Source organism: Lepisma saccharinum, chromosome 20, assembly GCF_977018435.1.
Source record: "Lepisma saccharinum chromosome 20, izLepSacc3.1, whole genome shotgun sequence".
Taxonomy (NCBI): Eukaryota; Metazoa; Arthropoda; class Insecta; order Zygentoma; family Lepismatidae; genus Lepisma; species Lepisma saccharinum.
The window spans coordinates 3,010,193-3,143,951 of NC_139248.1; the positions used below are offsets into that span (position 1 = coordinate 3,010,193).

The 133,759-nt window shown below is 37.5% G+C and overlaps 1 protein-coding gene across 23 annotated transcripts; it reads left to right on the forward strand.

Moving 5' to 3' along the window:
- The first annotated feature begins 32,857 nt into the window (after positions 1-32,857).
- On the forward strand, positions 32,858-110,390 carry Syp (synaptotagmin binding cytoplasmic RNA interacting protein). 23 transcript variants are annotated; one of them, XR_014443845.1, is made up of 14 exons: positions 32,858-33,000; positions 45,874-46,040; positions 52,853-53,094; positions 56,561-56,668; positions 60,002-60,178; positions 61,419-61,554; positions 61,951-62,156; positions 69,546-69,695; positions 72,236-72,381; positions 75,231-75,313; positions 88,798-88,951; positions 96,678-96,725; positions 101,004-101,080; positions 109,466-109,602. XR_014443845.1 is itself a non-coding variant. In XM_083141980.1 (14 exons), exons 1-14 carry the CDS (start codon positions 32,939-32,941, stop codon positions 109,577-109,579), a joined length of 2,016 nt encoding a protein of 671 aa, XP_082998106.1. In that variant the 5' UTR covers positions 32,860-32,938; the 3' UTR covers positions 109,580-110,390. The 23 variants fall into 23 exon arrangements, 16 of the variants coding, with proteins under 16 accessions (XP_082998106.1, XP_082998107.1, XP_082998108.1 ...); XR_014443844.1 differs by having other exon boundaries at positions 32,860-33,000; positions 75,195-75,313; XM_083141980.1 differs by lacking the exon at positions 96,678-96,725 and adding an exon at positions 82,166-82,314 and having other exon boundaries at positions 32,860-33,000; positions 75,195-75,313; positions 88,798-88,960; positions 109,466-110,390.
- The last annotated feature ends 23,369 nt before the right edge of the window (positions 110,391-133,759 follow it).

Here is a 133,759-nt window from a genome sequence, read left to right on the forward strand (position 1 = left end):
GCATTCCACTGTGTCGTCAGAACGCAAGGTTGATATCGCGTTGTGCGATAAGGATTTCTTTTCCTCATTCCAAAGAGGGTGGGTGGTTAAGCAACTCTCCGTAACCATCCCTGCAGACGCCCATAAGCTCTTACGATGAACACAATAACAAACCAACTTGAAGAGTATCGGAATCTCTCTTCCAAGAAAGAAGACATTTATTGTTATTATTACATGGACGAGAATAAAGATTATATAAGAATAAAGTTGTAACAGCTGTTACAGTATTCGTTATCTGCAGTGACGTCCCCAAAGCGGGGGGGGGGCGGTCATAACCATGGACGTCCGCAGGATTATTTCCAGGGAGGGGCAAGCAAGGTAATTTTTCTCCAGGTGGGCAAAGAACACATATTTTCCTCCAAAATAGTGATTCCCTCTCAAAAAACACTATTTCAGTCTGAAATTATCATGTTTCTTCAACGAATTTATAATAATTAACATAAATTACTGTTATTGAAATGAAATTATGAGTGAAATATATAATTTTAAATACACATTCATTTTCCAGGGGAGGGGCCGTGGCCCCCCTTGCCCACCCCCTTCCGGACGCCCATGGTCATAACTCCTCTGCCCTTGGCCCGGTATTACTAAAAAATACACCAATAGTAGGAAAAGATGGCAAAATGAAGGCTCGCTACTAAAGAAAAGTACACGTAACCCCTTCCTTTCGAAAATCCTCGGCACGCCACAGATTATATCTGTTATGTTTAGTTAACATGACCAACCAAAACGGTTGTTCTACCAAAGAAATTAATGCCATTTTTTAAAATGGATTATTTATTCAATGCCAAAAAACTTGTTAGGTGCAGAAGCATAATCCATGTTCATGATTTTTATGAGTATTATTTATATTGATAGCAGTACGCATAAATTTTCGCAGGAGGCGGAGTTGTCAGCACGCCGCGCTACGACGCGTCCGGGTTCGAATTCCGGCCTGGACATGGACATTCTGTGAGTGTCCCTGCATTAATTTCATCATATCATCACTCATTCTCACCCTCGTCATTAGTCAAAACCAAAAGTGGCAGAAAAGCGACACAAAATAGCAAAAATTAAATCAAATTAAATTAATTAAACTATTTTGCAGGCACTGTGAACGCAAAGTTTTGAACAATCTATTTCTAATATTTACGTAACTTGTGCGAAAAAATCAAATTCATATTATACGCACGACATTAACTACAATAAAGCTGAATAAATATGAATACCATACACAGCTGATTAGCAGACGAACCGAAAATTAAGGGTCCAGGGATGGAAGCGGGGGCAAAAGCCCAAACTTCCAAATTTTCCGTAATTATACAAAATTTCCGAACCCCATAATTTTAGTTTCTTTTTTCCAGTAAACAAGTACAGAGCATTCCCTGACATTCGCTACGAGACTCGAAGGCAAGCAGCCCGGCGTTAGCGCTTGTCTTTCCCGGTGAACGTGTTCGCGACAGTCGCACGCTACAGTCTTTTTTTTTTTTTTCGCTCTCCCTCCCTTCGCTCTCTTTCCCTTTCTGTTGACGTTGCAGACTGACGCCAGTATAATCCTCCCTCGGAAGTTGTGTTGTGTCGTGTCCGTGTGTTGAAGATTGTGGCTTAATATGGCACCACAAAAGTTTACATTACAGCAAAGGATTTATCTTGTCGAGTGTTACTTCGGAAAAAGGAATTGTGGAGAAGTGCGACGACGTTTTGCAATGAAATTTCCTGGTTGTTCCCGTTCCACATAGGACCACTATATTAAACGTCGTAAAAAGTTTAGAGTAACAGGGTCAGTTCTGAATAAAAGTGGAAAGAAAAATCCACGTGTACTTACTGAGGAAAAACTCTGAGATAGAACAAAGATTAGAACAGTCTCCTCGGAAATCTATCCGCCGCCTCTCACAAGAAACGGGTGTTTCAAAAACCCTCTAGGTCCCACGATTTGTCAGCCTGCGATTTGTATTTATGAGGAAATCTAAAAAATAAAATATACAAAGACAATCCGCACACCATCCGTGATTTAAAAGAGAATATTGTACAAAAATCGGGAGAATTACAGTAGACGAACTTGCACGTGTAAATGCCAATTTCCTTCGAAGATGCCAGGAATGTGTTGAAGCAGAGGGACATCATTTTCAACACCTTCTGTAGTCAAGATTAGTAGACAATTTGAAAACTGTAATTTTAATTGCCGACTCTAGCGACTGTTGCGGACCCCGTTCACCGGGAACGACAAGCCCTGACGCCGGGCCGCTTTCCGCCGAGTCTCGTAGCGAATGTCGGGGAATGCTCTGTTTTTGTTCATTTAATTTTGGACTCGGTAAGTTTTCCTGGGGAGTCGGGACGCCTGGACCCTCTCTAAATACGTCCTTCATAAAGAGGCACCCGCAACGAACATCCATGCTCATACCGGGATTCGAACCTGGGACCCTTTCATAGCGCGCTGCACTTACCACTTCACCACGGACGTCGGTTGTTGTTGCTTACTAGAGTCAACGAACTTGTGTAAAAATTATTGTCAGACAAGAATGCGTGTGAAAGTCTCCGGGATTCCAGTGCTTCAGATCGGAGAGCTAGAGAAAAACAAGTCTGTAAACACAAGATGGACTAAATTTAACATAACGAACAGCAGGGAAACATTTTCCTCGTCACTGGTTACGAGTGAAAGTTGAATCTTCCGGACGGGAATTCTTGGCAAATGGTCAGAACGTGAGTAATCGGAGAGTGACGCACCTCTGGAGGAAGATACTTCCAAATGAGACAGCGTGGTTGCGATTGCAGACATGGCACAAAGTTCACCGTCCCTTCCCCACCCCTCCCCTCGCATCAAAGTGCGAAATCCTAGGGGGGACGGGGGATGTCCCCCTACCAACAATCTTGGCTTCAAAAATCCCCCACCACCAAAAATTTTCGGGGGGGGAGTTTTTGTAACAACAAACAAAAGATAATCAATTACATTTAATTGCAAATAAACTGTACTAACACAAGAATGCAAAACAATAATATCAATAATAATAATTGATTTATATTAACATAAAGCAAAAACTAAATAACTTACACATAATAAAACCACTTCAACTATTTCATAATTTATTAACATCTTTAACCAGTTAGTAAAGAATGTAGTTTACTACTTTATAATGTCTGGTATATATAAAAGTAACAAATTTATTTCTTTTTGTGTAATTAATAATAATATATTTTTAATTTAGTAATTTATTTTTACTTATAATAACATTATATATATCTATATAGTGTATAATGTATATGTATGTGTGTTGTGAGTATTTTTTATTAAGATCTTTCCCCCCCACCAGTCTTAGCTAGTTAGCACAGCACAGCTATCACGTGTTCGAATCCCGATCTTTGTGATTGTCTCTTCACCAATGTCATCACATCGCCAGTTACTCTTATCGTTGCAATTAGTCAACAGTCAAAGAAACTTTGAGTGACGCGTAATAAGTGGATCGAATGCCATCGCCGCTGTTTTCTGGCTTTCGAGACCGGAGCCTGCTACTTCTTCTTTTCAAGTAGCTCCCCAATTGTCTTCACGACGCTGGCTCAACGCCTAAATTTTGGGGCATGACCAGGAATCGAACCTGGAACCGCTCGCACCAAAGGCGAGACATTTGGCTACGTGGGAGCCCAACAGTGATACACAAGCAACGTAAAATAACCTGATTCAATCAATGAAAATAAAAAAAAATGTTTTGCAGCGGTTCAGTCGGTAGGGTGCCTGACTGGCACTCGGGAGACCAGAGTTCGATTCCCGAAGAGGGTGATATCAGGTGAATATTTTCCCAACAATGTACCTGGATGGAGCGACTCTGGGGTTTAATCAGAATCCAATAAATTCATACCTGAAGTTAACCTTGGAGGGTAAAGCAAGTCGGAGCCAGTGGCGGATCCAGAAGATAAATTTGGTGGGGGGGTCGAATTTCAGATGGAGAAGTGCACATGTATCAATTTGAGATAAGGAATCCTGGTCCGGAAACGACTTAGTCGAAAGTTATAAGCGTAAATCGGTGTATGAAGATGTAATACTTTTATTACCTGCACAAGTTTCACAAGCAGATACATTGACAACAGTTGTTGAAAGTGACGTCCCCCAGCTTCGCTGCAGAAGATGTAATACTTTTATTACCTGCACAAGTTTCACAAGCAGATACATTGACAACAGTTGTTGAAAGTGACGTCCCCCAGCTTCGCTGCAAGCATTACGTCGTCGCACAAAGTTCTGGGGTACCAGTTGGAACAACCCCGGGTCGTTCGAACAATGTCACAGGCAGCGAGAATTCTTGCCTGGAGATCCTCTTCAGTCTACTACAGGTGTCTCGTACACAAGACTGTCTTGTCATGCCTGCAGTGAAGCTGGGGGACGCCACTTTGAACAACTGCTGTGAATGTAGCAGCTTGTGAAACTTGTGCAGGTAATAAAAGTATTACATCTTCATACACCGATTTTCGCTTATAAATTTCGACTAAGTCGTTTCCGGACCAGGATTCCTTATCTCAAATTGATACATGTGCACTTCTCCATCATCCCTGAAAGTTTGTATCATCAGCCCGGAAACACCCTGTATAGTACTGTAAACAGGAACCAACTACGTTTCTAGAGATGAGCGTTCCTTTATTTTACTCATTTTAGGGGTCAAAGATAGGGGTCAAGGGCTGGAATAGATTTTTATTATTGTATGTCGTTATTAACACAATTCCTCCCACTGTCACGGCAAACAGAACCATCAGATATGAGGAATAAAATCAATGAACAAGAAAACAAAAACATATTCTTTCAAGTGGTCTCGGGTTCGTTCCCCTTCTGAGGCATCTTGCAGAGTGGTTCGGATCCCAAATTTAAACTGTAGGTCTATATTCCAATTGGCCTACCATGAGCAAAAATTGGACTTAATCAAATATTTTAAAAAATATTCTCGAGCCTGTTAAACTTGGTAATAGACGACAAAACATTTTAGTCTTAAGGCGATGTGATACAGTTACGCACCATGTGTGCATTTATTTTAATGCCATCGGAATGGGCAATGCTACTGGAGAGAAAAGTGGGGGTACAAGAGAGTGTGAATTTCTCCACATGTGGCAGGTCGAAGCGTTTTTCAAAGTTGATTATTAAGCTACATACGACCTGTAAAAGATATGACTAATAAGAATTTTCGGAATCCCATGCATTCCTTAAGGGGAATCAACTTCAACATCAAGTTACGGCTAATCAAATGGGAGTTTCGACTTTTCTGCTGGGCAATCACTTCTTCAAAGTGCCCTCTTTCCGTTGATATCATTTTCTATTCCATCGGAAGTTTGATATTCCCAAGATAGCAAATAAAAAAAAAGCTCCCATATGCAAAATGGATTTCTCCTTGCCTCCTGGCAGTGTTGCCAAACCTGGTGCCCATAAAGAGCTAAATTTCACCTTAAACGGAGTTAAAACTGACTTTCAAGGAGCTAGATATACGAAGTGCTTCCTAGAGTAATGTTAGTTGTCAAAGGGGTGGGGCACTGCTATTAGGCTACCGTTAACTCTAAATTGATGACAATTTATTCTTAGTTTTCAGATCCGCTGGCATCACCTATCTCATGGTTGTACGAAATCGATAATAAAGGATTCCCTTGATAACAATATTATACCAATTTCACGTCAACACGGCGCTACATAAAAAAAAAAAGTAGCTGGGGATATAAGAGGGGATGGGGCGACGCAGCCAATATAACAATATCACGTCACATGCAAAATGTATAATCATGGCAAAAGGTAGTCTGTGTGGGCCGGAACCAGTGATGGTATCATAGTGAGGCACGGGGGCGGGCGCCCCAGTTCACAGGCAAACGAGTACACGAAAGAGCCAGATCTGGCTCCAAGAGAGCTAAGTTGGCAACACTGACTCGGAGGGAAAAGCCGGGCGGAGACTGTCCCGCATGCCCTTAAAAAAATATTAAGAACAATAATGTATCAAAAACCTGGCAGTTGGGAGGGGCTATCGCCCCTATCGCCTTCCCCGTGGATCCGCGCCTGGCCGGAGCGTGGTGCTGATCACATCAACTCCCCAAGACTGTGAATGTGCAGACCCTACTTCCACATCTCTCCATTTACCTACTCAGCATGTGGCAATGTACATGGCGTAGCTTTACATTTTACACACATACACAGAGAAAGAGATCAAATCATGTGACGTCATGTTTACGTGTCATCGTAGAAGCGAAATATTTTTAGAGAGAGAGATAAAGATACAATGTATGGAGAAAAACTGACCCACAAAGAGAAACATGAATGAAAGCTAGTGAATGAGAAGATAGAAGAAGGAGACGAGAGGGAGAGAGACGAAGAATTAATGTAGAGAGCAGAGGATCCCAAACTTTTTCGTGTCACGGCCCCCTTAGTGTTTCAAGATATTTCCGCGGCGCCCAAGTCAAAATCTTTCGAACACTTGCAACGCTCATTTACTGTGGTTAAGTTGCTTGCCTCGAGTCAACTAAACACACATTTCAAATCCAGAAACATTTTATGTGCAAAAAGTACTAAATAAGCACATATTTGGAACAATCATATCATTGACTATGACACGTTCTTTTAGTCAATAGAACATGATTTAACTAAATGAGCAAATAATAAGTTCACACGAAAGACTCGAAAGCATTCGCGTGATGCCTCTCAGGGTATGGGGTAATATCTCTCTGTTAGTTCGTCAAATAAAAATCAAAATTAAGTTTGCACTAAGAAAAAGGAAGTATATTTTACTTCTTTGCAAACTAAATTCTTATATGCCTAACATATAATCCATTTCACTCAAAGAAATTAAACTTCTTATAATTCAACTTGATCACTCTATTCAAAAACCGAGCCCAAACTAATCTGTGCCCGAACTTCCAAGTCAAGACAAAACACAATCGTGGTAACAGCCCTTACAAGATAAGTATACACAGGTTAGTCACTATCCTGACATTATCAGTGATAGGTAAATTACAGAAATTAAGATTAAAGAACAATAAACATTTGTACAAGAGAAAATATAATTAATAACAATAAATATTAGTGCAATGCGAAAGGACGTGTCGACTAACAATTAGGTGTCATTTCAGTGAAGATATTGGAACATTTCGGGGCGCCCCTGAGGGCCACCTACAGGACCCCAGGTCCCGAGGCCTCACTCTTTGGGAACCGCTGGTATAGAGAAAAGCAGGCAGAGAAAGCGAAACAGGCATGAAAGCAAGTGTGTGAGAGAGGAAAGAAGAAAAACGAGAGAGAAGGGTAGGAAAGAGAATAAAAGAAAAAAACAAAAGAGGACAGGTAATAGAATGCATGATTAACAAGAGAGAGAGAGAGAGAGCAAACATGAAATTACAGATACTACGGCCCACTTTAGACGAGAGCATTTTGCTTGGCATTTCTCTTATCTGCTACGATCGAATTCTATCGGGTAAAGTGAAGACATCTTGTAGCATTTTGATGCCATTGCACACTACGTGACATTTCTCAAGAATAGAATCGGTCCTATTATCGTAGCATTTTTCGTTGCATAACCAATCAGAAGCGCGCTCTAGGTCACGAGTGCAGATGTAATGACGGCCGAGTGAGACGTAAACAACGTTGCACTTCAAATTTTTAAAAGCCTATAGCTATTTAACCGATAGGAATAACGTTTCGTATAAAAATATATTAGGTACAAATAATGGAGCTGCTTAAATACATACTTTATAGCGCACACAATACACGCAGTGGCGGCGATTATGAGGGCGAGGGGGCAGTTGCCCCTTACTTTTTGCCACTTTTGCCCCCGCACTGTGCTAAACCTTATCTACCAAGGAAAATTAAAGTGTCCTTACCCTCCCCCCAGTTTTGGAACCCAATCACGGTCACTGAATACACGTATAGAAGAGTAGTGGTTGTTTCAATTGTAAACACTAGGCGGCACTGGTTCATCTCATATGCCTTTTGTGCTGTGTATAATTATCTAACGTTCTCTGAAAGCTTAGCATCGCAATCGCAAATGACAAGTGATAACTAAGTCACATTCTCCTGTTTTTACAAGAGAACAAATTCACACTTTCAAGACACTACTAGGGTATGATACCCGGTGGAGGCACATAGTGGTTCGGATCCCACTTTAAACTGTAGATCCAGTCCAGATTAGCCTTACTGTGCATAAAGTGGACTTCAAACACCAACTCAATCAACCAATTCAATCACCTTCGAGATTAGCGAAGAGTAGCATAAATGAAAACAAATCGAATGAAAATCCAAGTCTGATGAGGGAAAATGTCGGATTTGGGGAAGAATTGCATTGGACACTTATTATTTTGGTAACAGACGGACGTCCTTCGAATTTTCCCTCGCATCCAGTAATTGGATTTGATTGGAGCCTGTTCCTGTGTATCGTAATTAGATCTTAGGTGTAATAAAACGCACCAAAACAATTGCCTGTAAATTCGACCCATCGACTTCCTCTCGTAAAATCTTTACGAGCGGCAGGTGTTGTATGCTGTCGGCTTCAAACCACGAATGAGCGTTGGAATACAATTTTTGCGATCATTGTGAAGTGGTTTGAGATGTATACGAGACAAGTCTAAGTCTCCAAGTACAAGTCTCGTTTTTGTCTCGAAATTCCAGACGATTGGTTTTCTTGATTTTCGTTGCTTGTTTAAAAAAATTAAAAGTGTACTTCAACTTTGGTTAAAAGAAAAGGTCTACAATCTAGAAGAATTCGAAATCCATCCCAAAAATGATTTAATATTCTAGAATGTATTGTATTGTTTATTTCCTGTTTTATGTATTTATGTATTGTTGTTATGTATATTGCCACTGCCATATTTATATTATTTCATCATCACTAATATTATAATTGTCCTATGTCTACATACTCTCACTTTATATACGCATATACTCTCATATTGGTATCTATAACATATTGTAGTTCCATGTAATCCATCTCTATATATGTAATTATATATTTACATATATACAATAACAAATATGTACTCCCTCTGTCCCATAATTATTGTCCGGTACACCTTTGTTTGTTGTCTCATAATAATTGCCTGATATTCAAACTGTGACATTGGTGTATACAGAAGAAGAACATGAAACACAGGAATGAGTCATACAACTTTATTACTCCAGGATCAGTACAAATTGTGCTTTCCATCTGCCACTTCGACTGTCATTCCTGTACTACCATTTTGGCATACCGGACTATAATTATGGGACAGAGGGAGTAATCAATAACTGACGACATCTATTGCATTGTACAATGTCTAACGATGAATAAATGTATTGTATTGTATTTTCTGCCACTTCTGACTAATATTGTGATGATGAGGATGAGTGATGAATTGCTGAAATTCATGATGGGACACTCACAAAAAATATCCATGTCCAGTCCGGGAATGAAATTCGAGAAGAGACAACGAAACCACATCAACATGCTTTACTTTACTTCGCTTTATGTGCCACATTTGGCTAATGTGCGAAGATGGGGATGAGTGATGATATGATGAAATTGATGAATGGGTACTCACAAACATCCATGCCCAGGCTAGGATTAGAACCACAGACTCCTGGCGCCATAGCACGATGTGCTAACCACTCCGCCACGGGAGCCAGCTCCCAAGTCTTCCAGATTTAATCACAAGGTATTGTGGAATTGTGTTGTGGCGTCCGTAAGTAATATCGGTTGGAATTCCTCTACCGATACCAGCCGATACTTCTCTGGCACTTTGGTCTTTGAAGGGGTCTGCAAAAGTTCCACACCATACTTCGCGGAGTCTAATTATCATGAAAATTATGAAAATTTAGAAGTTTATTTTTATTTTGTACTGATTACATAACATGTATTTTAATATATTCTCATGTAAATGTTGAATACTTTAAAGCAAAATTCTTTGTAAATTGATGCACAAGCCTATACTTGGAATGGAATATTTAATATCGATAAATATTTTCAACAACTTTTAATTATTACAATTATTAAAATTTTCAGGCCTCCACGATAGGGATCCTGGGTTCGATACCCGATGGAGGCACATAGCGGTTCGGATATCACTTTAAACTGTCGGTCCAGTATGCCTATCGGTGCATATAGTGGACTTAAAACAATAATTCAACCAATTATTACGATTTTCAATCATCATTTTCGGTATCGGTGGAAGCTAAGAGTTTGACATCGCAATGGGTATCTGTTGAAAGTGGTATCGGCTCCTGCACCAAGTCAATCAAGATACATTTTAAATCGTGCAAATTAAATCTGTGAGATGGCAACCTTGCGTGCGTGTTACTCACTGGGAAGAAACTAGTTTCCTCAGCGGCTCCCCTCCCCTCCGACGTCTGGAGCTGTCCGATAACAGTGGTTTAGATTCAACTGCATGAATAACCGCGAGTTCCTTTCATTCCTCCGCCTACTATTACACTTACGGTTCTTCAAGTTTACGTTTTCCCCTCTCCTCCTGCCTCCGTAGTACTATTTTCGCGTGATTATCTTCCTTCACTCGGTGCAAATTTTCGTTAACGCGAATTTTACTCCAATCATGAGCCAGGACTGGTTGATCGATTGATTTCGTTTATATTACTTTCCTTTTCTGCTACTTTTGGGCATTCGCGACGATGAGTGATGATATGATGAAAGGACAATCACAAAGAGCACTCACGCCCAGGTCGGGATTCGAACCTGGTGCCTCTGGTGTCGTTATGCGCTGTGCTAACCACTCCGCCACGAAGATCGGCGCACGAGATGATGTCTCATTTGTCCCACTCCTGGCACTTGCCGACCTCCACGCGCTAGCAGGGCGGGCTCGAGCCCCACAGGCCCGTATAAGTTGGCGCCACTCATAAGTTTTATCGGGTTTTTGCATTCGTCTTTTCGGAAAACAGCCACAGCGTGACGAATCTGGCACGCTCGATCTGTTACATGCATATGTATTATCTTTGCTCACGACAATATTCAGTTCTGGTACCACTGCCATAAACTTCAATAAATGAATGGTGGAGTAGATTCTACTGTTCACTGCCATTCTCTTTATAATGCCATTAATTCTTTCGGTTAATGCTCGAGGGTAAAAAAAAAAAAAGACAAGTAAGGGGAATGATTATAACCAAGGTGTTGAGCCGGAAACCTGGTAGCCACGTGAATAGAATAAGGCTCGTACGTTGACCCGCTGTTGCCCGTTAAACAAACTCGGTGACGTAATGCAAACGACCTGCCATCTGTTATTTGGTTCGAACAAAGAGATACAGGAATTCTCAATACGCGTTCGCAGGACATGTATTGTCGGTCCGTGCGCTGCAAACATAGACGTTTTTCTTGTATTGTAGACGCAATCTATTTGTGCCAGTAAAGTGCTCGTGAGTTATTGATAAGTAGCTTGTTTTGGAAACACGGTAAGCTAATATGTGCAATATCTTCTTGCCATTCGCCATTTTGAAACAGAATCCTTACGACTCAAGATTTCTGTTCTGGGCTCGAGTCGGCCTTAGGAAGGGGTAACTGGGGTGAAATCATGGAAGACGAGGGGGGAGGGGTGTCTGTGTGTGTGTGTGTGTTATATGATATATACATCTCTATTATGCAATTAAATACGAAAGTAAATTACTAAATATTTAAATATGTATTATTATTAAATACATTAAAAAGGAATTAATTAGTTACTTTGTACATACGTGAACATACATAAGCTATTTACAAAGCAATAAAGTAATTCCTTACTAACTGGTTAAAGATGTGCAGGAGTAGACAAAACTAAAAATAATTCAGGTGCAACCCCCTTTTTCTTAAGTGCCTGTATTTTTTTGTCACGTGGTTCTAGACTATGTATAGAAATAAGTTTACCAACTCATAAGATATGAGGTTGCCAACTCATAAGAAATCAGGTTGCCAACTCATAGGAAATCAGGTTGCCAACTCATAGGAAATCAGGTTGCCAACTCATAGGAAATTCAGGTTGCCAACTCATAGGAAATTCAGGTTGCCAACTCCAGAATCACCATCATCATCTCACTGATATGAATAATTTTATTTACAATATTTGATCGATTTTTCTCCTGAATTTTATTATCTAGACTTCGGGGCTCCGAAGATAGCCTAGCTAGCCTAGAATATACGCTCCTGATTTTTAAAACATTTAATTTATTAATTAATACAAGATTGGATTAACAGTAATTAATTCTTGCAAGGAGTGGCCTTTCTAAAGAGGGTTCAACTGGCAACAGCATGAACAAACTATACGTATAAAGGCCGAATCACACGGAACTTGATTTCCAGTAGGAATGCCCTAGTTGGCGATGAACTGGCTACCCATTTGCTAGTTTTCGCCTCGCACGATACTTGTTGCCGCATTTGTCGAAGGTCTTTAGTTCGCATAAGACATTGCGCAGAGCAGACAATCTCTGTAAAGATGGACGAGCAATTTCAATAATGTTGTAGGAGAATTACTGCTTTGTGCTTTTATTAAAAATTAAAACAATAAATGTATATAGACTACAAATCGCCGCAGCCGAATTGCGCACACTTTAGATCCAGAATTGCCCACAAATCTCACTGACCTGTTTTGCGCAGAGATTTTGATCGAACGTTGCCACTTTGATAGCTTTAAAGTCTGTGCGCAAAACTGTTTTTTCTTTAGACAAGAAGAGAGAGAGAGAGATTAGAAATAAAATAGTAAATCTCTTAAGGATTAAATAAAAAATATAATTTGACCAGTAAATGTAGCAAGTCGAGATACAATTTTCATACCAATTTACATAATACAGTAAGTCACTATTGATGTTTTCAAGATACAATTTTCATACCAATTTACTCAAACTCAAAAGTTAGGTGAGGTTAGGTTAGGTTAATGACTGCACAACAAACACTTCTAATGCTACCCTTCCAGCAAAAACACGTGTAAGTCCACACACACACACAGAAACAAACACAACAGAAGTGAGAACATTTTACATCTGACAACATCGCCTCATTTATTGTGCGCAATCCTGTACATTGTGACAGCTTGTCAACGGCTTATCATATACCACTGATAAAACCGGAAAAGTGTGCGCAATCCGGCTGTAGCCCTACAAATTGGCTTAAAAAACAGTGGTAATCAATGCATACCGGACAAGCTTTTTAATGAACTCGGGTATGCATATTCAACATTCATTGATGAGATTCGCAGGATTCACACACACACAAAACATCAAATATTTAATACACTTGTAAATAATAAGTATTTTCATTTTCAGCTAATAATAACACGAATGCACTAAATGCTATCTCTCTACTATTTTTTTTTCAAATCGAGAAACGAACAAAAACAGCCAACACTCGGAAACCACAAACCAAAAACTCCTCTTTGGAAGCTCACAGATTATCTTCACATGGCCAAACTTGGCTCTGATTGGCTGTTCTACAGAATCCAGTTGAGGAAAGCCAGTAGCAATTAGAACATGTCCTATTCCTCCAAACCAGTCAAGCAGCCAGCTAGGCAGCCATCACATCCGGGCAGGTAGCCAGTTGTTACGACCTTACTTATTTTGTAACTTTGAGATTCCGTGTTAAAAGAAAATTTGATATAGTGTTACCTCAAGTCATTGTTAATGTCCGTGATAGTACATGTTGTGACGCAAATATGAACGCGCCAATCAAGGCGTTGTTGAACTAATGTATTCACCTTTCTGTAACTATCTAATGAAGACAGCTCGCTTAAGACAACGGGCATTTATTATGATGTAAATATAGATTTGCCAATCAAAGATTATCCATGTTTGATGAACTAACCTAATTGTAATTAAATAATGGCGGAACATTTAAATTTGTATATTTCCAAAATGTAAGATTTTATCAACGTTAAAGAAATAATTGTTAACTCAAATGAATATGTAAACTTTCTTTGTAAATTATTAATTGCCAAACTATGTATTTTTCAAATATCTTTCTGTTGTAATTTAGAGTATTGTAATAAGAAATTACCTAAAGACAGGTGTTCGAGGCTGGAACTTTGGGTATAAATACGAAGGAGTTTGGTCCGTAAGGAGGTCTGTTCTGGTGTCAGTCTAGGAAGAAGTGAATAGGTGCAAGCCGCTCTTCTGTAAAACCTAGACTGGCCAAATAGGAACGGTCTAATCTAGGAAGAAGTGAATAGGTGTATACCGCTCTTCTGTAAAACCTAGGTTAGCCGAATGGGATATAAGTTCCAATTTAGGAAGAAGTGAATAGGTGCAAGCCGCTCTTCTGTAAAACCTAAATTGGCAATCTCGGGTGATAACTCCAAGTCTAGGAAGAAGTGAATAGGTGTATGCCGCTCTTCTGTAAAACCTAGGTTTGGGCCACCCTAGTTTGACCTTTCCAGTAAGTTTGAAATTATCTATTAACAATTGATCTCCAAGTTCCAGTTATGAATTACCTAACCACTGGATGTAAGTATTCAAGCAGTAAATAAACATTTCATTAAAACTTCACGACGTTGGTTGGATTTGTTCTGCACCTACCCTGAAGATAGGTTTCAGTGAAGACCCTCAGAGCCTCAATGCTCCCGGCTATAGGAGTAAAGGGTGAGGAAAGTTACTAGGAACGTAACACAGTTCAGCGCCAACTAACTGAATATCCAGTTCCCTGTGATTTGACCTTAATATATTCTAATGTAAGACGACTGACTCTATCATATGGGCTAGTAACAGTGAAAAAAAAATATAATGGCAAGTTTATAATCTGATTGATTTGCTTTATTTTACATCGCCTCTTGTGCCTAATTTGTGAAGATGGGGATGAGTGATGATATGATGAAATTGATGAATGGACACTCACAAATATCCATGCCCAAGCCGGGACTTGAACCCGGGACCCCTGGCGTCGTAGCGCGATGTGATAACCACTCTGCGGCGGTTTATATTCTGATTTAATTATATACGTACATGACACATTAAACACAGAAACATTAAAAGAAAAACTCATACTGTACTCGTGGTTTAAAAAAATAGGATCATGGAAATTTCCATAAGCCAACTCGAAATATTTAAAATATATTTTTTATAGCACTGAATTTGAAAATTAAAGTGCCAGGTGAAACTTTTCAGGAACCCTGTATTTTTCTACCCCCTGAATATAACACACTTCGGTATGTAAACTGAAGCCACAATATCGTCTCCCATTGGCCACATGCACGAGTTCCAAGAAACGAATATGGAGGTCTGCAGTGAGCAAGAAACCAGAACAAGATCTAATGCAGAAAGGACATGTTATTTTGCATATTCATGGGAAGCTTTAATGGGCAGTTGTGAGGTGAATTTCTTATTCTTTGCGTAAATCTAATTGTAGTGTAGTTGCAGGTTGCATTGAATTATTCACTTAATATGTTAAGAACCTATTAATATTTCATCTCCAGTGTACTTTTATGGGAAAGTGAGGTCACGCAATTCCTAGTAATGTTGCAGACAGAAATAACTCTGAGGTGCATGGCACCGTACCAGTTCAGTGGAGTTAGGAAGAAAGGGATAGAGATGCATAGATAAGGAGAGGGAAAGAGAGAGAATTAAATAGAAACACACGCAGAAAGAAAGAAAGATCGAGATTTAGAAGAAGAGAGGGGGAGGAAAGAAAAGAGAAAGAAAAATGGCAAACAAGAGGACAGAGGAAGAAAATCAAGTGAAGCAAACAGAGATTAGTGTGTGTGTGTGAGAGAGAGAGAGAGGAATGAAGGAAGAGAGAATGAGGAAGACACGAAAATATAAACTGAGATATACATTAAATCGAGAGAAACACACACGCAAAGGGAGTGAGGAAGATACATAGAAGCAACAGGAAGAGGATGTTAAAGAAACAGTAAAAGAAAGAAGTTTTAGTTTTTAAGAAGTAGTTTGTGTCCACTTTATGTACAGATGGGCTAATCGGGTCTGGGCCTACAGTTTAAAGTGGGAACCAAACTACTGTGCAATGTGCCTCCACCGGGTATCGAACGCTAGGCCTCAGAAATTGGTAAGGCCCAAAAAAGACAGAAGCGGAAGCGAGGTAACAGCGAATGGGAAAGAGGACAGAAAGTATAGAAGAAATAGAATTGGAGAGGATTAAGATAGATTAAACTAGAGAAAAAATAGAAGAGTGTTAAAGAGAAATCCAGAGAAAGAAAATATAGAAAGGAGAGACAAGATATCGAGAGAAAAGGAACACAAGAATTGGAGGGAAGAAATCGAGACAAAGGAAAGATAGAAGAGAAGGAGAGAGAAGATCGAGGGAAAGGATACAAAAGAAAGTGTGAGAGAGAGACAGGAAAAGATAGAAGAGAGAGATAGGGAAAATCTAGAGAGAGGAAAGATGGAAGAAAGAGGCATCGAGAGAAAGGATAAAAAAGGAGGAGAGCAGATCTAGTGTGTGGAAAGATGGGAGAAAGAGAGAGACAAAAGAGTCGGAGGAAATAGAAAGAAAGGAAAGATAGAAGAGAGGAAATAGAGAAAAAGAAAACGTCGAAGGACAGAGAGAGAGAGAGTGAGAGAAAATAGAGAGAGAGAGAGAGAGATAGTGAGAGATAGTAAAACTAAGAGCAGAGATTGTCCCTGAGGAGTTGAAACCTTTCCCCTGATTTCTCGAAATTCAGTTTTAATCATTTTAAGAGTAGCCAGCGGCTCTCTTTTGGGTTTACTTCAATGGCATCGTTGCGTTGAATTGATTGATTTGATTTGCTTTACTTCGCTTTTCTGTCCCTTTTGGCTAATCGCGAAGATGACGATGATTTATGATATGAATTGTTGAAGGGACACTTACAAAAAATACCATCCACAGGCTGGGATTCGAACCCAGGACTCCTGTGATAACCCCTCCGGCGGGTATCTTTGGAAACAGGGCTCCTGCTTTTCTTCCCACATTTCTTGCCTGGTTCGCAATTATGGAAAAATACATCAAAACTGAGTGACCACATATTGTTTACAACTGTAGGTTGCAACATTGGAATTTTGCTGCACCAACCTGCCTTATTCTTGACAAAACCAACGTGGCCCCCTCCAATTTCCACTTTCCCCAGAGCTCAAGTTGTCGCGCGAGACCTATAGTATATTTTCCGACCACTATGGCAGTCCTAAACCCAAAGGTTTCCTCTTGGCCTTCCCACTGGTCTGTTACCACCAGGTTTCCCAACAATAACTCTGTAAACATTTCATCCTCTGCCGCCCGTGCTACGTGGCCTGCCCTCCTAACTAAAAAAGGTAATTTTAAAAGCGATTGAATTAAATAAGATGTTTTTACCTGCAAAGTTTGCTCAACCGGTAATAAGCTGTTTTCCGTGTATCGCCGTAAAGGCGCTGTGTTCAGAGTGCATAATAAAGCGATCATGAGACGTGGCTACTCTCAGTGTGTTTAAGGCAGTCGCGAGGACTAACAGTGGAATTGAAACGTGTCAAAGCTGGGCGTGTTTCGCGGTTTATAATATTGTTTTGAGTCACGTGACAAGAAGCGACTCTCACGCGAGGCGTACCACACGCAAAGTACTCACAGACTTTCCTGCGTTCCTCATCCATATGCATACCAGCAGTCTTGCGTACACGCACAATATTGAAGAATATTTTCACCTGCAGCATACATCGCTAAAGCAGGTTACGTTCCTTACATTGGCTTAGAGGGAAATTAATATTAATTTATATGTACGAGGGTTGTCCGAAAGTTCCGGAGCATTAGAACGCTAACGCTGCTACTTGCGCATTGCTGTACCTGCAGGTCAGAAGGTTTGATCTGAAAGAGTTCCAGACACTAGGTGTTCCATCGTCTGCTGCAAGACCTCTATCACGTGACTGCTTTCACACACTGAAAGGAACACTGGAGTCAGCACGTGCATTGCTCTCTGCCAATCAGAGCTCGCTGTTCCCTTTGCGAGAGGTGAGCACCTGCAGCAGTGTTCAGAATTCACCCGTGCGCAGGCTGGTGCATGGTTCGACTTTCCGTAATTCATCAGTGTCCACCAAATCTTTCTCCAGGTTAAACCATGACGTCTTCATTTTGCACCAGCCTGCAGAGCTGGTACGGCTGCATCGAATGATGCCGTCTGAATGCCCAGGCCGGGATTCGAACTCGGGGCCACTGGCGTCTAAGCGCGCTGCGCTAAGAACTCAGCTACGAAGGCCGGCATGTTTGTTTGTTTTTTAAATAAAGAAACGTTTTACAGAAAAGGGTAGGTAAAGAAAAGGCTTGATAATAGTGGTAGAGACTGCGAGGAATAGAAATTCAAGAAGCAAGATATAGGAAGGAGAGGAGAAGAAAGGAAGTGTGTGAGAGAGACGGAGAAACGAAGATAAGTAAAGAATCCAGAGAGAGAGAGAGAGAGAGAGAGAAGCAAAGTAAGAACGAAAAATAGAGGGAATGAACCAAGAAAAAAGAGAGAAAAGCAAAAGTAAGAACGGATAATAGAGGGAATGAACCAAGAGAGAGAGAGAGAGAAAAAGCAAAATAAGAACGGAAAATAGAGGGAATGAACCAAGAAAAAGAGTAAGAGAGAGAAAAGCAAAATAAGAACGGAAAATAGAGGCAATGAACCAAGAAAGAGAGAGAGAGAAAGCAAAGGAAGAACGGAATATAGAGGGAATAAACCAAGAAAGAAAGCAAAAAAGAGAGAGAGAGAGAAAGAAAGTGACAAAAAGATATGAAAGAGAAAGAAGCAAGACAGAGAGGGAAGAGAGAAAACAAGAATGAAAGGAAGAGAAAGAAACAAATAAGGGAGAGAGAAGGAAACGTAAAGCTGTAAGACAGAGCAAGAGATGACGAGGAATAAGAAAGATTGATAGATGGAGAAAGAGAGAAGGAAGCAAGAAAATCAACAGAAAACGGGAAGGAAAATTTAAATAAAGAAATGATCAAGATGAGAGAGAATGTAAACACAAAGAAAAGGATACCGAGGCTGAGAGAATAGGAGAGAAGCTACAAAAAATTAAACCATAATAGATACAAATAAAAGGGAGAATCACCCTGGAGGGATTGTCACGTGATCCTCCTGACGATGTATAGAACATACATATTCATATAAATTTAGAGTCACTTTCCAAGGTTGGGAATGGACATATAAAGGAAAGATGTGAAGCACAAATTGGTAAAATATCTAGCTTCCAACAATGCTCGTACAGGCCTATAGCCAAGATTTTATTTCGGTGGGGGTGGGGCTCATCCCTTATCAGCAGAGGCGTCGCCAGAAATATTTGTACAGGGGCAGGCGATTGATAAAACTTGATTAGTAGAAATAATAATGACAATAATAATTATTACCACTGTTATAATTGTCATTTTACAATAACAACTATTATAAGTTACTAAAAATAAACCATTTTTAATCCAAATGTATTGTTGTTATTATTATTATTATTATTATAAAAATGGAAGGACTTTGGTACTCGATCCACCGTATGAGTGACATTATTTTTCTTACATTTTGTACAGTTAGTGCACTGAAATTCATAGTTATTGTATTTTGTTATTAACTTTTACACATTCCGTTCAAAAAAAGACTCAAATTTTGGGGCAAATTTTACTCATAAAGTTTATGTTTTGTGACCTCTCACAAAGAAAACTATAAATTTTGGGAGCTGTGGATCCATTCATTCATTCTTGGATTAAATTGCAGAATATAAAAATATAAGTTGGTTGCTCTATTATACACTAAACTTTCTTCGATCTAATGTTTAATCTTGCTAAGGAAGTAAAATAAATTACTATTTAAATTAGATATTTGTAGGATTTCGGGGGTGGGGGGCTTCAGCCCTCTTAGTCCTCCCCCGGGCTACGTGCCTTGTAGAATATAAACATTCTATAGTTTCATGCTTCTTAAAAAGTAATGACTTGAAATTTAATGTTTGTCAGTATTTGAATTCATGTCCAAATATTAGAATACCAAATCAAGAAGACTTAGGTGGGCAGGCAATGTGGCACGAATGGGAGAGGAAAGAGGAGTTCACAGGATTCTTGTTGGGAAAGCTGATGGTAAGAGACCCGTAGAAAGGCCAAGACGAAGATGGAGGGATAACGTTGAGATGGACCTAAAGGAAATCGTTAAGGATGGAAAAGATTGGATTGATCTTGCCCAGGATAGAGGCAGAGGGTAAGGCTTGTGTCGCTGCAGCCAAAAACCTTCGGGTTTAAGACTAGAGCGTTAGTTAATTTGTATGTCATCTCAATGTTATTACTATTATTGTACATTAATTGTCTTTATGGACATAAAACACTACTAAGGTGAAAACACCGTTTATGTAGTGTTTTAACTGGAGGAGGATCACAATCATTATCCCACATTGTTAATGCTTCCTTGAGGATTGTGGCCTGTGCCCTGGATTTTACTCCCGTTGCGAGAACATACTTTGATGCCAAGGGCCTTATTTGGTGGGTACAGGGGATACTTGCCAAGTACTTACATAAATTAAATAATGAAAATATACTTATGTAACATTTGTTGCATAATATAGTGTTATATATTTCCATCGAACTTACTGGAAGGCAAATATTATACTGGGATCATACGGTTTTCAATGAGACACGATTTATGCACACTGCTACTTACAATAATACGCATAACATATTAATCAAGGACTTTACTTTTCATCAACTAGATCAAACATCCTTTTTTATTATTCAATATATTTTCAATTCTTTATCGTTTCAACATTCATTTTGACGATCCTATCTCAACGTAAGCTACATAATGAATACGTGCTGTGATATCTCTATTATTATCATTTGCGTCCGGAAGGGGGGGTAAGGGAGGCCATGGCCCCCCTGGAAAATGAATGTGTACCTAAAAATTATATAATTCACACATAGTTTCATTTCAATCACAGTAATTTATGTTAATTATTATAAATTCGTTGATGGAACATGATAATTTCAGACTGAAACAGTTTTTTTTGAGGGGGCATCACTATTTTGGAGGAAAATATATGTCCTTTGCCCCCGCCTGGAAGAAAATTACCTTGCTCGCCCCTCCCTGGAAAGAATCCTGCGGACGTCCATGATTATTATACTATCTTTTTACATATTCATGAAATCAAAATAATACAATATTAATTAATTTATTATGAATAGATCTATAAAGTATATTAACATATTAATTTAAACATACATTTATATTATTATTATTATTACGTCCCCCCGAAACTTTTTATACAAGCGCTGTTTGATACTACTTAAGGCAGTAGGCCCAGTTAAGGGCGCCCGCAGAGGGGAGCCAGAGGGGTCAAGTGCCCCCCACTCCCCAAGATATCTTGAAAGACTTCATGTAATTGAAATTTTGGATTGTAACTTGAAAACATGCACGATCGACGCCCTGAAAGACAGCAGATTATGTACCTCTGCAAATTATCCTAGTGCTGGGGGATACTTTATGATAATTTTCTTAAGAGGAGGGAAGCATGACTCTAAGTTCCTCCTACTTTCAGCACTGCTGCCCCCCCTGAGAAAAATATCCTTTGATATTGAGTCTCGATTAACCTATTTATGTATAAAGTAGAGATCCTATGCCGATACCAGTGTATCGGTTTCTGAAGGTATCGGTTGAAGTTTTATTTACCTTTTTTCTTGGCATTTTTTTCATTCACGAGCTTCTTAAAAATGGCGATCGACAGTTTTGGGAAGTCTAATTACCCTGAAAATTATACCAAAATTCAAAGTTTCTACTAATTTCGCTCCAGTTTTGTGTGAAATAACTAAATTTTGTTTTAACATGACATAACATAATGCTCTTGAATGAGAGCCTTCCTGATGACGCAGTGGTAGCGTCGTCGTTTTGCAATCAAGGCAGGCCCGTAGCTATTCAGGGCCCAACAGGGTCGCCAGCTCCCCCCTGGCACTGCCGCCAGCCCCCTTGACTTTAAATAAAACTATTTTGTATTCTCATTTGTTTGAGGTGACGAGTGAAAATGTAGACAGAATATATTATTTTGTTCACAACTTCGTTTGTTCATCTTGTTTATGAGCAGAAGTCTAAGCAGCAGCAAGTGTTTAGAAGATTCTCTAGACTTTAGAAAGTTCATTGATAGGGAGCCTTCTTTATCTGTACCTTCCCTGCCCCTCTTGCAGCCTCTCGTTTGACAGAAATCTGTGACTTTGATGTCATTATCCACATTACTTCCGCATAAAATGTCAACACATCCCTAGTTTTATTGCTTTGGCCGGGGGTGGAATGTACGGTAGGCAGTGACGTGCGGTGACGTCGACACTTGGGGTAGCAGTCAGTGGCGTGCTCAAGGGGGGGGGTTGGTGTGAGTCACACCCCTCCTCCCTTTAGGGCCAGTATTCCTTCAAAAAAGAAGAATGTCAATAACAGGAAAATATTGCAAAATTATGAATGAGTACTAGAAAAAAGTACACGTAACCCCCAACCACATTCGAAAATAAAAAACTATTTGATTTGACTCTAAGCCAGAGATCCTGGGTTCGAATCTCGGATTGGCCATTTGTGTTCTTTGTGTGTGTTCCTTCATTCTGTTGTACCAAAGGTGGCGGAAAAGCGAAGTAAAATAAACCAATTTGAGCAATCAATCAATGATTTGATTTCATTTTTGTTACTTAGCGTCGCTTTTTTGTCACATTTGGTTAATTGTGAAGATGATACGATGAAACTGATTAAGGGACGAGCACAGGGAACACCCATGCCAGGGTCGGGGTTCGAACCCGGAACGCCTGGTGTCTTAGCGCGCTGTGATAACCACTCCCCCGCGCTTGGTTGATTTGGTGACAGGAAACAAAACACAACACACTTTTTTGTAGTTTCTTCAATGATATTCATTTGACTTTTTGAGTTCTGAGATACATTTTTCATTCCAAATTATTTCATTATTCACTGCAACACATAGGACAAGAATGCGCACTCATCACGGGTTCGAATCCTGGTCTGGATTGTTCATATGAGGTCCCTTCGCCAATTTCATCATATCATCACTCAATCCTCATTTTCGCGATAACCAAATGTGGCAGAAAAGCGAAGTAAAATAAACCAAACCAACAACAATATGAACACGCGTTCTCTTGCCCAAATAAATACATCCGTATTTATGACTGTTACAGGCCAATATATTAGTATATTTAAATAAAACACTACTAAAACGAGAGTCAGAGAGAGCCTGAGCACATATTTGTAATTTAATCATTATATATTCCATATTTGAAAAAGAAAAAAAGAAAGAAAGCATAACATTATTGTCTGCACATAACACGTTCCTATTTTATAAATAATAAAACTACATCCCATATTATACATACACACATATTGTACAACGTGTAAAAGGTTGTGTAAATACAGAGCACATAAGTACTGCAGAAAATTTTACCCTGTGTTCTTTAGAGGATTTACAAAAAAATTATGAGAAACCAATCCCCTATCTGTCCTATAGGAGATAGACTGGGGGACCTGAAAGCCTGGGCTTTCAACCATTGCAGCGGGGGGCGTGGGGGCAAGGGAACTAGAGGTAGAAATCTTCCTTTTCCTTGGGCCGGCCGTTTCTACCTGGAAACTGGCCTGGCTGAAGAAGAGCGAGCTAGGGTATCCAGCCTGCTTTGCCCGCGGAGAACACCGATGGACGAGAAGTGCGTGGAAAAGAAGGTGTTGCATATGAGCTGTGGTGGCTTTAACAAGACAATAAATATTGTGATTTGAATATAATTCGAGATGTGAGATTGATTGATCTATCTCTGCTAGACTAGCTACTCCTCAGTGCACGTCACTGACGGTAGGCACTATGATTGAAGTGAATATTGTACATTTTAACATAGTGTCAGTAGCAGTCAATATCACTTCAAGAGCTATTTTAGAAGATATAGAAAAAACTAGTGTTTGTATCATATTTCTAAATTATATATTTTAAATTAACTTAATGATCCCTGACACACACGATTTACCTTCATTTAATACTATTAAACTTTTGCAAAATGGACTTGGTTTACAAAGCCCCCCCTGATAACCCATGAGCCCTCCCTGGAGGTCGGTTCTAGCTACGGGCCTGAATCAAGGGGTCCCGGGTTCCATACTCCGGTGGAGGCACATAGTGATTTGGGTCCCACTTTAAACTGTAGGTCCAGTCCCGATTAGCCTTACTGTGCATAAAGTGGACTTAAAACACCAAATCAATCAATCAATCATTCTACAATATTTAAAAGCACAAATCTTTGTAAATTGATGGAATACTTAAACGCAAATGTTCACCAGTATGTTGAACATTTTTAATTTAAAATTTTCAAGCATCTGCACCGGTTAGAATATCGTTATCGGTTGAAATTGGTATCGGCTCAGTCCTAGTGTAAACTTCACTTAAACCTTGAGAAAGACGTACAGTCGGAGAAAGAATTACCTGGGCCACGGTACCTAGAATTTCGTAACGTCTTAAAGCCTGTTGTTTATGCAACCCAAATAACAAATTATTCGCTTAAGTTTGTCTGGTGGATCTGAGTTCTCGGGAACGATTGAGCATTGATAGCATGAGTCACATGACTCATGCCCCAGCAACAACAAACAACAGCTGGGTGCTACGTGGCCTCAAGAAGAACATTTCAGCAACTGGTTTCTTAACAAGATCTACTCGTAAGAAAATATATTTTTCGAGTGATACTAGTCATTGTCAAGAAGGTTCACTGAAATTATGGTTCTCATCACAGGCCACATGCCACACGCTAATGGTTTAAGTCCAGTTTATGCACTGGACCTACAGATTAAAGTGGGATCCGAACCAAATGTTCCTCTATCTGGTATTGAATTCGGAAGCCTTTGATTACATGTCAAAGACGTTACCACTACGCCATCGGAGAGGCAATGGAACGCCTTGAGAAAGAGACGAGTGAAACCATATTTGGCGTAAATTTTAAAAATAAGACAATATTTTGTGGTCACAGTTTCGAACCGTGGGAGAGGCATATATATTTTTTTGTCCCATCGTCCATTTCACGAGTTTATAATTCTTCCTCACCGACACGATTAACGCCAGTGGGAGAAGAAAAGCGAAGTAAAATAACTGAAACAGAAATAAAAGGAAAAAGCGAAACAAATTTTATCCATAATATTCTGCGGTCACTTCAGTTGTATTCAAGGAATCCTACATTTAAAGAGAGCCGTGGTATCTAACTTGTCTTTTCCACTTCCTTTGTGCTCTCGATTCCCTCTGTCACGATTGGTCTAAAACTAATTAATGCGACGTTAATTAAACAATCCAAACAACGAAACAATGCACAATCAACTGCACAAAACAACATTCCATTTGTTTTCGAACCGGAAAACAATTGACATGCTGTAAAATGAAGCAAGAAGCAGTAATAAACTGGGAATTTGGTACGGTATAGAATTAAATCGGTGAAGATGTTCCATTTGATTGGATTTTTGTTATTTAGTGTCGCTATTCTTTCACTTTTGGCAAATAGCGACGATGAAGATGATATGATGACATTGATTCACGGACACTCACCAAGAACACCCATGGCCAAGCCGAGATTCGAACCAGGGGCCCATGCTGTCGTAGCGCGCTGTGCTAACCACTACGCCACGGAGTTTGGTTAGGAGTGGACATTATACCATATTTTGTGTACGCAATTGGGATCAATCAATCGAATGACTAGGCATATTATATTATTAATATATTCATATCATAATATCACGTCATATTATTCGGCACGAAGTAACATCATAGACATTCAATCTTGCATGATTGCCTTTCAACTATTTCTTCGACTTCAGGTTAATAACATCAATAAGATAAATTATGAAACAAATGATAATGAATGTGGGATATTGACAGTTATTTCGAATTACCTGACACAAGCAACATTAAGCAGACTCGGTGGGCAAGCTCATTAAGTGGTCAACCTTCGATCTCGTCACCAAAGTTCCCGGATTTGAGTACCGTCCTTGTCACAGGTGTTTGAGTATTTCGTCATTAATTTCATGTAATGGTCACTCGTCCGCGACTAGGAAGAAAAGTGATGTTACGTAACAAAACTAATAAAAATAAACATGATCGAAGAGTACTTATTTCATCTCTCACGAAATCTCCTATAAAACCGGGATATATGAAATATATGTATCTTCACATACTATTTCGATTTCTATATTTAACTAGCCGAGACCGAGAACGGGAGAGCAATTTTCAGTTCGAGAAACCGAGAGACGGAGACACTGTAAAGTCTTGTTTCTTTCTTGACATCTGCCTCTGTTCGTTATTGGCTTTGTATTGGCAATTATTGTCATTATTCCTCCCCTGGAAGTAAACCATAACGACGATTTATGATTAAATACATTAGAGCAGATAAAAGGGCAAGAACAAGAGAGTCATGCCTGCCCTGGACTTCAACCCAGAACCTTACGTAACGAGATTTGAAATTCTGGAGAAGGCATCTGTGTTTCGCTTGGCTTTCTCTTTCCTCAACTTCTGTTATTTTATCATGCACGTATAATTAAAATGGATCTGAGAAAATACGTTGCGATCCATAATTGTGTTGGTTAGATGCTATAAATGTGAACTCCAACATGGAATAAATTATTCCCTTTTGTATGTGGTTGAACATGAAATTTTCTTACACTGTGACAATTTCTTTTTTTAGTTTTTCTGCACAGATAAGCTAATCTGGACTGGACCTTCAGTTTAAAATGACATACGAACTAATACGTGCATCCACTGTGTATCGAACCCGGGATCCCTTGATTATAAGGTGACGACGTTATCATTACGCCATCGAGGAGGCCCCGTGAGAAAATATTATTCACTCGATCTATGCAATAATTTATTTAAACATTTACATTTTCGTTTTCTTCTTTCTTTTTTATTAACTACTCTTCTAGGACTCTTTTTTGTCTTGAAATTTCTTCTTGTTTCAGGAAAAAAAATAATACATGCAGGCTGTATACCCCCAACCCCCATACAAATAGATAGAAAGAACTAATTTATAAATAACGTAACCATTAGGAAACAATTCGAACGTTAACTGATATAACTGCAGATGAAACAATACTTACAGACGCTAACGAAATATATATTCCTGTATAAGCTCACAGGCAACAGGTATCTGGTGAGTCATTCACTCTTGCTAACTACGAGCGAAGGTCACGGAACCAAAGGGTGGCGAACAGACATCTGCTCTACGAAACTAGGGTTTGCAGACGAGGCCGTGTTCCTGTTATCAATGACGTACGAAATAAGGAGGAACACAGCTTTCATATCAAACTAGACCCGTGTTTTGGTCCCGTCATTGCATGTAAAACACTTTTTCGTCGTGGCCTTGAAGCCCTACCTAAAGGCTTCTCTGCAAGAAAGAAATCTTACCATTGAGGGGAGGAAAAGTGTGTGTGTCTATCGAGGTCTTTCAACTTACGTATTCTTCTTCATTTTAGAACGCGTGCTGTATCGTCGTTTGTGTTGGGTAATTTCACATTGTCTTCCTGCTTATGTTATTCGCGACGAAGCTTCTGGTTTCGATAATCTGGACGATAACGGGATTCTGAAGGTTGGTTGATTTGGTGTCTTAAGTCCACTTTATGCACAGTAAGACTAATCGGGAATGCACCTACAGTTTAAAGTGGTATCCGAACCACTATGTGCCTACACATTACTTTGCTGCTAGATATTTGCATGCTAAGATGTAGGAAATGCTACATTTTCAGTGTGTGGAATTGAGAGTTATTTCGGATACGAAGAATTGGAGAATGGAGTACTGAGAAAAGTATCACCTCACATGTTTGAATTATAGCCCCCCCCCCCACACACACACACAGGATATAGGCCGTGGTTTTTATAACGAAATATAACATGAATGAATTGTGTCAAGAAAAACTGGAGCCTATTCACATCCCTACGAAGCTTGGAAGAAAGTCCACATAGAAATTAGAAAGTTCTGTTCCGACAAAATCAAGACGTATAGTAAATGAAAGAGCAAAGTGCTACCTTTGTACCAAGCCATGAAGGCGTGTAGGGGGTGCGGAGTTAGGGTTGCACACTTTCTTGTTACGGCCGAAGGTGGGGATAATGTGATCATCACCACGCCCCTGGCCGCCTTTACCCCCCCCCCCCACAAGTTTCCTAGAGGTACCCACTTTATACGACGCTGGGTGGGCGCCGGAGCCACTTGAACAGGTGGACAAAATTCCAATCCTCCCCAGTCGGAGATCGAACTCAGAACTCTCGCATAGTAATCAAACTCCCTAACGACCGAGCTACCGCGGCACATATAGTATAGTAGCCTTTGTAATTAAGGCAAGAATTATTTTAGCGTTTCGTTCAACGGTTTTAGGGGAATCATTTTCGAACATAGGCTATAACTCTTGTCGGTTCTGCGACCTGGCTTGAGAAAAGGCGATTTTATGACGAACAACATTCCACCTGATGTCACGTGACTTTCCTACATTTCCTGCGTCTGTTGGCTATTGCATAAAAGACGAGTTGGTCCTTGAGACAGACAGAATCACCCGATCACCTAAAGGTGCAATGTGTGTTGCCTACCTTTCCGGCATTATTTACTGCCATTAAAGTCTTATGGGGAAGAACTTTTTTCCACCACTGTACCCGAATGCTTATTTATCTAATCTGAAGCTGACAACACTGTATCAAACTGTCTTCATTTGCTGTTCATTGTTGTTTGCATGTTGGTAGAGCGAGCGAGATATGATAATAATCAGAGTTGTTCATGGAAGTAAGCGTACACCAAATGACGTTAAGCTTTCTTTCTTTATGTCTACCAGCCACAGTCTTTTCTTAGCCCTATCGCACGTGCACATAAATTGGGTTTCAAACCGTTTACGAATCCAATGAGACACGAATAATGAAAAAACCGAGTACGAAAGCAGACCTTGAATACTGAGCAAGCATTTTTCATCTTGGTTGAAATGTTTTGAAACTTGAAATATTTGATTGCAGTAAGCAGTACTCGATTGATTGATTGAATTATTTTTTCTACGTAGCTTTTCTTCCACTTTTGGATAATCGCGACGATGAGGATTACTTGTGACATGAAATTGATGACGGAACAGTCACAAAGAACACCAATGCCGAGGATTCGATCTAGGGACCCTTGGCGTCGAAGCGCGGTGTGTTAACCATTCCGTACGGAATGACCTCTAGACCTCGGATTTAGGTTTTTAACCTATTTTTTCCATTACAGGTATGTAAGAAATAATAAATTATGTCAACTTTCGTTAAAATACGCAACAACTGTTGAAGTTTTATACTGCCTAAAAAACCTATTTTGATTGTTGGAACCTATTTTAGGTTTATGCGCCTAAATCAAGCCTTTTTTTAGGTTTTTGTATATTGTTTAAGGTTTTACAGGATTTTTATGTCGCACAGAGGCATTTGCTTTGTTTGGTCACGAAAGAATTCAACGACAAATGTGTTTGAAACGTACTCTCTGTCGATTTCCTTTCCTCCAGGTCCATGGTTATTTATCAAAGCTCTAAACAAAGCAAAATGTCTGGTGCCACTGTTACCTGTGCAATCCAAAATGGTCTGATCTGTGTGGTCTTGCTCACTTTCGCGTCACTTCCGTGCTTTGTGGCATTCACGCATTGCTAACTAACATTTCAGCATTGAAGTTTGCACCACTCACTATGTTTCTGTTGAAAGATTATTTTCAGCATATAAGATGATCCTCGCAGACAAAAGTGCTGAGTTCGACTGTGGATAACATGAAAAAAAGATTGTTGCCTAACTAAACTGTGAAGAGTGGATTTTAATAGCAAATTTCCAATGATAAGTTCTGTCATCGCCGTAGGGCATAACGTTATGCAAGGTAGTGCATATTTCAGGATAAAGGTGTCCCATTTTCATTGCCGGTGACTATACCTAATCAGCATTTTTCAAGAATTTTGAACTATTTTTAAGTTTTTTTGAACCTACTTCATGATTTTTCGAGCCTAACTTAAGATTATTAGGACCTAATTTAGGATTTTTAGAACGTATTTAAAGGTTTTTAGAACCTATTTTAGGATTTTAGAGCCTATTTTTGGAACCTAAAAGCACACTTTTTAGAACCTAAAAATCCAAGGTCTACTTATGACCTAGCCAAGAAAAAGTAATTTCAAATCTGGTAATTACAATAACAAAAGGAACAAATTGTTAATATTTAAGACACATTTATATTTTTAAAATACAAATATTGTAAAAGTATAACTCGAATTTTGAAGGCGTTTCTATTCATCTGCTATTTTACATGTCATTAGTACTCTCGTTGATGTAAAGAAAGAAAACGTCTTCAATTCATTGTTAACACATTACAAGAAGAATCGCTGTGACATTAATATTTTAAAAATATATTATAACGTTACGTTACGTTTTTGTACATTTCTATACATACAAATTACAAATTACTGTTAATATCGCGTAAAAGTTGTGTGCGTCAAAGTAATAATGCATGAAATATAACTTGAGAAAGTTGATTCGATTACTTTAATCTAAATACAACTTTAGAAAAGTTTATTGATAATACTTAATTGTTATATGATAATTGATGGGCTCGGGGGTAAAATATGGTAAGTGATATTTTGGTCGTTATTAAGTTTATCAACATGAAATGCTAGTAGAAGCTATACTGTTCATAAATTGTTTTCGTGTTGTGTTTACCAATTTCAGAAGCTTTCAATGAGTCCAATGACATGGCAATAGCACGCAAAAATTGAAGGATGGATCTTTTTACTTTGTAACTTAATAATGACCAAAATGTCACTTACCATGTTTTACCCCCAAACCCTTCAATTAATACCATCAAAGATTATGATGGATTTTTAAGAAACACTTTCTGAAGAAAGTTGTAGATAGAAAACATAAAGTGGAAATCTCTACTAGTATTCTGAGATTGTCAAACCACTTTATGCACAGTAAGGCTAATCGGGACTGGACCTACAGTTTAAAGTGGGATCCGAACCACTATGTGCCTCCACTGGGTATCGAAGCCGGAACCTTTGAGTACATGGCGACGACGCTACCACTGCGCCATCGAGGAGGCACAGGTTCTCAAATCTACGCCTTTCATGGAAATATAATGCTTCCAAACTAAAAAAATAAAATGAAAGAAATAAACACAATAAAAATACATTGTAATCTATCATGGCAGCAGAAAATTCAAAAAGAGACATGGCTATTCTGAATGTGATGTTTTAACGACATTCTGCTATGACGAGTCTTGTCAAGCTTAAGACTTGAATTTATATAGAGAAATGTCGCAATCGCAGTTGCAATTTGAAATAAGAACTCAACTCACAAAGACAACCGTCCAAACTAGTCGGCCAAAGCACCCCATCAACTTGCAGTCTGGAGCTGGAAGTAGGGAGGGAAATTTCCATGAAAATAAACCTGTAGCTTCCAGAACGCCTTTCTTTCATGCTGAAGAATGGGAGAGGAAGAAACTCAACGTTCGTTACATCTCACGTCATTTTTTTCATATGGGCAAGGTACAGCCCATACAACGTCCATTCGCATACTTAGCAGTTTCTGTAGTTGGCAATTCTACAAAAGCTTTGAAAATACTGTCCGTCTTTCTAACAGATTTTCTAGGCTTATACGTATGAGAAATCATGGTCATGCAGTTAGACAAGAAATGGCACTGATACGCACTTATTTTTTTTATATTTAGCGTCACTCTTCTGACACTTTTGCTTAATCGCGACGATGCGGATGAGTGGTGGTATGATGAAAATGATGACGGGACACTCATAAAGGAGTACACACGCCCAGTCTGGATTCGAACCTGGGACCCCTAGCGTCCTGTGACCACCCCATGGAGGGCGGTAATGTGGAATTTCAAACAATAAAATCGGTATCGTCGTTGCCCTGTAATCAAGGGGTCCCGGGATCGATTCCCGGTGGAGGCACATAGTGGTTCGGATCTCACTTTAAACTGTAGGTCCAGTCCCGATTAACCTTACTGTGCATAAAGTGGACTTAAAAAACACCAAGTCAAATAAAATCAAAACAATAAAATCACAGTGAAACTATAGAAATAAAAAAGAGAGATATTGTATCTAATATAATATTTGACCTTTAGTGAAAGGACAGTCTTCTCCATTCTAATAATCAGGGAACCGATTTATATGTAACAAAAGAGAGTTAGATATGTCAATTGTCAATATATATTTAGTTATATTAAACAAAATATGGAAATTAAACATAGACTCACTATTGTGAAAAAATTGCATTTTCATTAAGCAAGAGGCCCACCTAGTTAATGAAATGCATTAAGCTTGTAATACTAAATTCAAATACAAAATGTGCTTTATTTTTTGTTACTATAACAGTGAATTATCAAACTTTCTTTGAGTGCTGAAACGAAATCTCCTTCTTGTCCCTAAAGACAGAACAGCCTGGTCCCTCTGCAAAAATTGCTAGCCACGCCCTTGCTTCTCAATTACATTTCCTTCTTTCTTTTTATCTTGATATTTATTCAAGAAAACTGACAAAAATTGATGTAGCATCAGAGAGAAACATGTAGCAATTAGATTTTGAAACTAAAATTACTTTCATCAACTAAAATCATTTTCCGTAGCAGTATCAAGTTAGGAGTTTTAAGTGATACGCTTACAAAATTACAATATATTTTGAAAAATGTATGAAACATAAAGGACAGAACTCGGATTATATAAGAGCAAATGGAAATAGGATTAAACTATGTCAGATGAAGATGGAAAATCGTCAGGTGCTGCTAGTTTTCGGGAATTTTCTTGTAAAGTAGGTGTGAGCTTCTGCTCTGGATTAGCTTGTTTTCAATAAAGGCTTCCAAAGAGAAATTTAACAAATGTGAAGGAAATTAATTACATAAACGTATTAAAATTGGAATATTTTTATTAATAAGGAACCCAGTCCTCGATCTGACGCCATCTTGCCTTGTTCCTTGTTCGTTAAATATGATTGGTTCAACCTTAATACATTCACCTTGATGGCTGATAGTTTCTGAAAAATCCCTATCGGTAGTGCAAAACGATAGCGATTTTTGTTTCCAGTGCAATTAATTATCCGAAAAGTTGAGTACGAAGCACAATGACTGACGACACTAAATTAAGCGAGTGCAAAGAACAAGATGGTACAAATTCAGCGTCTCGGTAAGCTTATAAAGTTACTCAAATCTTTATCAAAATCTATTATCTGCTGCTCTCTACAATGGAAGGTTTAAACTTTGAAATTATTCGTTTGTTCACTTCTTACCTTGGTTCGACAGAACAAAACATAGATCCAATGTTTAGCTAAGTGTATAATTTCTCAGTAAAAGTTGTGCGAAGGGATTGTACACATTTTAATGATAGCTATAAGGAGGATGAAGGAAGTGAACTCTTTTGCACGCACAAAACAGGATGAAATTTCGAATTTTATTTTGATTATTAGTTATAAATTCTCTAGAACCGGGGATAATTAATATGCGTAGGTTACGCACATGCACGTAAATGAAACAAGATAAATGCTTCACCATATTTTTGAAGTTATCATTCGACAACAGTTTTCGTGGTTAATTAACGATTGTCAATTGTTTCATTTGCTCATTCTTCACTACTATGTTCAACTTCCTATGTTAATGTACACAACATTAACCAAAGTAATATACTGGTAGATATGTATGCTAAGCGAGCAAGGGATTTACATCAAATATATTTTTTAAGACTGCCTTATACAGATCTACTGCCTAGAGTTAAAAATAAAATAAAAAATCATTGGAAAAGTTGGTGCAAGGGACAACTTACGATGGTAGGCCATACGTACAGATGGCTTGTGGAATGTAATACAAGACATGCATGATTTCACAAATATCCCCTTCGACGACAGGTTATAGTTTTTATTAATATGTTGCGAACTGGACACGTACGCAAACCAGCCCACTTGGCGAAAATGGTATTATTCGTCAACAAAATTGCACATGTGGTGATGACAATCCCGATGCGCAACATTCATTCTTGGAGTGCGTACAATTCTCTCAACAACGAAGTATACTATGAGTCATTCCATGCGAAATCAACACAGCCTTTGACCTCACCATCTCCGATTTTCATGAAATTTGGGGAATTGAAACTATGCATGGAACTTAGTAAGTATAAAAATTTTTAGTTTCGTGCGTCTTGTAATTGTTAAATTATTCAAGGTCAAAGTTAGCATAAATTGCCCTTTTTGAGCCCGCTTAGCTATACTAAATCTGCTGTAACTCCGCCCCTATTTCACCTAGGAAGCTCAAATAAAGCTTATTGTACAGGGAATTGAATAAGCTTTTCAGTGATATATAACAAGCCTACCTTTGGATAAAAATATAATTTTGTCACGTGACCTTGACTTTGACCTTGAATATCTCAAAACATGTCATCACCAAAATTCGTGAAAAAAAATATATTTGGTCCCTCATGCCATACTATAAAACATATCAAAAAATCATTCTGGGACTGCAATGGGATCAGAAGAGACAAAATAATATGTGTAACTATGTGACTGATAAAAGCCTCATTACATGAACTATGACGAGTCAAATGCCCCTTAACAACCCCTACAAAATGTAAAGGAGTTATCCTGGGTATAATTGGTCATGAAAGAAATAGGTCAGGCACAGGGAGATCCCTAGCCGTGTGTGTCAAGCGCAGGTCCGGCATATTGTTGACCGCCATATTGAATTCAACGCAAAAATTTCAAAGGAAAGGGGTTATGTGATATATCAAATGAGGCTAGAAGTTCACGAGAAATGAAGTGACGAAGGATTTTCCAACGTATCTTACGCCAGCAAAAAGTTATACATATATCTTTCACTTACGATATATGCACATTATAATGTTGTCAATGTTCCGTGAGCACACTCGTTGACGTCTCTCACACTCGCATAGAACATTTGGTAATGTAGCATGTGCAACAACATCGCAAGCAGCAACTATGCCTTCTCTCAGATGGTCAATATCAGGGACTTTTAGTGCATGCACCATTCTCTTCAAATGTTTCTGAAGGTAAAAGTCCTCCTAAGATGTTAGATCTGGGGAATGTGCAGGCCTTTTAATAGATCCCAGTGTGCCCATCAATCTACCTAGAAAATTACCATGAAGAAATTGCGAAAATGCCTATATAGTGTGGTCACACTCTGTCCTGTTTCAAAACTCTCGAAAAGTGCCATATCCCGTAAGCAAGGGTGAAAAAACCTGTTCACTTAACAAATCCAAGAAGCCCTCACCATTTAAGGTTCCGTTGTTGAATATGGACCAACCATTTCCGTTCGCCATACATTATACCACATAATTAGCTTACCAGCAACAACCATTCGACTGAGCAAATCACAGGTATTGCATATTATTTTTATTAACTTCACCGTGAACATAAAAATTTGCCTCGTCACTGAAGAATTTTTCATTCCAAAGGAAGTGTCACGTAATTGTTTGAGATACTTTTCCCAATATTCTTCACTATTCAACTATTTGGTGAATGTAGCTGATTAAAATCATATGCAATGGTGCGTATACTTCTTTCTCTCCCAAGATGTCAGAGTGATCTCGATGAGTTCCTAACACGTTAGGAGCATTCCAATGCTTTGTTTTTTAACACCTCGAAAATAAGAAAATGGTTACAAGCATGCAGTAATAAATTTTTGCTGGTTAAATATATGTTGGATAAACCTTCGTCACTTCATTTCTCGTGAAATTCTAGCCTCATTTGATATATCACATAACCCCTTTCCTTTGGAGTGGCCGCGGTGGCTCAGTCGGTAACGCGTCTGACTACCATGCTAAAGGTCCCGGGTTCGATCCCCGGCCGGTTCAAATCCGGGAACTTTTCTGACGGTGGAAGTGGCCCCGGCGCCCACCCAGCGTCGAATAACATGGGTACCTGGGGGAAACCCTGAGGGGTAAAGGCGGTCAGGGGCGTGATGCTGATCACATCACCCCCACTCACGACCGGATCAAGAAAGTGTGGGGCGTTACCCCCACACCCCCTATACGCCTTCATGGCGTGGTGCTATGCACAGGGGAGCACTTTACTTTACTTTTACCCCTTTCCTTTGAAATTTTTGCGTTGAATTCAATATGGCAGTCAATAATATGCCGGATCTGCGCTTGACACACACGGCTAGGGATCTCCCTGTGCCTGACCTATTTCTTTCATGACTAATTATACCCAGGATAACTCCTTCACATTTTGTAGGGAGTATTAAGGGACATTTGACTCTTCATAGTTCATGTAATGGGGCTTTTATCAGTCACATAGTTACACATATTATTTTGTATCTTCTGATCCCATTGCAGTCCCAGAATGATTTTTTGATATGTTTTATAGTATGGCATGAGGGACCAAATATATTTTTTTTCACGAATTTTGGTGATGACATGTTTTGAGATATTCAAGGTCAAAGTCAAGGTCACGTGACAAAATTATATTTTTATCCAAAGGTAGGCTTGTTATATATCACTGAAGAGCTTATTCAATTCCCTGTACAATAAGCTTTATTTGAGCTTCCTAGGTGAAATAGGGGCGGAGTTACAGCACATTTAGTATAGCTAAGCGGGCTCAAAAAAGGCAATTTCTGCAAACTTTGACCTTGAATAATTTAACAATTCCAAGACGCACGAGACTAAAAATTTTCATATTTACTAAGTTCTATGCATAGTTTCAACTCCCCAAATTTCATGAAAATCGGAGATGGTCAGGTTAAAAATTGCACATATCTGTGTTGATTTGGCATGGAATGACTCCTATATAACCGGATCAAGAAAGTGTGGGGCGTTACCCCCACACCCCCTATACGCCTTCATGGCGTGGTGCTATGCACAGGGGAACACTTTACCTTTTTTTTATGACTCCTATATAAAAGTCTGATACGCTTAAAAATTCAATTTCCTATTTCACTGCTTTCCCTGTTAACCGATTTATCACCGCCACTCATTGGGATCTTATATGGATAAGCATGCAAATGTAAACTCCTAATACGAACATAAAATGTAAAAGTGCAAGAATCAGGATTTATTTACAAAATAGTGTCGTGTACTAATGAATTTATTGACATTACGTAGTAACTGAAAACTGAAATGCTACAAGGAACAGGAACGTTGGCCAAAGTCGACAGTCTTTTGTTTGACAGGGTCAGAACAAGAAATGAAAATGAAATGTTAAACTTCCTTGGTGCAATATCTTCATTGAATTAATGTGAAGAATTGCTTGATAAAAATTAAACTCATTCCTTGCTTATTCAATAAGCAAAGGTTAAATCCTATGCTTTCTATGTGTGTACTGTGTGTGCGAGTGTGGTGTGTGGAAGTTACACATTTGGAGAATTTGGAAAGGAGACGTAAAAGTGTCTAGTCCTTGTACAGATATATAAGTATGCTGATGTTTCCATTGAAATTTTCACGACGACGAATAACCTTTAAACGTGCAACAGAAATGACAGAATCGCAACACTGAAAATATACAAATGGTTCAATTGGGACCTTAGTTTCTGCAATGTGATTGGCAAAGAAAATTAGAAATATTGAAATCACAAAGCGATTTATCTATGAATATTATTTGAAATTGATGAAAGGACAATAATAATAATAATTTCTGTAGATCTGTGGATGCAATTATAGGCATGGAAAGCGTCATGGTTGTGTACAAACGTTGACAGGACACAGTCATGTGGCGTAGTGGCAGTGTCGTCACCTTGTAATCAAGGGATCCCGGATTCGATACCCGGTGGAGGTACTGTACATAGTGGTTCCGATCCCACTTTAAACTGTAGGTCCAGTCCCGATTAGCCTTTCTGTGCATAAAGTCGACTTAAAAACAAACTCAATGAATCAAAACCTAATTAAAGTTTAATTAATTAGAAATATACCTTCCTACTTGTGAAAATTCACAAGTAGTACTATTTCGAAGCTTGGTTGCAAAAGTTTCCCGAAGTTCGCAAGCCAACGAGAGAGGGGGACAGTCAATCTTCTGGCGCCCCCACCCCCCGACGCTGATAAGTTGAATGATTTTTCTCCTGTAAGAAGATGAATAAGTAAACATTTACGTTCTCTGAAAATTAAAAGCTCCAGTACCTGACTTGCCAACCACCCCTCGAGCAACGGAAAGGTGAGGTTATTAAGCTTTCCTTCAATCCGTGGAGAACGGGTTTTGCGTCGGCGACCGTTAGCTCTGCGGGATTGGTGTTGTCTTTTTCTACTCTTTCTTTAAGATAGCGTGTGTGCCCCCCTCCCCTGTCTTCCAGCGAGCCTCAGTTGGAGAGAGCATATGCAAGACATACAAAAAGAGAAGCAAGGAAAACTTGTTCGGACGAAGAAAAATCTAGCGGAAAGAGAACGAAACGAGAGACGAAGATGTGAGCTGTTGCTTGCTTACTTGTTGTCATGGCTGTATACATGGACGTCAGCAGGATTTATTCGGGGGGGGGCAAGCTAGACGTTTCCCTCCAAAATAGCCCTATCCCCGAATAAAAAAATAAATAGCTTAAATTGAAGTTATTGCGGACAGGCCGTTAGCCATAATGTTTCTGAAGGGTGCTTTGGGGAGCTGATCCCTTATCTGCAGACGCTATCCAGAGGCGAGAAAGCTTAGGTGTAGAAGTCCTGAAGATGAATTTCTCAGTACATTACAAGTTATTACACAATATGTTTAATCTTGCTAAGGAAGTAAAATTAATTCCCTCTATACATTATTTAAATTAGATATTTATTGCTACACATGTTCACAGGCCCGTTGCCAGGATTTTCTTTCGGGGGGAGGCTCATCCCTTATCAGCACGGGCGTCGTCAGAAAGATTGAACTTGTTTAGTAGATTGACAAATTTAATTATTACCACAGTTATAATTGTCATTTACAATATAAGTCATTAATAATTAACCAATTTTAATCCAAATGTATTATTATTATTAGTATTATTACATAAACGGAGAGAGTCCATTGTTTTCCTACATTTTGTACAGTTAGTGTACTGAAATTCATAGTTTTGTATTTTGTTGTTAGCTTTTACACATTCCGTTAAAAAAAGGCTTAAAAATTAGGGACAAATTTTACTCATAAAGTTTATATTGTATGACTTCTCACAAAGAAAACTATAAATTTTCGAAGCTGTGGATCCATTCATTATTTGGATTAAATGGTAGCATATAAAAACACCACCTGATTCCTCTATTATACACTAAACTTTTTTCGATCTAATGTTTAATCCTGCTAAATAATTAAAATTAATTACCACTATATACTATTTAAATTAGATATTTGTAGGATTTCGGGGGTCTTCAGCCCCCTTAGCCCTCCCCCAGGTTACGTGCCTGCATGTTCACAAAATACTACACCCCCTTGCTACGTACCTGTCTGCGTTCCTGGAACGATCCTGTACCAGTATTACTTGTAATTATCAGCCCCTTATAATAAGTAACATAAATTTCTATAAATGAATGAAATTATGGTGCGACATATTTTTAATTGCATAGATGATAATCGTTTCCGAAGGGAATGTGCGCCTCTTTAATGATTCCCATGGCTGTCTGTGTGAATTGTTGTGTGTGTGTGTGTACAATCATTAGAACTGGAGTGGTTCCAATTTCGTTACGTCTCAGGGGTATTAAATTTAATATTAATATTCATTTTGTTTCGCTCAATATTTTATTATAGCGAAACATTGAAGCAATATTTCTTTAAAAATGATCGTAAATACTGGACTGGGATTTTCGTAAACTGAAATTAATTTATTTTATTTTCTATCATAAACACAAGGTGTTTGTTTTTTCTACGTAATCAAGTGGAAAATCAGGGGAGGGGGTACACTTATAAGTTAAAGCTATCTCAAGACGCCCACAATCTGGTAATTCCCAAATGTTAAGATTGAATTTGTAGGAGGAAATATGAAACTATATTTAACAAAATGACACGAATAATTCAAACATGGCCATGGTAACTACTATGACTGGGTTAATAAGATGGAGAGTGCGGGGGGAGAGGTTCATGACATGACACGCACCTACCTGTACGTCTAACGCTTTCGTTGAAAATTTGAGGGAGTGATGTTTGCGAATGGTGTGAATATACCACTGAACAGCAACATCTGATCTGCATTTTACTTGTTTATTTCTGAGAATTCGTAAGTTAATATATGTTAATAATGATATCATTGACTGATAAAATATTTTATATAAAATCTCGGCGGTGATAGTTACTTTTCTGCAGTGAGTGGCTCACCCGCCCCTCCTCTGGCGTTGCCAATGGTCATGATCTACTCCTGGACGACTGACCCGAAGTGATGGGAAAGTCGCATCATTTCATGCGTTTGTTTTGGCGTTTAGTTTGTCTTACGAACAAACCAGACTACTTTTTATTGTTGGGTTCAGCTGGTCGAATTTTATTTAAGAAATGCAGTGATTCACATTTTTGCCATTGCATTTTACGGGGAAAAGAAATGAACGCTTTCCGTTAACGCTTTATGACATATATTCATTTTTTCCCTCCTCAGCTAATTCTTACCGACAAATCGAAACGCCGCCATTCGTCGGGCGTGTCAGGGTTAGATATTTTTGCGCAACGAAGTATCATGATGAAACACACATTTATTTATATGGTTTCTGTACAGTATTAATAAATGATGGTTATTCGCAAATGAGATTAAAATGTAGTTCATTCATAAATACAATTCGAATTCGTGAAATTTACAGGCGGAATAAATCAGGTGGGGAGGCAGGAATTTATCTACATACACCCAGGCCCCTCCTCTGGCTCTAACAGTCACAAATATGTTTGTGTGCGTGTGTGTGGGGGGGAGGGTTGGTAGAACATGAACCTTTCGTCCCAAAAGAGGGTAACAAAGATTCTATTAACTTGAAATGTTAATTGTTAACAAGCATGAAAACTTTGGTTCATAAGCGTGCGCACACACCCAACATTAGTATGAATTTTTTGAAATCTTACAAAAAAAATATATCCTGCAATGTTCGTTCAGCGATACAAGGGTTTTAAATACCTTCACCATGTCACTGACATCCCCTAAACGTTGCCACTGCTCATTCATGGTCATATTCGCCATTACCAATTTAAAGGGACCAAGCCCGCAGAGTGCGCTACAAACGAAAACAAGTGCCATATATTAGAATGCAGGGCACGGTCGCATTATTGCATTTATCCCAATTAATACCATCAGTTCATTGTCGCGATTACCCACACTTATATGGTAAGTATGGAATACTAAGCCAAAGGGGGGTTATGACCCCCCACCAACCTCCCTGGGCACGTAACTGGCCACAGGCATATACCAAATAAAAAAAGTGAGCGGGGCGACAAAAAAAAGCATTCTAATTCTCTGATTTATTAACTTTTTCGCCTTTTTTCGATATCCCCTTGTAAGTATGGTAAATACTATGTAATATGCAACCCTGAAGAACAGTAATTTTCGCTGAGGTCGAGACTAGTCCTTGCGCGTCGTTCTGTGACCCCCTAGTGAACGCGATCACGTTGACGTTGTCTTCGCCGCCATTTCCCCCAAGGAGGAAAGTGTTGACCGAAAATTAAAGGTAAATTCAAGTTAAATTTGAACGTGTGTTTTATAACAGGTAAGTAGAAGTTTGGATATGATTTGAAGTGACTATATTGGAGATATGTTTCGCTGCCGCAGCGCTACGCAAGTTTTTGTGACGAGGTGAAAGGAACGTGAACATACATAAATGGTATCGCAACGTTACAATATTTCGCGCCGGCCGGCGTGCTTTCGTTTCTATATGGCGAGTATCAAGTTACAACTAAAAATTAATAGTGCTTTTTATTTTAATTGTAAAAGTGACAGTAAGTAAGACTATCAGAGATGTCAGATAACGTAGTTTTACTATTTGGGCCGTGTCTTTTTTGTTTCTTATTTGTTACACATGGTGGGATACCATGCATTGAATATCGTGCACTTGTGACCGTTGGATCAATGTGCCCACGTATTGGTGTTTTGTGATAACGTGTGAAACGAGACTGATTGATTTCCATCTTACAGGTTGTGAACAAAACTAATACAGGTATGGAATGATAAATAGGAAATATTTTAATTGACGAACTTCCATTCACCGTGTTTAGCTTGTGTAAGTGTGCATGGTGCCAAAACCATTTACATCTTCCTGCGAGTGTTGATTATGTGGAACTATATGCGCGATAATATTGGAAATGCAAATATACGTACATAAGCAGTACTATATAGAATTAATAGCAATTTTTGTTTTGTGTACAAGCAATGCAACCGTCAACAAGGATACTCGTGTCTGCCTGTGGTTGTATAACCTAAGGAACATTTTATTATATGGATGTGTACTACTACATACTTTTGTTTGTATAGCTACCACACTTTTATAAGCTTTACCCAGAACATTATGTGTTAGCGTTAGGTACAACTGATTCACATGGCATAGACTGCTATAATGGAAATAAGAAAGAAAGAAGTAGAATGCTTCTCTCACATTGTGGTCCTAGTGATGTTTTTTCGGGTGAAGGAGATTAACGTGTAAATTGAAATTCCCGATGCTCTATATGAAACTAACGTTACATACCGGTGGTGAGCAATTAGTGTATGTGGTTATGAATAAAAATGTGGACATGCTATGATACATTGAGTGGTAATGGAAATTTACAATCTGTCGTGGTTGTAGTGTATTGTAGTTCATACAATTTAATGTGTGTAGTCCTTCCAAACAGAAAACAAACCAATGGAAAAATTTTGGCGCCAATAATTTTGAAAATTTTCCCTCTAATGAAAATGGAGTGAATTGACAATATAGAGAAAGTCTCCAAATTTGTTAATTTTCGGTATACTAACTAATTTTGGCCTCCTAATCACAAATCTGTTGTAAAAAACTGGGCGTCACGTCTGGAAATTTGAAAAATGGCAGATTGAATTTTTTATATAGGTGTATATGCGTAGTTTTACGAATGAAATGTTATAACTGCTTGCCGAACCTAACCTTCCGTGAATGGTTTGTGGGCCAATGATCACTTTCAATAAGGAATTCCTAGTTTTGTAGCACGTGACAGATGAACAATGTTTCATGGAACATGCCATTTTTCCTGAAATCAGCGGAGGAGTATATGCATAGTTTTATGAACGAAATAATATAACTATGCTTGCCTAACCTAACCTTACCTGAAATGGTTATCCGTGAATGATTTGTGGGCCAATGATCACTTTCAATAAGCAATTCCTACTTTTGTAGCACGTAACCGATGAATAATGTTTCATCATTACGGAACATACCATATGGAGAATTATCGTGCTAAATAACAACGTTATTTTACAACTTCTACACGTAAATGTACAATTTTAACACGTGACCCCAACATCGTAACTCCAGATACGTCACCAGGAGTGCTTAAGAAGTGAGTATAAGACGTAGGAAGTGAATTACAGACTTTCTCTATATTGTCAATTCTTACATGAAAATTGAGAAGTGGTAACATTGTGCAGGAAAATCTTACTATGTATAAATGCTCACATATAAGTCACATTGTTTCTAAGCAATTCATAAATTGAAAAAAATCCATAGTCTACTTGTGTAACTTCATTTCACGAATGAGAGTGAGCAAGCAACCATTCTTGGTTTCCGGTTGTCTCAGACATGGAATTTTAGCAAATTTTCATGCGAGGCTGAAGGGTTTCGTGTTTGAAACCAGGTGTCATGTGGTCACGTTTTGGAAGCATTTAGTGATAGTTTATTAATGCTGAACCCTATGCTGCTTTGCCTAACCTAACAACGAAAGCATTTAGAGATGTAATACCTCTTCCACACCCCATATGAAGTAGATGGCAGCAACAGTAAACAAATGGCTGCCCACATACGAAACATGAAATAGGAGAGTGTGAAGGGACACGCACAGTATTTAAGCACAAAGATGAAACATGTTAACAGACAAAGATAGAAATCAAATCCTGTAAAAATGCCTTAGTTCCATATTTAATTAATTTGGAATTAAACATTCAGAACTTGGACCGGGTTGTGTACTTTCTAGATGGTAAACAAAGCAATGTGCTTGCATGATTAGGTAATGGTGGAATAGAACTGGACAGCTCAGGACTGATTTTGTTTACTGAGGCAAGTCCTGGATATATATATCATACAGACTTTCAACTCTCCTTTGAAGGAATTGTAGGTGTAGTATGTCATGTAAAAATATTTGAAAATGCTCAGGTGAATACGAATTTGTAAATGTAGGTTTACGTCAGTGTTTATATTAAATGATCAAATGCATTCATACACCATCTGCTATGAGGATTTTTGTGTGGTATTTCTGGAGATCCTGCCGTAACTGCCTGATGAATCAGTTAATATAAATATGCAAGTTTGTTAGTGCCTGTGTCACTTGCTTGTCATCAATTATCCTCAATGTCACAGTTAACCTAAAGGAGTGGATAAGCATGTTGAACAAACTAAATGTTTACTCAGCTGTAGTTGGAGGACATAAAAGTAGAGGTCCGCAACTCTGGTAAACTTCTGATTGCCAGATGCTAATGTGTCATTGTGCATGCACTGGTTCTGTGTCATGCATTCAGTACATGTATTCGTGCACATGCTGTTGAGGCACAGAGAAAAGTTATGGTAACATTTCCGAATGCTGGATGCTTTTTGTTCCCAAGTTTCATAGGAGAAAGATGAAGTATCTTGGATATGTGGAAATTATTCTTACAGTAAATTTCAACCTTGGTGAAAGCAATTACCACTTTTCGCATACATTACGCAAGCACTTGCATTTCCCATTCGACAAGGCATTCTTCGTTCATTTAAGAACTTCTGCCGATGCGAGTGCACTTGTTTAAAATTGCCCTGTCCTTTGGAAAAGCCACTGTGATATTCCAAAATCTGAAAAATTACATCTGTTCAGAATTCCTTCTAGAGCATTCACTTGAATTTTCATGAGGTTTGCTTTCGCTGTTGCCTAGATATTCTCCGTAGTTTTGTGATTGCATAAGTCTATTAAACTATTGATAATATGTACACAAGAGCGTAGGCAAAACAAAGAATCACATGAATGCATGTAACATGTAAAAGGTAGTGATAAATGTGTATTGTATTTCATAGAAGTGTTAACAGTTATTACTGTCAAAATATTGGCATTATTCAGAATGTTAAACACCTTCATACAGAAAAAAATATAAGTACAATATTATAATTAGTCCCGTCTAGTTGGCTCAACTTTTTGACATTCAGTGTCAGAGTGGTGCAAGGAAATTACGTGCAACCAACTAGACTGAAAGCGGTGTTCAACTTCAGAAGATTCAACAAATGCCTGTCTGCTGCTTTAAACGGTCATTTGATTAGTTAGCACGCATCACGTGACCATACACTGGTCCGGAAGATGGTACAGACACCAAATACACCACTTGACTCCAAATCAACGAACTAGACGACTCTGTTGCACCGTGCAACCAACTAGATGCTTCGGTGCAGAGAGTCAATAATTGCAGCGAACCAGTGTTAATGTGTGTGGAAAAAAGTTACCAAGTGCATGAAATTGAACTTCTCATGGGGAGAATTCTCACGGAAGTGACATGTTGCTTGAAAAGAAGAAATGCAACTGTTTGTACAGGTTGAGGAAATGAACCTGGTAATTTTGCAATACGGGATAGAGTAACACATAATGTGAATGTTGTCGTTCAGTCAATATATGAGTTCATTTTGGGCTTATTTTTTTGTTCTGCATTATTTTGTCTTAACTGCAGGGTATTTAAAATTGCCAGGTTCATTACCGCACAGGTAGCTTGCATCGCTTGGACTGGTTTCCTACAGCATGTATCACATTGCTCCAGCCCAGTTGATTTGGCGTATTCAATAGTGAATATATTTTTACAGACTTGAGAGGAATAAGTTTGTGTGCCCGTAGTTTGTAGTACCATGCTATCACTGGTGTGAAAGCAATATATTGCATGTCACTGATGTGAAATTTCTTGTACTGTGTACTTTTTTCTTTCTCACATAAGTAAATTTTGAATTAGAATTTTTGTGTAATTTGCTGAATTTATTACTTTGCAGCATGGCTGAGGGGAATGGGGAAGTAACGATGGAACAAGATGAAAAGGCTAAGGAAGAAGTGTTGGACCAAAATGCCATGGAGCCACACACAGAGGATTATAGCAAACTAATAGATTATGGACTAGATGACAAAGTTGCAGCCAAGCTAGATGAAATTTACAAGACAGGTATTTATTTTTGCTTATTTCATCTACAAAATATCAATAGCATGGCCCTCTATTTTATTACCATAATTGCATAATAAATTATTTTAGAGTATTGTTTGTAATGCAGATGGATGGTATTTTCTGGTACAGATGTGTATCCACATGTTTTCCTATTTGTTACCTGTACAGTTTTAGTGCAATATTTTTGAATTGGAATCTTTCTTGCATACTTTGTTCCATGGTGTTGACCACGTTACTAGGAAACGTTGTTCCATATTCTTGGATTAATTTGCTACTTTGTCCATGTACTTGAAATGAACAGTTTCAAATTAAAATTAATTTTAGTTTGGAATTTTGATATTTCCCCTGTCCATGAACATGAAAAGTTTGGACCTTTTGTGCAGATCGTAATGTTCTCGGGCAATTGCAGGATGAGGCTTTTCACTTAGGGTAAAGAATTTCATGTTCCTTTTGGAAAGTGCATGTGCAATTGTCCTTACCGCATCAGTGGGCTTGATGTATCACTAAAATGTGAAGAACTCATGAATAGAAATTTCATGTTTAATGAAGCAAAAGCGAAAAACATATTTCTAATATCTACATTCATTTTGGAACCCAGCATCTGCAATGGTTTAAACCTTTTTTTTTCTTCTTTCTTTGAGAGTTGCTATTAACTGGATGACATGACAAGAAAGATGGTACCTCCTGGTGCCTGAGAACATTGAGAACGAGACTTGGTCTTTTGCCACCAACCGTAGCCTGGGATTGGTTGTTACTCTTCATCTAATCATTACTCATCGGATAATACACATTTAAGTCCTGTCAATTGTAGTTGATTGGCCAGAGATTAAGTTTTGCTTGGAAGAGAGCTGCCAATGACTAGTCTAGTTACTAAGTTACAGTGCAAGCAACTGGGATGGAAGCAAGAGTGCTTGGATGTTCATAAAGTGATGCTTTTTTTTTCCCAAGTGCTTGGGACCACAAAACATGTGAATAAAAGAAAGGTTAAAGAATTCGCCCAAACAGAAAGTGCCACAACATTTTTCTGATTTTTGATATTGAGTGTACAGTATTGTTGAAGCTAATTTGAAATTATATTTCAATTGAACTTGACCAATTTAAATGACTTGAGGATTTGCTTACAATGTGAGTAGAATAAATAACTACAATTCACTGTTGTCTTTTATATAATACTTGCAACCCTTTTGACCAAATTGAAATAAATGTGAATCTTACGCAAAGCTACCCACCCCTTGCTCTTGATGGTGTCATTTAGTGGCATGTCTGAGAAATATTCAATATGTTTCATTGTTGCTATCTGTTTGTCATTTTGTGAGTACTTTGGGGCATTTCCTATAGTGCATGATCAGTTCTTTCCATGAGCAGAGAGTTGTGATAAGAACTGATTTTTTTTCCTGACTTGAAATGTAGGAAATAAGATGGTTGAACTTTGGTTGATCCTTTCAGCATCAGAAAGAAATAAGATACTTAAAAAAAGTTGAGGTTATCAGTTCAAATTTCTTCTTTTGCTTTTGGGTAACTGGGAAACCCAGGAAGAAGAAAGTTCCATCCTTTTTTGGCATCACATGTATGAGGCATATTAATGTTTTCCTTTATTGTGCGATAGCCATCTGTTGCAACTTGTTAGACTTTGCATACCGATCAATGATGTAACTTTTTTTCAAGTCATCACACTACTAGAGAATATGAAACTAATCAGAATTGTCGCAACATTGCTGCAAGTACTGAACAAATTGTGGTGGTAGTACATACAGGACAAATAAAACAGTAGGCTGAGATTCCCTTTCATGTAAAATTTTTTGGAACTTGAATCCTGAAATCCCACTAAAAATCTAAATAATTGTAAATATTGGAAGGATGTAATCCACGTTTGTGAATTACTTTTTCATAGTGTACAATGGTGAGTGACGATTTGATGAAGGGTTGCTCACAAACACCCATTTCAAGCTGGTGGTTGTACACAAACAAATGTGTAATTTGATTTAGATCATATTATTTCGTTCTCTAGTTTTGTTTGATAGAAGGAAGTAAGTGGCTCTGAGAGTTCACATGGCAGGTGCCCCGTTCCCCCTTCCCCCAAATTCACACATTTCTGGCATCATTATTACAAACAGTTTAACATTTAAATTTGACATAAACATGCAAGTTAGAAAACTAGAAGCAATCATCGAAATATTTCTTTTGGCTACTACACTATATAAGATTATTTATATTTATAGCTATGAAGCCTGCAAGTCCAGAAGTGGAGCTGTTACTACAAAAGGTTGACAGCAAATACATAAAAAAAGAAGTTTCTTTTAAACATTGATCCGCTTTTAACCTTTACTGAATGTAGATTCTTGGTGCAGGATTTCTTTTAACCTTGTGCCTTTCAGATGTGCAGTGCCACACAGATTGTGTGGCAAATCATAGGCTAAAAAAATGTAGAAGAGAAGCTACTTACCATGAACCATAACAGTTCTTTTTTTTTCCCCCTCAAATTGATGTGCCCTTGTGGAATTATAGTATCCCATTCCCAGAGGCACATATTTTTGGTAAATAAAAAAGCAAAAATTCGGTACAAAAACAGCCAATTTCGGGTTCAAAAGCGGTAAATAAAATGAAATTTCGCTGTTATAGCAGTGAAAAAGCGGCATACAAAATGAAATTTTGGTTTTAAAAAAATGTGAATATAATCCGAAATTTGATGTAAAAACTGCACTATTACACAAAATAAACATATCCCTTCTAATAGCACATTAAATCATTACCAGAATATTAAATTTTTTTCGTGTATAATGGGGTTCATTTTTGCTTCTAAAATATGTACAGCTGAATTAATCAATTTTCTGTGAATTGCATAACGCACATGATACTTCAGACTTCAGAAAGTGTCGCGTCTGTATATAAACGGTAAATTTAGTGTATAAGAGTCTATTTTGCATTTTGCAGTTCATTTTGTGACAAAATAGGGTAGGAAAATGCACCCCACACCTTTCAGAAACACGAAAAATTAACATTACGATGTGTTATTTCACATTTCGTGTTTTTGTCAAAAACGAAATATGCATGCCTCCACCCATTCCCAACAACTACTATTAGAAGAAGAAGAAAATTTAAATTTTACAATTATATTTATTTTTTATAATGTGTGTGAGAATTTTCAGCTATACTTTGCGCGATTGAATGTATACTCCAGTTCAGATAAAGTGCCATGTATTTCAACTGTCAGACAAAATGGACCACTTTATGTGAACAGGAGTGTATATAGTGTTAGGCCATTTTTGGATCTTTCTATACACTTTGGATTAATGTGGGTGCTGTACTAAGGCTTCTTGGAAAATGCTAAATTTCTCTACTCTACATCAAGTAGTTTACATTCTATGAATTTTCAAACGTTTCTGTCCATAGGAGAAGTGCATCAGACTTCTTAACCAATGAAGCAGAATCCAATTTTGAGAAACCTCCCATTTGTGTATGTCACGCCTTCATGGATATGTAAGTGAAGAAACAGAAAAAGTGCAATATAATCTTCATTTCGACAAATGACATACTAAATGCTGCCACTTGGCGCTGGGACTTGTAATTTCAGCTGTCCTTACAGATTTACTGCCTCTGGGATCACTGCTGTACGAGTCATCAACTGAAGATTAAAATTAGGATCTTTGAAAAGATAAGAGTGCACCATTCATTATGTGGCTTGCTTGCATGTAAGTTCATGTTCCAGTGGTGCTAAAGAATAAGCATAGTTCCGGCTGTTGTGTGTTTAAAACATAATAGTGATATGAATATGCATACAGCACTTGACGATTTTTTTTTGTGCTTCGTATCAGTACATTTTTTGTATTTATGAGGTTGCAAAGTAGTATTTGCACATATTTGAAATGATTCAATTAAAATCACGTGTCTTAGATGCATTATATGTTGGAATGACTGGGTCCATACTGAGTTTAAATTAAATTTGTATCTTCCATGTTCTGCCAATCTCCTTAACAAGTGTAATCACCTTTTGTCTTGAGTTTTGAAGCGAAATCAAATGTGATGTAACAGTAGTATGTTTGTGTCATTACAGTAAAATCTTTTTTACACACCTGTGACAGTAACAATATGTTGTGAAATGCTCAAATCGACATTGTGAATTCACTATTGTGTGTACCAGGGGTAGACAAAACTAAAAGTAATTCAGGTGCCAGCCCTTTTTCCTTAGGAATCAGTTTTTTTTCTTTTTAATACGGCCGAAGAAAGCTATGAATCCAACTAACAAGTTGAGGGGATTTGAGATTGGGACGAGACTTTGTGTAGTATCAAGATGGAATGTAAACGTTGTATGTCCTCCGAAAGCCCTAGCCCTTCTATTCAAGATAAGTTTCAAGTCTCTACAACAACTAGTTTTCATTCGCACTTCAATATCCTGTAACAGTCAAAAATGAAACCACTGATTTGTTAAATGTTGCCATTTGTAGCTAGGACAGTGTTAATTCCAAGTGTCCTCAAAGATTTACACCTGCAGGGATTACTGCTGTATTAGTCATTGGCTGAGGGTTAGAATAAAAATCATTGAAAAGGTGCACCTCCAAGTTCGTGGCTTGCTTGCATGTGAGTTCATGTTCAAGTGGGATGCAAGAGAAAATGCCATCGACTCGGCCGTTATGTGTTAAAACATGATGGTGTTATGAATATGCATACAATACTTCAAGATTTGTTTTTTGCTTTGTAGCAGTAAGTAATATACTTTCGTGTTGTGGGTTAGTGAAGTCTGTATTCACACATATTTCAAATGGTTCAATGGACCTTGTTAGTGTGACTTCACTGATGAAGTTGTTTCCAAAGGTTCAATGGACCTTGTTAGTGTGACTTCACTGATGAAGTTGTTTCCAAAGAAACCAATCACTTGGCAATAGCTAGGCACATATTTTTGGTAAATAAAAAAGCAAAATTTCGGTACAAAAACAGTCAATTTTGGGTTCAAAAGTGATAAATGTGATAAAATTTCGTTCTTATATTGGTGAAAAATCAGTTCATAGAATGACACTTTGGTTTCAAAGTTGTGAACATAATTTCAAATTTGATTTAAAAACTGCACTTATTAGACAAAATAACATCTCTTCTAATAACACATTTATATCGTTACCATCAATATTAAGTTTATTCCTTTACAAAGGGGTCAGTTTTTGCTTCTCAAATGTTTACAGCAGAATTAATCAATTTTCCGTGAATAGCTTAATTCCAAGGATAATTCTGACTTCAGAAAAGGATTGTGTCTGTAAATTAACTCTAAATTTTGTGTTTGAGACTATTTCGCATTTTGCAGTTCATTTCATATTATTTCATGACAAAACAGGAAAATGTCCCTCACCTTTCAGAAACATGAAAAATTTACATTAACAATGTGTTATTTCGCATTTCGTAGTTCTCGTCGGAAACTAAATATGCATGGCTCTAGCGATAGCATTGGAGAATCCATTACTAGTGGTAAATTTTAAAATTGTGAATTGAGCCTTGTTTGTACCAACATGGTCTGGATCACCATTCCCCTTCGGCTGTGCTGTATTCACTATTAAATTTTCACTAACGTATAACTGCACAAAGCACATACACATAAAGAAGACTGTTTAAGGAAGTGCCAAAACATTGCTCTGATTACTGAAAATTTTAAGTTCCAGTTCAAGCATTTTCATTCTCTAAAATAAATATTTTGGAATGAAAACACGTAATTTTTAATGAGAAATCCAAATGTGAACGTTTTGACAAATTTAAGTGAATACGCACCTTATTCAAAATGTTTACCTTATTTCAAAGAACCGTGGGAACTTGAGTTAAAAGCTCTCTTATTTAATTTATCAAAACAAGGATAACTTTTAAAACATTTTATTCTTTAAGTTACTGATATCAATCCTATAGTATAGTAGAACCACAGGCAAGAGGACCTGTCGAGAACTGCAGTCCTGTGTATTGTAGTTGCACATGGAGGTTCTTTTGTATGAAGCCTAGGGTTCGTAATGAGCAAAGAATAGATTTACATGTAAATACATATTTATGTATGAAGCTAAAATCAGTTATTTTGTGTTATCTTTTAGCATCATGGCATGTAGGCTAAAAAAAATCAGTTTTTATTTTTCGTATTTGTACATGTACTAGGTTTTGGCTCATATTTTAGTTATGTTCATTTGTACGTATTATTTCCATGTTTCAGAACATTTCTCAACATATACTCCATATTCGTACAATAACTACATCCCCATTTGACTGAAATAAATTTCTTGCGAATAACCGACAAAGGCTGAAAAGAAACGAAAAGTTTATGACCTTTTTTTTACCCTCCATATTGCGTTAATTAAGAGTTTTTTGTCATCTGAACAGTGATATTGTTTTTCTAAATTTTACACCTCCCCACGGTGTGGTTTTGCTACTGTAAAACACTTCAAATTCCTGTTTATTTACAATTGTTGTCAACAATAGAGAACGAGGAGTCAAGCATGGGCTACTGGTTGTTAATTTGTCAACATTGGGAGAGCGTCCAAAGTTGAGCAGCCCACTGCTAACCCCACCTTTGCTACTAGTTGCATCCCCAACACAAGCACCAGAAGCAAAGATTTTGGACACACGTACGGGATTTGCTTCTGGTTTCTCTTCAAGACAGTTACGGTAATAGTTACAATGCCAAGACTGTATTTTATGTAGCACGTGTAGTGTCTTATATTATTCAAAAGGTAATTTTTTACAATTTTAAGTCCATATTGAACAAATTTTTATAACATATAAATCCGTTCCCTTTGCAATTTTGTTTAAACATTGTTTATCAAGTGAATAATAAGGGTTTTCGTTTTCCTCAGGCAAGTTGGCCCATGCAGATTTGGATGAACGAGCCTTGGATGCTTTGAAGGAGTTTCCTGTGGAAGGTGCCCTTAATGTTTTAACACAGTTCCTGGACTCGAATTTGGAACATGTCTCAAATAAGTCTGCTTACCTGTGTGGTGTCATGAAGACCTACCGGCAGAAGAGCAGAGCTGGGCAGGGCTCCCAGCTGAACACAGTGGCAAAGGCACCAGACGAAGAGAAGATCAAGGTGAGCACTGTTAGTAGTTATTTTTCTTCTTACTGTGTTGTGTTGATGTTGTGTTGTGATGTATCTGTGTATGCATGGTTGGAGTTTTGTATCTTATTAAAATGAATTTGTTCATGGATGTTATTTTTCTCGTCTGAACAGTTCAAAAAGTTGCACAATTTTGGTTCCACCATCAGATAAACGTACAGGTGAAGAGGTTTTTCAAGGTGGCTTCAGATTGGAAGTTTCGAACTGCTAGAAATGTCAGAATAAAATCCTCAAACGTACACTGAATTTATTCCGCAAGAAACAGTTTGGTCTGACTAGTTAAAGTGGTTTATTTTGATATTTACCATGAAGATTGAAATATTCATAGTAGCTGTTTTTCTGGCTTCTGAGACTAGAATATGCTACGAGTACTTGCATGTAGTGCCCCAATTGTCGTTACGATGTTGAGTCAACATGTACAGCTTTGGAGGTTGCATGAGGATTTGAACTTGGGACCAACACTATTGGCAAGAGCTCTAGCCATTCACCTATGTGGGGGCTCTTGCAGAACTATCGGAGATTGATTTAACTACTGATAATGTAATACTGGCAAGAGTACAGATTAATTTGTACCATTCACATATTTAAATAATGGTTCATCTTGTCATGTAACATATTTTATATGAATCTTAAGTGTCGATGCAACTGACAACTTGTGCTCACTTACATATCCAGGTCCAAGTTCTCCATGCCAGGCCATATTCAAGTCTGTGTATCCTAGTGCTAGAGACAGTGAACCAAAAATTATATATAGTAGGGATGGGACCGATTAATCGGTACTCCATCGGTATCGGCCGATATAGGCATATCGGTTTATTGGTAAAATTACCGATTATTTTACCGATCCAATATATCGATAAGTATCTTATAATTTAGTGCAAAATTCTGCCATTTTGTTGTCATTTTTATGGATAATCTTGATGCCCTACTTTTTAAAAAAGTAATTGTCTAAATATTCAACTTCTTTTGCACTGCACTGCACCTCGAAACACATATTTATTAAGATCAATGAACATTTCAGGTTCTTCAAGGACCATTTCTAATTTTATATCAGATTGGTAGAATATCGGTATCGGTAAATTTTATATCGGTACTTGATCGGTATTGGCCAAAATTTCATATCGGCCCACCCCTAATAAATAGTAATGGTGGACCGATATGAAATTTACCTATGCTCTTTATTCCTATGGCCTGTATGTGCTTGCTTTTTGTTCCCTTGTTCAGTGATGACCATTTATGAAGGAGAGATTTGTTCTTAATGATACTTCGTCTACGAGACTGAGAAGGGGGAATGACTAGACGGTGCATTTACAAAAACTAGGGATAGCCTGTTATAAAATATACAGGTAACGATAAAAATTTCAAATGGTTCATTACGTAATTAATAAATGTATGTTACCCAGATGCCATAGGTTGATACCGATTGAGTACAGATTATTCTGCACCATCCTAATAAATAGTATACAAAATCGTATCTTCCACTAGCTTTTTATACACCTTAACTTCTATATCTGGATATTTCCCCCTTGCTGTGACCACCTTGAAATTTTTATTTGTAAATTTCATTGCATGCCTTGTTTTTTCTTACGCACCTTGACTTGGCTCACGTAATTCACTAGAGAAAGTGATATCGGTGTAAGAGAGTATTGGTTGCATTTTGTTAACTGATATTGGCTGATAAATTCAGTCATTGTGGTTTTTGCGAGGTCAGTGAAATTGTTGCATAACACTTTCATGGAGTCTAATTGGAAATTGTGGAAAATTGTTTGAAGTTTTCTTAATTTCAATGTAATCTCACAAGTACTAGGAGAATATATAATAAAGTTTCCACTTCGATAAAAATCGACAGGTTTTGTATGTTTATATGTTTCACGGTTTCAAAATGGTGTTGTCAATAGGTTTGTAAGGTGTATTTTGTGATTAATAGCCTGTGGAACTAGTAGAAAAGTTCAGGAGCTTCTAGATATTACCCACTAATGACTATGCCAAATAATTGAAAGTGAAAGGCTTGAGACAATAAACACACAAATATATGTCAAAGAGAATTACATTTATATGAAAAATGGAGGTATGTGGCTTGAGATTTGCATTATGGGAATCAATTGCTGAGCTCGAATGGGATGGAAGTACATATGATTTTACCCTAGACCGTGTTCATATATCTCTAATATAGGCTATTGTTAATTTATTTCCACTTTGAAGACTGTGAAGATCCATTGTTCCATACAGTCAATTCTCGATACAACGACCTTTCACAGTTCTCGGGAAAAGGGTTGATATTTCGAAGGGGTAGTTATTGAAATTTGCACCAATTTTCAGCCTAAACGGACACACAGATTCCTAGGAGACTGTAACCATTTATCCTGGTAGTTATACAACCTGTTATGCACAGGTTGCTCGTTGTGAGAAGTAAAATAGAACATGAAAACGTTTTCACAAAAAAAAAGATTTAAAATAACGTTATTTTCTTTTAATTGTGCACAGTCGTTGCTCTCGAAATTCTTACAATTCTTGTTCATGGGAAACCAGTTATGAACTCAGATCTATGGAAAGGAAAACAATATCTTGTTGCAAACGAAACTCAAAGAATCTTGACAAAGATTCACTGAAATGTTCTTTTATTTACTGCTTTTGAACCCGAAATCACTCTGTTTTTGTAGCGAAATTTTGCTTTTTTATTTACCAAAAATATGTGCCTCTATTTATTATCCATCCTCTTTGAGAGGTAAACTGAACGACCTTCCTGGAAAGACAGAAAAGCTAAGATAAAATAATAAGCATTCAATATTCTCTAATCATTTGCACTTATTTGCTAGTTAGGTACCTAAGTTTTGAAATTTAAAAATGTTTTACTCTTTTGGGTAATCACAAATTTACTGAGGAATGTTTAACAGTGGGTACACAATAATATTAAGTTTGCTATTTTCTTTTGTAACCCAGCAAATCTTGTGATTTAAGTTCTAGGTTTTTACACAGGGTGTAGCAAAATTCAGGTTACATAGGGAGCCAAATACATGCATAGAATGAGTGATGTGGAATGGTTAGTTACAGAACATGTTTCATATGCACACCATCATTTTGCATGCTTGAAATCCAAGGCTTCCGGTTGTGTAGGATGTCTACTAGTGTGGTGGGGGTGATATTGGGAGGTGACGCCTGTTATGCTCTCTATGAAGTGGTTCAGTTTCTTACACAATAGCTTTTACATGTCGCCACAGGTAAAAATCTAGGGGTGATAGGTCTGGTGACAGTGGTGGCAATTCACCTATGCAACCTGACTTTTGCCTCGCTCTGTAGGTTCGTTTATTTAAAGTGTAATATGGCTTAATACACAAACTGAACGTTAACTGCAGCATACTTTTTCATTATTTCACTTGCTGATTGTGACATTGATTTATCTTTTTTGTTATTCATTATGAATTTGACTTTTTGTTACCTTTATTTGCAGGCTATTTTGGATCGAACTGGCTACACGTTGGATGTTACCACCGGACAAAGAAAATATGGGGGTCCTCCACCAGGGTGGGATGGTCCAACGCCAGGAAATGGTTGTGAGGTTTGTATATATGTTCAGTTTTCCGGGTTTTACTTCTGCATTATTCTAATTACTAAAAATGATATAAAGCATAAACTACAGTTTAAATGTAAAGAAAAAACTGGACTCGCATAGCACTTAATAGAGTTTCTAAAGGACTGCGAATATTTTTGAGGAACTTTTATTGCTAAATTATAGTGAATATTTGAAGAGCATTTTTTCTTCAGTTTTAACGAAAATAGGCAAAAACTGAATTTACTTAAAGCATAGTTTATGCCTTGTATTTTTTTTTATTTATGTCTCTTTTCTGCCACTTTTGGTCAATTACAATAATGAGGTAACATTAACACACGCAGAACTAAAAAGACAGAGAAATCTGGTGATCTTTCAGAGATCACATTCCTGTTAGAATTAAATGGAAAGGAAAGGATGCTGAGAACAGCAAGCATCACGTCAGATGTAGAAAAGCTGCTTCTTACCTCCCTTTCCCTGGCACCTGTGATACATTTTGAACCTTCACTTCCACATACTTATGCCATGAAAAACTCATTCTGGGAAAATTTTATAACATATCGCTCCATTGTGTATACAAGATTGAATACATTGTAAACTCCAGGAACTTAAAATTGAGGTTCCATTACCTTAAGATGCACCTTACAGGAGATGCACCATGGAGAAATTTCATTGAAAGGAAGGCTAAAATTTCTACATGGGATTTCACTGTGCTGTGTTGGTGTTGGGCTAAGTCAGATTGCAAGTTACATGAACTCCTTAGTTGTGTTGGGATATTTTGGCACGTGTGCGCTTCCTCATTGTGACCTCATTCAGTGAAGAATCCATGTACGATGGAGAGATTTATTCTCTGTGATAATCGTCAAGAGGTCTGAGAGGAGGGAATGACCAGAAAGTGCACACGTCAAATCCTCCTAAAATACAAATGATTTACAGCTTAACCAAGACTAGAAGTCACCAGTGAACTACGGTACACGGTCATATGTTTTCTCCTCTTGCTTTCCCTTCTGTCATACCTGTTGTCACATTTATTGCACTGAAACAAAATGGGGTATTGCCTCATGCTTTGCATGCAAGTGTAAGAAGTGAGCGGCGTAAGCGTGGTTCGCTGTTACAGTCTGAATGTGATGTTCATTAATACCCTGTGTTCTGTACATACATAGAAATTAGCAATATTTCTTCTAATTATGAATGTACCAAAGTCATCTGTGGATGGTTTGCATTTTTCAAAGAATCCATATTTACTGGGTGTCTAAACTTGTCACCACTCTTCCCTTGTTCTTTTTTCTTTATTATTTTCTCAATAAAACTTTTCAATTTTGACACTAGCCCTACATGCTTTGTAGCTTGTTTTATGTGATATTATAACTTTCATTCCTCGCTTCGTTATGAAAAGGATTCAACTGTTGTGGGGGTCATAAAATTTCTTCTAAGGTGTTCAATATTGTTTTATATCTTTTGTATCAATAATGCTGATCCATAATAGGGAAGTGGGAAGCTTTTTTTGCTGACATAAGGCACCAAGTGAGCATTATGGGAAAAGGGGGAAATGATTAGAGAATCTACAACCCATGAAAGTATTAGTGATAAAGCAATATTATTGTTGATTTTCAAAATTGTCAATACTTCCTCCTTCACTCTGCTGGTACAACAATGAGAGAAATAAGTTGGTCAAGCTGTGCCTACCGCCTAAGCAAGATGCACATTAACGAATTTGTGTGCAGTATGTTGAGATGCCAGAAAAGGATTTAACATCTTTGAAAGAAATTCTCTAAGTAAATTGGGAATCTTCCCTCTAGATCTGTTATTTCCAGAGTAGATTGTAGATGTAAATTCATAAGCTCTGCAGATGATGTAATATCTGAGCATTTTATGTCTCCCACTTGGCTGAATAGTTAACAGGTTATAACATTAAAAGTTGTATTTAGCTTAAGAATGAACTTACGGTTTTCGTTCAAGCTACGAACAGGATTTTCAGTTTTTCACAAAACCAGATTTACTGTGTAAAGCCGAGATGAAAATAACCTTTTACAAACTTTTATTTCTGAATTTCTAATTAACAATGAACAATTATGAGTAGGCCCTTGATAAGTCACCTTCACCTGATGTACACCGGAAAGTCCAGATACAGGATTTTACAGAGAACGCCCTGATTGTCTTGAATTCAAAATGTAAATCTTGCATAAATATGAACACAAAATAAAAAATGTAACACATTGGAAATGTTATTCACGGTTTTAGCTTTTTTAGTTGTTTTTTTTTTTTTACTTGTTACCTTATACTGACCTACACTAATAAGCCATAAACCATATTCTCGAGATCTCTCGACACTTATAGAAGGCCCACTTATCACTAACAAAACCACTGTCGATGTATCTTCCTAATTTCTGAAATGCACTTCCTGATCATTCTGCTTCAGTCTGTAGAAGCCACCTCTCGACAGTCCGATCTGGTTATGTTGCAACTTTGCAACTATTCCTTTCTTCCAGGTTGCAAGTTCACCGTTCAAGTTCCTTTTTGGGATCTAACTCACTATTCCCTTCCATGTTACAACGTGACGAAATATCAAAAATGTCAACTGCTCGAGTGCAGATTTTCCAAGTTTTGCCAGCAACAAGCGCACAAATACAAACTGCAAAGATTGCAACCTAGTTGGATTTCTTTAATAATAATTTTTGAAAAACACTATAAACTTGGCCATTTCCCATGCTTTTTCACTTCGTAACTGAAATTTTTGTGAAACTAGAAAGCAGCGCAGAATTAGAGCTTGCACCTCGTGTCACATGGGGATGTGTATCAGCTGCATTTGTTTGAAAATATGATAGAAAATAACTTCCTGAGCGCTGCAAATAATTTTGATTTTGCTTTCCTAAAGCTTTGGTGTGCTAAACAATGGAAGGAAAGGGGGGAGGCGGTGTGGGCTGGTGACTCGTTTGCATACATAAGATGATATTTTCCTCATGGTTTAATTAGCAATAGGTATTATGTCACTCGCTCTTGATCTGCGTAGCAACAGCTTTACGACACAACTAAGAAAATCATTTCTTGAACCTGAATTGTACTGCACATTATGTACAATATATAATTGTTGCTTTTCCCCATAAAAAACCATGCATGCATGTATAATGTGCATTATACAGGCGTAAATATGGTAATACTCAGTGTGCAAATTAACAATCTATAGCATGTTAACAGCAACAGGAATTAATTGGTGCATTGGCATTTTGGTACAAAAAATGGGAGAAGTTTTCTTCGCTTGCAAATAATGGAAGTGTAGATATTTCTTTTCTGGCATTCCTTACAACTGCCTGTTTTTAGTAATAAGTTTCGTTTGGTTTTTAGGTTTTTTGTGGCAAAATCCCCAAAGATATGTACGAAGATGAGCTTATACCATTGTTTGAAAAGTGTGGAACAATATGGGACTTGAGGCTAATGATGGATCCTATGACTGGCCTTAATAGGGGCTATGCATTTATTACTTTTACTACAAAGGATGCTGCACAGGAGGCAGTGAAAGAGGTAAATCATTACGTGAGAAATCAGAAAATTAGTGCAAAATGTTTATTAAACAAACTGTTATATAGAGGTGACTTACTGAAATCAATACACAATTTACTGTGAATATTCTGAGGTGTTTTTGAAGGTATTTACAAATAACTAACTATAAAAATGCATTAAATAAGCTTTTAGCTACAGAGCTAGTGAGTTTGAAGTCTTCAAGATGTAAATGTCAGATGAATATGTATATTAACTGTGTTTAAGTATGTAACAACATCAGTGTGAGATGCGTGTTATGTGAATAGATAAGTCTCATTTGCTTCCAGGTCTCCTCTTTGCTCAGAGGGCAAAATTGGGACTTGGGTGCATGGATTTCTGTTGGTATTCAAACTCATATTTTGGCTCTGTTGCGGAAGCTCGGTTTGTATTGGAGATTTTGGAGCTTGTGTAGCCTGGTCATGATAGTTTTCCCAATTTTTGCAGCCCATAAGGACCTGCAGACACGCAGCTTTTTCGTAGTTGGGATTTTGATTATTTTTTTTTTTTACTTTTTTGGTTTTTAGATGTACATTTTTTTTCAATATCAAAAATTATCAGGACTGAAATTTTTTGAAAATTATTTTGTATAAGCGATATTTTTTTGGGGAAGTACCGTGAAAGAATCAGACTTCAGTAAACCTTGCTGAAAATATAGCAGAGCGTTAATGTCTCTGCTATAATGAAGATGTACTATACTTTGAAGATCGAGTTCAAAATTTGTCTTTCCTAAATTTTTCTTTTTTTGATCCATTGTTCGTGTATCATTCACAAAATTTGGCATGTTGTGTTTTCTTCCATCCCACAGCTTGATAATTATGAAATCAAACCTGGCAAGACTCTGAAAGTAAACATTAGTGTTCCAAATCTGCGTCTTTTTGTGGGCAACATTCCAAAGTCTAAAGGCAAAGAGGAGATTATGGAAGAGTTTGGTAAATTAACAGGTAAAGTTGAAGAAGATTCCAGGAGTTAAGTATTGTAGTGTAGAGTTGGCTCTGGACTAGTTGCGAGTGGATGAGTTGAAATGTATCTTGTAGATTAGATTTTGGTGCTAATGTAGTAGGCACATTTGTAAATAGAGTTTGAAGTAGTGGTTTGCTCATTTGGCTAATTCAACATCATCCACTCCAATAATCCGCACAGTCTCTCAACATGAAACACAGTCATAACTTCCCCCCCATTTACACACTAATTGGCTATCAATATCTTCGCATTGTTTTTACAGCTCAATGATTATGAAATTCGAAAAGGCAAAAAGATTGGCGTTACCATTTCTTATAACAATCATCGCTTATTTGTGGGAAATATACCAAAGAATCGAGATCGGGATGAATTATTTGAAGAATTTTCCAAACATGCACGTAAGTTGAGATTCCCCTTTCGTTTGGATTCATCATATGTTCGTAAAAGAACAAAACAAAATGCAGAGGCATCAGTAATTTATTAACTGATTAATTGAACAACTTAATTTATTTGAAACTGGTTTTATGTGATCACTTAGGATAATTCATTTGTGGTAGTGATCAGAGGTGCCTTCTGTCTTTTTTTCTCTTGGTACCTTCGAAAAGAACGTGCTCCTTTTTACGAGCACATTTTCATGAAGCACCCACTTGTTGGGTAGTCCTCCACATTTTTGTAAAAGGTTTGAACTTAAAAAGTAATGTAAATACTTACAACTATAAACTCTTCAAGAACCTGGATTTCCCCTTTGGTTATGAAATTCATCCCATGCATAACCTGATTTATTTTTATCACAGCTGGTCTCACAGAAGTGATCATCTATAGCTCTCCGGATGATAAGAAGAAGAACCGCGGATTTTGTTTTCTGGAATACGAATCGCATAAAGCTGCCTCCCTAGCGAAACGTAGGCTCGGTACTGGAAGGATAAAAGTGTGGGGTTGTGATATAATCGTCGATTGGGCTGATCCACAGGAAGAGCCTGATGCAGAAACTATGTCCAAGGTAAGAATTTTTGATTTGTTGATATAATGTTAAAAATATATGTTCTCCATTACATTTGTTGTTTATACAGTTGAGACTGCTTTGTACGTAACTCTGTTTTATAGGTAAATTACTGTATGCCCCGGCACAATATAATTTAGAAACTTCTTAATTAAACTTATTTGTACGTAATGCATCTATACGTAATTTGGTGTTATACGTACTAATTTTCAAAAAATACAGTTGATTTGTACATAACCAAGCTACAACAATGTCATAGAAGTGTACATTCTTGTCTTTACAAAACACAAAGTGAGTTTCTAAATACAAAACAGGATATGCAGGCATAGATGCAGTTGCGAGAGAGGTGGAGAGTCGCAGAGAAGACAAGGAGAGGCAGCATGAAATCTGAGGAGAAAGATTTGCAGCAGTTGTTGAGAACAAGACACATTTTCTTTTGTTGGTAATTGTGATACGAAAGTATACACATTAAAAAAAATGCCAGTAGCCGACATTTGCCGTGTTCCATAATAAAAACAGAAGAGGCATCCTTCAGTGAACGTTTTTAGTTGCTACTTGCGGGCCATGGAGAACAAGAAAGAGGAAGCATCGCTTGCTTGACCAGAAAGTCAAATTTAGGAGGGAAGTGGATGTTAATCCACATAAAACTAAGACTGGAATAGCTTATAACACACTTTGCACAGTCAGTAGTAATAGAAATGCTATTCTGGTGGAATTTTTTAAAATTTGGTAGTAAATCAACTAAACACGGCCATCAAGAGGGAAGATGTGCAGGTTTGGAAAAAAGTGGGTTTTACCTGTATTTAAGATTTAAACTTTTAGATTCATTAATTTACCACTTGGACAGAAATAACCTGCATTATATCTTGTTCCTCAAAATAGATACAATTACAGTATTTTAATAATTATATGACATGTTATCGAAACCTGATTTTTAATTCTCAGTTACACGTATTATTTTCTCTTCACCTTGACATACGTATAGCTGAGGATCAACTGTAATTGTGCAGTGTTAGGGGACCTGGATGCTGATCTATATTTATTGGTATCACTGACACTCCTCTGGCTTTTGGTCTGCGTGGAGTCTGCAAAAATACTATTCAACCCTCTCATGGAGTGTAATATTCCTGGAAGTAATGCAAAATTCAAGCTTTCCATTAATTTTTCACCAAGATTGTTTGAAAAGCCACCTGTATAGTCTGTTACAAAATGTATATTTTAATATTTGGATGCAATTCTTGAATATTTTGAAGTAAAACTCTGGAGAGATGCAAATGATTTAGTGATATATTGACTTTAATTGTAATTATTTGATTTTCAGTATTTGTGGAAAACTGCATTGACATCGGTATGAGTTTCTGTTCAAATGGTATCAACTCAGCTCCAATAAAATTAGAAATAGAACTAAAAGATTTTAATTAAGTAGAGTGAGATCATTTGGTTTATATGTCACCAACGGCACCTGTTGTACAATGAGAAGTATCAATGTAAAATGTGAAGCTAGAACCCGGAAGTTCAGACATTTACTTTCGTCAAAATAGGCAGGAAAAAGTGCATTATAATGTGGAAAATAGACATTTCAAAAGCAAAATAATAGGCACAATAAACGGTAACAAGTGTCCAAGTCACTTATATTTATAATTTCATTCAAGAATTTAAAATCTACATGGAAGTAAAATTTTTTACTTTCCTTTTGTTACCTTGATTGCACATAACCAGTAGTTGTTTTTTTTTATGGACATTCATGAACACCCACCTGTCAGAAAGTGCTTTTACATAGCAGAGAATAATATCTACCGAGAGAAGTAATTGAACCATACATGAAACAGGCTATTGTATCCAGATTCATATTACCAAGAAAAGAATTTCCGCATTTAAGAATAAAATTGTTTTCAATTTTTCCAATTACACTATGAAGTGGAAAATGTTAACTTGGGGATGTTTGGTCAACCCTCGGTGTTACCTGAGAGGGGGGGGGGGGGAATGGGAACTCCAATGGTTTAACATGGTGACAAAGGGACAGGAGGGGTTAGTTACTCATGAAAATTTTTGATAGCGGGGGATACCAGCCTTAGTAAAATGAACTTCCATCTGCTACAGTACCATTCATTATTTCACATAAGCTAATTCAGTTTTGAACAGTTATAAACTTTTGAATTCATTTGTTCCTTTGTAGAATGCAGGAACTTATAATCCATGTTCCACTATACATGCATACTGTCTTTATACAACCTGCAAGTAACATGAACTCCTTTGTCGTGATGGCATTTTTGCTTGGTGTGTGCTTTCTTTTTGTTCCCTTGTTCAGTGATGATTCCATTTACGAAGGAGACATCTGTAGCATCATGATGATTCGTCAAGAGGTCTGAGAAGAGGGAATGACAAAGTTAACACATCATCTAATATTCTCACAATATTAGATTTGATTAGAACCTTGTAAATGTATTATATAATATTAATCGTGGATTAGAACCTTGTAAATGTATTATAAAATATAAATCACGTAAGTTTAATCTTTGATGCTCCATAATTTGGGGTTCCACTGTACATACATACTGTATTGGGATTCTGTTAGATCAACTTGCGAGTTATACAAATTCCCTTATTAAGATATTTGGCTTGTCTGCTTCTTCCTAGTTCCAACATTCAATGATGATCTATTTACAAAGGAGATATTTGTTCTTTTCACTTGTATACCACATAGGTGTACAAAATTGATTGAAAATAGAACCTTGAGCATATTTTGAGGAATATTTTAAATGTTTGTCCACATTGTGTCCGTGCGGTCTAGGGCTTCATGCTCTGGCCTCCTGCTACAGGATACACATATATTAGTCTCCTAGGGGAAACGTAACAACTTTTCTTGTGAGATTTTGACCTGTGGCTTCCCACCACCATGAATAAATTGGGGATTACGAATGAGTAGCTTGACCTGGTCATGGAAACCTACAACAATGACTGGGGGTTCCTCGTGCTGACCATACATCACCCTGTAACTGGTTGGATATCTCCCAATTTGACAGGTGGGAGTGAAGCTGGATGTCTGTAGGTAGATAGGCTCTGACTTTCATGGGCTGTTGCGCCATTGGTTTATTTTTATTTTGAAAGTATATTTTTGTAGCATATGAAGTCTCAATTTACTTTAATATTTGAGGGGTTCAGAGTATGTAAGTGGTGTAACACTATTCAAGGCATTTTTGTGAAAGACACGTGTAAATAACTTGGTAGTATTATGTTTAGCTGTTGGATCACAAACGTGCCTCTACTAGCAAGAATTTGAAACTTGGCAGATACTTGCATCTAACACTGAAATGTTGATACTTCAAAATTGTAAGTTATACCTGTACCTTCATTTCCATGGAAAAAGGAGTTACATCATTTGTATTCTGAATCCCTCATATATCAGTATCTGTGATATCTTTTGAACCTTCATATATACTTCTGGATACTAATACCAATACATAACCACTATTTTGGTACATGGGAAACAGTACCAGTATTGTCTAAGATGGGTCTAGGTATTTCTCCTGTATGTGCTTGCTTTTTGTTTCCTTGTTCAATGATGATTCCATTTATGAAGGAGAGATTTCTTCTCAGTGATACTTCGACTACGAGAGACAGAAGGGGGGAATGACTAAAAAGTGTAGAAACTTCTATTTTCCACAAGTTTTTCTTTTTATAGAAACTAGGATATTGGCCTGTATTTCTTTCTTTTTGCCCTTGTTCTGTGATGATTTAATTTATGAAGGAGAGATTGTTCTCAATGATACTTCGTCTACGAGACTGAGAAGGGTGAAGGACTAGAAAGTGGGCAATCTTCTATTTTCCATAACTTTTTGCTTTGTGATCAAGAGGTCCCAGGTTTGATACCTGGTGGAGGCACAAAGTGGTTTGAATCCCACTTTAAACTGTAGGTCCAGTCCCGATTAGCCTTCTGTTCATAAAGTGGACTTAAAACGAGTCAATCGACCATAACTTTTTTTATAGTAACCAGGAATTTTTCCTTGTGTGGTTGCTTTTTGTTCCCCTGTTCAGTGATGATTCTATTTATGAAGGAGAGATTTGTTCTCAATGATACATCGTCTACGAGACTGAGAAGGCTGAATGACTAGAATGTGTGGAAACTTCTATTTTACAGAACATTTTTTTTATACTGGGTGGGCCAGACTCAATTAGGCAGTTTTCGAACATTAGTAACCAATCAATCCAACAGCATACAGAAATGGGAAAGTACATTTTGTTGTCGATAGATGGCACCATCATACGGTATGCTGTGAATGAGGTCAATACTCTTCCTACTTAGTGCGCATTGAGGAAACATCATGGCCAGAAGACGGTTGTCTATCGAACAGCGTGTAAAATGTGTGCGCCTGTTCTCAGTTACTAACAATGTATCAGAAGTCCAGCGCAGGATGTTGGAAGAGTTCGGACCGCCAGCAGTCCACAGGGACACAATCGCCCGAATAAACAAGCAGTTTGATGAAACTGCCAGTGCTTTGTATCCCAAGCACCCTGGTCAGCCGAGAACTCTCCGAACTGCTGACACACAAGCACGTATTGCTGTGGAACTGGCATCGTCTCCTCAGAAATTCAAGTCTACCTGCCGTTTTTCAGCCCTGCTGGACAAGTGTGTGTAGAGTTTTGAGTGACATGAAGCTGATGCTGTACCATCCACGGCTTTCCTCAACGCTGGATTGGCCGTCGAGGGCATGTGGAGTGGCCAGCCCGATCAGCCTACATCACCCCACCAGACTTTTTCCTTTAGGGTCACCTCAAACACAAGGTGTATGATAATACCATTGACAGTGAGCAACATCTGCGTGAGGTGATTGTTCAGGAGTTCAAGAATGTTCCGGTAAACATGTGTAGGAAGGCATGTGAAAATGTTGCTTTACGTCTACAAGCCTGTGTTGACTTAGAAGGTGTCCAGGTGGACCACTATCTTGAAAAATCAATGACTTATGTGTGTGTGATTCAATTTTTGTAACCATTTTGTAACATTTGTAACAAAATTTAAAAAATAAAAATAACATCTAATCAAAAACTGCCTAATTGAGTCTGGCCCACCCGGTAGAAACCAGGAATTTTTCCTGTATGCGTTTGCTGTTTGTTCCCCTGTTCAATGATGATTCTATTTATGAAGGAGAGATTGTTCTCAATGATACTTTGTCTACGAGACTGAGAAGGGTGAATGGCTAGAAAGTGTGGAAACCTATTTTACAGAACATTTTTTTAATAGAAACCTGGAATTTTTCCTGTATGTATGTGCTTTTTGTTCCCCTGTTCAATGATGATTCCATTTATGAAGGAGAGATTGTTCTCAGTGATACTTCGTCTACGAGACTGAGAAGGGGAATGACTAGAAGGTGTGGAATATATTTTTTCACAAGTTTTTTAAATATAAACTAGGAATTTATCCTGTATGTTCTTGCCTTTTGTTCAGATACCAATTACTAAGGAAAGATTTCTTCTAAATGATAATGATATTTCGTCTATGAAACTTAGAAAGTGCGCAAACTTCTATTTTCCATAACTTTTTTTTATATAGAACCTAGGAATTTATGAATGTGCTTTTTTTTTGTTCCCTTGTTCAGTGATGAATCAGTTTGTGAAGGAGAGATTTGTTCTCGATGATACTTCGTCTACGAGACTGAGAATGGGGAATGACTAGAAAGTGCACACATCACCTAAAATTTTGGACTAAATTAGGCATTCAAGCGTGGCTGGAGCTTTGGCTAACATGAGGGCAGCTTCTTTCGAATTTAACTCTCCTTTCGAAAAACATTTCAAGATTGAAAAAATCCCATCTGCTTTGAATTCCTTCTAGATCACATGCTGCCTACATATTCTCAATAGTTTGATGATTACGTGAGTCTATTAAACTATTGATAATATGTAGACAAAATGAAAAGAAGACCACACAAAGATTCATGGAAATTCTAAGCATGTGTAATTTTTTGGACTTGTAATGTAGCAGTTTCTCGAAAGGAGAGGACAATTAGAAAAAATCTGCCCTCATGTTAGCCATTCGTAAAATGCAGGCAACCCTCTGCGACCACCCTAGAGATAGTGTCCCCCCTTGAAGTAATGATCCTTATTCCCTGGGAGAAACTTTGAAAAACTTGGGGCGAAGGAAGAAAATTGGCCAAACAATATTTTCCGTATTACTTATTTTTGGTCTCTTTTGAGTTGTAATTTTCTTCGCAAACTCTGCACTACAAATCAGTGATATGACATTCAAGGCGTGTATCTCCGACTGCCTTTACTCAGCCATTGAGGCTTTGGTCCCCAGGCAAACCATGCAAGGTGCTAAGCAATATACTTTCCGTGTGTTTTTTTGCAGTCTGATGAATGGTTGAGTGAGGCATTTTGTGAAAAAAATTGAGGTAATCCATGGTTGTAACTGCATTTGTGAGGTATCATTGTTTTCAAGAGGATTTGCAGTTCATTTTGTTTCATTTCGTGACGAAACAAGGTAGGAAATTATACCTCACACTTTTCAAACATGAACACAACAATGTCTTATTGCCATTCCATCTTCATATTGGCCATTTTACAGCTCCTGCAAGTATTTCCAACTGGAACCCTGTAAACATCTGTATGCTCTCATGCATGCTATGTGACCTGCCCAATGAAGTCATCTTGATTGAGTTATTCTGAAATAGGGGATGTACACTGATTATATAGTTTACATGCAGCTACCTTCTTTAGGGCTAAATTAGGGCTGAACGATAACCAGACTGACGCTAATCATCTTAATTCCCACTGATACAGTGCCTGAAAATCGTAACAACTAAAAGTTGAAGATATTGATTAATATTAGTGAGTGGTTATTCAACTGCAGTTGTAAGGATAAGTTTACCACAGTTGTGCCATTCGAGACAAGTAGTGGTTCGGATCCCACTTTAAACTGTAGGTGCAATCCCAATTAGCATTTCAGTGTATTAAGTGAACTTAAAAATCAAACTTGAACCACAGTTTTTGCTTCGAGAATTACTTCAGAATATTGTAATATCTGGTATGTAAACACAAACTTGTTTTTTACGCATTATTGGTGAGAAATTAATGGAAACTTTGAATTTTGCATAATTTCCAGAATAAATAGACTCCTCAAAAGTTCCACGTTGCATATTTACTTACAAAATTGCCAGATATCAGTAAATAAAATTGAACCAACCTTTCCTGACTGAAATTTTAGCATTGCCTCAGTCCTAGTCCGATGAAGATCTTACTTTCAAAATCTATTTAATTTATATTCAGTGTAAGGGGCGGTGTTTCACATCTATCCAGAACTACTTGTAAAATTATTGTGTTTTTATTTAGATTCTTACATTAGCCTGTCCATAAAATGAGTGCAAATCCTTATAATTGTAATCTTTCCCTCTGCAGGTAAAAGTTCTCTATGTGAGGAATCTAACCCAGGAGTGCACAGAGGAGAAGCTTAAGGAGTCGTTTGAAGCATTTGGAAAAGTTGAGAGGGTAAAGAAAATCAAGGACTACGCCTTTATCCACTTTGAGGAAAGAGACCATGCACTGAAGGTACGTTTGTATTTTTACAATGGATTTCATTGAATATTGATTCCTTACTAAGAAATTTGAATGTTTATATATTTCCTACATGAAGTCAGATTGAGTATATAATTTATGAATTCATAGATAAATTCATAGAAGGGCAAATACAACCCACAAATCCAACTAACATAAAGCTACAAATTTTGAAATCTGGATCATAACACTTTTAATTTTTTTAATAAACAAAAAATTGGATTGAAAGTAATTCATTCTTGTGCCGGAGTGGCCTTCCGAAAGCAGTCTCTAATGGTAACACCATGAATAACTATGCAATACATTCTAATAGGGATGAACCGATATTAGATCTTGGCTGATACCGATATAAAATTTACCAATACCGATTACCAATATTCTACTGATTGATGCAAAATTGTAAGTAGTCCTTGAAGAACCTGAATGGTTCAGAGACTTCTTTAGTAAATGTGTGTTTCATGTTGATTACAATGCAAAAGAAGCTACATATTGAGACATTTAATTTCTTAAAAAGTAGAGAATGGAGGTTATTCGTAAAAGTTATATCAAAATTGTAGAATTTTGAACTAAATTATAAGGTATTTATAGATATATTGGATCGGTAAAATAATTGTAATTTTCCCGATACACCAATATGCCTACATTGGCTGATACTGATAGAGTACTGATTAATCTGTCCCATCCCTACATTCTAATGCAATGGCCGTCTCTATCATATTTCTGTAAACAGTGCAAACATTTATAAGGTATGTTAATTATTCTGATTTAATGATACACGTGATACAGAAAACACACAAACACACAAAAATTAAAAAAACACATTGTACTCGTTATTTTGAAAAGGTAATATAAATTTCCGTAAGCAAGCTCTGAATATTAATTATATTACATTCCTCACAAAAGACAATAGGTGATAGACAGGGCCTTGGAATGCAACGACATATGGTATCTTTCTGGTGGACGTTCTCGTCTTTTCGCAAACATATGCCACCATGCCTATCACCTATTGCCTGATAAAATAATATTCCAAACTTGTGCCTAATGTAACATTATTTCAAACTTTTTCTGAGGAGTGTATATGGGACATTCAATGTGAAAGTGCTATTGAACCTCAATTTTTAAAATAAAATGAAATTCTGTAACTTTATCCTATCTTCTGAGTGAACAATCTAAAATTGTCATTTGTCTAAAAAGAATATTATACAACTTAAGTTGGAAGGTGAGTTACATATTGTTAGTTTATTTTACTTTTGATTTACTTGTGTTTTGTATTATCCCCCACCAGTGATACCAAAAGAAACCATAAAACACAATTGATTTCTTCTTTAACTGTTACATTTCTCCCTCAACTCCACTAGAATATTCAGTCAATGACTTTCCCTCTCTCTCTTAAAATCATCATTTGACAATTCACAAAAATTAAGATAAATGTCTTAAGTGAAGAGGCAGTGTTTCGTCTGTCCCAACTGTGACACAAAATTGTTCTCTCATAGCTAGGGACGTGAATTTTTCATTTTAATGATAACTCGGAAAAGTTGAGGAAAGCAAAATAAAGTGTTTATTTAAAATGTGTAGTTGAGGAAAGCAAAATAAAGTGTTTATTTAAAATGTGTTTGGGTAGGTTAAGGAGGCAATTTTCGATGTTTTGGAATCTTGAATTATGCAATTTTTTCAGAATAATACAGAATTTTGCACTTTAATGCGGTGCAAAAAAAGGCTGAGAAATATTCAACACAAATTGGAGATAACATTTCTGTTAAAAAAATAACTACCTGAAGCGCTACGAGATCATTCATTTATTGCAGTTTGGCACAATGACTGAGTGTGTTTAAAAAGGCCCAGAGGGATTTTTTTTTTGTCATTGTTTCGGAAATGTGATGTGTGCGATTATGTTCAAAGATTTGGGTGATATCATTCAATGAACATTTCATATTTAGTGGATGATGAGACGAAAATAGTTGTCCAAATGGAAGAAATGTGATTTCTCACAGGGGTAAGCCTTACATTTCTTTCTTTTTAAAACTGATATTTCTCTCAAATTTTCAAGAAGGAACAGTATGAATGCATGTAAAAATAACACCAATTTTAATTTAATAACACTGAATTTTGTCCAAAACTGCGAAAAATAACATTGAAATTTAGGGAAAAATAAAACTAAAACTTCACGTCCCTACTTATAGCTACAAATCTGGGAATGTATTTTAAGGGTAGTTGTAATTAATCAACAGTAATAAGTTTCACATTTCATTGCACACAAACTTTAAGAAATATGTTGCTTAACTATCAATAGAATAGTTACTTTAATATCAAAAATGTAGTTCGCATGTATCGAATGCCCCATACATATTTTAGAACTGAATTGAAAATTCACTTGCCAGGTGACCAGGCACTCACCAGGCACTCATTGGCTTGCCATTTTTCCACACTCCACTTTGTTTCTGCAAATTTTCACAGGAACCTTGTCTTCTTAGTGGATTCATTTTTTGAATTTTCAGTGTGATTGTCAAGTTTCAATATTTTTTTTATCAAAACAGGCAATGAATGATCTTAACGGTAGAGAAATGGGTGGTGCGAATATTGAGGTTTCGTTGGCCAAACCACCATCAGATAAGAAGAAGAAAGAAGAAATATTAAGGGCGAGAGAACGAAGAATGATGCAGATGATGGTCCAGAGAGGCGGGTAAGTTTCAATTTTATCAATTTATTATTATCTTGAACTGTCGGGTGGGTAAAGTGTGAAGACTGGCTTCTTCAAAAACTGGATTTGCTTAATACTGGAAACAGAAGAGCAAATTCAAATTTGAAAGTAGCTTGGTTCATGAGGCACTTATTCCATAAAATGACTCCTTTACACGAATAAACTTAATACTCTGATTATATATTAAGGAGTCATTTTTTGCTTCTTAAATATTTACAGCAGAATTAATCAATTTTCCATGATTTGCACAACACTCAGGATAATTCAGACTTCAGAAGGTGTCACATTGGTAAATAAACCCTTAATTTCTTGTTAGGAGTTTATTTTGCATCATTTCGTGACAAAACAAGATAGCAAAATGTACGTCGCACCTTTCAAAAACATCAAAAATTAACAATACAATGTGTTATTTCACATTCCATGTTTTCATCAAAAGCAAAATATGCATGCCCCTAATAATTAGATGATTTTATTTATTTATTTATTTGTTTGTTACACATCACTTTTCTACTACTTCTGGTTTTCACGGCAAAATTTTATACCACAGCAGTAGTATTTGAGAGTTTACATTCTTTGAATTCCATAATCTTGTCTGATTGATTGGCTGAGCATGTTCAATGGTAGACCTTCGGTATTGCCATTTAAGTTACCTGGTTTGAGACCAAGCCTAGGCAGGTTCTTTTATATCACTGTCTTATCTAATTATCACCAATCCTCATTGTTGCGATTAGCCAAAAAGCAGCAGAAAAGTGATAGAAAATTACAAATTCCATTCTCTGAAATATCTGAATTAATTTAGAGATTGGAGAAAGGACCAAAGATTTATGAAATTCATAACTGACGAAAGTTTTGTTATATTTTATATTTGTAAATTTAAAAAAGTGCAATTAGATTTGACATAATTGTAGCATCTTGATGCTCTTTAGTTTATTGTATGTTATTGAATTTAGTTTTTAATTATGTAAAGAAGGAAATATATATTCAGCAAATTATAAAAATATCTGTATTTCTCATATAGTTTACTATTTTTATATGAATGCACTGTAATTTTCCTGTAGTAATAAATTTATTTTCCTTCCCGTGAGTTTTACACCTCTCAGTATGCAACAACCGATTAATGTACTCTTTAAGTGAGCTCTTTGTTACATTGAACTTAATTGCTTTAAGGTAGGGTTATCCAATGAATTCACCCACGATGAAGAATGGAGGATCGTTGATTAAGAGCAATATGAACTACATAACCAGAATTTACATGGAGTATGGAAAATTCATGTGAACTAGCATTGAGCTGATACCAACTGATGTTTTTCTGGCATTTTGTCTTTTCAGCAGTCTGCAAAAATGTCTTTATCATGCATTTTACACCAAAATTGTGGGATTTGTTATTACGTAATAAATATTTTAATATTCTGGTGTAATTCTTGAATATTTTGAAGCAAAACTGGTAAATGATGCATATAATTGGAATGGAATATTCACCCACCAATATCAGTCAGTATTTCGAACAAACGTTAATTGTTAAAACTTTCAAGCATTGGTATCGGTGGGAATTATAGAGTATCGGTTTAAAGTGATATCAGCTCAGCACTAATTCTGGTGTTTTTGAAAATGAACCTTTGCCCCTGCATCCCTCCCGAATCCTCAATTGTTGGACATTGCTTAAAATGTTGCTTTTTTACTCATTTTTGCTTGTAGATTTTAGATTTTTCACCAAAATGCAGTAGTTTAGAAGTTACAGAAATGTTTGTAAATCTATCCCATAATAATATGGGGTAACTAAGTGAAAAGGTCTTTTTCAAACTTCACTTGTTAATAATAGTAACAATGGATATATTGTTTTGTAATTCGAGTATGACATACTTTTCCTGTTCTGTCAAGAAAAAGACAACTGAAATATCGTGTGTAGTTTTCAAGAAATGGCATGTTGATTGCTGCCGTGCGCGAAATATCGACCATTCATCCTGAAAGGAAATTCATGCGTGGGTGGATATATCGACCAACCGTATGCTAAAGTTTGATTAACATGTTCTTAGAATAAATGTGAAAAAAGTAATACATTTCCGAAGCACTTATGTAAAATTCCAGCATCCATCTGATACCATCTGATCTCCCTCTCAACAAGTTCTTTGCGAACTCTGATCGTGATCGAACTGTACCATTCGTCCTTAAGGTTCGGCTGGACCTTGAGCTGCTGTTTTCAAAATTTTATTTCCTTTGAAAAAACTGCCATGATATTCTGAAATTGAAAAATTACATGAGCTTAGAATTCCTTGTAGAGCATTGATGTGAAGTTTTATCCAGAGAATTGACGCTAATTTTTGTGTGTTTTGCTTTTTCTGTTATCTAGATATTCTCAATAGTTTTGTGATTACGCTAGTCTCTTAAACAATTAATAATATCTAGATAACAGTGAAAGCAAACCATAAGAAAATTCACATCAATGCTCCAAAAGGAATTCTAAGCTGATGTAATTTTTCCAATTTTGGAATATCATAGCAGTTTTCTGAAAGGAGAGAGATATTTGTAAGCAGTTTTCTGAATGGAGAAAAATATTTGTAAAATTCTGCTCTGTCGGCGGTCAAAGGTCCATCCAAACCTTTATATCAATGTAACATAATTCTGCAGTGAAGTTGCCATCAGTTGAAAAGTTGGATAACCATACTCTTATGATGTTTTGAAGTGTATGTATATATTTAATGTGTATTTTCTGCTGTTGATATCTTTGTTCATAAATGTTTACATGTTCTGAAACAATTTCTGAGCCATGGGGTAACATATAGTTGTCTTTACTTCAGTGAATGTCAGGAGACAGTAATTCCTCTTTACTCTAGAATGATGACAACAATGCCTGTGCGTGGCCGAGGAGCAAGCACAAGTGGAGGCATGCGTGGTGCCATGGGCAGAGGAGACTATGGTAAGTTCGGAGCCTCTTTCTAACCTGGAACAGTTTTATTGTTTGATCTGCTTATCTTCATAGCAGCTCTTGTATTGCAATTATTTTTGTGTCAATATTTTTTTTTATATGCTGCTGCAGTGAAGCCAAGCAGGCTGGTGTAACAATTACAAATCTGTTGTTTTTGTACTATTAATATACAATAGTAGATTTTTTACTAGTGAAGCCTGTTGTATTTTGTTGCCACTCGATCTACTGTGTTACTGTTTGTTGTGTGTGCATGTGTGACCGCAGACCTGCAAAGCAGTGGAATCCTTTTACATGATTGTTGGGAATTTTGACCTTCAGAAGCCAAGGCATTTCTCAGGATCTGACATTTAAAATCCAAATTAAGAACTGCTAAGAATTTTAGTTTCTTGAAGTCTTTAGGTTTCTGCTAGTGAAATGGATGAATTAACTGGAAATATAGAGGAACCCTGGGTGATCCACTCTAAACTGTATATCCAGCTCCAGTTATCCTATCTGTGCATGAAGTGTACTTAAAAACAATAACTGAAGTGATCAATATGTACTGTGTGCAAGTCAAAATTAATATCTAGAAATTTTGTCTCAACATTTAGGTAGTATTATTGTAGCAGGAGTAACAAAACCTGTGAGAAACTGCTATATTCTTTACTCATCAAATCAACAATTTCATGTTTTTTTTTCCTAGCCATTTTTGAAGAACATCATTTTCATGTAACTTTATTGTCTGTCATCAGTGTATCAAGTTGGTCACAATTTTCAAAACATACGTTGCTGTTCTATATTTTAGCACATAATTATTAACTTGTACATACATGCACTTTTCTGTGGTTCGAGAGAAATTTAAGTGAAAAATTCTGGTGTCTCCTTCCTGTGACAATATCATATTATTTACATATAATATCTTCTTATGCCACATGTTGGATAGTGTCAGTTCATAACCAGGAACAGAATTGTGGAGCATATCGATTACATTCACAACAGTACCTTGTGTGGTTGCTATTTCATCTTTACCATTTTAATTTCCAACTCGTGGACAAGGTTCCCATGAATTTATAAAAAACAGTTTTCAAACTTCATGAAGGTAAGTTAAAAGTTAATTCATTGGATGAGGAGTACACATGAACTATGAGGCTGGAGAAGACAAATGCCCCTGGGGTGGAAATGTAGTAGAAGCTAAATGAACAGCAACTACCCAAGTTATTTTGTATTCTGATCAATTGATCCTTAAAAGATTTCATTCTACCAATCCTCAGTTGCCAACCTGGGCTGCAACTCTCTTCACCCTTCCAATCCTGACTCAAGAATGGCCGGTTCGTCAACCTCTAAATTTTGAGTGGGGAAGGAATTTGTTAAGAAAAGTAGAGGCAAATTTTGCGTTAACTGAGTAATGCAATAAATAACAAGAATTTGTTTGTCAGAATAGCCCTGGACCTTACACATTTTTGCCAATACTGACACACAAATGCAATGTAAACTTGATATACCATTGTTTTGTCAAAAGCTAAAGAATTTGTTTGAATTAGCATTATAAACCACTTGAAATATGCATTTGAAAGGTTTTTATAGAGACTAGAATAATGTAGTTCCAGCAAGAGCTGTGGTGGTGTAGTAGGGTCGTACAGGAGACCTGGGTTCAATTCCCAGGTTGGGTGATCATCTAAGGCTGGATTTTTTCTACCTTGTCCCCACATGAAGTGGCTTTGTGGCTCACCCAGCCTCAAGGAGAACCGGGGGGGGGGGGGTGTAAAGTGACAGCATGGTGCTGATCACAACACCCAAAATGGTCTAGATTGAGAATACGAGGGTCACTATTTATATTTTGAGCCTTGGCAACACTGATTGAAGTTAGGTGCGATTTGAGGTTTGCAGGGAATCGTCTGGCATTATTGACCATAACTTACTTCAAATGTTTTGTCAATAGCTTGATTTGTGTTGTTTATGTTGCCTTGGAGATTGCGCGACAACAATAAAATGGAATTAACTCGTGAACATTTTCGACGTGGATTATCAAGACAAGAGTGCATCGATCAACTTACTTCCACACTTGTTGATGAAGCCCCATCCTTTGCCACTGTGAAACGCTGGTATAACGAATTTAATCGTGGCCGCCATTCGCTCACCGACGAGATTCGCGAAGGTCGTCCAAAATCAGTTGTTGTTTAAGAAAACATTGATGCTGTGCAAAACCTAATACTGCAAGATCGTCATGTGACATACTGTGAGATTGAGGCAACCATAGGCATTAGTTCCACCAGCATATATATAAAATATTACATGATCATTTAGCTGTGAGACAGGTATGTTCTCGTTGGATCCCACACAATTTGACAAAAACTTAAAAAGATGCTCGCTCGCAAGGTTATTAGAAGTATAGGTTGGGCCAATCCGTTGTTTACTCGTAATGACGGAACGACGGTAAGAGGTGAATTTATCCATGAAATAAATTCCAAATTTATGCGCTAGTGTTGCACTATGCAGATAGGAAACCATGCCAGAAACTGAACACACGAAATCGAGTACACAAATGAGCAATTTACATTTTGTGGCTTCATACAAATTGAAAATAAATATCGATAGGTACTTATTGTTATGCGGGACAGAATATTATTGATCGGAACGGGAATTTTTTTAAATCCCGACATTTGGGACGGGAAATATTCGCAATTTCTCGACTAGTCGGGAAATTTTCGGGACGGGAAATTTCCGAAATTTTGCGAGGCTCTGGAAATTTCAAATTCTACACGTCATTTTCACCTTAAGTGATTGTCTTTGTATTTCTGGAATGAAAACTAACAATTTCCGATAAGTTCCAGGCACTTGCAATGTAGAAAAGAAAAGAATTAATACCGTTTTAAAATGACCATTCGGTATTTCCCGACTGCTCGGGATCAGGAAAAGTAGGGATCCCGGTACCGACTTTTCTAGATACCGCACACCACTTGTTATTATTATTTATTACAAGATACATCTTCCAAGTATCTTGAACATAATGTACTGTGCATACCAGAAAAGAAAAGTTCAAATGAGCATTTATGTACGCTATATTTACACTAGGCTATGCACTTGTATTTTTTTCTTCAGTGCACATGTTTCCGCGAATATATCAAAGTCTGCCTTACATGAAATGTAATACTGTTCAACTTTGCTTTCACGCAAACTTGGCATGTAGTAATATTTCATTCTCACAGGCAGCGGCGTGAGAGTGGTATTTAATTTTAAAATTTGTGTGTATATGCAAGTTTGTGATCCGTGTTAGAGTTCAGTGAAGTGAATTATAGTATTGCGATATCTATATGACCACAGCTACTACTACGAATTCAATTCTATTGTACTCCTCCACAATTCCCAGTGTTGTAGACCTTGTTGACCAAGACTGCCACATACCCGGCGGTGAGGGGCACGAAGGAGAAGAATTACAAACGCTGTCTTGACTTTTTTATATTGTTTAATCAGCACTATAGTAACATCTGGAAACTATTGTTATTTGTGATCTGATTTTGTACCGTGTTCTGAGTCTTCAGTCCTCAGTATAAAATTAAAAATGCCTTCGTGTGCAATAGTAGGATGCAAAAATTACAGTGCCAAAACAAAAGGTATTATATACCACGTTTTTCCAAAGGATTCTTCGGTCACCGAGCTTTGGATTCATGTTTGTGGAAACTCTAACGTGAATCATGCTCACTTAGTTCTCCGCCAGTTTGTTTCTTTATACATCATATTTGGACAAGATGCAATTCAGTCTATAGGTGTACGCTGTATATAACACACCTTATTACCGACTTCCTTCCTGGATGTACAGGGTCAAGGAAAACAAAGAAATGAGCATAATATTCTCTTCGGTGAAGATGTTGAACCTAAACCAAAAAGAGCACAAATAATGACCTCGACAATGTAAAGCCCCTACCACAGGGAACTGGATTTCTAGTTAGAATGCCCTAGTTAGCGCTGAACTAACTTTCTAGGTAGCAATCATGGCCGCCTGGCTGACTGCTTGACTGGTTTGGAGGAATAGGACATGTTCTAATTGCTACTTGCTTTCCTCGACTGGATTCTGTGGAACAGCCAATCAGAGCAAAGTTTCGCCTTGTGAAGATAATCTGTGAGTGTGCAAAGGAGCGTGATTGTCTGTGGTTTCCGAGTGTTACTTCAGCAATGTATAACGTATACAGCATGAAAGGCACGTTGAGTTATTCCATCTATGGCGAGTGCACGGTGTTTACATTTGAAACAACTAAAATATGCTTCCATGCGTGTACAGTAAACGTTGTAAAGTATGTATTTAAGCAGCGCCATTGTTTTGTACCTAATAGCGTTTTATACGAAACGTTATTCCTCTCGGTTGAATAGTTATCGGCTTTTAAAAATGTGAAGTGATACATTGTTTACTTCTCACGCGGCCGCCATTACAAGTTCCCTCGTATGTGAACAAAAGTCTATCGACAAGTACGCTGATAATTATCGTGGAAAACTAGCAAATTGATATCAAGTCCAGCGCCAACTAGGGCATTCCAACTAGAAATCCATTTCCATGTGATAGGGGCTTAAATTGATCAGATTTAGTAATTCATTTGATGAAGTGAACTAATTGTGAGTGGACTAATCGCAAAGGACATAATCAGCTCAGATCCTATTACTTCTTCATGGTATATGACGTAAAGTTCCCGCCCAACCGTTAGACGGCGTTAGTGGCTATCGCATCTCCTTTTCCACAGCCTGTAGTACACATCCTCATCTAGATATTATTCTTGTTCTGGTGTTTAATATCTGCGTACTGCAACACTGTCGTTCTGTCATTTCACGTGACTTCATACTGAAGTGATGCATTCACTTGGCCGGTTAGACGTCATCGCACGCAAAAACTTCAACCGTTACCATGGTTTTGGGCCAGGGCTGCTCGCTCGCGTCAATTGGTGCAAACAAATGCTCAATAAATACAATCGTGGTGCTTCAAAAGACGTATATAAGATTGTAACAGGTGACGAATCATTGATATATATGCATATGAGCCGGAACGTAAACAGCAGTCGACTGTATGGGTGTTTCAAGATGAACCCAATCCAACAAAAAGTTGTTCGTGCTCGAAGCACATCGAAACAAATGGTGGCCTGTTTTTTCGGGAAAACTGGTCATGTGGCAACCGTGCCTTTAGAGGAACGTAGAAGGGTCAACTCTGAATGGTACACAACAATTTGTTTGCCAGAGGTCTTCGGTCAAATACGGAAAACAAACAAACGCCGTCAGATCATTCTTCATCAAGACAATGCCAGCTGTCACACATCTCGTCTAACAACCGACTTTATGAACAGTCAAAAAATCGAATTGATGGGTCATCCGCTGTACAGATCTGATTTGGCACCCAATGACTTCTTGTTCCCGAATGTCAAGAATAAATTGCGTGGACAACGATTTTCGTCGGCGGAAGACGCCGTTGATGCGTTCAAAAACCATATTATGAAGGTGTCTCAAGAAGATTGGAAAAACTGCTTTGACAAATGGTTCTAACGAATGCAAAAGTGTATTGACCGTAAAGGAGAGTACTTCGAAAAAAAAAAAAGCAGTTTTCAATGCCAAATTCCTGTTTTTTCATTGTTAGGCTAAAAATATAAATAGTGACCCTCGTATGTGGGATTTTTTGTTTCATTCAGTGAGAACACTTGCAAAGTGCAAGTACAAACCTTGAACTAAATTGGTAGTGCAACTGTCTATAATTTGAGAGAACTTTTGTTGTGTATATAGGCTTTATGTTAAGATTGAAATTTCCACTGCTTCAGAAATTTTCAGAGCTAGGAGATTCAAATTTCCACTGCTTCAGATATTTTCAGAGCTATTCAATAAAAACGAACTTACAAAATATGTGATACCATGCCTTGGCAATGGCACAGTGGTAGCGTCGTCGCCTTGTAATCAAGGGGTCCCAGGTTCGATACCCGGTGGTGGCACATAGTGGTTCGGATCGCACTTTAAATTGTAGGTCCAGTACCGATTAGCCTTACTGTACATAAAGTAGACTTAAAAACACCAAATCAGTCAATCAAAAAACATGCCTTGGTTCACATGTGGCACTTATAGAAATAATTTGTAACCGGATTCCATTGCTTGCAGGTTAGAATCTTAAAACTGAAGTTGAATGTGTGTTGGAGAGGTGCAGGAAGTATTCTGCTTGACATGAAGTTTTGCAGCTGTAAATGAACTTTTTTGTCACATAATTTGTGTGAATTCTAAATATGTACTCTATTGATTTTCTTTGAAAAGAAAACCGCTGACGTATATAAGATTGTCACGCAGGATTCTACTGATGGATTTAGATTCCACTCGGCAGGGTGGTAGGTTTCTAACACTGCATGTTGCAGTTGCACTTTACATGCTGCTGTTAACCTATCGTTCAGCACCTGTTTGTTTTTTTTTTCTGAAATTTTAAAACACTTGTTTATGTAGTTCAATTTGCATGTTTTTAGAAAGTTGTTCAGTTATTTTTTGAAACTTGATTTGTTTGGCAATGCTTCTGTGTGTGAATGTGGACGAGTGTAAATTTTGCATATGACAATTTTCATTAAATATATTGCTGTGTCTGTGCATGGAGGCTGTGGGTAATTTTTCTGCCTGGGTTATTTTTTTAAGTTTCTCTGCACAGATGAGCATGACTTCATACTGGATTAAGAAGGCTTGTAGGTGATGTAATATGGTCGAACGTTGTAGCTTGTTACGTAGTTTTAGTTTTCTGTCTCATTTTGTATCTTTTTCCCTTTATAAATATGTTCTGTAGTAAAGTTTTTCTTTTCCCGGCATGCCTTAGAATTGTTCCATTAAATTCTCCCGGCTAAATTTTGAATATCTTTTGATTTTTAGATTATGATTACGACTATTATGGTTATGGCGATTATCGTGGTGGCTACAGTGATCCATACTATGATGACTATTACCGATATGAAGATTACTATTACGATTACCCTCCCCCACCACCACCAACGCGAGGGAGAGGCCGGCAGCCACAACCGGTGGGTTGGATCACTTGTTCTATTCCCGTGCCTAGTAATTTGCTCAATGTTCTATGTTAATGGCAGAATTTTTGACAATGGCATGATTCTATTCTTTTGAAATTTACCGACTAATCTCCAGTTTTTAGCCTGTGGTTCTTTCACCCTTCGCGGGTTTGCTTGTGCACTCGTCTGTTTCTAATGAGGACTTTCCTACTAATATTAAACCAACTTTGTCCATGCTTACGTAATTGATATCTTTTCTTGCTGCATTTCATGGTTATATCAAGCCATTGTCAAATTATCATATCTGAGCCATTTGTACAGGCCACAAAAATTTTCGTAGGTAGCCGGGAAAAGTTGTAATAACCATGTTTGTTAGATTAATACATGTAAGAGATATTATAATGGCCTGTAATGGCTCAGATATGATAATGCTTTTATTTTAGGTGCAGGGTTATCCAAGTGGAAGGGGTGAAAAGTGCAGGGTAGCGTTTTGCTTGTTTCCAGATGGTTTAACTGCTGAACTTTTTTTAAAAAAACTTGTTTCACAAAGGATTCAGTTCAACTGAAAAGTGTTGCTTGCTTACTTTCCATGCTTAACCTAGAACTTTGCTTCTGCTTTCCTGTAGATGCTGGATGAGGTTAGTGACCTAGACTGTGCACTTAGTGTTTGCAATTGCTTTAAAAAAGAATTTAGCAAGCATTTCTCTCTGCTTTTGTTGCTAATTGGATAACCCTGCAGTGGATACCACTGATTCATAGCACTTATTTTGTATTTCTGTAAGTTGAATTGCAGTATAAAAGCTTGTTACTAATGATAACAGTTGCCATTGAAATAATCTTAATGTATTGGAAATGGTGTTAGTTGAGGTGTAAATTAATGATTGTTCATGGTTGCTAATTCAGGTTTGTAATTGAGGGGTTCAGAGCACAAGTGACGTAACTCCATCCAAGACAGTTTTGAGGGTAAGGCACATTTAGATAACTTGGTGTTATGTTTAGCTGTTGGAGCACACACATAGTGGTGTCTCTGTGAGCAAGAATTTGAAACTTAAAACAGGGATTTGCAAACTTCTTTGTTTCACTTCACCCGTACTGTTTCTAGTTTTTTTTCCATGGTCCCCAAGTCAGAATGTAGGCCTATGTAACCACACTAAATGTGGTGCCAGCCTTAAGTTAAATATACTCATATTTCAAATTCAGAAACATGTGTAAACAGATCTAGAACCATGTGTAGACTGACAACTGTCATTTCAGTGAAAATATTGGAAGGTTTCACGGTGTGTCTGTAAGCCAGCCAGGGCACCATTGTGCACACTTTTGGAACCACTGACTTAAGAGATACTTCTAGCACTACAAATTTCTAAGTTATACAGGTAACTAAACCCTTTCCATGACAAATGGAATTACACCATTTGTGCTCCGAACCCCTCAGTTAACATCCTAGTAGTTTTCTTCTGGTAATGTAGTAAGTTATTTTTCTATCAGACTTGGTCTGGTGGAAATGTGTTGCAAACACACACTTAGTACACGTGTATAGGTAGGATAGCTAATATTTTAGTCTGTCATGGTACTTTGCCATCCATTTAAGATGAACACTAATGTTAAATACAAGAGATCCTAGAAATGCTGGTGTTGAGCCGATTTGATGCTCGGAAATTGTAATAATTGAAAGTCCTTCAAAATATTGATAAATATCAACAAGTATTTTATTCCAAGGATATGCATCAACTTACCAAAAGTTGCGCTGTACGTTCAGGAATTACGCCAGAATATTAAAATGTGTGTTATGTAAACCTAAAATCTAGTTTTTCACACAAAAATATTGCAAAATAAAAATTAGCTTCAAATTTTGCATAATTTCCAGTATTATTAGGCTGTGAAAGTGTCTCATTTTTGCAGACCCCATTCAGAATGAAAATGCTGGAAAAGTATCGGCCGTTATTTGTGAATAGCAACTACAGTAACGGTTTTCCTATACCAAAACATTTGCAACTGTATCGGCTCAGCTCTAGTTTAAAGCTTGTCCCAGTGACGGAGGTTGCTGGACCATGGTCTGCCATTGGTCAAGCCAGAATGTGGCAATTTTTGTTGTTGAAGATGAGACTAGAAAAGTATTGACTTATACAGGTTATTAAAATAAAACTGACACCGACACTCTCCTAATAATGTCAAAAGAAAGTTCACAATGAACATTTCAGAATCTGATCCACTTTGAAGCTAAATCAAGAAGATAATTGAAAGCATTTTGCATTCTCTACAAAATGGGTTTCAGAATTATTATGTACATTTGAGCTTTTTATCATATAATCAGCCTGTGGTGGTCTAGTCTGTAGGATGTCTTGACTGTCAGGCAGGAGACCCGGGTTTGATTCCCAGGTTGAGTGATAAGGTTTTAATTTGTCTAGCCTTGTTTTCGCATAAAGTGGCTCTGAGGCTCGCATAGCCTCAAATCAATAGGTACCTTGGGGCACCCATGAGGGTTAAAGGTGGCTGGAGCATGCTGCTGATCACATCACCACCAAGATGGCAAGAGATCGAGAATGTGCCTTCATAGCACAGTGCTTAAGCACGGAAAACTTTACCTTACATTTGTTTGGAGTAGCTTCTATCTAGTATGGAAATATGACTAAGAGGAAATAATTTTCTAGTGCCTCTAAATTCTAAGATCTACATGGAGTGACCAATCCAGTAATCTAGTTTACTGTTCATTCTTAGAAACCCTGTAATATGTATGTTATTTCTTAAGAATTGAAGTAAATATGTCACCTTTCCAGTGAATGGCATGTTCAAAAATTATTTGGTTGCACAAATGTTGCATTAGCATCTTAACATTATTTCACACTAACTTTTAAGATGAATGTTTGGAATCATTAAAAAATTAGAGATGATAGTTTTACTCAAAACACTATTTGTTTATAACTGGTACTTGGTCAACAAAGCACCTTCTATGATTTTAATGTCTTTCCCATTATCCCATTACTTGTATGTTCATTGTATCTGAAAGGGCAGCATTCTCTCATTCCTTATTTAAATTTACAACTACCAGTAGGGGTGTACACACAAAATTTTACCACTTCTAATTGTAGTTATGAATAAAAATTTACGAATCTTATATGCTATGTTAACCATTCAGCAAAGAATCTGACATGTCCTATCCTTAAGGTTACGAAGGACAGTTTCGCACCAGTTGTGCATTTATTTTAGTAACGTCGAAATGTGAACTGCTATTTAAAAAATGACAGGATGAATATTTCCCCATGTTGGAAGCGTTATTTTTAAGTTAATGAGCCAGAATAAGTATTTACAGGATCTCATATATTTCTTATAGAGAGGCAACATCAACTTTAACTTGCATCTAATTAAATGGGAATTTTGACTTTTTCAACCCCAAATTAAAGTATTGAACATCTACATTTTCTGTTCGTATGTTTTTTCTACACCCGTGGTTCCCAAAGTGTGAGATGCAGCTCCCTGGTCCGCTGTGGCTAGCTTATAGGAACGCCGTGAAATGTTCCAAAATTTTCACTGGACACTTGTTAGTCTACACCTGGTTTTAGAATTGGACCATCGCATCAATCCAAATATGTTCTTATTGGGTACTTTTTACACATCAAATGTTCCTGAATTTCAAATATGTGTTTATTTTTTTAACTGAAGCCACACAAACTAACCACACTGAGTGTTGCAAGTGTTAGATAGGCCTACGTTCTGACTTGGGTGCCGTGGAAAATCTTAACACTAAGGGCACCATGAAACTAAAAAGTTTGGTAAGCCCTGTTCTACACCATCAGAAGTTTTATCTCCCTGCTATAACCATCCAGCAGACAAACCACTCTCTCCCCCAGTTCGCTGCGAGGAACGGTGGGTGGGTGAGGAGCATTTTCGGGTTCTCACGACTGGGCATGGAAACTGTTCCCCCTAGCCTTAATAGTGTAGTTGTTAACACCACGATTTTGTAATCAAAGTGTTGAGGTAGGTTTGATTGGTGATGGGGTACATAGTGGTTCAGATTCGACTAGAAACACTACATCCAGTCTCCATTAGCTTAATGTGCACTTGAAACTAACATTGCCTGATATTCATCTCAGTAATGAATTGGTGCAACCATAATTGATAAGAAAAAGCTTATTTAGAAATTTTGTCTGAATGACCGAAGTCAAAATAGAATTCATAGCATTGTTACAACCATCAAAGTTATGACCCCACAGATAAAAAGGTGATGGAGCATTCAGGTCCTCATGTAATTCTTCATAGTTTTCTATTGATATTGGTAAATTTTTATTAACTCCCTCTCATTTTGTGTGTGTGCATATGCATGTTATATGCAAAATCATAAAAACTGAATTCTAACCTCAAATTGGAAGGTATTTACAGAATTTTTGCCAATTTTACTGAAAAATCAATCATATTAGTGAAGTATCAGTTTTACACCACTAAACACACATGCACATTATGTAATGAACAAATTAAAGACTGAGAACTTTTAATTATCATGTTAATAAACATGGGTACCAATCATGTAGAGAGAGAGAAAGGGTTTACTTCTGACCTCATAAAGAATAGAAAGTTCATGTCACAACTTTGAATAAATTTAGTTTAGTTACATTTTAATGTACTGATTTAGATTTTGTGCATACTATATGAAAGTGTCCACCCATATTTTTTTTTCACCAAGTCAGAATCCTCAATCGGTAGTGATCATGGGGTACCCCATTGTGTTTGTGGAATCCTAAATAGTATGTAAAGTTTGTGACCACATTAATGTAGTAATGCATTTCGTAGGTGGTTAAAGTAAGTACAGTATTTGTTAGATCATTATTTGGTTAATTTCTAATAATTTTTACAAACTACATGCAGTACGGATAAGGAAGGTGAGTAAATATAGTTAGAATAGTGCTTTACAAAATAAGATACCCAAAATTTTTGTGTTACAAAATATATACCAATTAAATTAAAATATTTTTGTGTGTGGAACAGTCTCTTTCCCTCCCATGTGTCTAAATCAGCTGAATACATTACAAATAGGTGTGCTAAAATACGTGTGCATCACATGCTATCCTATCACAGTAGCCAAAATGATTTTCTTCAATCACAGTTAATGTGGGACATTTTTTAAGTTCTGCGTGGGCCCCTGAATAACATAAAGTTGAGATTCTACTGTACTAAGGACTGTCACATAAAACAGTGGACTCCTTTAGTGGTGACGTCTGACGTCACAAGCAGACGACGAACTGGAACTGAGTCTAACCAAGGGGCAAACGTGTTTTCTTCCTATTCAAATCAATGGGATTTTCCATCGGAAGGTCTAGTTTTAATTATTGTGACAGCAGTTATGAAACAAAATTACCGTGCGGCGTATCGTACATCGATGTAAAGATGAGATTTCGGAGAATACGACTATATATCACACATATCTTACAAAGAATAAGGTAAAGAATAACCGGAGTAAGAAAACCATGCATTTTCAAGACATTCCACTTCCAAGCACAGCTGAAGCTCACACGATCTCAAGTCGGTCACGCTGCCGCTATGGATGATGGGAAACCAACAGCCTCGGGTGATTAAACTGGCAGTGCCTATTAGCTGTGATTCCGGATCAGATTCCTTTCTGACATTCGCCTTACTTATTTTCCAACACCATTTATTATTTACATTCTCATCTGTAAACTTTGTTATATATTTAGACCTATCCTCCGAAATCTCATCTTTACATTGATGTACGATGCACATCACATTTTTCTGGTATCTGCTGTCATGATTCTTAAAGCTACCCTTTGCAATGGGAAACTCAATGTATTTGAATAGGAAAAAAAACACGTTTTTATTTGGTTAGACAGTCCAAGCTCGTCATCTGCTGTGACGTCACACTTATGGAGTCTGTTTAGGTGCCTGTTTTAAGACACGAAAAATAAGATGGAAGTATCCAAACCTTAGTAAAGTGAAACATTTCAGCTTCATTCATGCATTAGCAAAGATACTTTACAGATTAAAGATTTTTTTTTTTTTTTAATAGATACAACTTGGAACCTTGATAACTGCACTGTATTTGCAAGCTCAACTTTGCTTCATTGCAAGTAAATTGTTAAAATATTTGATTGCAGGTGGAGAGGGAAGAAAAGATTTTTAACCTTCATTGACCCATGTAGGAAGTTAATTAAATATTAGTTTCACTCATTCTTTCTTACACTTACGTACCCAGTTGTCATTTTCATCAAGGATGAACATAATTTTAGGTATAATACGTAATGCTATGATGGGAAAATAGCACTAGTGAAACTATGGAGGCTACACATGGTGTAACCTCAGAACCGCAAGATGGTGAAAATATGAGTTAGGAGAAGAAATAACTTGTGCTTTTCTTGTATCAGACTTTTCTTAGATCTGTAAAGAATATTGTGCATACAGATTTGAGATTTGAAAGACTTGAGTAACATTTGTTTTGATGGAAATGTTTAACTGAGTGGACAGTATATTATTTTTTTCTTTATAACTTAACAGGCTGGTCGTGGTCGTGGAGTGGTGGCCCGTGGTCGAGCAGGTGGCCCCCCAACCCGTGGTCGGGGAGCTATGGCCCGGGGCGCATCAGGGGGTCGTGGAGCCCGGGCTTCCGGTCGTGGGGGGGGCCGCGCGGGCGCCAAGGGAAGTTTAGCAGGTGAGGATGGTCTGTATTGGTCTTTTTTTCCTTTTATTTTTAGTATAAAACAGCATCAACACAATTCTGGTGGTTTAGATTGTATTAACAATTGAAATATAGTTATTAGAGAGTTTCTAATATGTTAAAACTTGTTACTAGAATAAGGTCTATCTGTTGCCCATGAAGTTTGTCATTTCATTGGACTGAAAATATACACGTTTCAAAATATAAAAATTTGAAGCTATAAGAATCTAGGTTTGATTGATTCCTGGTGGTTTCATACTTTTCTCATGCAGCTATATTTTTGCTTAGAGACTTTCACTTGGCTCTTTGTTTCACCAGAGTAGTGTAAGGACCCCTCTGATGCCATAGTGGCAACCCTCTTGGTTTGAAATCAACGGGTCCTCGGTTGCCAGTCTCAATTAGCCTATGTGAGCATAAAGTTGTTGTTAATTTGAGACCCAATTATATTTTTGTTTGGTATTACTGACAAGCAGCAAATATATTGTTTGGAAACTTATGGACAAATTTAAAAGCAATACCACCATTTTTACTGATGTGCGGACATGCAAATGTCAGAATGGTGAAGTATGTTATTTGAGAAGCAAGTAAGCCATTTTTCTATTTTAAGATTAGGAAGAAGGAAAAGGGAACCATGATGTCTAAGATGAAAACATGATAATGGAATTTCCCATGGAATGTGGTTATTCCATTGTAGAGTCGCAAGCAATCACTTTGAGGAATCCCGGTGGAGGCTCATAGTGGTTTGTATCCCACTTTAAACTGTAGGTCCAATCCCGATTAGCCTTACTGTGCATAAAGTGGACTTAAAACACCAAATCAACAACTTTGAGGAATCTCTGTACTTGGCCTTGCTCTGTACCAAGTTGACCCTTTGTAGTTGTTCCATTCAGTTGTGCAGCATGCCTTCCTTTCTTTACTACCATCAAAGTATTTGCTTGATGAAATTTGTAAAGAAGTGTCATTGGAACAATGAAAGCATCAACATTAGTAATATAAAGTAATGCTGAGCTTTTTCAAAATTGCCGACCTATGTGGTGGTTAGCACAATGCGCTACAATCCAATGGGTCCTGGTTTTGAATCCTGACCCTGGCATGGATGTTCTATTGTGAGTGTTCCTTCATCACTCATCTCCATTGTTGCGATTAGCCAAAAGTAGCAGAAAAGTGACACTAAATAACAAGAATGAAATCAAATTAAAAAAAAAAAACACTTTGTCTCCAGTACGGTTGGCACCGTATATAGATTGATTTCAAGCGTGCTGTGAATATTTTCATGGTGGTTTTACTTAAGTGCTTTTTCAGTGTTATCCTGCTACTTTAAAAGAAAAAGCTATAAGAATGTGAAGTATAAGCTTAATAATATAAATGCCCATTATTTTGTGAATTTATTTATTATTACATTTCTTGGACAACTTTGAACGATTCATTCAACTACTATACTGTCTGGTAGGTTACAACTTACAAGATGAGACAACATCTTAGGAATTTTTTTTATGTGAATTCCATCAGTTGTGTCTTTATAATCAAAAGAGAAGTGCTAGAAGAGGACAGAGTTGTACTGATCTACAAGCTATTTACAAATGTATTACATAAGTAAAATTACTGGCAGTTCTTTGGATAAATCACTACTGATAACAGTACCAATTGATTGATTCTGCCCCTGTATGCTTACAAGGCCCTCTAGTCAGTTCTCAACCCCAGCTAGGCTACTTCCTGTTCCCTCTGAAGTAAATCAAAATTCTTTATTTTATTTTACCGGACTGTTCTCTGTAGTCAGTCATACTCTTTTTATTTTCTAACTACCAGAATTGTGTTCTGCTTAATTCTTAATTAGCATATATTATCTTAAGTTATTATGTTGTGGTTTACTACTTTGGTTAAACATGCTACCAAGCTATCTTTTTCTGTTTATGATGCATTAACTCATGGTAGAATGCTTTCATGTTTCAAATGACGATCTTCCCCCACCCCTAGTGACCAAACTAATCTAGAATTCACACTTGTTTTTGGAAAACTTGAAATGCTGAGATTAATTTGGTATAGGTTGGGCAGTTCATTGCAAGCATGTGAAAAAAGAACAAACAGCAGCATAAAATGCATCTCTATCAAAAAGTGTATTTTGGTACATGCACAGACAATCATTTGAACTTCCAAAAGTCTCTGGGTGTGCAAGTGGTATTGTGTAAAATAAGCCCCTTAAATCACAGTTTGTGTAAAATTGTTGATTTACACTGTAATGCAACATTAGGCAAGAGGTCATCTCATTTGTGAAACTAATTAATTCGGAGGCAAGCTTCCCCCCACTGGATGTGGTGCGTTTCATTATGCACATATCAGTAGCTAGTATTCTGAGAAGTCTCACGATTGTCATGTCAGCAATTTCGTTAATAAAAGCAGTTGCTTGCAGCGTATTCTTATGAACCGGGAACGGATTTATATGTAAATTCATATTTGTCATCATCCTTCGCCATTTCCTGCCTCTGGCTGGGTCAGCATAGAAGTCATGAAGCTGAAGTTATATTTTGTGTTATCTTGGTGCATTGTAGACTTGAAAAATTCAGTTTTTAATTTCCATATTTATACATATATCAGGTTTTGGCTCGTATTTTACATATTTTTTAGGGATGGGCTGATATGAAATTTTGGTCGATACCGATAAAGTACCGATATAAATTTTACCGATACCGATAACCGATATTCTAACGATCCGATATAAAATTAGAAATGGTCCTTGAAAAACCTGAAAGGTTCACCGAGCTCTTTAAGAAATGTGTGTTTCAAGGTGATTGCAGTGCGAAACAAGTTGCATATTTAGTCATTTACTTTTTAGAAAGTAGGTCATGGATATTATCCATAGAAATTACAACAAAATGGCAGAATTTTGCACTAAATTATCAGATAATAATCGGCAATTTTACCGATAAACCGATATGCCTATATCGGCCGATACCGATAGAGTATCGATTAATCGGTCCCATCCCTAATATTTTAACATGTTATTTCCATATTTCACAATATTTCTCAACATATACTCCACATGCAATAATTACATGTCCCGGTTTGATGGTGAATTTCTTTTGAATAACTGACGAAGTCCAAAGCGACATTAAACAAACAAAAGTTTACAACCTTTTTTTTTACCCTCCAATTTTGTCATCCGAACAATATATGTATTTTTTCAATTTTACTCCTCCCAGCTGTTTCCTTTTGCTATTGTAAAACACTTGAAATTTCCTGTTTAACATTGTTGTCAACAATAGAATATGAGGGGTCAAGCATCAGCTCCTGGTTGTTACAAACGTTATTTTGGCAACTTTAGAAGAGAGTCCCAAGTTGAGGAACCCATTGCTAAGCCCACAGCAGTGCCAAAAGCAACGATTTTGTGCCACACTTACAGGATTCACTTCTGGTTTCTCTTCAAGACAGTGATTGTAATAATTACAATGCCGAGAGTGTATTTTATGTAGCTCGTGTAGTTCCTTATTAAAAAGTTAAATTTTCAAAATTTACGGCCTCATTTAACTCCATATTTTGGTGAAAATAACTAAATATGTATTTACATACTTAGCACATTTTTACTACATAATAAATCCGTTCCCTGCTTATGAATTACTGATCTCCATTAGTTTTGGTTGGGCACTGCCTATGATACAAGTCTTGGAAGACACATTTCAAATCTTGGATGGATGAAGGTAACCAAGTAGCATATTGTTAAATAATTTGAAGGTGTGACAATGAGTCACTCCAATTATAGTTTGTTTCAAGGTCGTGGTGTGGTATCAGAAATTCATTAACAGGGTGAGGTAAAACTCCAGTGTTAAGTATGTACAGTAAATTGTTTTTTAAGAATAGAGGTTGGTTGAGAAGCAATTAATGAAAGAATAATGATATATGTTTATTATGTGTAATGCTCTTCTACACTGTATTGTGTGTCAGCTTTGTTGTAGACACTTGAAAAGTGTTTTTGTTTGCATGAAGTGCTGGATATTAATACAGCAGTAGAGATTTTTGTAATAATGTTTCTATGGCTTAACCTGGTTGCGCTTTCTCTTAATTTGGTCTTCCGAGAGATTTGTGAACTATGGTTGAGGGGGATTAACTTAAAACATACTTTGTCAAGGTTTGAAACAAATGCTAGTTAAGAATGTGATTTTAACCTTGCTGCATCATTATCGAATCACTGATCTATTCTGCACATGGCTAAGAATAGCATGCAACTCTAAAGCTTTAAATAATTAAAGGTATCCTCTGTAGTGACCCTTTTCTGACACTAATTTTGTCACTGATAAACATGAGAAATAATGCTGAAACTCTGTATGCTCAAGAAAATTCCCATCAGTCCCTAGTGTCCTAGACATTGGTTGTCTGGGCCTCCCCGATGGCGTAATGTTAGCGTCGTCGCCTTGTAATCAAGGTGTCCCAGGTTCGATACCCAGTGGATGCACAAGTGGTGGTTCGGATCCCACTTTAAACTATAGGTCCAGTCCCGGTTAGCCTTACTGTGCATAAAGTGGACTTAAAACATATCAATCAACATTGGTTGTCTAAAAGAGGTTTCACCACCAAAGGAAATTGTTTTAAGTTATTCCTCTAAAATATTAATTTGTCAAACCACACACAAAACCCCTCCACGTTCTTTTTGCTCTCTCTCATTTTGTTTTGTATGTATATGTGTGTGTGTGTATAGGTGAGGACATTGCGAGTTGGTTTGTTGTTTATTTGATGATCTGGGAAGGGCATCTTCTTTGCTGAATAACAGTTTTTCAGATGCTGTGTGAAGAAGTGAATTTTAAAAATGTCAAATGTGTTACTTTTTGAGCAGTTTATTGCAAGTATAAGGTGGCCCATAAGTCACCAACACTTTTAACAGCAGCTAATTACATTTTTTTGTTTAAGTATTTTTATCCACTTTTAGTTATAATGAAGTTCAAAGCTGGAAAATTTGGTTACGTTATGTATGGAAAATCACTTTCTTTCGTGCATTGTTGGTCTTGCAAAGATGTGCTCTTTGTACGGCATGTTCCATGAGAGCTGTTAGCATCACTGGCTGTACTGCTCTTAATTCCTTCATTTGCTGGATGGTCTGAGGCTTGTTAGCATACACCATCTCTTTCAAATAACCCTGCAAGAAGTCAGGTCAGGAAACTGTAATTTGTGTGGAATGAGTTTCTTATTGTGTGTGTGTTTTCAAATAAAACTCCACAATTGTGCAGTGATTTTTTCTCACTGTGGTCTAAAAAAAAGGTAACAAAACAAAATTAGTAATCAAGAAAGTCATTAGCTGTTCAAACTCTGTTGTAACTTATGGGCAAGCCTGTATTTATGCTGCTGTATGCATAGAAGGATTTAATTTGGTTGGTTTATCTTCATATCAGATGCTAAGCATTTCCAAGAGACGGTTCCCATTTTTATTACTATTGCCATAATTAGAATAGGAGGCTGCAGCTGGTTAAGGTAATTGAGAACCAATTTGTGTCAAAAAACAACACGTGAAACATGGTTTGGAGATTTGAAGATCTTGTGTGAGAACTTGCTTCTTGGAATGTCTTAAAATGTTGGGATTGACGGCAAATCAAGGTCTTGGGTTCTCATTCATTGCTTAATGTTTTCAGGAGATCACTAGTACAACAATGCATGGCTGTTTTTAGTGTCCTTAACTGAACCTATTATTTCGAAGTTCTTTATTAATCATTGCACTGTTGATAGACATGTTGAATTTTGTCACCATGCACTTTTCACACAGTTCATTGACTTTTTCATGGCAAACAACAATGTCTCCAAACTTTCTAAACCCACTTTGTTTCATCCTAGCAGATACTCAATTCACTTCACTGTTAAATTAACATTGGAAAGTTTTACTCTTAAAAAAAATCTCCCACGAGTGTTGCTAGCTTCGGTGGGAAAGTAAGTTTTGTATCCCATGGTCCTAGATTGGAATCCAGGATAAGGCATGCAGTTCATTTTTTATCTTTATCATTGCAATTAACTACAGAAATATGAATTTTTATGTATAATAACTAGGACTTGGGAGTTGACTTGAAGCTTGTTAAAAGCAAAGCATAGTGCTAATGTACTATTTTGATTTGTAGGGTAAATACTAGGATGTGACACATTAATCAGTACTCTTATCGGTATCAGCTGATATAGGCCTATCTGTGTATTGCTTGTATTACTGATCATTTTATGATCCGATATATCTATAAATATCTTACAATTTAGTGCAATATTTTGCCATTTTGCTATAATCTTTAAGGATCCATGCTATCCTTTTGTGAAATAAATGTCTAAATACGTGGCTACTCTTGCATTGCAAAAGCTTGGTTCATCTGGTTAACATACATTTTTCAAGGAGATCAATCAACCATTTGGAATTTTACATCGGATCGCTAAAATATTGGTATCGGTATTGACCAAAATTTAATATTGCACCATCCAAGGGCTTTTTGCCAGGGGTCTTTCAACCCGTGACCCGCAGGCCAAAGGTGGTCCACAGAGCCCTTTGCCATGGCATGTGCCCGTTTGAAAAATTAAGTACTTAACAAAGTACCGCTTGGGCCTGGTAGATGGCAGCATCTTACAGTTCCCAATCCTGCAAAATAGCTTCATCGCCCGCGAGCATGATTGAAATAGTTAATGTTTCCAGCACTGTCTGACGAGTTGAAGACAATTTATGCAGTGGTTCTCCACTTAGCTTAGGGATAAGCACAAGTGTGTTTGGAGAAAACCAAGCTGATATCAATGTGTTTTCATATGTTGCACCTAATATGTGATTTAACTGTAAGATATTTTGGTTACAAGTTAATTACACATGAGTTATTTCATCAACAATTGTAGTTGTTGCTTCCAAACAATCATTAATCCTAATATTTGAAATTGATGGCACACATGTTTCTTATATGTTGTGTGACTGTGTTGAAGTGCATGCTGTGTGTTCGAATTTGTAGTGTTAATTATGTACAGTTTGCTGTGTCTTGCAAAGTGATAAAGAAAACAGGATTGATAGTTGTTTGGGAGGGGGTTGGTTGCAGTCAAAGGGGTAGTACCCTTCACACACTCTCTCCAGTTTGAAACTACTCATAAATGACATCAGCAATAATGCTCCCCAAAATGTAGGAAGATAATTATTTACCATAGACCAAGTTTTTTTTTTTTTTTTGACCAACATTTAAACGCACGTTGCTATCCTGACGAGTGAGACAGCCTGAAAGCAAGTGCTGAAGATGTCAGTATTTAATTACATTATTCAGGGTGGGAATTGTGATTTAGAGTATAGGGCAAAATTTTCTGTAATTTCTAAATTCTGTTGCATGTTGTCACTGCATGCATATTTTCACCATATTTTTTGTCTAGTGCTTGTGTGTGTGTGTGAGAGTGTGTGTGTGAGAGAGAGAGAGAGAGAGAGAGAAAGAACAGGAAATCCATGTGAAAGAAAATAATTTGAATTATAGCTGTTTACTTTTTGTTTCGTCAACAAATACTGCTTCTAGTTTTGCATGAGTTCAGTTCATTTGCGTTATAGAATGTTAGTTCAATCAGCATGTAATGTTAAACGTTAGATATGTCAAGACAGATATCTAAGGAAAAATGTTCATTTCTCATGTTCTAAAAATATGGAAATTAGGTGTAATTTATATCTTAAGTTTCTTTATTTTATATATATATTTTAATTTACATTTTACATATATGATCATTTATCTTTTTTTTCCACCTTACAACACAGTGTTGCAATTCTACTTCCCAAGTTCCCAAGTATTGTAAACTTCACAATGTGAGTATATATTATAATTTCAACTACATTAGTGTTGGGGATAAGAATAACTTGCCACTCTTAGAAATGAATTAAAATAATATATGTTCTGAAAATGAAATAAAACACTAGATTCATTTTTTCAATGCACTTTTATTTGTGTGCATGAGTTTTTAACTGAAGTTAATAATTCTTTGATATGATTTGCTGTAGACATGACAGTTTGATTGAGGTATTTTCATGGAGGTTCAGAATTTTAAGAAGCAATTCATATTTAAAACAAATTGCACATAATGTGGAGAATGACTCATCAGATTTAGGTTTTGTTTTCGTACTTCAAATACAAATAACAGTCAAGAATTCCTAGAAAAAGTTGCTTTGATTTGTCTAAAAAAATATTGATTCATGTTTATTTGGTGTTAAGATATATAATTGGAGGGGTTGTGTGTGGTTTTATGAATTAATGTAAGATGTAAACATTTATGAAAATAATTGTGTATTAAATATGATATTTTGTTGATACATCAACAAGATGGTCCAATGCAGTTTACCGAAGTAAGAACAGGGTAAATTTCATTCTAAGTAATATGCAGCTCAAGGTTTTGCCCTGTTGAGATATATTTGCATGCAGTTCTATTCCTGTGTGACTCGTAACTAACTTAAATCTAAATTTTCAGGAACTAATAAATGTCCTGAACGGATGAAATCTGGTTCCAGTTGAACTGTGTATGAAGCCCTGCATTTTGGGGAAGCAAAGACACAGTTAGGGCTGCACATTTATACTCGATGGTACACTTTAGTGTACTGGTTGTAGTGAAATGCAATTTTTTTTTTTCAAAGAAATATTTATTTCACAGGTTTAATTTGAACACACTGCAATTCTCACATTCATATCTTGTTCTGCTAAATTATCTTCCTGTATGATGGGATGAGGAAGGTACCTCTGTTCACCACACTTGCCTCAATGGAGTTTGTTTAATAAACAAGCAAAAATGGATGCTCTCCCTATTTTTTTTTTTTCAAGTGGCAAAATTTGAATGCTTCTCAGTAGCAAGTTTTGTTTTCAAGAACCTCTCGGACGTGTCATTTACTGGAAAATTCTCTCTTGAGATATCAGACTACTTTTATGAAAGTCTGTCATGAAATAGTTTCTTTGCCATGAAGAAGCCTATTAACAGCAACTCAACATGAATGGAAGACCCATGTGAAGGACATAAAGGGATTTGTGAAAAGACCAGTTTTTAGATTTCCATACAGTGCAGGAAAATTTCTGTTAGAGTTGACGCTATTGATTTTCCCAAATTTTTTAGAACATGATCAATTTTGCCCCCTGTTTGGTAGCTTTGTCAGGCATAAAGAACTTGCCAGAGAAGTGGCAGAATCAGTTGTGATCCAAAATCTGCACGGAGAAAGTAAATAGTGAGTTGATTTGAATAGATCACATCAGACCAGTTCAAGAAAAATATACTCTTGGCCTTTCTGAAAGGGAATGGGAATTAAACAGGCAGACTCGTTATTGAAAAAGTACCTGTGGACTGTTTAACATTCGTTACCTCACATTGGAAAGATAAAGGTGCCAGAAGAAAATGGAAATTATATAGATCTTTAATATAAGGACTGTTCTACAGCTATAAAAATCTGCAATTATGTACAGGAAACAAATAAGCAAAGATTAGGATTTCAAATTGCTACAAAGATATGGAATGTGTTCTGGCAGTGACAGCAGTGTACTTGAGCATATGATTATTCTTAGTACAAGATGTAGAGTCCGTGATTATTTTATAACGTACATTGCTGATTCTGTGCCTCTATTTCAGAAAGATGGACAGGACCGATTAATCGATACTCTTATCAGTATCTGCCGATATAGACATATTGGTGTATCGGATTATCGGTAAAATTACAGATTATTTTACCGATCCGATATATCGATAAATATTAGGGATGGGACTGATTAATCTGTACTCTATTGGTATCAGCCGTTATAGGCATATCGGTTTTTCGGTAAAATTACCGGTTATTTTACTGATCCGTTATATCGATAAATATCTGATAATTTAGTGCAAAATTCTGCCATTTTGTTGTAATTTTTATGGATAATTTCCATGCTCTTCTTTCTAAAAAGTAAATATTTAGCTTCTGTTGCACTTCAGTCACCTCAAAACACACATTTATTAAGGAGATCAATGAACATTTCAGCTTCTTCAAGGACCATTTCTAATTTTATATCGCATCGGTAGAATATCAGTTATCGGTATCGGTAAATTTTATATCGGAACTTTATCAGTATCGGCCAAAATTTCATATTGGCCCATCCCTATTAAAAATAAAATTTATATTCAACTTCAGAACTTTCAAATCCTATTGTTTTCTTTCTATATAGTAAATGAATATTTGCAATGAAATCTGGGAATTATGCGTGAATTCTACTTGAATTTTTATCCGTAAATGTGAAAAATTATATTTTGTCTTCAACCAAATCTCAGTGCATTTATACATATTTATTAATGTTTGAAAGCAAGTTTTTCACAGTTTAGTTTTTTTTTATCGAGAAAGAAAATGAAAAGAAAGCTGCGTGAAAAATGAAACAGAATTCTCTGTTTGTTTGCTTTGTTAGTGTCCTTCACAGAACTATCCATCTGACATGGAATATTATTGCAAGAAATCTTGGGAGTTCAGAGGTAAATTTGAGTTTGAAATTCTTATGCAATTAAATGTGTTTCGTAGATTAATATATCCTGTAACTTGTGTTTGAGATATATTTCGAGTCAGTATGTGAAATGGCAAATGTCAAGTCCACGCCTTAAATTGAATCGCACAGACCCTTTATATTGTTAATATATTTGTGTGTATGTGGGTGATGAGAGGAGGTAATACGTAAGGTTGAAATAGAGAAAGCATCTGCTTGTACCCTTGAAATTTTGGAAAGTTCGCCTTGAAAACCCGGAATTATACTTGAATTTTATCAAGGTCCTATTGTAGCCACCCTTATTTTCCTCTAATTTTCAATCTGATTTGAATATCCACAATATTATAGAAAACTTAAAATACAGTTTTTATAACTGAAAATTGTTGTTGAATTAATTTTCAGCAACAGTGTACCAGGTAAATAATTTGACACAACAGGATTATAACTTTGTGAGCAGTAAATTCAAACCTGAACTAGTACGAAATTTGAAGTACGTACTAAACCACTTTTGGATTTTCATTTGCGCAAACAGTAGGAAATTTACACATATTTTTCCAGCTGTTATTACCTTTAGAAGTGCATATGCAGCAAGTAAATTAAAAACTAGTACACTGTTTTTGTGAATTTTTGACTGTGCTTGATGCATATAGTTCTGAGGAGAAAGTTCAGGATTGATTGAAAAATGCTGTTCAAATGAAGAAAGTATTCATTTTAATGCATCTCTTCCTTTCGTTTAACAGTTGAAGGTGATATTGTCTTAGCACCAAAATAAAATAAAAAAATAGGTCAGTTTGAAATATTATTTATTTATTATTATTTTTTTTTAAAAAATCACCTGGAGACTTTTGGGCAATTTCTATAATGATTCAGACAAAACATTTAGTAGTAAACCACATAGATTGTTGTTTGTGTCATGCAAAATTTATAACTATGGATTATTTGAAATGTATATTTTTGTGTGCATTTAGAGTAATACAGAGGAGCATTTTCATAACACTACCATTTCCTTAGAAATTGAAGCCAAGCTTAGCATTTCAGTGGGTGTTACGTGTAAAGAGAATCTTTTTGCACAAACTGCTATTGTAGTTTTAAGGCATGGTGTCAGGTTTAATCAATAAACAAAGCATAGATGGTTTAAAACTAGCATTATTCAAGGATGTGGGTGGAATTTGTTTTAAGATAAATTAGAATTCTGGGTTAATACTGAAGTAGTAAGTGGGTTGCTAATCGTCGCATAATTTTGCTATTTATTGTGCTAGATTTATTACTGGTCCTGTTTGTAGGGAAATATAAAGCTGAGTATGTTAAAAAGTTCATGTTTTCACATAGCATGACAGCTTCATTTTTCTGTCTTGACACATTTTTATTGTACATTTGTTATGTTCTGCCGCTTTTGCTTACAGTAACATAACTTCTGATTCTTGTATTCTGCACCTTTATCTCTCTACTACAAGGGCTTTGAAAAATTATGAACTGGATTTAGATTGGCACCAGATATCCATTTTGGCAACGAAACTGTTAGGAAAAAAAAAAACTCGCAAAAAGTATGTTACTGTATGCAGAAAACCCATTAACTATCTGCCAAGTAATCTTATTTTCTTTTGTTTAAGGTTTGGACATTGAAGTATTTATTTTTTCTAATCACACAACTTCAACAAGAATTCCTTCAGTTAGCCGAAAAACACATGTAAGTGTGTTGTTCAAACCTTTACGTCCATGGTATAGCTTCATAAATATGTGCTTCTGTGGTAGACTTTTTTTCACAATGGGCCTCTAGTCTTCTGTTCATGAATAATAATGGTGAAACGATCGACATGTAACAAAATTTTACCCACATCCATAATGCTGACGTTCGCAGACGAGATGTCATTGCTTAAACCATGCACATTTACCAGTTCCAACAACAAACCATCCGTTCATGTTTTTCACCTGCTAGAAGCGACAATATTGAATGTGCTTTATTTTATTTTAAGAAACTTAAGTCGATTAAATACCCATTGTTATAAATTAGCTTGGCTCTGCTGAAATAGACACCAAGATTTTTGTGCTTATAATATGTATTATCTTACGTGCTCCATGCTTTCAAAATATTTATGGTTCTAACATTGTAATCTTGTTCAGTTTTCACAGTATAATGAGGTTATTGGGTTGTAGGAAAATTGAACAAACCATTCCTCTGCAGCATGAAGTACCAATTTAAAGTTCCATTTGGATATTTATTTTTATTACCAGTTACCACAGAGCAGTGTGAAGTAATGTACTTTATTGTACTTAATTTATTAAAGGAAATAAATTGAAGAAATTCTACGTAAGTAAAATGTATGTCCTACATAGCATGACTATCAGAAAAAGGCAAACTTTAGACTTCCATGGGAAAGCAAGAACTCGAGCATGGTTGTCAATAGATTTAGTATAATGCCAGATGTGCTCATATCTATTTTTATTTTTAAAAAAGAAAACTTGCAATATGAAGCAAACCAATTCCTTTATTTTGAATTAGTCTGTTTTGAGTAAAATCTCTAGTAAAGTGGTCTTGAAGAGTAGATTAATGAACATAGAATCTAATAAATGCTCGCAGGATTACCTTTCATATTCCTCTCTTGTAATTTGACTCCACAAACATGAATAGAACAAATCAAAATGTGAAAAACCATTATAGAAACGGTCAATGAAATCCACAAAGATTGAAGTTTCGATTTCTAGATCCTAACATGCAACAACATGCACCTATCTACAGTGGAATCCTGGTTTTACATTTTCTCACAAGCCTTGTGAATGTGGAATCATGCTTCCACTGCAATTTGCATACTTAACTTTCAGGAGGAAAGGAAGTTTAACTGTGAATATAAAGTTAAGTTCTTTACCGGGGGAGGGGGTGATCAGACCACGCTCGGGACACCCATTTATTTGAGGCTGGGTGAGCCTCATAGCCACTTCATGCGGTGAAAAGGCTGGAAAAATTCCAACCTTAGATCACCCACCCCGGGAATCGAACTCAAGTCTCCCACTTAGTAGGCAATGCCCTACCGACTAGACCACCATGGCAAAAAAAATGTGAATGTAGTTACTAGAAAAACCTAGTCCTTTATTTGAAACCTATGTTTACATTTTCAGTGCAGTTTCTCACAGTATTTCAGGTTCATTTTGGAACCTCTTATCGGGACGTTCCAAGGCTCAGCAAGCATTGAAATATTAACAGTAGGTAAAAGGAATATTGCAGACATTGTTAACACTTAGCCATTCTGTTTAGCTAGGTTGTTTTCGCCTTCCTCAAAGCACACTAGAACCAAATGAATAAATAGTGTCACCTGAGCAAGAAGAGAACCAATAAATTCCCTAATATGACACCACAGTGGAGAAAGTGCAATTTGTATTGAGTATCTAGCTTTTCAACTTCGTCATGGTTAAAAGAAATACCTTTTATTATTACAATATTATTATTACACTTACATAGTGCACAGAAAATATTTTTTTGTATCGAGACGAGATGGAGTTGTCAAATCTTCCTCGTTCTGTCCCTCCCTGGTATCCACGTTGAGGTAAAGTTAACCATTGGCACTCCACATTAGGGAACAAGCTGTGCGTTAATAATAAAAATATATTTTCCAGTACAAAGCCTAAATGTTGTCTTGAACACAAGGGTGAGGAGCTATGAGAAATCTGAATGCAGCACACAAAGATTCTTTGATCCAGTGGTTTTTTGAAATTATTTTATTTGTTATTACATGTGTTTTAATATCCGTAAACTTTATGAGCAGTCGTGCATAAGTGTGAGTGTTAGTTTCAACTTGGCAGATGTGGGTGGCATTCTTAATTCATTTCTGGACTTTTTAAGTTTCTCATAGTAAGTGGTTTCACGTGTCAAATGTGTGCGTCTTCATGTACATATTTTTTATTTCAGCTGTTCTCTGGGTAGTTGTATAGTATAGTTGTGTAACATCTGCCTGAAGTGTGGAGCGAGCTTAACCATCTTTACACAACTTTGCAATGGAAACTATGAATAGGTAACTCCCTTCCCAGAGACTAGAATGGCTTAACATGTGTCACATTAATAGATGTACCACAGTTAGTTAACTTATTGCCTGTGCAGGGATTTTGACTGGAAAGGGGGCTTTTTCTTTTTTTTAAAAAAAAAAAAGTGTTGCTGTCAAGTTGTTTTGTTACATTAACTAGAAAATAATTTTGTTTTAGCTCCCCCCCCCCCCAGCCAGCCCATGTATATATTAACTTTCAACTCTGTTGTTACAATCATTGGCATTACATTAAAAGGTGGATTGAAATTCTACAGTAGGGTGAAATTAGGCACTTCTAAGAGGCACTAGAGAGGGAATGAAAATGTAGAAGACACCAAAACAATGGGAAGAATTAAATGAATTAGAACACTATAGATTAAAAAATTACCTATTTACCTAGTCATTGTTGTCCATCATTATGATTGTTCCAAATTTTTTGATGACACTTAGTGTGAAACTTACGAAAATGCTGATAGAATATTTAGAAGCAATAGCTTCTGTATGTTTTTTGTCACTACATCTTTGGAAATTTGCCTCAAGTTAACATACAATTTCATAAATTGTACCAACCTGAATTGAGAATCACTGCAAGGTGGGTGATTCTTTGCCTTGAGATTTAGCCATGAAAATTATTATTTTTTTATTACAAATAAAGCATCACAAAGACTAAAAACACCATATTTTAACTGCATCTTAGTCATCTCGAGTATAGTTGATATTTTCCCAGTTTATAATTAAATATTGGTATTAATGAATTTACAACAGGAATTTACTATTGCTAAATTCAGTGTGTTTACTTACCAGAAATTCTGCGTGAATTATTGTCTGGGAATTATGCGTGAACGTTTCTCTCCGTAGATGTGAAAAACTGCAACTTTTATTAATGCAGGTCTCATTGAATTTATAAATGCCCTGAGGCAAGTTTTTTAGTTTAGCTTTTATTTTTATCGAGGAAGAAAAAGAAAGCTGCGTGGAGAACAAAACATTATCTCTGAATCTGTTTACTTTGTTAGTGCCCTGACAGACGAAGACTATTGCAAAATAATGTATCTTGAAGTTAATAAGTTAAATTTGAGTTTGAAATTCTTATTCAATGAACAATTTTTCCATGCGCAACGTTTGTGACTTACGTTTATAGATGTATTTCGAGCCTGAGCATGTGAAATGGCACATGTAAACTATGCACCTTAAATCAAATATTAGGGCTATACAGTTTTTAATTGAATTAAATTAGAATTATTGGATGCATTGAAATTGCACAGACCTTTTATATCGTGTGTGTGTTTTTTTGGTGGGGGAGGCAGTAATACATACATAAGGTCGAAATAGAGAAAATATCTGCTTGTACCCTTGAATTTTTGGAAAGTTTGCCTTGAAAGACTGGAATTATACTTTAATTTTATCATGGTTCTAGAGTGCCCACCCTGCAATTAGTATTTTTGATTGAAAAATAGAGGTATTTATTGTAGATGGTATGGTTAAGTTAGTCTTTTATTGAAGTAATCCTTGGTCAAAGTGGCAAGTTGAGAGAGAAAAGGCATTTAAATTCTTTAAAAGAAAAAAACACACACACACACATTGGAGCATGCATTTCAAAAGCGCTGCCTGCATATGTGTTTGCCATTTGGTTCTGAACTTTTTAATTTGCATGTACCATTGAAAATACACTGAAGAAAACAAATGTAACTTCCGCCAATGCACTCCATTACATGCACTTTTACATGGCATTATGAAGCAACAAATATTGATGTAGTCTTCCTTGTAGAGGATTGCTTTGACACCTTTCATTTTTCCTGCCTTGTGTATTTAACACATTGGAGGCTTTGTTTTTGGTGCAGGAGGACAATTTTAGGACCATGCTGATGATTTTTTTGTTGATCCGCTAGGTCGTCTCATTTTTATTAATCTGCTTGTTTGTCTATTAAGAGTTGTCGTATTTTTCCGTGCATACAGTTTACTTCACTCAGTTTTCCATTGTGCAAGAGCATAGTCCCGGTTCAAGACCCAGGCAAGGTATTCGCTGGTTTCTTTTAAGTTTGACACTTATCATTTGATGGATGTAAAAACTGAGACATGCAGTAAAGTACGTACCTAAGGCCCACTTTAAACAAAAAACATTTTTCTTAACGTTTATGCCATGACCAAAATGCTATTGTGTAAAGTGAAAAATCTTATTGCATTTCAGATGCCAATGGCATATTTCATGGTATTTCCAAGGATATAATTAAGCCTGTTTCTATAGCATTTCTTGTAGCATAACCAATCAGAAGCGAGCTCTAGGTCATGAGTGCAGACGTCATGGCTGGTGAGTAAAATGTAAACAACATTTCACTTCACATTTTTAAAAGTACCTGCCCCATGGCCTAGTGGTTGTGTCACTGCCTTGTAATCAAGGGGTCTCAGGTTCGATACCTAGTAGATGCACATAGTGGATCGGATCCAACTTTAAATTGTAGGTCCAATCATCATTAATCCCCACTGTGCATAAAGTGGACTTAAAACACCCAACTGAAGCAAGCACATTTTTAAACGCAGATAACTTTTGAACCGAGAGGAATAATTTTTGAACCGATAGGAATAATTGTTCCTATAAAAGGTTTTAGGTACTAATCACTACACTGCTTAAATACATATTTTATAACATACAGTACACGCATGGAAGAATGTTTTAGTTTCAATAGTAAACAACGTGCACGTACCGTAGGTGGTGTAACTCGTGCTGTATATATTATACACTGCAATCGCAAAAGCCAACCAAAATGTTAAGTGAAATGCTTCCGTATAAAATACTATTTGCTATAAGATTTTTGGAAGCATTTATGCTAGCAAAGATGTTAAAGGCAATGCTTCTCTAAAGTGGGCCATACACTATTCACTTTTTTATTCAAAATGTGCATCAAGTATTGTGGCATGCAGACTAATTCAAAGGGAAGTAAATGATCCAAGTAAAAAAAGTGTGCTTTGACCAGGGTTTGAACCTAACTGTTTCCCAGGCACTGTACAACTATTGTGATCCACTCAGTAGAGTACCTGATTGCCATTTGGTAAACTTGACTCGGTTCTGTGATGGGTGATCATTGCGCTTCTGTGTCTCGGACTTACCCAGAATCTTTTTACTTTTCTCAGAGAAGGAGAGAATGTTGGCCAGACCATGGTGCTGATCACACATCTCCAAGGACGAGAATTGAGAAAGTATGTACCTTGACACTAGGGATTGCCAAATGTGGATAAAAGTTTCTCCCGTGTTTGAAATCTGATGGGAGACACCTAGCCTATCAGATCCCTCTGTCAACTGTAGGTGCAGTCCCAATTAGCCTATCTGTGCATAAAGTGGACTCAAAAACTAAAAAGAACTTGAATTTTTTTTCTGGATATAAGATAATTTTCTGTTTTCATTTCAAATACCTGAAAATCAGGGGGTGTGATATCTGAATATGTGCATTATTTGTTTAGTTTTATCCATTTTATGAACTCTGCATATTATTTTATTTGTCATGCCCGGGTGGCCGTGATCAAGAAACTCCACACCCTCTATACGCCTTCATGGTGTGTTGCAATGCACAGGGGAGCACTTTACTTGACATTTTGTCCATATGAATTTTCAACAAATCCATCATCCAAAGAATATTCTTAAACCTCTATTTTTACATTGTTTGGGAAAAAGCACTTAGAAAGTCAGAAACTGCGATTTTCTCATGCTTTCATTGAAGTCACACTGAATCAATTGAAGAAAATATTGTAAGTATAATTTTATATTGGGCATGTGTAAAAATTGTTAACAATGATTGTCCAACATGTATATCATGCCTGTAATGTTTCCTATTAAAATAATAAACAAACTGCTTGCTGCAAAATTTATTTCCGAATATCTTGCTGAACTTCCGGATTATCTGAAATTGACCTAGGATAACTTGAAATGTAGATATGTCATCCGAATTTTGTGACATCCCTACTTCACACTCTCTTGTCCCCATCTGCTTTCATGGCGAAGTGCAATGCAGAGAGAACTTTACTGGACTGTTTCTGCACACAAAGTTCTTGCTAGTGTTACAAACTGAAGCTATGCCACTAAAATGTCAAGTTTTTACTTCACCCATAAAATCGTAAATTTTTAATAACCTAACGTTTTACATAAGGAATTGGTAAGTGCTGTGCTTGATCCCTGTTGGTTGCAGACCAAGTTAACATGAGGCTAGTTGCAAAACTCGACACTAATTATAGTATCGTGATAATTTATTTGTTTTTACACTCTAATTTGACATTTGGGGGAAAAAATCACTGGCTGAGCCATTCATTTATTTCCAGTGCTCATCTATGGAGTAATCTAAAAACATATCTATGGACAAAGACTTACTAGATTTCCATGCTCTTGATAGGTACTCTTATCTAAAAGGTAGAAGCTGTTCGAATGACTTGCTTGGTGAAGTGCTTGTAAACTATACCAGGAATATAATTTCGATCTGTAATCCGAGCCATAGTATTGTACTTGCTTTTAAATATGTTGAATCTTGCAACTTTTACCTGTTCTAAGTCATCATTTGTAATCCTGAGTTGGGTAATTGAATCACATGCATTTATTTTTTTTTTTACCGTGCACACATTTAAAGATAGAAATGTGTTTATTTTTATGGTCAAACCCCAAATTGTGATTGGATTGGTGTTTGGTTTCAGATCTATGGGGAATATCAGAGAGTAATGCTTGTTGGACTAAATTTGTGCCTCCCTCCCTTCATCGTTGCATGAAAAAATATGTTTTTCTGTTCTAAGAATTCAACACACCTTTGAACACATTCCAAGTTATACATAACTATTTAAAAGCATGTAACGTGTGAGGCGTTGACGGTATTGTGTGTCAGCATCGAAACAATTCCTAAAGTGACCCATCCCTGAATGTATTTGTAATTTCTAAAATACAAGTACATCTAGCAGCGTAGCTTGTTGCCTTTTGTTACAAGCCACGCTAGATTTGATCACGACTTAGAGATAAATTCTGCTATCAGAAACAGCTTAGTAGGTCTTGGCCCTCAAAAGGCTAGTTTTTTTAAAAAAGTTACGTATAATTAGGCTTACAAATTAAACTCAACGAGTTGATTCTGAAGTGATATGCTTAGCTGCTTGATCAGTCAGAAGCACTTCTAAGATTGATATCTCACCTGGCCTTTGCCTATACACAGCAAATTACAGTAGTTTTCGGAAATTCTTTTCCTTTCGAAGAACTTGAAATTCTAAATCCAAAAAGTTTGCTTCACTTGAGAATTCCTTCCAGAGTATTCAATTGGATTATGGAACTACCACAAACATATAGGCAACAGTGAAAATTTTGAAAACCACAAACCACAAAGATGTACACAACGTTGCTGGTACAGGTCAAAATTCCAGCATGACCTTGTGTGGTGACAATAGATGAAGGCAAACTTTGAAGAAGATCTATTCTATGATGTATCATTGAAAAATTATTGTTGTAGGACATACTGGCATAAGAGTTACCCAAACGAAAAGTAATCACTGTATTTTAATATATTGTTCAGGGTTGAAAGATACCTTCCCTTATTATTTGCAGTGCTTCTGGGCATGATTCTGTGTAATCGAAACTTTTTCGTTACATTGTGTGAATTATTTAGTACTCTGCTTATTAATCTTGCATAAAATGCACTTAATGGACCAAATATTGGTGTTATACTAAACAGAATAACTTGATACAGGACTCAAAACTTGCTGCATGTAAATTGTATGTCATTTGTTGTGTTTTTCACTCCCTTTCATGCTGTGAACTGTTTTTTGTGTGAAATTGTGGGAATTGAAAACCTGATTCCAGCATAATTTAAACAGAGGAATGGTTTGTTATGAATGTGACCTACATCGTCCGTGGTGGTCTTGTATTGGAGGTGGATAAATGCTTATTTCTTGACTTGTTTATGAATGGAAGCCATTAACCGCAATGTCAGTAGTTGAAGATGGAGCACATAAGTCTGTACAAATGCTGTTTCATAGTTCTTAGCTGGAAAGTGCTTTAGTATGGCAGAAAAGTTGATGAGGCACTTTTTTTTATATAATTGCAGGTAAACGGAAGTTCGATGGTGGGCACCAGAACCAGGGGGACTCTAAGAGGCGCTTCCACAACTCCGGCCCTGGGAGCAACTGGGGAAACCAGCCGATACCCCAGCAGCCGTTGACCAATTCGTACAGTGGTTTGACAGGTGGGATAAACGGCAGCTACACGAGCTCAGGAGGTGACCAGGCGTGGTATCAGGACTCTTTTGGACAGTCTTGGAGCTAAGTTACTAGCTCGACTGCTCAGGAAAAGACAGAGGGGACCTTCGTTTTTATGATTTTTTAATATTTTTTTTTTCAAATCGATGTAAAAAGTTAACGGACGACATGTTTGAAGTGGGAGTAGTGTGAAATCTAACGGCTTTCGTGCCAACTTAAGTGGAGGAGGTCGGTGAGTTTGTGCCACTTCGTGCCAGTAGTAGTTGACCACGCATGGCAAAGGAGATCAGAAAGCTGATGTCCCCTCGTATATTTTTTCCTGTTCAGGTCCTGTGTACAGTCCAAAACTAGATGATGAAGACGTGGTGTTGTTATCCTTTTGTCCATGTGGAATAATGTTGAGAATAAGTGAGAGAAGTCTATTTTAAGTAGAACGTAAATATATTAACAATTTTTTTTTATGGATACGATCTCTACATTGTTCCAAATGTACAGGAGTGTGTTAAGAAAATTGCAGAGGAACGTGGTATTTGAAAAGGCTTGGTAAAATTGAAATTGTTGCTCATACAAACCCACTTGTACACTACATAGATTTTTCTTCAAGGCATTTTGTTGCTGTGCTGACGGCAGTGTTTAAAATCCCATTTGTTCACGTAGTCATGTGCAGTACTCTAGACAGAAATATTAACTCTCAAAATCTGCAACCATCCCCTTGAAATTGGTGTTATCAAAATCTGGTTTTTAATTTTTGAAACTTAAAAAAAAAAGAGAAAATCGTTAATAGTTTCTGTCAGTTATATATATATATTAGCCTCAGCAGACAGCAGTAATTTTGGTTGAAGTTCCCCCCCTAGTTCTGGAGATGTCACACCAAGGGGAAATGGTCCAATAGAAACTGTGAAATTTCAAGTTCCATCACCAGCTACAGTAACAAAGTCCATAAAAACAATGCAAGTGGTAGGCCCATAATTTTTGTTTTTTTCCTGCCCAACTGTTGTAAGCATGGTTACTGAACTTCAGGTTTCATTAAGGTTAGACCCATGTTGTTATAATCATAGGTACAATATTTTTTAGTTCTGTGGTATTTTTACATACTGTATATTGGAAATTTATTTTCATTGCCAGCAAATTGTAAAGGAAGTACTACTACATACACAGCATTTTTTTTTTTTGGAGCAAACAGAATAGACTAGTTTTTACCTTCCACTTCTTCAGCTTTAGTTTTATTTTTTAATATTTATCATTTCATTAAGGATAACGATTTTTTTTGGCATATTCATGTCAGTAAGTTAAGAATGGGGTTTGGCTTGAGAGCGTTAGATCCTAAGGTCTTCATGTACACCAACACATCTTAACCCATGTTTTGATGGTATAGCAGAGATCAGTGTGAGAATTGGTGTTTCTAACATCAGAGATTTCCCGAGCGTGAAACGGTTTTTATATAAAGTTCAAAGTTAGTCCAGAACTTGGCATACGAAAGGATCAATTTTTCCATCTCATTTGGTAGAGTTAAGAAAGAACCGCACAAGAATCAAAATGCTATACCCTCAAGAACACTTGATCATCATCACCCAATGAATAAGGGTATGTTCATAAGAGGTCATGTCTTAGCTTGAATCAAGGGTATGTTACTCTTGGTTCAGGTAATTTTTTTAAATATATATAATATATATATAAATATATATATATTACTGCAGAAATGTGCGCTTTGTGATGTATAATGCTGAAGATTTTTTAGCACAGTCATATTTGTTGCACTGAAGGAGGAGAACTGTTGCATCTTTCCTAATCTTTGTTTTCCTGCATTGTTATGCAGTTGCTTCCTTCATGTCTTAGCTCCTACCAGTATATATATATATATTTAGATGCGCTTGGTATTTTTTATTAATTGGCATTTTGGACCTTCGATTGGACTACCATCTCCTCTGAATTAACTTTCATCGATTGGTGAAATTGTTTAATGTTACGTTTACCTAAAATGTTTTTAAAAATAATTGTGTAGTTTCTTCAAAAAGAGCACATTTCCATATAACTGTTCCTGTTGGTTTTTGGCTATGACTTTTAATTTCTTTGCTTTAGATGGCAGTACCTGTGTAATTTAGTATGTTGTAGTTGAAAATGAATTTGAAAACTAACTGCCATGTTGTTCTTGTGTCATTCTTTTGGGTCAGGAGCTATGATGATGTCACTTCTGTAACTGCTCCAATGTAATATCCTTCTTTACATGTCTTAATAAAGTATACAAAGTTACAAACATGCCTTATTTTGTGGCCGGCTAATATCCACATAGGCACAGCAGTTGTGATATTGAAATTACCATAGTGCACCTCTGTGGTATGAAGGTGCTTTATTCCAGATCTCACCAACTGGAAGATGGATGTCGTGAGACAGCAATATTTATATCTATATTTGCCTAAATTTGTTAGACAAAACCTCTAGTTTCTCAAAATTCCCGTGAATATTCTCTTGTGCCTTTTAAAACTGCAGCGATTTTGTTGACTATTAATGTCGAACATACGTTCACCAATGTAAAATGAAGTTGAAATTGCAATGCAAGTAATGTACTAGCAGAAAGTGTGCTGAGTAAAACTTTAAAACCTATCCAAAATCTTCCAATAAAATGTTCAGTAACTCTAAACTGGCACATTTTTAGAATATAAAGACTAGGAAATTTCATCAGTGTTAGTTTAATTTTTTCCCTCTAGAGAGTGGGCATACACCCCTACCATCTTATAAGGTTGTGCTCTTAACGCTCGTTACGTAATCACGAAACTATTGATAATATATAAACAGTGAAAGAAAACTACACGAAAATTCATGTCAATGTTCTAGATGCAATTCTAAGCGTGTGTAATTTTTCATATTTTGAAATATCCAAGAGGTTTTTCGAATGGAGAGGAAAATTTGAAAAAAATCCCCCATTCGCATGACAAAGGTCCAGCGGAGTCTTAACCTTTTGACGCCCAAGCCCTTTTTCAATAGTAAGCCTCGGTTGCCCAAGCCGATTTTGAGCAAAATGCAGAGTTTCAATTAAATGAGTGTAGTTCGGAAGCTAATTGCCCTAGAGAGATGAGTGATATACCGTTGTACGCGGAATGAACCAGAGATTCAGACTATATGAAATTTTTGCAAATTCGGCGTATATGTGATTGGGGAGGAGGGGGGGGGAAGGGGGCTAACTCTCAAAAACGACCTTGACACAGCGTCTCGATCGAGATGCTTGGGCAATTGAGGGTTACTTTTGGGTATCTCGATCGAGACGCTTGGGCACCTAAAGGTTAAGCCAGCCGCACCTCGGATCCAACAGGATGTGACGAGTCTTTTTTTTTTTTTTTTTTTTTTTTCCAAACCATCACAGGGAATGTTTAACATGAGTCTCTTGTGGGTGGCCACATGCTGGACGAAACATTTGACTAGGGGTCACGTTGCGACAAAACAACAATGGTCTGTGGAATTTGGTATCGTGTGAGGCAGCCTGCAACAAGCATGCGCGAGTCCATTCACTTCAGCCACGGACTGAAAACTGCCCAAAAAAAACTCCCATTTGAATATCCCTTGAGGCCACCTAATAAACATCACCACAGTACAAGGGCAGTAGCACACAAAGCACACAAATTGATACATTGTTACTAGTGTTGGGCCATATATAATCTAAAAATATATTCCTATATTGAAAAAAATGTCCAGGCAATATCAATTAGACATATCGTCACGAAAAATTAACGATATATTGTCAGGATATTTCTCTCTATATATAGTCTCCACGATATATCCCTGATATCACGATATGGAAAAAATATTTTATTGTATCGTCTGTGATGTTTCTTGATATATTGTGATATCAAATTTCTGATATCGCCCATCCTTAATCGTTTTCTGCTTCCAAATTTTTTAAAAAAATACATACCTAGTCCTAATGTGTACATGGATGAAATCTGCAATCAAAATTTAACTTATGAAGAAAATTACTTGTCGTGTCGTATCAGTTTGTGACTTGTGTTGCATAGTTTCTATGTCAGATCCCGTGTGTGGCTGGCTATAGTTGGCCACAGTGTGTGTGAGAAGTGAATATTGCAAAATGAACTGTCACGCTGCCTTTGATATGATGTGTTTTTTGGCAGATTTCAGGAAGTAACCATTGACAATCATATGGAGATAAAATCATTTATTGAAACATTGTCATTCCTATACAGACCAACATATGAAGTGGGTTATGTTGAATTTCTTTGAACCAAAAATCAACAATCCATTAATGGAAACTCCAGTAAGTAAACTTAAATCACTCTTGTTGGGAAATTGTGAAGAAACACAAACTAGCACACTTCTTGGCATTGCTGTTTGCCCAATGTTCTTTTGCTACTTCAAGGGGTAGAAATCCAGGTTGTCGGGGGAATATGACTATTTCGGCCACATTAAGTTCAACAAAGTGCTGCAACAATGTAGAGGCATCTATTCTGTTGGTGAGAGAGGAAGTGATACACATATTTGTAGTGGATTCATCTGTGCAAGCCTGGCCAACACCAAAGGTGGCTCATCATTTGTTGCAACAGGTACAGTTCTGTGGAAATTCTGGTCATGAAGTAAAAATTTTTTTTTTACCTTGCTGAAGTAAATTGATGAATTGTCAGGGGAAGCATATTGGAAAAAGATTGATGAGAAAAATATATCCTTTGTACATTAATTACACAATTTTCAATTTACTTTTCGCCAGACCCTGTGGCAGAGTGGATAGCACATCGTGCTGCGATGCCAAGGGTCCCGGGTTCGAATCCTGCTCGGTCTTGGTTGTTTGTTATTGTCCATTCATCAATTTCATCACATCCCCATCTTCGCAAATTAGCCAAGAGGCACAAAACGTGAAGTAAAATAAACTAAATCAACCAACCAAACAATTTACTCCACTTTTTGAACACCCATCGCACTCGTTATCCAGATTGGGCCTGCATAAATTAGTGAATTTAGTAGTACCGCACTTTTTCTGTTTGAGACATGCTTTCCTCTCTGGAGTTAATGGTAAATGAAGAAATTTATGATCATGATGCACCCCTGCCTTAACCATGGTTTGAACCTGGGATGTGATTGATACTGCTTATGGAAAGCCAGTGATACTTGTAGCAGTACTACCAAGTTTGATATTTAACTGTTTCCGCCTTTGATTTCTGCAGTTCTCTCTCGAGTTGGAATTTTGAAGAAAATATTTAAAGTAGCCTGTGCACACTTGTACACCCAACGGCAAAAGAAACTGGTGAATTGTCTCCACCATTTTTATAATCAGTCTGTTTTCCACAATATGGTGGTAATGAATTGAACTAAAAAAGAGTTAATAAGTAGAGGACATTATCTGTTTCAAATCAATGAATTTCATTCATACAGAATGTACAGGGTAAGTCAAAATAATGGCCCCGATTTCAGACATTTATTCTGTGAAATATAATAAACAAATGTTATTGTGAGACATGTGCTAAGAAAGGTAAACTGTCAAAGTTTCTTCAAACAAATCACAAGTGTTCTATGTGAGCACCTGACGTAACACGGCACACATCAAGCCGATAGTCTTATCTCCTGCCAAACCTTGTGTAGCATGTTGCGGTCAATATCAGCAATGGCTGCTGTCATGCGGGCACGCAGGTCATCCAATGTTGTTGGAAGTGGTGGTACGTAAACCTGATCCTTGACAAAACCCCACATGAAGAAATCACATGGGTTCAAGTTGGGGGAACGAGGTGGCCAATGAAGGAGAGGTCAATCCTCCGGAGATGCACGGCCTATCCAACGTTGTTCCAATGCCCCATTGAGATGGTCCCGAACGCTGCCATGGTAATGCGCAGGGGCACCATCTAATTGGAGAATGAAATCTGCGCTATCCTCTGCAAGCTGTGGAAGGAGCCATAGGTGCAGCATATCAAGGAAAACTAGTCCTGTCGCAGTATGTTCATGGAAGAAAAAGGGCCCATAATTTTTTTCATGGGGAATGGCACAAAAGGCATTCACTTTGAGAGAATCGCGTTCGTGTTCCACAAATTCATGGGGGTAGTAGTTCCCCAAATCCTTACGTTGTGTCTATTCACTTTCCCTGAAAGGTGAAAAGTTGCTTCATCACTGTAAATTAACCTCTCAGAGAACCAATCCGTTTCCATTAATGCGAGGAAATCTGCACAGAAGGACTCGTGCAAAGCCTAATCAGTGTCTTTTAAGGCTTGAACTAGTTGCAAGCGGTAGGGTTTCATTTGTCAACGTTTCTGCAGAACCTGCCAGACAGTTTTCTGTGGAAGTTGAAGTTCTCTTGCTGCCTCTGTGGACTCCGCACGAAATATGTGTGTTCCACTGTATCTTCCCCAGTCGACGGATGGCCTGTCGATTTTGGTTTATAGATGCAGCCCGAATCTCTGAAATGTTCATACCACTTACGAATGGCCTTCCCCGTAGGTGGTTCTCTCCGATATTTGGTACGGAAATGCCGTTGCACACTAATCACAGACTTGTTCACATGATAAGAAGCACACAGAAAGATCTGTTCTCCAGTCAACACCATTTTCCTGCTCGCTGCTGACTCCTAGCGGTAGAAAGTGGAAACACTGCGTGGAAACTAAACTTTCAAAGTTAACCTTTTGAAGCGCATGTCTCACAATAACATATGTTTATTAGATTTCACAATAAATTTCTGTAATCGGGTCCATCATTTTGACTTACCCTGTATAATAATGAATGAAAATCGTGATGGACAATTTTCCTATTATTATCTGTTGCATTGGTTGTACATTATCAGATTTATGTAATATTTTAAAAAAATATATTTCAGAAGGCTTTTTTTCTCTAGTTCTGTCACCTAGTACAGTCATTCTAAAGCAGGGGTTTCCAACTGGCGGCCCGCGAAGCCAGTTTGCAAAATACATTAATTTTATGCATTTTTATTAAAATACGTTCTATTTTTACTGAAGGAACAGTTTCAGAGTATGGACTTCCTTAAACAACTGGCGTTTATAACAGATATCACAGGTTATCTGAACGAACTGAACTTGAAACTGCAGGAAAGAAATCAGCTGGTGTCAGATTTAATGGGAAACATAGATGGGTTTCGTAATAAACTGAAGATATTCAATGTTACTTTGGAGAGGAATAACCTGGTCCATTTTTCAAGCTGTCGGCGGCTAGCAGATGATGAAGAAACACTGGACATTTTTGAATTCAGTGCAAATATTAAAGAAATAATGGATGAGTTTGACTCCAGATTAAAGATTTTGAAGAACTTAAAGCAGCATCCAGCTATTTAGCAATCCTCTTGGCGTTAACATTGAAGAACAAGAAGCTTCTCTCCAACTTGAATTGTGTGATTTGCAAGGTGATGTGTTCCTTCAAACTAGCCAAGAAAAGGGGCCAGAGTTTTTCAAATATTTTTGAAACTAACTCTTTCCAAACCTTCGTAGTTTTGGACAAAGAATGACATGGATGTTCGGCAGCACATACACGTGTGAAAGGGTTTTTTCTTGAATGAAGTTCATCAAGAACCGCTACAGAAGTCGATTGGTAGATTCTTCACTGCTTCACCTTCTGAGACTTTCAAATGCAGAAATTGAAGTGGACATTCCAACTTTAATAAAAGAAGCAGATCGGCCTCAATTTTCACATTGAACACTTCCTATGAAGGATTCTTATTTGTATGGTGTGTTTTTCATTTCTTTCAATTCATCCATAAATATTGGGTTTTTGTGAAATAAATTGTAATTATACAATTTTGATTTGTGATTCCGTTGTTTTTAATGCCTCATTTTAGAAATTTAGGTCATGTGAAAGTAAGTACTACATTCTCAGTTCAGTACTTACAATTTTTGTAATCTTTAATCCCCCGCCCCCACCCCCACCCCAAAAAAATGTGGCCCGCCAATCAACTGCTGGATATAATTTTGGCCCTCGGACCTTTTCAAGTTGGAAACCACTGTTCTAAAGTATGTGCTGCGGTTTATGGCTGGCTTACCAGGGCACCACGAAATGTTGTTCCAATATTTTGACTGAAATGACACTTTATTCCAAATGTGTGCTTATTTCATAGTTTTTACACATAAAATGTTTCTCAATTTGAAATATATATATATATATATTTTTTTAACTTAGGCAAGCAACCTAACCACAGTGTATCAAGTGTTAGATAGGCCTACATTCAGACTTGGGTGCCGTGGAGTCGAAAAATCTTGAAACAATAAGGGTGCCGTAAAACTGCAAAGTTTGGGAACCCCTGCCCTAGTATCTAAATCATGTTTCAACATTGTTCATTGTTATAAAGTAGTGTGGTATGTTTTCAATGCAGAAATATTTTTGGCAACATTATCACGTAATGTTGAACCTTTGCGATGATGAGGAATAATGAAGTCCAACACTCAGCCACATAGTCTTGTCTAAACTTCTTATTTGAGACACTGAATAATGTGATACAATAAACAGTGGCATATTTACTTTCTTTAACAGTGATTTTTATTTTTGGAGCTGCAAATCTTCTGTTGTGTACGTTGCCTCTTGTCTTGAGTTGTAAATGCCTGTCTCGATCTCATCTTGAAATACGAGGGCAAATCGAAAAATCTTTGCGCCTATTTTTTTTTCTAGCTTGTTATAAGTGTTGTTACAAAAGCAAGATATACGAGCGATGCAGTAGGCTTTTCTTGGAACGACCCTATTATAACTTCAGATTTCTTCCACGTCACGGCGCTGTTGGCAAAGATGGCTGGAGTGCTCAGGAAGTCCACGTCATATGAGCAGCGAAGTGTTATTAGTTTTTTATGGTGCAAAGGACAAACAGCCACAGAGAAATGGAACCAGTGTATGGGGACAAGTGTTTATCAGTGCGAAGTGTGCAGTTGTGGTGCAAGTAGTTTGAAAATGGACGGGAAAATATGGAGGACAATGAGCGATCAGGCCGACCTCGTTCCTCGCTGACGCCAGACAACATTACACGTGTTGATGAAATGGTGAAAGCTGATCAACGTGTTCATCTGAAGCCATTGCCACTGAACTTGGCATTTCCTATGGTAGTGTTTACGACATTGTTCACGATTCGTTGGGATACCGCAAGGTGTCGTGTCGGTGGGTTCCTAAGCTTCTTGATGATGTTCACAAGGGCAAGCGAATGGCCATTTGTAGCGTTACATCGACGAGAGTGACAGTTTCCTGGACCTCATTGTCACTGGCGATGAAACGTGGATACTGCATTACACTCCAGAGTCAAAACAGCAGACCATGATGTGGTCTCCCCATACACTGGCTCCATTTCCCTCTGGATATCTGTGGCCGTTTGTCCTTTGCACCATAAAAAACAAATAACAGTTCGCTGCTCATATGGCGTGGACTTCCTGAGCACTCCAGCCATCTTTGCCAACTGATAACAGCGCCGTGGCGGGGAAGAAATCGGAAGTACAATAGGGCCGTTCCAAGAAAAGCCTACTGCATCGCTCGTATATCTCGCTTTTGTAATAACACTTATACGAGGGTCACTATTTATATTTTGAGCCTAACAATGAAAAAACAGGAATTTGGCATTGAAAACTGCTTTATTGTTTTTCGAAGTATTCTCCTTTATGGTCAATACACTTTTGCATTTGTTCGAACCATTTGTCAAAGCAGTTTTTCCAATCTTCTTGAGACACCTCCATAATATGGTTTTTGAACGCATCAACGGCGTCTTCCGCCGACGAAAATCGTTGTCCACGCAATTTATTCTTGACATTCGGGAACAAGAAGAAGTCATTGTGTGCCAAATCAGGACTGTACGGCGGATGACCCATCAATTCGATTTTTTGATTGTTCATAAAGTCGGTTGTTAGACGAGATGTGTGACAGCTGGCATTGTCTTGATGAAGAATGATCAGATGGCGTTTGTTTGTTTTCCGTATTTGACCGAAGACCTCTGGCAAACAAATTGTTGTGTACCATTCAGAGTTGACCGTTCTACGTTCCTCTAAAGGCACAGTTGCCACATGACCAGTTTTCCCGAAAACACAGGCGACCATTTGTTTTGATGTGCTTCGAGCGCGAACAACTTTTGTTGGATTGGGTTCATCTTGAAACACCCATACAGTCGACTGCTGTTTACGTTCCGGCTCATATGCATATATCCATGATTCGTCACCTGTTACAATCTTATATACGTCTTTTGAAGCACCGTGATTGCATTTATTGAGCATTTGTTTTGACCAATTGACGCGAGCGTCTTTTTGAGTTTTTGTCAAATTGTGTGGGATCCAACGACAACATACCTTTCTCACAGCTAAATGATCATGTAATATTTTATATATGCTGGTGGAACTAATGCCTATGGTTGCCTCAATCTCACAGTATGTCACATGACGATCTTGCAGTATTAGGTTTTGCACAGCATCAATGTTTTCTTAAACAACAACTGATTTTGGACGACCTTCGCGAATCTCGTCGGTGAGCGAATGCTGGCCACGATTAAATTCGTTATACCAGCGTTTCACAGTGGCAAAGGATGGGGCTTCATTGCCAAATGTGGAAGTAAGTTGATCGATGCACTCTTGTCTTGATAATCCACGTCGAAAATCGTAAAAAAAATCATCGCACGAAAATGTTCACGAGTTAATTCCATTTTATTGTTGTCGCGCAATCTCCAAGGCAACATAAACAACACAAATGAAGCTATTGACAAAACATTTGAAGTACGTTAGTCAATAATGTCAGACGATTCCGTGCAAACCTCAAATCGCGCCTAACTTCAATCAGTGTTGCCAAGGCTCAAAATATAAATAGTGACCCTCGTAACATGATAGAAAAAAAATAGGCGCAAAGACTTTTCGATTTGCCCTCGTACAATAGCATTTTCACATGCCAACTTTTACAGCATGCAGAAGTCCTTACGGTCAACACCTTCATAAACACAACCTCAGACTGATAAATGGCTGAAATGTAATACCGAAACGGACACACCGGAACATAAAGCCTTATTTTGCCAAACATCGAACAATCAAATCGAAGATTTAAGACAAAACTTACCAAACTCCAACACGTACCAGTTAATAAGGAATCCCGAGCACTTTACGTTACTAAACGACTCAACAAACCTAGTGTCGAAGGAGGAACTTTCCCTCTTCAAATCCGGCATCACTCACCTCTACATTCAACCCCTACCGCCGGAATGTAATATACTCCCCAGAAGATCACAAAGAATCCACCTTCAACAAACTCAACAGCAAGAATAGGACATCCCTCCTTCGGACTAAGATCACCAAGAGGATAATGAAGCAGAACCTCTCACAGGAACATCAAGAAGGAGACACTACTACACAAGACAGTGTTGTGGCAGAAAGGAGGAGGATACGCCTCCCCGGAGAAAGGTAAAGGATAACACTGCAAGGACTCGACCCAGAAACCAACCGAATTCGAACAGAGATTCTTTATTCTTATTGCTAAACACACTGCAAACTCCTCTCACTAATTCTTGACAATTCTCCATATTTCCACTACTGAACATTGTACTAAAGTACCCAATAGTTCCCAGGAAATCCCTCCCTCCCTCCCTCCCTCCCTCCCTCCTTTCCTTCCTGATGATGTCTCAGGTACCAACCATCCTACCGATGTTCATCCCAGCCCGATCAACTCTCTCCTTGCATGAAGCACCACTCGTTCTTTCATATCCCTTCTTCATTCCTAGTATTAATACTTGCATCTCAAAGCCAATAATAATACCTCACTATCTAAAACATTACATACTATAACATAGACCCTGCTTAACATTCATAGAATCGTTTAATGATTACCCGTCATCTCATTCATAAACACTAATGCACACGACACAATAAACATATCCTAACAAAACATTACCCACCCAATTACACACTTATATAATTTCGTATCTGTATTCATAAATATTATTAATGTTAACCACCAACACGTATTTACTTTCTACTATTACTAACCTTAATCTTATTACTTCTTAGAATGTTGTAAAACTAACTTTCTTCAGGAAAACCGAACAAATTTGGTTCCTCACACTGGGGCACATTCAGGGCCTGGGCTAATCATTTTGCCGCCCTGGGCGGTGGCGGCAGATGCCGCTCCCTGTGGACCCCCCCCCCCTTCCCCGTCATTATGCTGCAACGGGAAATTGAAAATCAATATATACCTAAGTAAAAATCTAACTATAAAATTATATAATGAGACTCGTGCTAATACTATTAAACACAAAAGGATGTCGCTCGACCACAGTTAAACTTTAAAAAATGCGACACTAATTTTATATTATATTTTATGAAAATACTCTCTCCCTCTCTCTTAAATGTAACAAGTATTGGGAAAGAAATAATAATAATAATAATAATAATAATAATAAATTTTCTTTATTCAGCGGGCGAGGTTCAGCCAAGGGCTGCTCTGCCACCTAACCCTTGTCAATATGAGAATACATATGAGATGATTATAAACTTATGGAGCAGTAAGCTAAACGTAAAGTAATAATAATAATAATAATAATAATAATAAAAATAAAAAAAATGAAGAAAGAAAAAAATACATAGGAATTAGTTGCAAAAAAAAGTGTAACTAGAAATAAAAAAAGACAATAGTAATAATAATACAATAATACAATTCCTTATAGTGAGTGACTTGATACCTTCAGTATGAGGGTTTGACGTCATATGTTTACCGTTGTAGGTGTGTGATAGTTTCTAAAATGGAGTATTCCCGGATGTCTCGCGTGGGTGATCTAAGGCTGAATTCTTTCCTGCGTTCTTCCCGCATAAAGCGGCTCTGGTATTCAACCAGCCTGAAATTAATAGGAACAGCGGGGGGGCAACCCTGGGAGGTAAAGGCGTCTGGAGAGTGGTGTTGATCACCACCTCCAAAATGGCCGAGATCTAGAATGTGTGTGGCCCTACCTTCCACATCCCCTAAATGTGCCTTCATGACATGGTGCTATATCCACAGGGAACTTTACCTTTGCATGTAATATTCTATTTCGTATAATGCTATCTTGCATAAAATGGAAACAAGCGTGTTTCAGACATGGTTGACGGAAGATAGTATTTTTATTAACCTAAAAAAAAAAAAAACTGTTCACCACTTGCCATGGTTGCTGACGAAGTAAATAAATTCTAAGTTCTACACTCGCATTAGGTGCAAAATCATGACCCTTTATCAGTTTAAGGTCTCCTTTGGTGTAATTGTTTTATTATAGCCGAAAGCAGTTTTAGTTCATATTTTAATTCAGTAGCCTTCATGTGTTAACATTCCGGCAAGTTTTCTACACTTTTCAGACAAAAGATCAGATGGCATGTCTTTATGCTTACTAATATTATAAAATAAGTCGAAAAACTCACTATGATGTGTAAGCTGCTCAAATCTTTCTCTTAGAGCTAAAATAATCGTCTAGGACCTGTTAATAAAAATCAACTTTGTACCGCTTTAGTGGATCTTCAACAGTTTCATCATACTGAGACTACTTCCTCTTTCGATTTCGGACCTGTACAGTGTTTCCTATCTTTGGTTCATCTATATCTAAATTCGATGCAAATTCTTTTTCATCAACCGGGACTCACAGGTCGCCCCCCCCCCCCCTGCCTCCACGAGTGGCCAAAGTGGCGTCAAAAAAAGTTTGAAAATTTAATTTAATCACTCCTGGTATGTTTCCAAGAAATCATCTGACCGCATCTAATACATCGTAGATTAATGTTTTGAAGACATTGCTCATTATATTACGTGGAGTAAAAAGTCGTACCAGATAACTAGTGAGCAAAGGAATGTAAAGCCAGTCAACTGGTTTGCAATACACTAAGCCTCTCATGTGCAACCATTTGGACAGTTCTATTGTCGCCGATTATTTGAAGGAGCGAGCGTATCATAGATCTCTCCCACTTGATGTCTCAACGGAATTAAGGCATCTAATTTGCTTTTCCACTTATGGCACTCAGAGGTTTTAAAGTGAGACTACTGAGATGTTCCTTCAAAACGGTGGGTTGGCATATATTAACTTCCAAGTTATATAATGTAATATAAAGCCCGCATCACACGGAACTGGATTTCCAGTAGGTATGCCCTAGTTGGCGCTGGACTTGCTATCAATTTGCTAGTTTTCGCCTCACACGATACTTATCAGCGTACTTGTCGATACACTTTCGTTCCCATACGAGGGAAGTTGTAATGGCGGCCGCGTGAGAAGTAAACAATGTATCACTTCACATTTTTAAAAGCCGATAACTATTGAACCGAGAGGAATAACGTATCGTATTAAACGTTATTAGGTACAAAACAATGGCGCTGCTTAAATACATACTTTACAACGTTTACTGTACACGCATGGAAGCATATTTTAGTTGTTTCAAATGTAAACACCGTGTACTCGGCATAACTCAACGCGCCTTTCATGCTGTATACATTATACATTGCTGGAGTAACACTCGGAAACCACAGACAAAAACGCTCCTTTGCACACTCACAGATTGTCTTCACATGGCGAAACTTTGCTCTGATTGGCTGTTCCACAGAATCCAGTCGAGGAAAGCAAGTAGCAATTAGAACATGTCCTATTCCTCCAAACCAGTCAGCCAGGCGGCCATGATTGCTACCTAGAAAGTTAGTTCAGCGCCAACTAGGGCATTTAAACTAGAAATCCAGTTCCGTGTGATAAGGGCTTAAGTTTCAAGTTTTCAATAGGCTTATTTTTTTCCCCTTCTCTTCAAATTTTGTCGCCCTGAAAAGTTGCCGCTCTGGGCAGTGGCACGGTTCGCTCCCCCCCCCCCCTTCCGCCGGCCCTGGGCACATTCATGCTAATGTCACAGTGAATTACTGTAAACAAAAAATTGAAAATAAAGGATGAATCAAAGGAAAGGGGGGAACCCGTAAAAATCGCGGAACTGACGACCTGGGTTAATTCTCAGGTACCAGGATATAAGCCCGTACCTCCAAAGTATGGGGGGGGGGGAGGAGGAGGGCATATTTCCCCCCACCCTTTTGTTTACTTCTCTCACAAGCCTGGAAAGGTATGGTCTCGTTTTCGTCTAGGTGAATGATATACATAAGTTTTAGCCGATCGAGTAAATTGTCCATCACCGTGGTTATTCTCTCTTGTTTTATGCAGAAAGCAAGAATTTAAAACACGCCAAACAAGCTGCTGACAACGTCTGCACCAGCCCCCGTAAATATCCCGTCCTTTGAAAAGCAGAAAAAAATAGTATGACTCCTCACACCCTTCTTGGTCAGGCGCCGTATTTCATCTTTAGACATAAGCGCCGATGATTTGTTGGTTAGGTTTAAATATCTCGGCATAAATACACCACATTTAGCCTAACTACGAAAGTACAGAGCTATCCATTGAAGTGTAGACCGGCGCGTCTTTGCGCTGTCGGCAAGCGAGACGCTCGCCCGCCGTATGTCGGCACTGTAGACTGAATCCAGCAAGCAAGTTTCCGTAACTATAGCTCGACCACAAGTAAGGAAACCTTCCGTCCAAAGCGTTCGCGCATCTTCCCTGCCGTTATCGGTGCTCGGGGCAGTGTTGCCAGGTCAGACTTGAAAAAATCGGGAGATTGTTCCTTGGGAAACCAGAAGATCTGCTACAAAATCCGATGATCTAATAGTAGCGGATGAACGACGTTATCGGGGCGAGGGCGGCATAGGCGTGCGCACTGGGCGGCAAGGGGACGTCCACAGATTTTTTCTAGCGAGGGGGAAACAATGTATTTTTATCAGGCGGGTGAACGAGGCATATTACCCCGTAATCAGTGGCGAAGCGTAGAGTTCCTAGCAGGGTAGGCACAGAAGTAAGATAATTTCCATTAGTTGCTTAAATCTGTAAAAAGAAAGGGAGGGGGGGGGGGCTATGTCATGGAGAGTGGTTCAATGTCTCTCCAGACCGCTTCTTAACTTGCCAGTGGCGTGAAGTTTTCAAAAGTGTTGTTACCGGCCATCAGCACGATAATTATGTCTTAGACGTTCTCCCCCACCCACCAGATGTCATCGATCTAGATTTTTGTTCATTTCTGTTTTTTTATTTGTTTGTATTTTTTCAACCCCTGATTTATGCACGGACCTCCAGAAAGAACTACCAATCATGAGACATCGCGAAAATCCAACGAATAGTGCTTGAGCCCTGTTGTCAATTCTAAATTTATTTATTTATTTTGCAATTGAGGTGAAAAGGGCTAGAAGAACCCCAGTCAGTCTGACGTTTGTGCCGTGAGCAGACGACAGAATTCCGCACTTTCAGCGACTGTCAGTTTGGTATGTTCTATTGCTGCCAACTTAGATTTTGTAGCAAGACTTCCTCGCACCGAGGAAAACACCATTGTTATCTGTTGTCTAACTAAAGGAATGGTTGTAGTTAATTCCAGTCTTGGCTTTCTAAATAAATGAATTTCTGACACCTGTATGTGCAAGTAAACATAATTTAAATTTTGGATATTTTCGTCTCATTTGTTCTGATCTATGCTAATCGTGACGATGAGAATGTATGGAGAATGAATTAAAGATGACCAGGAAACATTGACATGACCACAATTAGGTCACCTGGCTTCGTAACGTGTTAGGATGACGACTACGGGGCTTTCAAGAAAAAACATAAGTAAAGGTGACCTCTCTTATTCAGTGTGTATACTTCGCATCCTAGTTTGTTCTACCCCTTGTGTTAGTAGACACCTTTACGTGAAAACAGAACATAGGATCCTTGTTTGGGACCCGGCAACACGACAGGTTACTATGTAACATATAAACAGGTTATAATAAATGTAGTTGCTTGAGAGAATAGAATCCCAATTTTAGGCGCAATTTAGCTCTTTTCTGCCAATCCAATGTGACAACACTGGCCTGTTCCGCCAGACCTGAAACAGACATGGCCCGCGCAATAACCCCATAACCCTCTTTGTCCTAAACCCAAAAAAAGTCTTCCCTTGCATTGTACTTTATTTTGCCGCCCTCTTCTCTTGTTATCCCTTCAGGGTAAACGAAACTGCCTACCTCTTCGCTTGTGTCGGCTGCATAAAAAAATATCTGCTTGTAATATTTATTCAACGACAGTGTTAACGCATTAAATAACGTTTCAACAACTTTGAATTTTTTTAAATATTTTGCTGTCACTTGCCACTGCTACTTGCAAAGGAAAATATACTTGAAAACATTTTAGAAATGATTGTTATAAGAAGGAAACATGAAAGACCAAAAGTGGGTCCTACCTTACCGATGATTACTTCTTCACTCAATTAAGAACTCGATTGTTCTTGTTGTTCTTGCATTTCAGTCCAGCACTTCTTGCATAAATGTGATCGCTGCACACGACACCAATCAAAAACAAAGCTCTACCGCCACGAACCTCGCGCTCCGAGCCAAGCGCCAAGCTCCCTTCTAGAGTCGTGAGCAGGAGGCAAGTTTTCCCAGAGGGTGAACGAGCGGGAGAATCCCCGTTTACGATAAAAATAAATTATTCTATTCCCAGTGAAAGTAAAACTACTTTGTAAATATAAGGCGTAACTATCATTTTAATTTACGTAATTTGTTATGAAGACTTATTTTACAAATATAAGTTCTTTGGACTTTCTGTTTACGCTACGGTGTTGGGTGAATCGACAAGACCATCAGCACTCTGACCAGAAAACGAAGTCAGAAATACAGTACTCCGTAATTTTCAATTTCACTTACACTTGTCGATGAAAGGAAGGAAAACCTAAGTTTCGTACAAAATATGGAGAATGTACAATGAAATAGAAGTCTCTCTGCACGAACACAGGCTAATGTTTATAAAAAATGCCGGTACACCACAAATTTCCAACCCTGGCGGAAATGCAGTGTTGCTGATATGCTGTTCGTCCTAGTGGGTAACACCGCGAGGTCGGCCTCAGGAGCACGTTATAAGCATACGTACAGTACTCGTAAGATTAGGCTTCCCGCATATACGACCGTAGGACGGAATGTGAAGAGAAGAGGCCCCAGCAAATGTGCCTCACTCCGTGGAAAGTTCGTATACTGGACAGGGTTAGAATTTTTTTGTAATTATCATAAATGAAAATTCCAAACTTTTCCATTGCATTACATATGTTTTGACGAAATAAGTAAATACACCTTTAAAAGAGTAATGGCGAGGGTAGGCCCAGCCTCCTGGCCTCATAGGACGCTTCGCCACTGCCCGTAATAATACTGCCCTCTCATAAAACACCACTTGAGTTTGAAATTGTCACGTTCCTACATCCCTATTATAATAATGGATGTAAATTACTGACTGAAATCAACTCATACGTCTGAAATAATAGGTACTTTAATGTCAACATTCATTTTCCACAATCTTTCAAGTCGAATGCTAACAATAACAAATCAATTTGCCTTCTGCTGGTGTTCGGTGTACAGCTATCGTTAGGGGTGGGCACGCGTTCTGCACCATAATGAGAAAATGCATTACGTATGTGAAATATATTTGGTGAATTACGCAGCATGTCTTTCTCAATAATTGAAGATATGCATATGCTAGGGTGCCACCTATCCTCCCCATCTGCTAGAAATACACAACACACACACACACACATACATACATGAATAAAAAAAATTGACCACACTACAAAGTCAGTGTTTCTACCTAGTAAGGCAAGGACATTTCACTGTGTTTGTGTCACTTCATCCATTTCATCAGTTTTTCATTCATCCATATTGCCGTACTTACCCGTAGAGGCACAAAGGTGACGTAAAATAACAAATAGAAATAGATTTTCGGGTGGGATAAAATACAACCATCTAAAAATAGTAATGTAGTAATAGTAATAAAATAATAATAATGTCCTAGCACAATTGAGTATCGTTTAGCATAATTTCACAGTTCAAACAGCACTATTCATGGCTGAGTGGAGTTCCACTCTACCTCTCCCGTCCATGTTCAAGTAACATGAGCAGGAAACGTGTTTTTGAACAGGCCGTTGGAGGTTCCATAGCAATAGTTTATTAAGGAATTCTCCCGAGAAATCAATAGGTCTGGCAACACTGACGTGACCCGTGTTGAAGGCTCCTTCCCTCTGTCCTTTCCCCCACCCGCCAGCGCGATGAGGTTCTGCACAGGTTTCTTTCCTTGTGGATCCACTATAGTTTCAAAGCTCAAGAGTGATTTATTTACTTGCCAATTTATGAAAGAAAGTGCTAAAACACCGCTTTCGTTGTCCACGCATTTTTGACACCTCTTGATGAAGTTACCCATAACTCGCCGCAGTTCCCGTTGAGTAATATTGGTAATTTCTTGGCGGATGTTACGTTTCAGTTCTTCCAGGGTGTGTGGATTTGACTTCTACACAGAGCAAGATTGTTTGACCACATGAAACTTTTACACCTTTCATAAATGGGTGACAATAAATCACTCTAAAATAGTTACAGAAACTTGCGCGCTTCATTCACGGACAGTTCCAATATACTGCCACGAGCGCCTTGCTTGCCGTTAGCGCAAACGGCGACGCGGCGGTCTACACTTTAATGGATCGCTCTTTATCTAGTCTGATGTCATAAGACGAAATTCGGCGCTTTTCCAATAAGGTGTTTCAGTTTAGTACATGAGCGAGTCCCCTTAGAAGCACGTAAGATGCAAGAAAAACAAAAAACAAAGAACGAATAGACCTGGTGCAATTTACCGAGCAATACTAGTGCATCCTCCTGTACGTACAGGGTCAACGAAGTTAGTAGCAAGGTGTGCCTTATGTAGCGTATATTGATACACGTGTAGGTTGCTTTTGCAAATATACTGTATAAAGAAACAAACTGCCGGAGCACTAATTGAGTTGAGCGTACCATTTCTAGTTTATTGATGAGCTTTTCAGAAAACACGTGTTGGCCCTAATTTGTGGGAGAACTGAAGCCCAACAATCCCCTTCCGCCACCGAGAAGCAACGATCAGGGCAGGCATGAATGGAATAAATGAAGGATTGGCCATAGTGTGTTAAACCAGGATACTCAGAATTCCTTGCTTCTTATAGAGTGGGAAAGGCCTGCACAAGACCTGGAGCAGACCCGTTCGCGAGACATCGCTCCTGAAATGCCATGCAACCTGCGCAACACCCTCGCTTGAGCAGCTTGTATGCCCACCTGCACAGATCGTTCCTGGCAGGCATTGTAGACCCGCCGGGTACCCGCAGTCTTACGATACCTAGTAGGTCTCAGTTCGTTCTTTCCATCAACTGCAGACCCCTCCCTCTGCATGACGTAGTTGCTTCGAGTAGAAACTGCACCTGGCCCGCACCGTTCTGCAGTGTTGCCAACTGCAATAGATTTTCACTACTTAAAAAAGGGAACTCGAAGCTTCGTAAGCCACATCACCAATGAAATGAGATTTACGAATGTTGCTACCCCCCCCCCCACACACACACACATTGAAATAGGTTTTCCGTGGCACAGGATCCATAAGTATATGTCGTAAACAACCAATATACGTATATATAGTGATATAGGACAGGACTGAAACATGTCACGTTCGACGCTGAGGTCGCGAGTCGAACAACACACTGTTCTACTGCGAACACCAGGGCCGTAGCCAGCCAGGGCCATTGCCGTTACCCTCGTTTGGGGGGTAGGGCCAAGTACTTGGATAAACGTGCCAACAAGAACAATCACAATAATAGTAATAAAGTAGCATGAAAGGCATTATAATCCTCATAAATCACGCAAAAAGGGGGTAGAAGTCGGTTCTCACGCGCATTTGTGTTGAAACAGAGGATTAGAAATATTTTTTTTCAACACGTCAATTTCACATTAGCTAATAATGGAAAACAAGCACACAAACTGTTTTTGAAAGAAAGAAAGTGCATGATAAATGCATTCCGAATGTACAGACATATGGCATGTAAAATTTCCATCTACAATATTTTCTTTTCACATGGAGCGACGTATTACATAATCAATTCATCCAACTCGTAACAAACCAACATTAATAGCAAATAATATCACGGGCAGCCATAGCATTCTCTGTTTTAAAACTTTTCTCACTTAGATCGTTCGGCGCTCAGGGCCGACTCCCGCTACCCCTTTGCTACGGCATTGAACTTGATGAGACTGGATAATATTTTATAATATATTTCTACTTTCATAAAATTTGAAATCAAGGGGTTGCAATTCCCCCTCCATTCCCCCTCTGCAGGTGCCCTTGGCCGTCTGGAAGGAAAATGCAAGAAAAATATGAAAATTAATTCCATCTTGAGTACCCTTTAGCCCTGCTACTCTTAAATTCTGCTAGTCTGTTTTTTCTTGTACTTTAATGTTTGACCCCCACCCTGACCCTTCCGCTAGACTTAATTTCCGTCCAAGCTTGTGAGCAATGCACCCTACCCCCTCTGGTTGCGCCACTGCGTGCCTGGTTAAGGCACCATGCAATGAAAAGCAATTAGTTTTCAGTGAGGAGATTTTTGTTTGCTCGATCATTCATTTAAATAAATGAAGCTGTAATACTGCGTGCATTTCCTGGCAATAAGATAAAAACTGCTTACGCTGAACTGAAATCGCTAAGTATATAAATTCTCCTTGGAGGAGAGAGCTCCTCCTAGGACCTCGTAGGATTTACGAGCTACGTAAGTAGGCAACACTGGCTGAAGCTGTCCACGTGGTGATGAAACACCTGGAGCGACACGCTGCCGGAGGGCTGTTTCCTTCCAGCAGGTTTTGCAGGCGCCCGGGTCTTGTTGAATGCCCAGTTACCTTGTAAGCGCAGAGCGCCTGGAAGACGAAGAACCCGGGTAAAGACGCAAGTCGACTCGTTGCCGTGGGCAGGCGAGCAGGTATACCTGTCCTCGCGGCAAGCGGGCAGTGGGTAGGTAAAATGCACATTATGCTGGCCTCTGAGTGGGATGCATAAGGAAAGTGATAATACGCTGGTCAAGTCGTCTGCTGGTCCCGCGCATGGGTGCGGCCATATTGGCAATAAACAACCGGTTGCTAAGGTCGGTAACATGGCGTTGGCTATAGAGCGTTGCTGAGGTTTTGGAAAGATGAGCCGAAAACAATGAAGGAGGGAGGGTTAGCATGTAGGGAGAACCACTTTTGTAGTTTCAGATGCACAAGATAAGAAGGCGTCGTCAAAGTAAGGGTGAAAGCAAACATGAAGGAAAGAATATGATGTTAAGGAAAGCGATACTTAGATGTCGCACGTGTTGTGACTAGCACTTCTTCCAAAATTTTGCAATAGCTTTGTGTATGTGCGAAGAGATGTTTATTATCTTTCTTTCAGTGGCGGCAATTAGGGGGGCGAGGGGGCAATTCCCCCCACTTTTTCGCCCACTTTTGCTCCCGCACTATGTTAAATCTTATCTACAAAGGAAAATTACTGTCTTTACCTCCCAGTTTTGACACCTTGCCCCCCCCCGGTTTTCGAACCCAATCGCCGCCACTGCTTTCTTTATATTTACGTAAACCAGATTAAATATTTTACATAACCAATGTAGCCTCTATTCCTTTGTTACGAGCCTATTACGAGGGCAAAAGGGTTGAACACAACATGTGCCGTTTCCTCTGTCCATCATTATCTTGTTATTATTTCAACTTATCACTTTATCATGTTCTTTTATGCAAAAATATTAGAATGAAAACAATTTGTTGTAATTAATAATGGGCTGCCAAGCTGAAAACACCTTCAGGTCGATCAGTAGGCTCTAGGCGCCAGGAATGTATCCAGTAGCGTAACACATGCTCTGCGCACCCCAGCCCCCCGCGCAACTTTCAGTTGTGTGCCCATACTCGTCTAAAAATATACAAATATATTTCTTGTCTAAAATATTAATTCACGCCCACATTTATATTAGGTATATAAAAACATGAAATGCATACATGTAATTTGAATCAATGTAAAAACTGATACGAAAGGTTAAGACAACAGAGAAGCTGTAAAAAATTATATATGATAATTATATATGAAAACAGACTGTTATTACAAAAATTACGATATTGTCAAATGATCATTAGCAGTCCTCTGCATTTTTTCATGGAAGCAAATTCTTGTTTGATAGTTTTCGAACTCGATCACTCTCACTCCTGATATTGTGCTTCTCAAGTAATTTTTGATGAATTTTTTTAGCTTGGAAAATCATTTCGTCGAGGAAGAATTTTTTTAACTTCTCTTTTCCGTTTGGTAAAAATTGTAAGTAGGGTGAAAATTAGCGTTGCCAGTGTGTTCTCTTGCCTGTCGTCTACCCTTCGGCTACGTAAATCATTCAGCTAATGAAGTTTTGTTTTCTAATCTGGTAATCCACTTTCTACTTGTGATTAACATTTTCTGTTTGCAGTTGGGGGCATAAAATATAATATGTTCGGTTGAAAATATATTTTAACGCCGAAAGTGAACTATCGGTCTTTCTTAGTTTATCATTCTTACTGCGCCCTGAAGCTCGTGCGCCCCCCACCCGCGCACCGCGAGGGTGTTATTTACGCCACTGCATTTATCACATGTTCAATCTTTCGTTCAATAGTCCTTAATGCACACAGCGATATGCATAACTCGGAAAAGGGGTGAATTTCCAAGAAGCGGGAAGATAAGCTTCTAGGGGAGAGATTTCTTTCGTATTATCTCAATTCCTCATAATCTATAATTGGCAGTAAAATATTTTCGATTAGAAATAGCTTATTTACGAGTTACGATTATTCAGAATTTCTGGAAATTCAAGAACATAATATATTTTGGAAAGTGCCATTCGTTTAAGATGTAAATGCGAACTTAATTTCCTGAAATAACAGACGTGATACACCTTGAGTTTACACATTTACTTTGGATGCAATAATAATAATAATACGGTGGAGGCACATAGTGGTTCGGATTACAATTTAAACTGTAGGTCCAGTCCCGATTAGCCTTATTGTGCATAAACTTGACTTAAAACACCAAATCAACCAATCAATAATAATAATAAATCATTGTTATCTTCATATGCATTTATTATTGTTGTTGATATTAGTAGTAGTCCCTATTCATTTGTGGTTGCTGTTCCGGCTATTGACTGAAATCACTTTAGACACTCCCAATATTACTACTACTACTATTAAAATATGTCAATGGCCTGACTACCCCTACAAGAATTTCTTTCGACGTCTATGACTATGTACTACAGTAGATGTTGACCCCGCCAGTGGCTGTTTGTGCCCTCGGGCGTTTAATATTCGCAATTCATTTGCACGGGTTTTAATTAATTTGCACGTACTTAGAACTAATTTGC

Excerpts from the sequence above, each read along its gene's own strand:
- Syp (XM_083141977.1), top strand. The coding sequence starts at position 32,939 with ATGACTGACGACACTAAATTAAGCGAGTGCAAAGAACAAGATGGTACA. Across the intron at positions 33,001-45,873 it reads GGTACAAATTCAGCGTCTCG|CATGGCTGAGGGGAATGGGG; the intron begins GTAAGCTTATAA and ends ATTACTTTGCAG. Across the intron at positions 88,961-109,465 it reads AAGTTTAGCAGGTGAGGATG|GTAAACGGAAGTTCGATGGT; the intron begins GTCTGTATTGGT and ends ATATAATTGCAG.